The 144,179-nt window shown below is 39.0% G+C and overlaps 2 protein-coding genes across 8 annotated transcripts; one reads left to right on the top strand and one right to left on the bottom strand.

Annotated features, from left to right (window-relative positions):
* Positions 1-24,428: 24,428 nt before the first annotated feature.
* Positions 24,429-123,221, top strand: LOC126092230 (protein transport protein Sec23A). 6 transcript variants are annotated; one of them, XM_049907742.1, is made up of 18 exons: positions 24,429-24,594; positions 26,330-26,490; positions 29,248-29,378; positions 32,464-32,550; positions 45,515-45,846; positions 49,892-50,036; positions 50,211-50,255; positions 72,811-73,085; positions 80,687-80,829; positions 82,118-82,269; positions 83,683-83,789; positions 85,445-85,598; positions 85,727-85,878; positions 85,962-86,136; positions 90,646-90,801; positions 90,884-90,949; positions 93,655-93,675; positions 122,910-123,221. In XM_049907742.1, exons 2-18 carry the CDS (start codon positions 26,343-26,345, stop codon positions 122,994-122,996), a joined length of 2,376 nt encoding a protein of 791 aa, XP_049763699.1. In that variant the 5' UTR covers positions 24,429-24,594; positions 26,330-26,342; the 3' UTR covers positions 122,997-123,221. The 6 variants fall into 6 exon arrangements, with proteins under 6 accessions (XP_049763699.1, XP_049763691.1, XP_049763722.1 ...); XM_049907734.1 differs by having other exon boundaries at positions 93,652-93,675; XM_049907765.1 differs by lacking the exon at positions 50,211-50,255.
* An 11,177-nt stretch (positions 123,222-134,398) lies between these two features.
* On the bottom strand, positions 134,399-143,365 carry LOC126092216 (calcineurin B homologous protein 1). Of its 2 annotated transcripts, XM_049907720.1 has the most exons (5): positions 143,236-143,365; positions 143,005-143,077; positions 142,642-142,905; positions 138,922-139,015; positions 134,399-134,910 (listed from the first exon to the last, which is right to left on the bottom strand). In XM_049907720.1, exons 2-5 carry the CDS (start codon positions 143,069-143,071, stop codon positions 134,766-134,768), a joined length of 570 nt encoding a protein of 189 aa, XP_049763677.1. In that variant the 5' UTR covers positions 143,072-143,077; positions 143,236-143,365; the 3' UTR covers positions 134,399-134,765. The 2 variants fall into 2 exon arrangements, with proteins under 2 accessions (XP_049763677.1, XP_049763669.1); XM_049907712.1 differs by having other exon boundaries at positions 143,005-143,314.
* Positions 143,366-144,179: the final 814 nt, after the last annotated feature.

The raw sequence follows: 144,179 nt of genomic DNA, 5'->3' as shown, positions 1-144,179 counted from the left end.
TCATAATCTGGAGTAACACAGGTGCTGCAGTACTGTACCCCCAAAATTGTCAAAAAATGGTAGTAGTACTACACTACCCACCTCCTATGGAAGACCTGGCCGCCAGTTCTCTACCCTGGATCGGTCTGCAACAAAACTGAACATGCATGACCAACAATTTTCAATATTTGCAAGAATTTACACCTTGTAAGTGCCAGTAGCCTTGCAACCAGAAGACAGGGACTACAGTTCCCCTCCCCCTTCTCTTCAATAAGGGCAGCTGTTACCAGCCATATTCCTTACACATACAGTGACAATAAACTCTTCAGTTAAATATTACTCTACTGTGAAACAGAAAGGTTATTCCCTAAAATCATATAACTCGATGATTACAATACCAATATATACATATACACACACACGCATGTGCCCACACATATATATATATATATATAAAGATGATGAGACTTACCAAACAAAAACGCTGGTAGCAATACTAAACAGTCCTCCAAAGTAGTACGTTCAGTCAACGATTTAACAATTGCAAATTTCAGGGAAAGCCTACAGCAGTTAGACTGGGATGAGGTGTACCGTGAACCTGATGCCAATTTAAAATATAATTTATTTCATGACATTTTTGTAAATGCATTTGAAAACTGCTTCCCCAAGAAAATAGTTAAATATACTCGTAAGAAACCTCGTAACAAACCATGGCTTACTAAGGGTATAAAAATATCTTGTAACCGGAAAAGGGAAATGTATCTGACAGCAAGAAAGAGTAGTGACCCAGAAACTATCAAACATTATAAAAACTACTGTGTTGTATTAAGAAAAGTTATTAAAAAATCCAGAAGTATGTGTATCATGTCTGAAATCAGCAACTCTGATAATAAAATTAAAACAGTTTGGAATGTTATTAAAAGAGAAACAGGTCAACCAAGAGCACAGGAAGACGGTATTACCATCAGATTGAATGAAAACTTTACGAACAAAAAGTCAGAAGTTGAAAATATTTTTAATAATCATTTTCTAAATGTTGTGGATATAGTAGGATCCAGGTGTTCATTAGAAGATGCTAGGCTGTTAATGGAAGAGGCCATTCCTATGCAATTTGATACAACTGAAATCTCACCCACTTCTCCCTCTGAAATTAGGAAAATAATGAACTTGCTTAAAAGCAAAAACTCACATGGAATTGATGGCATTTCCAGCAAAATACTAAAAGCTTGTTCTCAACAGATAAGTAAGATTCTCAGCCACCTGTGTAATAGCTCTCTGGAACAGGGCATTTCCCCTGATAGACTGAAATATGCTATTGTTATACCTTTGCATAAAAAGGGGGATAGATCTGATGTCAACAATTACCGTCCAATCTCCCTTCTAACAGCTTTATCCAAAATTTTTGAGAAAGTAATGTATTCAAGAGTAGCTTCACATATCTGTAACAATGAAGTACTAACAAAATGTCAGTTTGGTTTCCAGAAAGGTTTTTCAACAGAAAATGCCATATATGCTTTCACCAATCAAATTTTGAATGATCTGAATAACCGAACACCACCCATTGGGATTTTTTGTGATCTCTCAAAGGCTTTTGATTGTGTAAATCATGAAATTCTGCTAGACAAGCTCAAGTATTGTGGCATGAGTGGGACAGTGCACAAATGGTTTAATTCATACCTAACTGGAAGAGTGCAGAAAGTTGAAATAAGTAGTTCTCATAATATGCAAAGATCAACACATTCCTCAAACTGGGGAACTATCAAGAATGGGGTTCCACAAGGGTCAGTCTTGGGTCCTTTGTTGTTCTTAATATATATTAATGACTTGCCATTCTATATTCATGAAGAGGCAAAGTTAGTTCTCTTTGCTGACGATACAAGTATAGTAATCACACCTGACAAACAAGAATTAACTGATGAAATTGTCAATACTGTCTTTCAGAAAATTACTAAGTGGTTCCTTGTAAACGGACTCTCACTGAATTTTGATAAGACACAGTACATACAGTTCCGTACAGTGAATGGTATGATGCCACTAATAAATATAGACCTTAATCAGAAGCATATAGCTAAGGTAGAATATTCCAAATTTTTAGGTGTGCTCATTGATGAGAGATTAAATTGGAAGAAACACATTGATGATCTGCTGAAACGTTTGAGTTCAGCTACTTATGCAATAAGGGTCATTGCAAATTTTGGTGATAAACATCTTAGTAAATTAGCTTACTACGCCTATTTTCACTCGTTGCTTTCATATGGCATCATATTTTGGGGTAATTCATCACTGAGGAATAAAGTATTTATTGCACAAAAGCGTGTAATCAGAATAATAGCTGGAGTCCACCCAAGATCATCCTGCAGACATTTATTTAAGGATCTAGGGATATTCACAGTAGCTTCTCAGTATATATACTCTCTTATGAAATTTGTTGTTAACAACCAAACCCAATTCAAAAGTAATAGCAGTGTGCATAACTACAATACTAGGAGAAAGGATGATCTTCACTATTCAAGATTAAATCTAACTTTGGCACAGAAAGGGGTGAATTATACTGGCACTAAAGTCTTTGGTCACTTACCAAATAGTATCAAAAGTCTGACAGATAACCAACAAGTATTTAAGAAGAAATTAAAAGAATTTCTGAATGACAACTCCTTCTACTCCATAGAGGAATTTTTAGATATAAATTAAAAAAAAAGAACAAAAAAATATTTAAAAAAATAAAAAATAAAAATAAAAAACACAAAATAATGAAAGAGTTGTTATAGTAACTTAAGTATGTTGTTAAATTAACTTAATTATGTCATGTATTGGAAAATTTGACTCGTTCCACATCATTACGAAATATCGTATTCATGATCCATGGAACTAGTATTAATCTAATCTAATCTAATCTAATCTACACACAAACAAACACAAACATACACACAAAATTCTAGCTTTCGCAACCAACGGCTGCTTCGTCAGAAAAGAGGGAAGGAGAGGGAAAGAAGAAAGGATGTGGGTTTTAAGGGTGAGGGTAAGGAGTCATTCCAATCCCGGGAGCGGAAAGACTTACCCTAGGGGGAAAAAAGGACGGATATACACTCGCACACACACACATATCCATCCACACATATACAGACACAAGCCTTTTAATATGTCTGCTTGTGTCTGTATATGTGTGGATGGATATGTGTGTGTGTGCAAGTGTATACCCGTCCTTTTCTTCCACCTAAGGTAAGTCTTTCCGTTGCTTGTGTCTGTATATGTGTGGATGGATATGTGTATGTGTGCGAGTGTATACCCGTCCTTTTTTCCCCCTAGGGTAAGTCTTTCCACTCCCGGGATTGGAATGACTCCTTACCCTCACCCTTAAAACCCACGTCCTTTCATCTTTCCCTCTCCTTCCCTCTTTCCTGACGAAGCAGCCGTTGGTTGCGAAAGCTAGAATTTTGTGTGTATGTTTGTGTGTCTATCGACCTGCCAGCGCTTTTGTTTGGTAAGTCTCATCATCTTTGTTTTTAGATATATTTTTCCTATGTGGAATGTTTCCCTCCATTATATATATATATATATATATATATATATATATATATATATATATATATATATAATTATCTCCAACATTCCTCCTCACTTCCTCGAACTCAGTGCACATGGTACCTCCTGTAACATCCTTTCATTCACTCTTCTGCTTATTTCTCCTCACCCTCTTCTTGTGTCTGCGTTCTGACACCCATGGAAACGAATCTGAAGCACCTTGAAATGGTTACAGGCATCCAAGATGAATGTTTATTGTTCTCATTGATAACAGTAGCTTGACATTAACTGGCAATGTAATCTGTATCACCTAGTATGGGCCCTGGTATCTTGTAACAAATTTCGTTCTCTTACCCTTTTGGTATATACAGGCTTGATAACATTGCCCAAACTTACAATGTGGTCATATCCCCTTGCATTTCAATGCTACCTCCTGCCATTCTGGGCCATTTATATTTCTGCATATGGTTTTTTTTGTACTTCACTCAACATGTTGCTGCACTACAAACGAATTCTCTGTCCTTGCCGACATTTGCTCTAACTGTATTGAGTGACAATGGCATCTTCCTTCCATACACCATTTCATGGGGGACAGCCCCATACTAGTGTGGACCTTCAAGTAGCAAGCTGTGTTGATAAATGACATACATGTATACCAGTCATTGTGTCGAGAGTCCACATAGTAACTCAACATCCTAACAATAGTATGATGCACCTGCCCTGCTCTACCATTCGCCTGTGAATGCAGTGAAATATTTGTTAATTTCTGAACTCGCCACAAATGACACAGCTGTTTCATGAAATCTGACATAAAATTTGTCCCCTGATCTGTCATCAAACTTGAGCAACCAACTATTGACCATTGCCTGGACCACTATGGAAGATAGCTGATAGCAGATAGCGACAATTGCCCTGTAATCGGCGAAACAAATTGGTTTCTTGTTGGAGTGCACCTCAATGGACCTAACACGTCCGTCCCTATCATTTCAAATGGCTTTGTTGCTTCTAATAATCTTTGCAACGGTAGTTGCCTATGGGTCATGTCTGCACCTTTTACGCATTCTACAAAATTCCTCACATTGGTCTATGTCTACCTTCCTCCCCTTCCACCACTACATTTCTACTAACCTCTGGTTCACCACCCTGCAAAGCCTGTGTCTGGATAGCGTACGATTGTGTGCTTCCTTCACTACCTCTTCCTTTATTTAGCCAATACTACCACATGTAGCCCTAACCTTGTTGACTTACACAACAGATTGTCACATATGATGAACCGCATTTGTGACATGTATAGCTTGCAGCTGGTGTCAGCAGTTTGCACTGCTTGCCACTCAGCAAGGCCATGTGACAGTGCCTTTACTACCACTACCTTCCAGCTCAAACCATCCATGTTTCCGTGATTCTCTCTTGACTTATGTACCACTTCATAATCTAACTCATTGAGTCTTAATACTCATCTTATCAACCTGCTAGGAGGGTCCTTCAGTCCCAATAAACATCTTAGACCTGCATGACCAGTTATTATCCTCAGTTTTTCCTATGCAAGTAGCACCAAAACTATGTAATTACATATCAGGCTGAACATTTCTTTTTTTATGATGGAATAGCTATTCTCCACCTTATTAAGTTGTTGCAAAGCTTAAGCCACAGGATGTTCCTCACCATTCACCAACTGACTCAAAACATACCCTAATGCCTGATTGGATGTGTTACAGGGCAGCACAAATTCCTCCATAAAAATCAAAACTGGGCTTGCCATCAAAGCTCTCTTTAATCTTTCAAATATGGCTTGATTGTCCACTTGTACTTCACATACTTCATTAATATTTGCATGAAAAGTTGTGACACATCTGTGAATCCCTTCATAAATTTCCAATACTAACTTGAGAGCCTTAAAAATCACTGCAGATCTTTGTCCAGTCGATGAACTGGAAAATACTGTACCACCTGTATCAGTCTCAGGTCTGTCTTTCCCCATTCCTTGCTAATTATATGCCACAAGTAACCTAAGTCTTCCAAGGCAAAATGACAGTTTTCCATGTTCAACATCAGATATGAAGCCTGAAACCTTTTAAAAACCTCACTCTGTACCACTGCATATGTTCCTCCATATACCTCAAAAAGACAATTATGTCATCGAGTTACACCAAACATTCCCATCCAACAACTGCTGAAACATTGCTGGCGCATTCTTTAATCTGTGCAACGTTCTTCAGTATTAATAATGGCCCCAAGGAAACAAGAACGCTGTTTTAAATGAGTCCTCCAGAACCACGTATGACTTATGATACCCACTTCTTAAATCTATGGTAGAGAAATACTCACACTGTCCCAAATTATCAGTGGCCTCCATGATATTGGGTATTGGGTATGTGTCAGTTACCATCTTACTATAAATGTGGTGATAGTCACACCAGAATCTATACTTCTTGAAACCATCTGTAGACCTCTGAGAAAATATAATGTAATTTGATAGATTAAAAAATCTGCTCACCAGTTGGTGGCAGGAGAATACACATATAAGGCTATTGGTTTGCAAGCAGTGGCTCATTTCTTTGGCAGAAGGATTGGAGGGGAAGTAGGGGGGTTAAAAGAAAAGGACTGGCAAGGTTTAGGAAAATGGGTAGAGTTTGGAAAAATTGCCCAGAAACACAGGTCACGAGATTAGAAGGAAAGACTGATTATTGGGGACTGCACAGGATAAGATTTGAAAACCTGAGAGCTTAAAGGTGGAAGATAGGGTAATGCACAAAACAGAGACTACTGCCAAAATATCAAGTGTGAGTTAATAACAGCAACAAGCTAAGTGCATAGTATATGATGGAGATGGGAGTGGGATGGCAAAAGGCAGACAGGTCAGAAAATGAAAGACAGAAAACTAAAAGGGAGTAAAAAAAGGAATAGTTACCATGAAGAAATGTTGAGACTAAAGAAATTAACGTAAATTAAGGCTAGGTGGGTGGTGAGAACAAAGGTCATGTTGTAGAATTAGTTCCCACCTGCAGAGTTCTGACAAATTGATGCCTGGCAGAAAAATCCAGATGATAGATGTGGTGAAACAAGTTTCGAGATCACGACTATCATGTTCTAGAGCATGCTCTGTGAAAGGACATTGTGTGTGCCAGTGCACACCCTCTGCCTAAGCCTTTTAATCCTGACTGATGACTTGGTGGTAGTTATGCCAATGTAGAAGGCCGAACAGTGTTCACATAACACCTTGTATACAGTATGTTCATTTCACAGGTGGCTCTCGCTTTGTCACTTACAGGGCTGGTATGAGTGGTGGTAGGAGGGTGCAGAGGGCAAGTCTTACAGTGGGGCAAAGATATTGCTGAGATTTTGGAGGGCGACAAAAAATTATTCTAGGTATGGTGGGCAAAATGTTGGACAGACTGGACGTGTCCTCCTGTTGCTGCTTGGTGACTTGCCTTTTATCTGTCCAATTATATTATATTTTCAAAAAATGATTATTTTCGATAAAGGCTTCTTAGGAATGACCACAATGGCAGCCCTCCGTAGACTAGTGCTCTCCTCTATTGTTCCACCAGCTAACTATTGGTTTATGAAATCCTCCCAAATTGACTGTAAAAGCCGAGGTAAATGGTATGGTTTATGATACACTGGTGCTTAATTTCCCATTGGAATTCAATGTTGCATCACAGGCGTCACTGGAAACTGACCTCAAGGATAAAATAAGTTCTCAAACTCCAGCAGTAACTTCTCCATTTCTGCAATCTGCCCCCCCTGCAGATGTTTCACTTTCTTACATAATGATGTTTTAGTGGGGCCCAGTAGCTATGGTTTGCACCTAGGACATCCTGAACATTCTCCTCCTGGATGTCCCAAACATTCCCTTACAGGATGTTCAAATTTGCTACTAACAGAACCTTTATTAGACTCACTTTATCAGTGTCGAAGTTATCCAGATTCACAGGTACCACTTTACTACCCTCCGTCTCCTATGTGTGTGCAAATGTTTTTCCTTAAAAAAGAATCTGATGCATCCAATACATCATTCTCCTTTAGTGACTCTATCACACACAACATATCAACAAGAAACTCCAGTTCTACATTCATCCAAAGCAACTTTTTGGTGCCCTTCATCACAATATCATGCAAATCAAGCCTTAGTGTTTTTGTACACAGTTTAAATGTTTTTCCGGTCAAGAAAATGTACCTTGCGACTATACTTCACTGACGAGAGCTTTTACCAGCTGTAATGTTGTCCTGCTGAATTCCATCACATGGAAAATGGGATTTAGGAAAGGAAGATAAATTCTGGCTGCAATAGAACGCCTACCAAAGAGACTATGGGAAGCCCTTTAAGACCGATAAAAGTTTTATGTAGCATTTATTGACTTCACAAAAACCTTTGACTTTTTAACACAATATTAGTGACCAAAAACTGCAGGAAACCCTAATTGAAAACAACATATGGACACGAATCATAAGCACAATACTGTGATGGAACAGAACAAGGACCTCAGACACCCTCTCTCTATTGGAGCCGATTCTCCAATCAAACGGACTACTTCAGGGAGACCCGCTGAGTCCTCTGTTAGTTATCCTTGCAGTGGAAGAAATCATAAGAATACCCCAGAGGGAGGGAGTGCTCTCTTATGCATATGCAGACGATATTGTAATAGGCACAAAGGACATTGAAAGTTACAAGAAGCAATAAACGATATAGAAGATTAGTGTGTCGAACACAGCTTCGAAATAAATGTGGAAAAAACAGAAATGAGGGTACTCCAAAATGGAGGAAGAGCACCTGCATCAGCTGAGATCTTCATAGGGGATAGAAAACTAAAAATCATACCACACTTTAGGTACCCAGGGGTCACAATGCAAACAACTGCAACATGCTTCATAAAACATGTAACAGAGAAGGCAATGCAAACAATAATTGCAATCCATGAAATAGAATACATTAGATCCCTCTACCTAGAGACAGCAATGGCACTATTCAGGGCCAAAATATTCCCAATACTGATGTGCGGCATAGAAATTATTGGACCACATCCTACAGTGAAAAACCTGACACAGGAAGGAGTTAAGGCAACCTATATAAACAAAGCAATAGGAACGTCCAAAACAAGATGATCCAGAGATTGTATACTTGCTGATGAGGGAGCCCTTCCTCATTGAAGGCCTACAGACAGACCAGACGCTACCCAACACCAGCGCTTTCGAAAGTATACTAAAAAGACTGAAGGGGAAAGAGAAGATGTCCCTCGAGAATTTTACAGCACAGGCGCCATGATTGACTGAACATAGACAAAGGAAATCTTCGACATGAGACATGTCATTAACACAATGGTGGTCTATAGTTTCTACCACATTTTTTCCAACAACACGTCATTTCATGAACCATACGCAATGTGTTAAGTGTAAGCGTTACCATATAGAACTCTGTACTGAAAGGAAATGGTCAATAAGTGACTATGCAAATCACAATATGTAAAATTTCTAATTTCGTGTATTATTATCATTGTACTTTGATCTTGTATGACTATTTTGCTGCAATAAACGTATTATTAATATTAGAAATTCTACTTTTCTCTTTTCTTGTAACAAGTGATCAAAGAATGTGTGATGTGTCTCATGACAGCTCTCCCCATCAAATATCAGGCCACAAGCCATAACACGCCTAGGGCCATTGTTGCTCACAGCAACAATTACAGTTTGTCACTGCTTTTTCCATGACACTTTAAATGAATTTTGTTAACTGGATATTAATTAGAACAGATTTGAATGGACTGAAGTTTATTAGCTCGTAACACAAATAAATGTTTATGGAAGACTGAAACGAAATGTAATATTTGCTCTGGAATTCCGTATATTGAAACTTGTTGAGGAGATGTAAATTAATTTTGATCAGAAGAGAACATAATTTTTATTATGAGATGAAGCTTGGAGAAGAGATTGTTTGGGTTGTACAACAAAAGATTAATAAATTACTTCGACTTCAAAGACAATTTTAAATGAGAATAATTTGATCTATTATATTTGAACAGCAAACAGAAGGTCAGCGCCACTCTACAGAAAATTAATGATAGTTATAGATGAAAGCTAGGTTCGAAGTTTATCACAGTTATCATCATTTCTCTACATATTCCACCATCTTTCCCTTGTCATGCTGTAGAAAGCTGAAGCTGAAAACAAATGGAAATTAAGATTATCAGTTGACAATGAAGCAACACTGTATATGTGTCATCCAGCGTGATAGGACTGAGAAGATGAAAAAGAGAAAGAAGGAATAGAGAAAAAGAAAATGAAGAAAGAGAAAGTTTTTTAAATTTTAAATATAAAACCCATGGACTGTAACAGTTGTGCAGTCCATCAACTGTAGTTGATGTGGTTTAATACGCAGTCGACACACCTCTTTGTTCACTGCATCCACCACTGGTACCACCACCACCACTGATGCTGCTGCTGCTGCCACCGCTGCTGCTGCTACTGCTGCTGCCATAGTTGACGCCACCTCTGGTCACTGGCGGAGCTGCTGCTCTTGCCACTGCCACATTCAACAACACTTCTGTCCACTGCCACCACCAGTACTGCCTCCACCACTGCTGCCACCACTGTTGCCGGAGTCATCACTGCCTCTGATTGATGCAGTTGTCGCCACATCTGGTCGCTGCCGCCACTGGCGGTGCCACCTCAGCTGCCATTTCCATATTTGATGCTGCCTCTGGTTAGTGCCACCACATGCACTGCCGCCATTGCTGCTGCCGCCGATGATCGATGCAGTTGCTATCAGTACCTCTGGTCACTACTGCCTGTGGCACTGCCCTCTCTGCCTGCTGCCACTGCCATTGTCACATTCAGAGCCACCTCTCGTCTCTGTCATCTCAGGCACTGCCGCCTGAGTTGCTGCTCCCACTGCTGCCACAGTCGAGACCATCTTTCATTGATGCACGTGCCACCACTACCACTGCCTCTGGTCGCTACCACCATCGGCGCTGCCGCCACCATGGTTACTGCTGCCATTGCTAAATTTGACGCCACCTCTTGTTGCTGCTACCAGGGACACTGCTGCCTCTGCTCCTGCCATTGCTGTTGCCAAAATCAGTACTTTCAATGATCGATGCAGCCCCTACTGCTGACACCAGAACTGCTGCCACTGCTGTTGACACAGTTGGCACCACCTCTTCGGACACTGTCATCACTTTCGCTGCTATCACCACCATTGTCGTAGTTGACTCCATCTCCGACATCACTGTCAACATTCCCACTCATGCCACTGCATCATCCACAGGGTAGCAGAAGACAATCTTAAATCCAGTGACTCGTTCTGCAGTTAAATGATGGGTAGCAAGGGAGTGCTTGTGTTTTACTAAGAGCAGGGACTTAAGATTTTGTGTAATCGTAAGTTCGTAAAAGGGCTTAGTACAAATTAGTGAGAAAGATTTGTACTGGATAATTTTCAAAATGGAGAAATATGGAGATGAAGCTTAAATAGAATTTTTATGGCATTTATAATGTAAAACCGAGTAGTAAAACTGATCAGCAGAAGACTGATTTAGATTGTAGATTTGAACAAGCGGATTGTTGGTGAGGACAGACTGAAAATAGACTATTGGATATTCAGGTAGACAGTCAGAGATTCAGTTGTCGAATGAAGGGGTCAGAGGAAAGAATAACCCATTCGAAACCGAATTTTAGAACAAACCAGTGGAAAATGTAGATTTTTGGGATAGCTCATAGAAGAGGTAAAATGAATAGAAAGTAATTTGGCGGATAACATTAAGAGACAGGACATCAATTTGAAATGGTGCAATGTAATGTGAGGAACTTATTAGTAATAAACGGAATATATGGGAAGCCTTAAAGAATTATCTTTCTGGCATCCACATAGTAATGTCTAAAGTTTTGAGGAAATGGAATTGTTGTGAATGCCAGCACAGAAGTAACATTAAATCTTTATAGAGTGAATTGGGAGTGAATAAAGGGAATATAATCGTAGCCTACTGCAGAAATCGTCTTTAGAGAGTCATCAGGAAGGCCTCATTCATATACCGGGTGATCAAAAAGTCAGTATAAATTTGAAAACTGAATAAATCACGGAATAATGTAGATAGAGAGGACAAATTGACACACATGCTTGGAATGACATGGGGTTTTATTAGAACCAAAAAAATACAAAAGTTTAAAAAAATTTCCGACAGATGGCGCTTCATCTGATGAGAATAGCAATAATTAGCATACCATGGTAAGACAAAGCAAAGATGAGGTTCTTTACAGGAAATGCTCAATATGTCCACCATCATTCCTCAACATTAGGTGTAGTCGAGGAATAATGTTGTGAACAGCACTGTAAAGCATGTCCGGAGTTATGGTGAGGCATTGGTGTCGGATGTTGTCTTTCAGCATCCCTAGAGACGTCGGTCGATCACGATACCTTACTGTCCTGACAAGTAACAAGCAATGGGCCTAGGTGCGACAATCTGAGTGGATGCCAGGCCATATGTAGCAAAGGATAGCAACCCTCATAGTAGTCTTGATGCCAGAGTGCACAGTCTGCCAAAAGACGGTGGCTGGTGGGAAAGTTTGTGGCTTGCCACAGAACAGTTTTGTGTCTACACCAGGGATACAGATGAGCCCCAGTCTGAGGCCAGTGTTTAGGTTGTGGTGATAGAAGTCTACCTCCATATTTAATTCTGGTTCTGCAACGAGTACAGCAAAATCAGTGTTACCAGTGATAGTGGGAACTCACAATAGACAATTGACAACAGTATTGTCCTTCCCCTGCATATGCCAAATATCTGTGTTGAATTTAGAAACATATTCCAGTTGGTGGAACTAGCATGGTGAACAGTGATTGGTGGTCTGCTGGAAGGTGCACATGTGGTTGGTAAATATCATGCAGTTCCTTGCCCCCCACCAATGGGTTAAAGTACGGATTGCCTCAGAATCTCAGAATGGTTGGCAGCTCTTTGTCATATGTACTCCATTGATACTGTGTGGGCATCACCTTGTTTGTAAAAAAGGCAAACTGTTGCCAGGAACCATTGAGGTTTTCCTGCAGAGGCTGCACCTAAGACATGCTGGCAGGTGTCGACCACCAGCGCCAGCTGGGCATAATGTGCTGGGTGAACCAGAAGTGCAGCATCAGCAAGCCTGTTAATTGCAGCATTGGCATGGGTGTTCTTGGCAGTAGTGAAGGTGTCTTCCATTTGGACTGTTCAAGGAATGAGATTGTAGCCCTTATTGTTAGAACCTCCAAGAGCGTCTGTCAGCAGCTCATGAATGGAGGCTATGGCAGGGAGATGATGGCAGCAGAAGTTCAGCTTCTGAGGAGCCGGTGGAGTTCTAGAAAAGTTCATGGGTGCTGAATTTCCCGAATAGCCTTAACTTTTTCAGGGAAAGGTGTTAATCCATCCGCACACATCTGGCGACCCAGGAATGTCACCTCACAAGCAACAAAAATGCATCAGGAGGGATTAATGACATACCCTGACATCGTTTAGCCTTTGAAACACAACTGACAGATGTTCACAGTGTCGCTGTAGTGAAGAAGAGTACACCAATACGTCGTCGAGAAAGACGAAGCGAAAAGGTGGTTCACACAGTATACTGTCCATGAATAGCTCCCATGTCTGTGGAGGATTTCAGAGAACAAATCTCATGTAAAGTGGTTCAAAGAGGCCAAAGGGCGTGGTGATGGTTGACTATCTTCCATGGCGATCAGTATTTGCGTAAATGCCTTCGCGCAGTCGAGGACACTGAAAACTGAAGTATCACTGAAGACATGATTGAAGGTTCTGCACCAGATTTCTGTCCAGGATGGTGTATGCATCAGAAGCACGATAGTCACCACAGGCTTGTCAGGATGTGCCCTTCTGCAGATAAGATGGAGAGGAGAGGACTCTAACGGCGAATGATGCCATTCTATAGCATAACCTTGTGTTCTGCTTTGGTAATGACATCTCCCTCTTGTGACATGTCATTGTCTTCTGCAAACTGGAGGACCTGGCATGACTCAGATGTGATGGATTCTGGTATGCCATACCTCTCCTTTTCAGCACTCTCCATAGTCACCAGGAAAAGCATGTGCCATTACTTGTATCAAAAATTAGTACTTGCCAATTGTAGCTGTGCGGCAAACCCTGTGCCAATTGCCTTTCAGACGTCGTGCACCATACTCGCGTCAAGAACGTAGTTTAACACCTCTAGCCAATGAATTTTCTTCACACTAATAAAAGGGCTCTATCATGCATGCTCCGACGTCATGACGAGGTCCACCAGTCACCGGCCTTGCTAATTACAACTGTAGGAAGCACTCGGTACAGGATCAAGCCAAACAAAATATGCACTTCCGAGGCCTACATGAGGGCCGCTGTATTCCACCCCCGCACCCCCCGCTCGCCATGGCAGATGAGTACTGCGAGGAAAGCCGACAAACAAAAGCCTGCACATTCTGTGACCAGCACTCCACCATGACGACAGCAAACAGTTTCCATCCAGCAGCGTGTGCTGCCTGTAAAGCAGAGCTATTAGCACGATGCCAGTGTGAAATGTCTGAGACGAAACCAAAGCTCGCCAACTGAACAGAGTCGGCTTGCAATGTCAGGTTCGGTGGGTTTTGCTGCCAGTCACTAGCCCTGCAGCCAATGACATCACCCACCCCTGCTTACAACTGCACCAGCCGTCGCTGCTATTACGTGCAGAAGGTGTCTCCTGCAAACTGACCTGCTGAATATGCCACACCTCCTGACGTCTGGCTGTGACACAGCTGGATAGTCCCTCGTGGCTGCAGTGCTATGGGCGAGAAGCGGAAGAGAGCAGACAGTGTGTTGGGATGGAATTTCCAACACCCCAAGTAACTGTAATCCCAGAACATGTAAATATGGCGAGCTCGATCACTGTGTACTTACACTCAATCATTCCATATGCCATAGTTAAATTTGATGTTGATAAAATTGAGAGATGGAGGAGCCTGGTGGACCTTCCATCTGGGAGATGGGCAGACCAAAAAGATCTGCCATCTCTCAATGGCTTTCCCATATTTTTCTTCAATGGATATTGCTCTATTAAATTGTATCCTTCCTTACATACATATGATTTAAATATCCTTACTGCATATATCAATTTTACTTTTATGATTTCTTATTTTCATTTCACTATAATATCTAAGTCAATTTACCCTAAACATTCAAATCTACCTCCTCACTGTCTCCACCATCATCAGTGTCCTGAACCTGTTTTTGTTATTTGATCATATAGAGAAGCTATAGCACCATTTGTCTTATCCATCACAACACTGTGTAGCCTTTCACCATAGAAAATAAATCAGATTTTTTTGGTTTTTTCGTTGACGCATAGTCGTTACAAAATATAGGTAAACATTGATAAGTGTCTGTTATAAAGACCTATAACATAGTACAGATCATATAATACTGTGGTGGCTATCACGAAATTAGACACCTCAAGGTCTTATACAGTCTGCCAGCACTGAGCACTGTGATATTCCCGCCTCATAGCTTTGTCACCGTTTATACACCGTTAACTGTGCATTAAGCACAATTAGTAGGATGTTCTGCTTTTCAATGCCATATCACATGTTCACGTGTGGCTTCAGTTTTCTATGGATCAGTCCATTGACGTGTGTTTGGTGGAGAGGGCCCATGTGTAGTGATTCTCTAGTCTGTATGCGTAAAGGGCAAAAAGATATTTGTAAACAATCTAAAATTACCACATCAAAAGTACTGAAGATTCTTTTAAACATTGAAGAAGCTAGGAACAATATAACTTTTGCACAAGTTCATAAAATGATGATAAAATTTGTGGTATTTCTGAATTGACTGTATTTTGTATTAAAAGAGTACTAATTATCCACAGAATCTCTAGATGTACGCATGTGTTTTGATTCTCCAAGAAAGTGATATAAACCAAAATCGGGATTATGGAATTTGATGATTTTGACAAAATGTTAATGAATACAACTGTACATCAATGCTACGAGAGAGGAGACTGTCTGATGGCTAGACAAATACAGAGTGATATCCATGAAGAAATTACTTAGTCTACCTCAGAAACCTCTGTTCTTTGTCTTCTCCGCTCTCTTGGTTTTTGATGCTGAAAATATCATGATGAACAAAAACTTTTTATGGAATATAGAGGCATTGCGGCAGCAAGAACCTTATGTAACACAGATCATTAAATCATTAATACACTGAAAAGTGTAGCCAGGTTATAAATTTAATCATCCAACATTAAACTGGGATAATTACAGTTTTGTAAGTGGTTGGCATGACACAATATCCTGTGAAACAATACTAAATACCTTCTCTGAAACTAGCTAGAACAAATAGTTCAGAATAGTTCTCGTGAAGAAAATATATTACATATATTGACAATATGTACAACTGAGCTCTTTCAGAATGTCCACATACAAATTTTTCTCAGTGAAAATGAGGCAGTTGTAACAACAGTCATTACCACCATACAAGGGCAGCTAAAACAAGTTGAAAATTTAGCTTTTCAACAAAATGGATACTGAGGAACCTGTGTCATTCAGCTGACCTTAAACTGGAAGTGGCAAAACAGAAGCGAAAAGCTGAACTCCATTTTCAAATATTCTTTTATAAAGAAAAATCCAGAAGTATTGCCACAGTTTAATTTTTACGCCACTTCAAAGATGGTGTATGTATTAGTATCAATGGCAATGAGAAACAGGTGAAATCGTTAAAACTGAAAGAAAAAGATCCAGGCCCAGATAGAATTCCTCTTAGATATATAGACTTTGCAGCTGATATAGTCACTCGTTAAACCATAACACCCTGTAGTTCCTTTGAACCAAACCTATGCCCACTAGCTGGAAGAAAGTACAGGTCACACTCCGCTCTAACAATGGCAACAGAAATTATCCATAAAACGACCATTCAGTATCTTTAACAACGATATTGGGCCTTCTTTGGAGCTCAAATATAAGGAGGTATCTCCACCTGAATGATTTCTCCCATATCAATCAGCATTGATTCTCTCAAACATCAGTCATGCGAAATCCAACTTGCACTTTTCTCCATGGATCAAGGCAGTCGGGTAGATGCAAACTTTCCTGACTTCGAAAAAGCCTTTCAGTACCACACCAAAGCCTGTTATTCAGAGTACGAGTGTACTAGGTGTGAAACAAAATTTGTGACTGGAGTGAGAATTACTTGGTAGGGAGGATGCAACATGATATCTCCTATGGAAGACCATTGATAGCTGTAGAAATATCTTCAGGTGTTCACCAGGGAAGTATGTCAGGACCCTCGATTTTCTTGTTGTACGATCTGATTGTCAACAATATTAATGGGAACCACAGACTTTTTAAGATGATGCAGTTACCTGTATTGAAATACTGCCTGAAGAAAACTGCACTAATATAAGATTTCGAAGTGAGTTAAAGATCTGCAGCTTGTTTGAAACGAAAAGAAATGTAAATTTATGCATTTCGCAAAATTCAGAAGACTAGGACATCAACGAATCACAGTTGATTTCATTCACCTCATTTGAATACATGGATATGACGATTCGTAGGAATAAGATGTGAAATGATCACATATGCTTAATCATACATAAAGCAGATGATAGATATTGGTTCATTCGTATGATACAAACAAAATGCAGTCAGTCTACATAGTGCAGAAAACAATCATTGTAGAGCAGAAAACACTCATTTACCATTACCAGGCATTGAGCAAGGTAGCACAGGGTTAGCACACTGGACTCGCATTAGGAAGGATGACTGTTTGAACCTGCATCTGGTCATCCTGATTTTGATTTTCCGTGATTTCCCTAAATCGCTTCAGGCAAATGCTAGGATGGTTCCTTTGAAAGGGCATTGCCGATTTCCTTCCCCATCTTTCCTAATCTGATAGGACTGATGACCTCACTGTTTGGTCCCCTTCCCCAAATGAACAAACCATACAACCATTACCATTTATTAAAATAGTTATGTCGTTTGCCAGTCAAGACTCGATAGACTGTTTCAATGTTGCAAGGTTAAGATTATAGAAGCATTGTAATACAAAAACCAGTTAGCATAAGTATGCATAATAATACAGAACAAATTTACATAGTATAGCATAACACTTAATGACATACAGAGTAAAAGATTTTTTACATGAACATGTTCACTTCATATGAAACTTCCTGGCAGATTAAAACTGTGTGCCGGACTAAGACTCGAACTCGGGACTTTTGCCTTTCGCAGGCAAGTGCTCTACCAACTGAGCTACCCAAGCACGATGCACGCCCCATCCTCACAGCTTTACTTCTGCCAGTAACTCGTCTCCTACCTTCCAAACTTTACAGAAGCTCTCCTGGAAACCTTGCAGAACTAGCACTCCTGAAAGAAAGGAGGAGAGTTTCTGTAAAGTTTGGAAGGTAGGAGATGAGGTAAAGCTGTGAAGACGGGGCGTGAGTCATGGTTGTGTAGCTCAGTTGGTAGAGCACTTGCCCGCGAAAGGCAAAGGTCCCAAGTTGGAGTCTCGGTCCGGCACACAGTTTTAATCTGCCAGGAAGTTTCATATCAGCACACACTCCGCTGCAGAGCGAAAATCTCATTATGTTCACTTCATTTCATATGGTAGTGCATTATTTAGTGAGTGCAATTTGATGTTTCACTGTCAAAGGACTCATTTAAACTGTGCAGTGTTTGTGGTGGAGTTTTGGAACATATTTCCTCAAAATTTCATCACGTCCAAGTACTGCTTTTTAGTATTTCGATGGATGAACATTTTAATAGCTACTTTTGGAAAACTGTCCCATGCCTTAGATTGTTGATAGTTTGGGATGTCTATGTCCTCGTTACAGTGTGTGTTATAATTGTGGACCTCACTCCTGTTGGTGGATGTTTCATCACTTTCTTTCACATCGATGAGGCAGGTGAAGACATATTGACTGAAAATTGTCGTCAATTCTAGACATGTGAAGATGGGTTTGCAGTGATCCAGTTCCTGGCTGATGTTATGGTCTTTATTGCTTTTGTTATAGTAGTAGTAGAATTTTCTTGCTGTCTGTAGAGTGACCCCATAGCAACAGGCCATAACTGATATGGCTGTGGAACAGTGAATAATATATCATCAGCAGGTACTGATCAGTTACCACATCTTCAGTTTCCTCAGGAAGTATATGACTCGTGACAGTGTGTTCTTGACAAGTGAATTTACTGTCCACTATGAACCCCAGAATCTTCACAGTTCCTGCACTTTTTAGGTATCCTTTGCACTGAGGCTACATATCAATTTTAGCGTTTTTTCTTTATTTACATTCATTTTGTTTATAACAAATCATCTAATTCTTCATGAGCCTTGCTGGCATCAATACCTTTCGAGTACAGATTTGCGTCATCTGCAAACTGCAAGTACCGTCCATGTGCGCTTAAATAATTTACTAAAACTAGGAGCAGGAGGGGGGGGGCATCACTGATCCCTGTGGCACACCATATTCCAACTTCCATTCACATTATAGTGCTCCTAGGACTGAAACAATCTACCTTCTGTTTTCCAAATAATTCTGCCAGAACAGTAACTCCAACTCCACATTTACTGAGCTTGTTTATGGGAGTGCCTCATGAGGAATGCAGTCAAATACCTTACTAAGGTCGCTAAGGTGTCAGTGCTATGGGTTCTTTATTCTCAAAACTGTGCTTTGTCCTAGTAACCAGATCTAGTGTTGCTGCTGTTGTACATTTGCCTTTCTGGAAAGCATGCTATGCACCTGTGAAAAGTTCATTAATTTCAAAGTAATTTGATATTTGGTCTTTCATTGCAGTCTCAATGACTTTTGGAATGATTGAGATTGGTCTGAAGCTTACTACCATGATTGGGACACCCTTTTCGTGAATTGGTGCTGTGATTGCAAGTTTCAGAAAATCTGGAAATAAACCAACAGTAAAACACTTATTAATTACCATAGTTGATGATTCAGCAATTTCATCGATAATTTTCTTGAGGACATTAGTAGACATCTTGTGTATATCCCGACTATTGGAAGTTTTATAAGATTTTACAATGTATGTTACATCTTTTTTCTGTAATTTCCTCCAGTTCAGTGTGATGCATCTTTTGTCATTTATTACAGCAGCTACAGGATCTATATTGCGGTCTGGGATTCTACTTACAGTGCTTTCCATTATTTCAATAAAATAACTATTAAAGTCACCTGGACTGCACAAGCTTTAGGGAGAGGTGGTTTTCTTCCTGTATTTATTGATTGGGTCCCAGGTTGCTTTGCATGAACTGTGAGCTCCTTCAGTGAACCTATCATTGGTTTTCTTTTTGGCTTCTTCTACGCCTTTTCTATAATTGCTTGTAAATGGCTGCTGTATGACAAGTCCTTTGCACTGGGCTCTGTTGCTATTTTGTAGTGTTCTTGTAGTATGATGCATTTCAATTTTTTCAATTCATCAGTACATCATGCTTTTTCTTTCACACTGTGACTGTGTTGTGACATGCTTCCAGGACATTTTTTGGTCTTCTTTGGATAGATATAATCAAATTTGTCTATGATAATCTGGAAAAACTCTCTAAATGAATCAGTCGCTGCCGTTTCCTGTAATCCTGGCACCCACTTTACTGCAGATATTGTTGTCTAAAAATAATTTAACAGTTTTTTGTTTGTGACCCTTTTTGTGAATACATAATTAGAATTTCATGTAACAGTTGATTGATTCTTATCTCCTTTTGTATACAGTTCCATAACTAATGCATTGGATCAACTACAGTCATCTAATAGTCCCAAGTATTTAGATTTGTGAACAAAGTGTAAAGGCAGGCATCATCTCTGGTTAGTAGATGTCTTGCTACAAATAGCCCATAACTGGCTACTAGGTACACAAATTCTCTCTCCTTAGTGCTCTCTTCATCAAAGTGTACATCCAGATTACCAGACAATGCAGTTTTAGTTTTCAAGCACATTAAGTGGCACAGGCAAGATTCCATTTGCTTAAGAAAACTTTCAAAGTTGCCATTTGGAGAGTGGTTTACTGAGACACTAATTATTTTAAATCTAATAACTCAAAAGCAGCCAACTCTAAATCTAGGTCCGCAGAGTAGCTTTTTAAATCAGTTTCTTTAACTCTGAATTTTCTGTTGGCATATATAGGTACACCCCCAAAGGAATCACTTGTTCTGTACCACACACTTCCCAAGTGTAAGTACTCAATACATTTGTAGTACTTGGCTTTTTGTGCTGATAACCAGTTTTCACATAAACACAGCACTTCTCCTATAAGGAATAACAGCATATCAAGTTTATTCCTAAGGCATTGTACATTGGCACTATTTATAACTATGGGAGTGACATTCTGGGTTGTATGTGATCCATTTTCACTTAGTTGTTCTTAGTACGTGTTTATCATAGTAGAGCCTGTTTGACAGGGATATTACACATTCTTCGGATTAAAAAAGGCTTTACTGTAATATTTTTGGACCATATAGTATTACCCATTACTTCATCTTTTAGCTCAATGTCAACACTAACTTTGAAACTGTTACTAAGTCCCTTAGTTTTACGTTACTCAGCTGTAAAGCTTTTATGCTTAGGAAACATCTTTCACAGAAAATTAATGACATCCTCTGGAACTGTTTCACTTCTAACTCTGCTCAGGTGAAACCAAGCCCTTTTTTCACCACAAAGCTGTCCTTCTCTTGTACCAACTATTGCTTTAGCCATACTTTTACGAGTAGTTTTGGCATTTCTAGATGCAACCAAATTATGTGATGGTGAGTTTGCATCCTACAATATTACTCAAGTCTGTAGGACCTGTACGAAATAATGGGTGCTAAACATATACAAAGAGGGGCAAGATGTATAACCACAAGGTTATTTGCCCATTGGGAGAGCATAAAAGAGATGGTGAAACACCTGAAGTGGCAGATGCTTCAAGATAGACATCAATAATCATGCGAAAACCTGTTTACATGGTTTCAAGAACTAGCTTTAAGTGAAAAATATATGAATAATCTGTAACCTCCCTACATAGGGGGGAGGAAGGGGGCAAAAAGAGAAGTTTAGACTAATTACATGATACTCAGAGCTGTTTAAGCACTCTTCCTTCCTGTGCTCCATATGCAAATCGTATGGGATGATGCTCTAATAAAATGAGAAGTACAGTCTGCAAGACATTTCACAGTAGTTTGCAGAGTATAGCTGTAAATTTTAGTATTATACTGCTCTCAAATGAATTAGATTCTCCATTCATGAATCTCAAAATGAAATAGTTTGTCTGAGCTCTGTCACATGTGCACCAGACACTTTTCACGCAATTTATCATAAAAATTCTGTGCAGAAAAATCATACAAGAACATTAAAGCAAATGATACCCGCCAAAGCGATGAACAGTATTAGACACTGCAGAAAGACAATCTCTGCATTGTGGAAATACCTGGGTCGCTACTAGTGCCCAATATCTGGAAAGTCCCAGAGATCGCTGGAGTATGAGATAGTCAAGAGATGGACAACCGCCAAGAACTCTATTAAGAAAAATTTATTAGGCATGCCTGCTATTTTTAGTGTGTCAGAAAGTGAAGTATATTATGGCTGCTCAGTTATTAATCATATCTTTTAACATGGAGACAAAATAAAAAAAATTTGCATTGCACTCTTAAGGCCATTTCACACTAGAACCATCATTGATGTATACAAAGCCTCAGTTTATACAGTTTCTGTATCTTCACGATACAGTGTCCTTCAGACCAACTTTAAGTTTGAAAGATTTGTCAATAATCTATAACCCCCCTACATAAGGGGGACTAAAAAGAGAACATTAGACTATTTATAATGCACTCAGAAGTATTTAAGCAATCATTATTCCCATGCTCCACATACAAATGAAGGACAATGTTTTGTGTAGATAGAGACAGTGTATAAACACAAACATTGTAGTCATCATTGCCTCGACAGGGAAAAATGATGGTACCATATTTGTCTCCCTGTGTAGGAATCGCAAACTGTGCAAGCGTAAAGATGCTGACTACTGACATATGGAAGTTCTGACTAGTCCTGGAGGCATGCTCGGATAGCTGAAGTGGTTAAGGTGCCTGCTTACAATAAATGGAAAATCCGGGTTCGAGTCCTGGTTTGGCACAAAGTGTCATTTGTCGCAAACAGCTGACATCAATGCATAGTCGCAGAATGTGAATCTATTTCGTAATATCACAATGGACCACCACATCATGTCACTTCAACTTTAGGGTGTATTCACACTGGGCGTCACTTCATGTCAAGTCAATTCGTTTAGCCCAGTACTGAATAGTGAAAGTGAGGTTGTGCGTTAACATCCGTAATGCAAAAGTCGGAACATAGTGGCAGAACTAACAATGATTTATTAATAGCCAAAGTGAGCTTCATATGTATGTTTTTGATTCGTTTTCTATGGTAAAGTGCAGAGAAGTGTCGCCAACACATCCAGTCATCTATATCTGTTTGCTAGCGAAATTATGTACTTACAAGCCCGTAAATAATCTAAATAATGGAATACAGTGAGACTGTTTACATTATCCATGACGTTTATTTTTCTTTTGTAACTAATAAAGTCATAAACGACTGCATTAATCTTCTTAATTTGAGATCACTTTTTCACTTAAAGTGGTATTTAATGAAAATTCCTTCAACTTGTGTTCTTATTTATATACAGTGTAGGTGTCAGCTCTTTTCCGTTATTATAAAATATAAGCATTTTTCCGCTTTCAGATATCTAATCTCACTTGTGGAAGATTATTCAATAAAAAAATACCCAAGTCCTCATGGAACTACTGCAATTTGCCACCAAAATAAAGCAAAATAAAGATTAAAAAGACATAAAAGTACAAAATCCAAAATGGAACATCACAGAGCACGACGAAAACAGGTTAACTTCAGATGGCGACAGACAGCGATAAGTCAAAACTTCCTTCCTGAGAAACCTTGACGTGATATGACGAGGCCTGACAGTCCGTTGATGGCTGAAATATGCCGCTATTTGCAATGCTTTTTGGAATGTTTCAACGTGACCAGTGTGGACTGGCCTTTACAATAGAGTGCCGTTACTCCTACTGCCGTTGATAATGATCTACTGCCGAACTGATTATGCGAGGGTCCATGAAGTGCAAATTATTTAATAGGTTCCATTACAAATATTTGTAGATATTCTCAGTATCTGTTCGAGAACGTTTTTTCTCACAAGCGACATATCATATGGCTCACTCTTCGTTTCCCTACCACCCTCATAAATTAATTTCTGTTCCTTGCGTTCCTGGTGTGACCTTTAAAAATAAATCTAAATTTAATGAGCGTGGAAGCGGATTCTTTTCACAACTCTTTGTGATGCTTCCTGCAAACAAATTTTGTATTAGCGGCGACCCATCAGATTGGCGCCCCAAGCGGCCGCGTGTGTCGCTTGGGTTTTAAGCCATCCCTGAATATTGTTAACAATATATAGTTGTGTGATTTTTTGACATAAGTGCAGACCTAAGACTCAAGAACGTATGCATTGCCTTTTGCATACTGAATCGGTCAACTGAACGAAAACTTCAGCATGCAATGAGAGACACACCTAAAAAAATAGATCATTATTTCAGCTGATGTACATAAAGTAAGAGTACTCTAACATTCACCGTAAAACTGAAGGAACTGTGAAAGAGATGCAGCTTTCAGTATGTGTTATCAAGTTCATGCTCCAAGATTCTGACAGTATATTTGTGAATAGCCTAATGCCTTTGCCAAATTCGTGGAAATAGATTCAATGCAGTGCCGCTCTTTTCTTAATTGCAAGATTATTGATAAAGATAAGTATATCATTGTTTTGTATATCACCTTTGGCTGTGATAGAGAGTAACGCAGCATCTGTTCTGTCAGCTTTAATTTTAATTCAATAAAAAAATCTCGTTCCCTAATTAGTGCAAGATAAAAATGGGTGACATTTTGAACGAAAGTGTAGTATCTCGTTCTTTGCTATCTTTGCGTCCATCTGTCGAGTGACGTGGATAGTGGATGTTGGAGTGCGTGTGGTGGTGGGAAGCTTCGTGTTTTTATGTGTAGTGTTTCATGAGGCGTGTGTTTGTTGCAGAGTGATTGGTTGCCAAATAAACTCAAGTATTTATACAGTACATTCATGCCAAAGTGAGTAAAACTGTAATTTCTGTTTGTAAACATATATTACAGGCTAATATTTCAGAAGGCATCTGTCAGAATGTGCCTTGCAGAAATCGTGTGTGAACACAATTGCAGTCTAAACACATTTTCAGCCACAATCAAGAGCAAACTCATAGCTATGACAGAATATCTGTGTGCACTGCTTCTCTACGTAACAGTATACAGTTGTTATTTATAATTAACTGCAGATACATTGTGCAGCTCTAGTGTGGTTTTGTATCCCCTATGAAATCTTGGTTGTTACGACAGACTGTTGTGCAGCGTAAGCCGAGGTCTAGGTTAGTTGTCATTGCTCAGTTATTGTGTTTGATTAACCATACAATGTCAGCACTGCAAAGCTTTTGTGTCTACGTGTGCTGGTCCATAGCCAATGTCATGTATAAAGCACCAGAGATGTCACAAAAAGTAAATGATGACATCCGTGGGGGAATTTCAAGTGATTGTCATTTCTGGCCCTTCAGTGCCTAGGACATTGTGAAGTATGATCTAGTGTGTTTACAGACAACCCATTCATCAAACACTACACATTATTAGGTTTCATCTCTTGCGAAACTTATTAGAGGGATAAAAATCTCAGGCCACAAATATTCTGATGAACGCCTCAAATAAGCTCAACCATGGTTTAATCTTGAAGATTTGTGTAAATATTTTGTTCATGAACTACATATGCAAGAATTAATGTTATTACTTACATTTGATTGGTAAATTCGTTTTATCGTTCAAAATATTCCAGTCAGGAAATCACATTTTTAACTGTTAGTGGCATTTTTATATATAATCACCCATGGTTCATCTTGCAAAGATAATGGATTTGTCATGATAATACAGTGACAGTACATAGTTCAAAAAATACACATAGACCTACACCAGAATATGCCAGTATTCTTTATGGCAGCGGTAGGACAGGTGGTTGTATGTGGCCTTGACATGGAACCACACTGCCATTTGTTTAAAATCATATAGGAAACCTAAATCAGGATGGCCGAATAAAACAAAACTCCATCCTCCCTGCTATAGGTCACCATAATTAACAGCTGCGCTGTCTCATTCAGTTGGTTGCTATTGTACAGTATTGATTGATATAAACATAAATTCTCTTCATCTGTGCACATACAAAGTACACCCACTGGTGACTCCAGAACCATGAGTGCCAGCATTAATTTTGGAAAATGGTAAAGAACAGTCGTTTAAATACACATAGACTGGACAGTTTTTGAAATTGGTAAATATACATGAAACTGTATTTTATACTGACTTGTCACTTAAGAGCAGTGGATGTTGACACAAATTGTGTGATGAGTGGTTCACATTTTATTGTTGAGAGTGTTGAATGTTTGCATAGCAGAAGTGCCAATAATGCTTGTTCTTTATAGTGAATGTTAAACTGAGAACTGTAAGTGCTTTGTCTTTGGTGTTTATGACTCTTAAAATTACATTTGGAACAGCATTTTGTATGTCATGTAAACAAAATGACTCTTTCACATAAAACACCCAAGGGCATTGTTTGTTTGGGATGACTGTTGTCTACACGTCTCAAAAGAAAAACAACAGATGCTTTCAAAAACGCCGGGGATGTCAGATGACAATTCTCCGTGGATGCTTTATGTGGGCCTTATACTTTTCTGTTAGTGGGCGTGTGTGTCTTGATATTTTGTTTCTGAATAGATCTTATTGATTTTGTAATTGTCTTCTTCTGTTTTAGCTAGAGTATCAAAATGACCACATATGAGGAGTTCATTCAACAAAATGAAGATCGTGATGGCGTGCGATTTACATGGAATGTTTGGCCTTCAAGTCGACTTGAGGCAACTCGTTTGGTAGTACCACTGGGATGTTTGTATCAACCATTGAAAGAAAGACCAGGTAAATATCCTTTTAACTGAAGTAGTTTGATCACTACAAATCATTACTTAGTATGAGTATGAAATATAAAGGGTATAATAAATAGCCCTTAAATTAAACAATTTGTCTCAGTCTTTGAGGCTGAATTCATCAGAATGTGCTACTCCCTCTCCCCCACCTGACACGTGCCCTGGCCCAGACCGCATCCATTCACAAATGCTTAAACATCTGACAGCGGAATCTCGGCGCCACCTCCTTGCCGTCTTCAGCCACATCTGGAGCGATGGTGAATTCCTGTCACAATGGCAGGAAGGTATCATCGTCCCAGTGCTAAAGCTTCGTAAGAACCCATTAGCCAGCAGTTATGTTGGTTCCTTGAGTCTCAGGGCCTTCAGTTCTTTCCCAGGGCTATTTTTGCCAAGGGCACTCTACCAACAATTTTCTTAACCTGGAATCTGTCATTCGATCGGCCTTTACCCAGTGACAACGCCTGATTGCTGTCTTTTTCGACCAAACGAAGGCCTACAATACCACATGGTGACATCATACCCTCGCTGTTCTGCATGAGTGGGGTCTCTGGGACTGACTCCCAGTTTTTATAAAGAACTTTTTCTCGCTCTACACTTTCCGAGTTCGCGACAGTGCTTCCCACAGTGCACCCCATATGCAAGAGAATGGGGTCCCACAGGGCTCTGTCCTGAGTGTCCCACTTTTTTATTTGCTCTCAATGGCCTTGCATTAGCAGTAGGGTTCTCAGTATCTCCCCTCTTATATGCTGACGATTTTTGTATTTCCTTCTGTTCCTCTTCTATTGGTGTGGCTGAATGCCAGCTGCAGGGAGCTATACGGAAGGTGCAGTCGTGGCCCCTCGCTCACGGCTTTCAGGTAGCTGTACAAAGCCCTCGTACAGTTCTATATTGACTGGGAGCCTGGTGTATGTGCAGCATCGCCCTCCACACTGCGTCTGCTGGACCCCTACTGTGGAGTTAGGCTCATGTTGGGAGCTTTTCGAAGACCCCAGTGAACAGTCTCCTCATGGCAGCTGGTGTTCCTCCATTGCAGGTATGGTGGCAATTACTGCTTGCCAATTATACTGCCCACATTCAAAGTTGGCCTTGCCATCCAAATTACCGTCTCCTTTTCCCCAACACGGCAATCCATCTCCCTCAAAGGTGGCTCTGAACTGGGAATCCCCTGCTGTCTATGTGTTGTCACTTCTTACTGAATTCGACAATCCCCCTCTACCACCTTTCCTGCGAGTCCACTTCTGTACACTTCCAGCAACCATACCTCAGCCACAGCTTTGGCTGGACCTATCACAAAGCCCAAAAGGCTCAGTTCCACCTGAGGTCCTTCGCCAGCAATTCCTCTCTCTTCTCAGCACGTTCAGGGGCTCAGAAATAGTCTACACGGATCAGTCAATGCTTGACGGTCTTGTGGCTTCACTTAGGCTCAAGTTGACCAACTGTACAGTACTCCTTGCAAAATGGCTGCAGTGTTTTCACTGCTGAGTTGGTTTCCATTTATGCTGCTCTTGAGCATATCTGCTCCTGCACCAGTGAGTCCTTTGTCATCAGCAGTCTACAAGCCCCAGGACATGTCGGGATACCGAGCAATGAACTTGTCTTTTACAGGCTGCTTGTAAACCAACTCTGGAGATTGGCCTGCCGGAGACCGATTTGCGATTGATCTTCTGCCGAAAAGTTTTCATGATCTTTGATACTGAATGGCGCACCCTCAGTACACCAAATAAACTCTGTGTTATCAAGGAGACAATGAATGTGTGATGATAATCCATGTGAGCCACTCGCGGGGAATCTATTGTCCTTTACCAGCTCCACATCGGCCGTACATGGATAAAATTTGGTCACCTCCTCCATCACTGTGGCGTTCATATGACTGTCGTCCACATCTTGTTGGAGTGCCCAATTTTAACTGCTCTGAGGCAGACTTTTAGCCTCCCCATTGCCCTACCTACGGTGTTGGGTGACAATGTCTCAACAGCAGATTTAGTTTTACATTTTATTCGTGAGGGGTTTTTGTCATGCAATCTAAGGGTGGCCATCTGGCCTTATCTCCAAGTTCTCCACCCTCTCTCCATTTTAACTCTCTATCACCCTTTCTTTGCATTTTGTTTGCCTTGATGTTTGTCTTTTCCCTACATGTGTTCATCTCGCCTTGTCTTTTTAGGCTGGACATATTAGTGTGTTGCAGAGTGGCTGACCCATAATTTTTTATTCTTGTGATCAGCCAGCCCAGACCATCTGCTCTACAATTTTAATACCTTCCTCTGCTTTTCCTTGTGGTGTATGTTTTCCCCTTCTTTGTTTGCTTCCTTCGTTTTCTCTTTCGGTGTGGTTCCCTACTACTTTCACACCCTTTTACGTTCCCAGACTAATTTTGAGGGGCTGATGACCCTGTAGTTTGGTCCCTTTATACACCAACCCAACCAACCCCCCCCCCCCCCCCCACACACACATTATTATTGCAGCACTGATCTGACGATCCAGTCCTCTCTCTCTCTCTCTCTCTCTCTCTCTCTCTGTGTGTGTGTGTGTGTGTGTGTGTGTGTGTGTAAAAGAGAGCATAAGCTATGCTAGTGTTCAATTTTTTGTTCGTGACTATTGGCTGTTCACTCATTGAAGTCCCTACAAATGGTTGTCTTCACCCACTTAATTATTTATCATTGCTGTGCTTGTATTTTTGTGGAAACAGTAATGTACCTTTCATTTAGAACTACCCTGATATTTATTTTGCATGTGTTTTCTGTGTTAATAGATCTTCCGCCAATTCAGTATGATCCTGTTTTATGTACAAGGAATACATGCAGGGCAATTTTGAATCCTCTGTGTCAAGTTGATTATCGAGCAAAACTGTGGGTCTGCAACTTCTGTTTTCAGCGAAATCCGGTAAGTTGCTTCCCAGTCTTTCATGTGTTTTGTGAAAAACATACAGATTATTTGTATTTAAAGTTTGAAACTAGTTGTAAAAGCTAACAGTCAAAATTTCAGTACTTGAGAATAATGTAGTGTATATACTTCTTCTGCAGTTGTAATAATGGCTGTGTATGTAATTGACTATTAGCTAAACTTTGTAGATGAGAGTAAATTGTTAGAATATCAGGGTATGCTGAATGTTCACAGCCTTATGTTTCGCTTGCTCTTTCCGAATGTGACACTTGTGTGCATCATACACAGAATTAGGCGTTATCTTTCTGTTATTTTTATAACCTAGTCTTCTTGTGCCTGCCTCTGACCAAGGCGCTACAGAGATTATGCCACGGAAACATCATGGTGGAGGAGCAGGTTCAAATTCCTGTCTTGCCATTTGGATTTAGCTTAATCATGTTTTCCATAAGTTATTGGAAGCAAATACTCAGATGGTTCCTTTGAGAAGAGCAGGACTGATTTTCTTCACTATCAGTGCCATATCCATGTCCACAGTGTCCCAGGATAGAGTGCAGATAGTATAACATTGCAGTTGGCCATGAGCATAAGCAAATGAGAACTGGGGCTGTGTTAGGAGAAGGGAGAAGTAGAGTGGAATAGGGCAACAAGTCCTGCCTCTCCCTCCGAAAGCTGGCACCGTACATCTGCCTTCTGTGCTCCGAAAGCAGAACTGAGGTAATGGTCACCACTCCTCTCTGGTGTTGTGTGAGGGTCATACTTGACCCCATCATGGACCAGGATTAGTGTCTTCAGTTATGTTAAAATTTGTTTTTGTGGAGACCTTGTTGTACCAGTGACATTACTGACGGCAGCAGCAGTCACATGAGGTCACCACTTGATAACACCTGAGGACCACTCGGTCAAAAGCTTGTGGATTTTAAACCACTAGGTGCAGCTGAAAGCCCAAGAGAATCTGATCAAGAAGTATCTACGTTACTTTTCCAAGCCACATTGAATGGAAGGGGTTTGAGTGATAGTTGTGGTTCATAACGGATGCAAAATGAATTAGCTTCCATTGTAATAGTCTTTATGTACATTTTCCATAATTGATTTTGACATGATGCTGGAAAGTCTGAAACCAACAAGGTTCTTCATCTAATTCTATAGATAGATTTAAAAAGAAAAATGAACAAAGCTAGTACTTCAACAGACTGGTTGAGAATTATGAATTATAAGGAGACAACACACTGAAAGGCAGAAGTGCGCGCGCGCGCCCACACACACACACACACACACACACACACACACACACACACACACACACACACACCTGTCTCCTACATGGTACTCAGTCGACTGCCAGCTATTTCCTGGCCCGGGGTGAGTGTATTAGGGTGAGATGTAGTGTGGGATGGGGTGGGGTGAGGAATGGAGAGTGTCAGGAGGCAGGGGGGGGGTGTTGGGGGAAAGCGTCTAGCAGCTTGTGGGAGAATGGGGAGCCATCTGTGGGCTAGCTAGGAGTGCAGGTAGAGGGGGCTCCACTTTGACAACTGCCCTCCCTTTCACACCAAAAAATCCCTCACAAACAGCCTGGTCACCTGCAATAGACACATCTGCAGTGATAACTCCCTTACCCAGTATACCGCAGGCATCACAAATGCCTTTGCATACAGGAAATACCCTCCAGACCTCATTCACAAATAGACCTCTTGTGCCATGTGCTCAAAGACACCTGATCATCATACCCATCCCGAGAACCAACCACAAAGAAAAGCCCCTCTTGTCACCCGATACCATCCCAGGCTGGAACGGCTGAACCATGTCCTTCATCAGGGCTTTGATTATCTATAATCATGCCTTGAAATGAGGGACTTCCTTCCCAGGATACTTCCAACCCCTCCCAGAGTGGTGTTCCACCACCCGCTCAACCTTCACAACATCCTAGTCCATCCCTATGCCACTCCCACCCCCAATCCCCTGCCACAGGGATCATACACCTGCGGAAGACCCAGATGCAAGACCTGCCCAATCCACTAACCCACCACCATCTAGTCCTGTCCCATCACTGGCTTGTTCTACCCCATCAGAGGCTGGACCACCTGTGAAACATCCATGTTATATACCAACTCTGCTGCAAGCACTCCACAGCATTTTACATTGGTATGATAACCAACAAACTGTCAATCCAAATTAATGGCCACTGTCAAACTGTTGCCAAAAGCAAGGTAGACCACCCAGTGCCACAACATGCAGCAGAGCACATGGAGATTTCATTTCAGGATCTGGATCCTCCCCACCACCACCAGCTTTCCGAGCTGCGCAGATGGGAGCTATCCTTACAGCACATCCTTTGCTCCTGTAACCTTCCTGACCTAATTGAACTGCTAGATGCTTCCCCCCAACCCCCTCCCTGCATCCAGCAGCCCCTTTGTCCCTCAACCCACTCCTCACCCCCACTCGCACCTCATCCCAGTACACTCACTGTGGGCCAGAAAATAGCTGGCAGTCGACATTTATGCTACATCCCTTGAAAAAGCAAGTGCATTCTAAAAGGTAGCAAAGCTCTGTACCTTCTGTTTGCGTACCTGTTGATGGCAGAGCAAGTCAGCTCCTTTATTCTTAAATGATTCATACTTCAGCAGACTGTTGTGTTAAATTACACCTGCTGGAGACCGAAGTATAAAAATATTTAATCTGGCTACTGAGAATTCATTATAAAAAATTATTGCATTGCATGTATTGTTATGACAAATCATCATACATTATAGATAGAACTTGTTTTACTGTTCGACTTGGCACATATGTCTTCTAATTCCACCTGTACAGTGAAAACAGTTGGAGAACTGTCTTAAAAGGAATGAAGTTTTCGTATATATGTAAGTGCATAAATATGTTATTGACATGTTTGAAAGCCCAGGAGTTAAATTCCAATAAGCAAGATGTAGTTTAAGATAACAGAAACTTTAAATAAATTGAAAGAAGAAATATTTCAACTCCGATTTTTATAAAATTGTTGATTTATAGTGTTTCATCATTATGCTCAAATTCAGAGCCACTGAATGTTAACAGTTTTAATTCCATTAACAGTTACGACAATTTGTTTCAGTTTCCACCACAATATTCTGGAATATCAGAGCAGCAGCAGCCTGCTGAACTTATTCCAATGTTTTCAACTATAGAATACACTATCACGGTAAGTATTTATTTAAAATGTTTCATTGTGATCTTGAGGTTATTGTATAACAGCCAAGTGTGTCTTTTAGACGAAGGTGTAAGTAGATGAATTACGGACAGTAACTTCACTTAATGAAGGTTTATTTATCACTTGCACATACAAGAGCGTGGAGCGAACTGCCTCTGGCCTAGCACATATAGTATATATACAGCTACAGAACATTCCAGTACAATGATTCTTGACATTTGTGGATACTTCTAGAATGTACTTGAACCAAATGTAGAAATTAAAGTTGTAAAGTGCAGATGAGTTTTAACTCACGACCACCCATGCAACAGTTTAGTATCAGAACCTCTACACCACGGTGCTACTCAGCTTCTTCTGTGACATTGCTCCCTTCTTAAGAGAACAACGTCTCAGTTTTACGTCCTCCTATTCTGAGGAAGAGTCATCGGTCCTGCATACTCTGACTCCTGGTGACTGATTCTCGCCCTGGCGGTGATATTCTTAGAACCTTTCCATTTGTTGCCTGTCGCTGGAGCTTCGAATTTACCCTGGGTTGCAGGATGCTTATAGGGCTTCATTTGAAGGACATGGGCCATATCTCTGATCTTTTGTCGTCTTGTGTCAGGGTTGAAATCTTCAATTTCATAAGTAACATCAGACAACTGTCTCACAACCTTACAAGGTACAAAGTAGCGCTTGAGGAGCTTCTCAGAGAGACCAACCTTCCAAACAGGAGTGAAGATCCAGACGAAGTCACCAGGCTGGTAGACAACAGGGCGGTGGCTTGCGTCATACTTTCAGCGATCATTTTCTTGAGCCTGCAGTGTGCAGAGTTGAGCTAACTGCTGAGCTTCCTCAGCTCTGGTTAACACCTAGGCCGATGTAGTCGTTGTCCACGTCATCGGGATGTAACGGAAACACAGTGTCCATTGTCGTAGTCACCTCATGCCCATGCACCAGGAAGCTACTGTGAATATCCCTAGATCCTTAAATAAATGTCTGCAGGATGATCTTGGGTGGACTCCAGCTATTATTCTGATTACACGCTTTTGTGCAATAAATACTTTATTCCTCAGTGGTGAATTACCCCAAAATATGATGCCATATGAAAGCAATGAGTGAAAATAGGCGTAGTAAGCTAATTTACTAAGATGTTTATCACCAAAATTTGCAATAACCCTAATAGCATAAGTAGCTGAACTGAAACGTTTCAGCAGATCATCAATGTGTTTCTTCCTATTTAATCTCTCATCAATGGACACACCTAAAAATTTGGAATATTCTACCTTAGCTATATGCTTCTGATTAAGGTCTATATTTATTAGTGGCATCATACCATTCACTGTACGGAACTGTATGTACTGTGTCTTATCAAAATTCAGTGAGAGTCCGTTTGCAAGGAACCACTTAGTAATTTTCTGAAAGACAGTATTGACAATTTCATCAGTTAATTCTTGTTTGTCAGGTGTGATTACTATACTTGTATCATCAGCAAAGAGAACTAACTTTGCCTCTTCATGAATATAGAATGGCAAGTCATTAATATATATTAAGAACAACAAAGGACCCAAGACTGACCCTTGTGGAACCCCATTCTTGATAGTTCCCCAGTTTGATGAATGTGCTGATCTTTGAATGTTATGAGAACTACTTATTTCAACTTTCTGCACTCTTCCAATTAGGTACGAATTAAACCATTTGTGCACTGTCCCACTCATGCCACAATACTTGAGCTTGTCTAGCAGAATTTCATGTTTTACACAATCAAAAGCCTTTGAGAGATCACAAAAAATCCCAATGGGTGGTGTTCTGTTATTCAGATCATTCAAAATTTGATTGGTGAAAGCATATATGGCATTTTCTGTTGAAAAACCTTTCTGGAAACCAAACTGACATTTTGTTAGTACTTCATTTTTACAGATATGTGAAGCTACTCTTGAATAAATTACTTTCTCAAAAATTTTGGATAAAGCTGTTAGAAGGGAGATTGGACGGTAATTGTTGACATCAGATCCATCCCCCTTTTTATGCAAAGGTATAACAATAGCATATTGCAGTCTATCTGGGTCACTACTCTTTCTTGCTGTCAGATACATTTCCCTTTTCCGGTTACAAGATATTTTTATACCCTTAGTAAGCTACGGTTTGTTACAAGGTTTCTTACGAGTATATTTAACTATTTTCTTGGGGAAGCAGTTTTCAAATGCATTTACAAAAATTTCATGAAATAAATTATATTTTAAATTGGCATCAGGTTCACGGTACACCTCATCCCAGTCTAACTGCTGTAGGCTTTCCCTGAAATTTGCAATTGTTAAATCGTTGACTGAACATACTACTTTGGAGGACTGTTTAGTATTGCTGATTGGAGCTATGTCATATATTGTAACTAGCTGTGCACCATGATCAGAAAGACCATTCTCAACAGGCTGAGCATTTATTTGGTTAAACTTATCTTGGTCTATAAAGAAGTTATCTATCAGTGAGCTGCAATCCTTTACCACCCGAGTAGGAAAACCAATAACGGGTGTCAAATTGAAAGAACCGAGTAATACTTCAAGGTCATTTTTCCTATTACCCTCTTTCAGAGAATCTACATGGAAGTCCCCACATATAATAATTTGCTTCCCCCTGTCTGACAGATAGCACAACAAGGAGTCCAAATTTTTCAGAAATAGATGAAAATTTCCTGATGGGGACCTATATACAGTTACAATTATAAATGTGCCTTTATTTAATTTAAGTTCACAGGCACATGCTTCTATATGTTTCTCTACACAAAACTTTATTGTTTCTATACTTTTGCTATCACAATTTCCAATACCCAGCGTCTATGCCAGAATAATGTCATGTAAAAAAAGAAGGTGTAATGATTCTTGACATTTGTGGATAGGCTACTTCTAGAATGTACTCGAACCGAAAATAGAAATTAAAATTTTACAGTCCATGTGAGTTTTGAACTCGTGACCCTCCATGCAACAGTTTAGAATCATAACCTCTACACCACGGTGCTACCCAGCTTCTTCCATGACAATAGGCATAAAACTTATCATGATAGAAAACAGTAACTTATAAAAAAAAGTTAGTAAAAATATGCTTGCTTCTGGTCTAAAGGCACATACACAAGGAAGTCTTTAGGTTTGTATTCAAAATTTTTAATTTTTATTTAGTTCAGAAAATGTGTAAAATTCTTATGATAATTGTTTGCATTAAAATAAATTTTGCACTGCATGATATGTGCAATCTTGTATTCACATTGTCTTACATGTATAGCAGACAAAGGTGCTACTACAGTGCAGTGCAAGTTGTGTGGCTTTACACGTAATTTTGCAACACTCTCAAAGTGCTTCTGCATCAGCCACTAGAGGTGCTGTATTCTATGATGTTTTTGCACTTACTCTTAGCATAGTTTTTTATTCTGTTGTTTTTTGACTATTGCATACTCTGGTTGTCAGGTCAGTTCTACTCCATGTAAAACACCTTGATCTAACATTTGTCATTAACCACCTCTCTTTGCATCTGTGTTACTGATTCTGATGCAAAGAGTCTCTTTCACTATATCAGCAGCTAATAGTATGCAGTAATTTGTTCAGGTAGCCACAGACACACAGCTGCTCCAACACTGGTGATGCCGGTGTGATAGACTCAGCCTCGCTGTATCACAGGAAGGATACACATTTGACATGATGGATGCATTGACAGAGCCCTTGCCTTCAGTCTCTTGACTCACCGTGTGTTTGCCACCCTTTTGGCTGCATAACCCAGCTTTATGGTTTGTGCAGATGGAGGCAAGTTTTTTCAACACTGGAATAACAGCAGGTGCAACAAAATTTGCAATCGTTGTGAGTCAGCTGGGTAAGAGATACGCAGCGGAGATAGAAGATGTGATCACCTCTCTGTGTACAATGAATGCATATCAGATGTTAAAAATGGAACTGATATGATGGGTTTCCACTTCACAGGAAGAACGCATTGGACAAGTCTGAAACCACGAAGACATTGGTGACGGAAGACCCCTCAATATTTGTGACACTTGCAGTGTAAGGTAGATATGGGAACTGTGCCTGATATTTTTTTGTGCACACTGTGGAGCAATCAGTTGCCACTACAGGTCAAAGCTATTATTTTATCATGAACCAGATGTAAGAATTATTGAGTTGGCATGACTGCAGCAGAGACAGGGGTCATTGTTGTGAGCAGTTGAGGAGGCACTCGTCCACCACTTCCTTAACATCAGGTACAAACCCGCCATTTGCTGCTATCATAGGAGTTTTGGGGAACATGCAAACAAGTGTATGATGCCCTGCTCACACCAAATGCCAGTGGCAAAAGGATGTAGGCTTGTCAGTCGATTGCTGGGCACTGTCTCAGCGCCTATTTGTCAGTGACTATAAGTCTGGGCAGAAATACCTCCACAACTTTGGTTCTGATTTATATATCTTTCTGTACATGAAGTTGCGCAATAACAGCTGTGCATCCGCTTCTGTTTGGTAGCCACCAACAATTCAGCTATATCGATGTACAGAACGCTGTGACTCAGCCCAGACCTTTGACTGTGGCGTGACTTTTTATGGTATTTCACCATTGCATATGTGTCACAACCCATAGTAGGTGCGAATTTTTTGGCGCGTTATCAACTGTTTCTAAACATGGTGAATATGCAGTTTGTTGGCGGCATCACTGGATTAACAGCTGCAGGTTTTTGTCGAGTTGCGGCAATGCTCATGGCTGAATGCGTGTGACATGGCAGCTTTTAGTACGCCAACTTATTGAAGAGTTTCGCAGCACTGACAAGACCTCCAGGAACACCGAAGGAGGTATCCCATGACACAGTGCATCACTTACAGACTACAGAAGGTCCACCACACTTGGCACGTGACACCAGATCGACTTGCCACAGCAAAAACGGAATGTGACAGCATGATTCGTGAAAGTATGATGCAGCTGTTGAGTAGCAATGGTCATCTCCACTACACTTGGTACCAAAGAAGAACAGTGCATGGCACCCTTGTGGTGATTATCAGGCTCTGAATGCTAGAACTGTCCCCGATTGTTACCCTGTACCCTTACCCTTGCTTTGGGACTATAATCATGCATTATGTGGCATGACAGTATGGTGGCAGAAGCAGATACACAGAAGGAAATAGTTATCACTCCTTTTGGCCTTTGTGTGAATCAGTTCATGACATTTGGCCTATGAAACAGTGCAAGCATCCCAAAGGTTCATCAGCTCCATGCTACAAGGGCTAAACTTTTGATTTGCTTATGTTGATGACATCCATATCTTCTCTACCTCTCCAGAGCAACATCACCAGCATCTTACTTAAGTGTTCAGAAGATTGAAACAGTGTGGCAACACTCTAAATACTGCCAAGTGTGTCTTTGGTCAGGCACAACTTGAGTTTTTGGGCTACGGGATCACATTGTCGAGTTTGCTACACTTGCCTGAGAAAGTTGAAGCCATTCTGCAGATGACCCAGCAAAGACCTGTAAGGCATTATGTCATTTCGTTGGCATCCTCAATTTCTATCGCCAACTTCTAGCTACATGGTGGAGTAGAAAGTGTCATTAACAGCGGCACTCTCTGGCCTGAAAAACAAGGCGAAACTCACTAGATTCATGGGTGCATGAAAAAATCTCAGCAGGGTACAGCGGCACGGCATTACTCGCTTGGCCAGAACCGAGCTCACATTTGGCATTGTTAGTAGATGGGAGTCAGACGGCAATTGGTGCAGTGTTCTGATGGAGCCTGGCAACAGCTAGCATTCTTCATGTTCAAGCTGTCTCCGTCTCAGCAGGAATTGAGTGCCTACAACCAAGAGCTTTATGCAATCTACGTAGCCATTAAATATTTCTGATCTCGACTGGACGTCAGAGAATTTACCACCTTTACTGACCATCAGCCACTCACATATGCCTTTCAACAAAATAACACCTTGGCAACACAACCAGTTGGCCTACATTTCTCATTTGGCACAGATGTAAAACATGTTTCTGGAATAGACAATGTAGTGGCTGACTGCCTCTCCTGTGTTAGCAGCATCACTCGTTCGATGAATTTCACAGAACTTGCAGTGGTATAATAATCGTACCAGGAGCTGCATGGCATACTTGAAGAGTCTAAATCATTGCTGAAACTTAAGATAGTAGAGATTCCCAGCACTGAGTCCAAATTGTTCTGTGGTGTGTCTAGTGGCAAACCTCGACTTTTCCTACCCATGGTGCTGAAGTGTGCGCTTTCGATAATATACATAACTCTATGCCGTCCAAGAGTTTGTGTGACAACACAACCACTCTCCAGTTGTTTTGTGCGGCTAGGAGTGGTCAGTGCTATTTAGTTACAATGATAGACTGCTTCACCCACTGGCCAGAAGCTACACCAGTAGACAACATCTCGTCAGAGACCTTAGCTTCTGCCTTTGTTTCTAGTTGGGTGTTACACTTTGGCTGCTCTTCACATATCATGATGTATTGCGGGTGTCAATTTGAGTGAGACCTATTTTCACAGCTGGCTACATTCTGTGGCATTGTGCATCATAAAATGATGAGGTATCACCCCACAAACAATGGAAAGGTAGAATGCTGGCACTGATTACTGAAAGCAGCCCTCATGTGCCATGATGCAAGTTGGACAACAGCCTTGCCAATGATTTTGCTCAGTCTGAGAAACACTTACAAGCTGTGTTCGGACGCTTCAACTGCCGAAATTGTGTACAGTGAAATGTTATGCCTGCCAGGGGAGTTTATGGATCCACAGTCCTTGCAGCTACCCAACAGATAAATGGTGATGTTATTTGTCAACTGAGGTATTGCATCTCCCACATCTGGCTCCGGGAAGTGACCAGACATGGCACCAGTCATATGTATGTACATCGAGACCTTCACAAGTGCACACAAATAATGTTATGCTGTGACAGCATCAAACACCTATTACAACCAACTTACTCAGGAATGCATAAAGTGGCATGACGAGGAGACTGAACGCATGACGGTATTGTTAATGGCAAAACCACTACTGTCATACTGGATTGCATGAAACCTGCATGCCTCGTTCAAGAAGAAATTCCACTGACAACAACACAACACCATCCCAACCCTGTTCCAACTGATTTGTCACTGTTGGTTCTGACAACCATCAATGTGAAGGAGCCTTCTGGATGCACAACACAACTGGGTCAATGAGTCTATTTCTCTACAAGGTTTCTGGGCGCCAGTCCGCTTTCCTGGCAGAGGCTGATGCAGCAGACAGAAGTGACACTACAGTGCAATGCAAGTCACATGGGTTTTACGTGTAATTCTGTAACGGTGTCAAAGTGCATCTGTACCAGCCACCAAAGGTGCTTTATTCTATGACACTTGTGCTCTTACTCTTAGAATAGAGTAGTTCTTCTGTAGTTTATTAGTTGCAGATTGCTGTTGACTATTGCATGTTCCAGGTGTTGGGTGGACTCTACTTCCATGTAAAACGCCTTGCTCTGGCATTCATCATTAACAAACTCTCTGTGCATGTGACTAGTGTTATTGATTCTGACATGAAGAATTTCTTTTACTATATCAGGTGCTAATAGTACACAAGCAGTAATTTGTTTGGACAGCCACAGACAAGAGGCCACTCTGACGCATCTTTGTCTGAAAACTGCAAAATTTAATAGACTCTGACATGTACGGACACCAGTATGTTATAGTGTAAAGAATTTTACAGAATAATGGATTAGAAAGCAGATGATTTTGGTATGTGTCAGTGTGTACATGGACATCTGTGGGATTGAACAAGTACATTTCCTCTGCTCTTTTTGTGTTAAGAGTTTCAGTAGTGAGACACTCTTTCTCAAAACATATAGTTTATACTTCCACTTTAACAAATTCCATTTCTTAGGAAATTGGTTAGGTTAATCCCGAAGTCTTAGCTTAATTTCTGTGAAGTTATATATTGTAGAGTTTTTCCTACATTCATTAACCGTGCAATACCACTCTTCACAAATACGCAATGTTTTCTTTCTGTTTTTTTCACCTTTTCAATGTGTGTAAAATTCTAATTGTGTGATTAGTCGTGATCATGCCCTGCTACTTGCTGAACAATTCCTAAATGTGCTTTTGTTTTCACAAAAAAACCTGTACTGGTAAAATTGTTCTGTCATTGAAAAGGGTAAAACTTCATGAACATTTAGTTTTCAGTGTAATATTTCAGACATGAGACCATTTCTTGTAATACATTTTAAAAATTAAATAGTACATTATGTAAAACAGCTTTGTTGTTGTTGCTGTTGTTGTCTTCAGTTCGAAGGCTGGTTCGATGCAGCTCTCCATGGTAATGTATCCTGTGCAAGCATCATCATCTCTGCAAAACTACTACAACGTATATCCATATGAACCTGCTTACTGTATCAAGCCTTGATCTTTCTCTGCAATTTTTACCCCTCCCCTTCACTCCACCATTACCAATTCCTCTATGTCTCAGGATGTGTCCTATTAAATAACCCCCTCTTTTAAACAAGTTGTGCCATAAATTTCATTTTTCCCAAGCACTCTGTTGGCTTCATATCAGCAGTTGCCACTGGCCATTCCATTCAGTTGATTAGTGCCTCATAGAGGTAGGTGTTCATGAGACGGATGCACTGTGCTCATGCAGCAAAATGTTGGTTGCAGGGTCAGATAATAGATTGGATGAGCTTTCCTCATAACTGCACATCCTCAAAGTACTCTATAGAAAGATGAAGAAATTAGATTAGGAAATCAGGCAGTAAAACTAGTATATGAGTTTTGCTATTTGGGCAGTAAAATAACTGATGGTGGCTGAAGTAGAGAGGATACAGCATGAAGTCTGGCAAGAACACAAAAAGGATTTATGAAAAAATGGAGTTTGTTATCATCTAATATATCTTATCTTAGAAGAAAGATTAAGGAAAGGCAAACCTACGTTTGTAGCGTTTGTAGACTTAGAGAAAGCTTTTGACAATGTTGACTGGAATACTCTCTTTCAAATTCTGAAAGTGGCAGGGGTAAAATACAGGGAGCGAAAGGCTGTTTACAATTTGTACAGAAACCAGATGGCAGTTATAAGAATCGAGGGGCATGAAAGGGAAGCAGTGGTTGGGAAGGGAGTGAGACAGGGTTGTTGCCTCTCCCCGATGTTATTCAATCTGTATATAGAGCAAGCACTAAAGGAAACAAAAGAAAAATTCGGAGTAGGTATTAAAATCCATCGAGAAGAAATAAAAACGTTGAGGTTTGCCGATGACATTGTAATTCTATCAGAGACAGCAAAGGACTTGGAAGAGCAGTTGAACCGAATGGACAGTGTCTTTAAAGGAGGATATAAGATGAACATCAACAAAAGCAAAATGAGGATAATGGAATGTAGTCGAATTAAGTCGGGTGATGCTGCGGGAATTAGATTAGGAAATGAGACATTTAAAGTAGTAAAGGAGTTTTGCTATTTGGGGAGCAAAATAACTGATGATGGTCGAAATAGAGAAGATATAAAATGTAGACTGGCAATGACAAGGAAAGCGTTTCTGAAGAAGAGGAATTTGTTAACATCGAGTATAGATTTAAGTGTGAGGAAGTCGTTTCTGAAAGTATTTGTATGGAGTGTGACCATGTATAGAAGTGAAACATGGACGATAAATAGTTTGGATAAGAAGAGACTAGAAGCTTTCGAAATGTGGTGCTACAGAAGAATGCTGAAGATTAGATCACATAACTAATGATGAAGTATTGAATAGAATTGGGGAGATGAGGAGTTTGTGGCACAACTTGACAAAAAGAAGGGACCGGTTAGTAGGACATGTTCTGAGGCATCAAGGGATCACAAATTTAGCATTGGAGGGCAGCGTGGAGGGTAAAAATCGTAGAGGGAGACCAAGAATGAATACAATAAGCAGATTCAAAAGGATGTAGGTTGCAGTAAGTACTGGGAGATGAAGAAGCTTACACAGGATAGGGTAGCATGGAGAGCTGCATCAAACCAGTTTCAGGACTGAGGACCACAAAAACAACAACAACAATATAAATTTAAGAGTTTGGAAGTATTTTTCTGGAGTGTAGCTTTGTATGGAAGTGAAATGTGGGCAACTAGTTGTTGAGACAAGAAGAGAAGCGGGCTTTTGAAATTTGGTGCTGCAGAAGAATGCTGAAGATTAGATTGGTATGACAAACAGAGAACTGGCATTTGAGGGTGACTGCAGAATGATTCTGCTGCTGCCAACATACATTTTATGTAAGGACCACAAAGATAAGAGAAATTAGGCCTTGTACAGAGGCATACAGACTGTAATTTTTCCCTTGTTCCATATGTGGGTGGAACAGGAAAGGAAAAGATAGTACTGGTATGAGGTACCTTCTGCCATGCACCGTTCAGCGGCTTGCGGAGTATTTATGTAGGTGTTGCTGTTGCTGTAGGTGTAGATCAAGTATCTAATGAAGAGGTACCGGATTGAAATGGAAAAGGAAATTTATGGCACAACTTGATTAAAAGAAGCAATCAGTTGACATGGCACATCCGGGTAGCATGAAGGAATAATTTTGGTAATGGAGGGAAGTGTGGGAGGTAAAAATTACAGAGGGAGATCAAGGGACCATAGATTAAACAGGCTCAAATGGATGTAAGTGGTAGCAATTAGTCAGAGAGAGAGAGAGAGAGAGAGAGAGTGAGTGAGTGAGAGAGTTCGGCACAGGATAGGGTAGTAAGGAGAGCTGCATCACACCATTTTTGGACTGGAGACCAGAACATAACAACATTAATGAGAAGCATCCAACTTCTGTATATGATTTGATAGTCTGGTTTCCGCTCCACAGCGTAAGTATTTGTTGAAAAACATCTTGCCGTACACCATGGACCGCAATTATTTGATTGCCAAACGTGTATATGGACATAGAGCCCATTGGTATTGGTATTGGCATATACGAGGGCATTTTGAAAAGTAAAGATACAATGGCTCGCAGTCCTTAAATAGAACATTTATTTAGAAAACGTCAGTTACATCTTATTAACTGGATTATTTGTTATTTTTCGACATAATCACCCCCGTTATCCAAACATTTGTTAAGTCGGTGCACAAGCTTTTGTATCCCAGAGTCCTAGAAGGTTGCCGCCTGTGGTCGGAACCACATTTTAGCTTCATCTTTGATCTCTTCATTGTCGTGGAATGATTTTCCACCAAGATGTGCCTTCAGGTAACAGAAGACATGGAAGTCGGTGGGCGCAAGGTCCGGGCTGTATGGGGGATGGTCCAATACGTCCGATTTGAATTGTTTGAGTAGTGCTTTGGTTACGAGTGCTGTGTGAGGCCGAGCCTTGTCATGAAGCAAGCGGACTGCACTGCGTTTGTTTTGAATTACCCTTCGAAGACATTTCAAAGTCTGGCAATATGCAGCAGCATTAATTGTCGTTCCAGGAGGCATAAATTCCAACAGAAGAATGCCTTGTCTGTCCCAAAAAACAGAAGCCATGATTTTCTTCGCTGAAATCGATGTTACGCATTTCTTGGCTTTTGGTGAATTCGAAGGCACCATTGCATCGATTGTTGCTTGGATTCAGGTGTATGGTGATAAACCCATGTCTCATCACCTGTCAGAGTGTGACCAAGGAACTCCTCACCTGCTTCAGCATAGCTTGTGAGGAAGTCGAGTGCAAAGCCCATCCTTTTCTTTTTGTGTTCTTCCGTTAACAGTTTTGGAACCCAGCACGCACACAATTTCCTGTACCCTAACTTGACAGTCACAACATCATAAAGAGTTGTCGTTGACACGTCCGGTATGATCTGATGCAATTCTTTCAATGTGAGACGTCTATTCGCAGGAATTGCTTCCTCCGTTCTCTGAAGAAGGGCATCAAAGATCACAGACAGCCGACCTGTTCTTTGTTTGTCATGAACATCGGTCCTACCTTCAGAGAAATGATGACACCACATTTCGTTACATTTTGTCGATTCATAATGTTCCCATAAACAGAAACAATTTATTTATGAATATCTGCTGGTCGCTGACCTTTTGCATGAAGAAAACATATGACAGAGCGCACTTCGCATTTGGCGGGCTTCTGAATCGGCGCTGCCATTTTAAACACGACCTACTCCAACCAGAAGCAACGTTCAACTGCCGAACGACCGCGAGGAGAAAGCTAACGGTTCAAGGTTAACACCAGTGTTGTCAACTTGCTCGACAAAACTCTTCTGTTCCTCTGGCATATGGTGTATCTTTACTTTCCGAAATACCCTCGTATTATGCATGTCCATATCAAATGATGGGCATGTCGATTATAAAATCTCCGTGACATCAAAACTGATATGGATTTCACAGGCACAGCTTGTCTGGCGTACATATTACAGCCGTCGAACACTGAATGACCACACTTTCTTGTCACAGTGGCTTTTGACTATACATTTTTACCCCTTTTTCACTTTACTGTTTCATTTTGCCATGTCTGTTACCATTGTTCTGTTAGTATTTTTGTTGTTTTGTATTTATCTCTGCTTATCAGACTTCCATTCAGTTCCTCATTGTAAAGAATGATTTCTGACTGCAGTTATCTTGTTTGTAAGCACAGTAGATTTTGTTACCTTTTAGCCCTTTATATTTTATTTTCGTTGTCTTGTATTTCATGTTTAAAACAGAAAAACAAATTTTTCACCTAATTAGTAAAAAATATTTGTTATTGGGTATATACAACTTAACATCTCATTCCATCCATACCCGCCACATGGAGTGGCCGTGCGGTCTAGGGCGCCATGTCACGGACTGCGCAGCGCCTCCCGCCGGAGGTTGGAGTCCTCCCTCGGGCATGGGTGTGTGTGGTGTTCTTAGCATAAGTTAGTTTAAGTAGTGTGTAAGACTAGGGACCGATGACCTCAGCAGTTTGGTCCCTTAGAAATTCACAGACATTTGAACATTTGAACATCCATACTCAGAAAGTCCCATAATTATGAAATTTCCACACCCTCTGCTAACTTTCATGTGTTCTATACTTTGCCAACAGAGAGCACAGTGTCTCCCACCAATTTTCCTGTTGGTTGTGGACACGTGTGTAGATGATGAAGAACTTGGAGCATTGAAAGATTCACTACAGATGTCACTGAGCTTACTGCCACCAAATGCACTCATCGGTCTCATCACATTTGGAAAGATGGTACAGGTGCATGAACTCGGATGTGAAGGTTGTTCAAAAAGTTACGTTTTCAGAGGCACTAAAGATCTGTCAGCAAAACAAATACAAGACATGTTGGGTATTGGGAGGTTTGCAAATGCACCACAACAACCGCAGCAACAACCACGTGGCCCAAGTGGTCAACCATTGCCTCCTGCTAACAGGTATGCTTAACTGTAGGAATGCATTGGAACTTTAATATATTTAAAAGAAAAGTGATAGTTTGGTTGAGATAAAACTTCTGAATGGTGCATGTACACAATTCACTTTTTTGCATTTACACTTTCAAGAAGTGGATTAGATTAGATTTACTTTCATTCCAATTGATCCGTAGTGAGGAGGTCCTCCAGGATGTAGAACATGTCAGAAAAACAATACATGACAAATATTTACAACTAAAACAAATAAGCTAATGTACCATTCATTGTCATTTTTTAATGAACACTATATGAAAGAGTCATTTTACAAATTCTAATGCACTGAATTTAAAATAAAAAAGTTTTATTTATTTATTTATTTATTTATTTATAAGGTAATAAATGTGTAATACAACTACTATAATACTTATTTACAATGAACACATTACTGCACTGAAATGGTGCAGAAGTTAGATTGTACTTACACACACACACACACACACACACACACACACACACACACTCACACTCACACTCAATGAATACATTACTGCACTGAAATTGTGCAGAAGTTATGATATCACACATGCAAATCAGTTAGTTCTACTGAGAAATTCATCAATGGAGTAGAAGGAGTTGGCCACCAATAAATCCTTTAGGCTTCACTTAAACTGAATTTCATTGGTTGTTAAGCTTTTTATGGCTGCTGGCAAGTTATTGAAAATGTGTGTTCCTGAATAAGGCACACCTTTTTGTACAAGACTAAGTGACTTTAAATCGTTGTGAAGATTATTCTTGTTTCTAGTATTGATTCCATGAATTGAGCTGTTGCTTTGAAAAAGTGATATATTTTTAATGACAAATTTCATTAAGGAATAAATATATTGGGAAGCAGTAGTTAGTATCCCTAGTTCCCTAAAAAGGCTTCTGCAGGATGACCACTGGAACTGAACCACATCCATCTGCAAGATAACCAAGCAAAAAGAGTTATTGTGCAGCATTAATTACATACACCAAGAAATTGATGGAACAATTATGAATTCTGATTTAACTGTAAGTGAAATATTTCTCTTGACGGTAATACTGGGTTTAATCATTACCATAGCATGATTTTTATACTTTGAAAAAAGGAGTTCTAATATCCCTCCACATCAGTGACATAAGAGACAGTCTCAAAGTGTGCCTAGATTGTGTCAGGCTAAAACACTAAGGGGATAATCAATCAGAATGTATAGAAATCTTATCCAGTGTACTCTGTAATTTGAAAAGTTACAAGGCTTACATGTGGAATTCCAGCATTGTTGCCAGAAGTATCAGCAACAGTATTCAGTCATATTATTTCTCTGTCTGTGTTATGTTAATCTTGGCTTAATGGTGACTAGTTTTAAACATATGGAAATAACTTCTCTGAAAACCAAACCCCTGTAGGATGGAATGGGTGTTAAAATCTGGACGTTCTTGTAGTCCTTGAAGTTGCTTGCCTGTAGACAGTGCTTAGGTATGACAGATTTACCAGGCTGTAGCAGATGGATATAGTACCAACGTTCTGTGCAGCATTCTTGAACTGTATGTGATATGAGAAACCACTTTGACAGTGAATCTAATACATGATATCTTCCATAGAAACAAATCGCCTTTCACAGAGCGAACGATTGTGGCTATCTTTGATGCTGGAAGAAAAATAACCTTGACTTTTTGTTTAGAAAGGATACAACCTATTTTAGAAGAAAGACTCCCTACTTGACATAAGATGACCAGGGACCTGAACATTTACTCTTCAACTTCTTGCAGTGGGACACGTATCTTCGGTATGAATTGCAAAGCCTTGTGGATCTTCCATGGTGAATAGCCTTTCTCTTCAAGAACGTATCTGAGATTATATCAAGTTCTCCTACAGATGATCCTTATCAGCAGTCATATCTGCCCTGTGGACAGGTGTGTTTTAGGACACCATTGGTCTGTGCAGGATAACTGCTGTATGCTTGCAGGTACAAATCTGTGTGTGTTGGCTTGCGAAAAACACAGTGTCCCAGGGTGCTATCAGTTTTATGGTGAACAAAGGTGTGCGACAAAGTGGGGCATCTGATCTTTTCCAGGTGCGTGGTACAGTGGATGTTCCAATGAATGGAATTCATATGTTCCAAGGAGTGATGTTCCTTCTCACCGTGGCCTCAGGCTACAAAAGAGTCATCCCCAGTACCCTTGAAAGATGACAGGCTTAAATTCTGCAGAGTCCAATGTCTGCTCCTCAGAACCTTGTATACAATTTCTCCATCAAGGGGGACAAGGAAATTACCATAGCAGCCATGTCTATTTGTTCATAAAAGTTGTTATTTAAAAAAAAAGTAAGTTGGGAGTAGCACATGCTGAAACAAGGTTTATCAAAAGTCTTGCAATCAAGGATAAAGCCTCTGTGAGTGGAACTTTGGTAAATTATAACTCAGTGGAAAAAAACAGCAAATTTGAGTTGCAGAGCTGTTGATAAAATCTGCGTAATTTTGGGTTTAGTGAGGATTCCTCCCATCAAGAGGTCTCAATAGTGAGATTAAATACTTATCCACACCATAAATAGGAGTGTGGCATCAAGACAAAAAGAAACTTAATCAATGCTTGGACCATCTGAATTCCAGCTATTGAAATATATTTGTAGGATGATTTAATCAATAATAATGATGGTTTTAACCTTGAAAATGTGGAATACAACCTTGTCAGTAGTTAACTGTTGTAGATGTTGAATAATGATACTGTCTCCATGTCAGCCAGAATTTGTGAAACAAATCATTTCATGGAATTGTCACCCCTGTGGTCTTTCTTGCACTAGGATTTGCATGTACTCATATGTGCCTGGCTCACCCAACCAGTATATAAGTCTGAAGGGAGCACTTTACTGTCAGTCTTTCCAGTTTGCTCTAAAGATGTGTGAACGGTTTACAGTCAGTAATAGCAGCAGATAATGTTGGGTTATAACTGAAATCCTGCAGTTTTATTGATCATATGTCCCCATTTTTAGATTCAGGTAGCACTAGGCTAATTATTTTGAGATCGATGATAGTAGTATTTCTTTATCCCCTTTGGGAAAAAGCTGTTGCTGAGAGAAGATAATACTTTTTTCAGAAGTGTCACTTAACTGAGTGTACATAAGTTTCTTAACTAATTTAGAAAATATTGAAAAAGCTAAAAGAGTTGTAATTTTGCGACATCTGCATATCAGCTATTTTTAAAACTAGTACCATTTAGAAATTTTGAATACATAAGTGAAAACCTTAAATTCTGAACCTGTGTCCAAAATGACTGAAAATAGTTTATAAATGAAATGTTATTTTTTATAAATTTTGTTAGGATATTTGGGAGCCAAAAACACCTCTCTGTAGTTCAAGAATTTTGAAAACTATTGTAGTATATGTTCATGTGATATCATTCCAATAGAAAGCCTTATTCCTAAGAAATCACATTTGAGCTTTCTTGCTTTTTTATGTTTTAAGTATGCTTTTCCACACTTTTACACTTAGGCGTAAGTTACTAAGTATTCATTGGAAAAAAATGTGGATTTTGCCTAAGGACTATATGTATTAAGTTTCATGAAATGTATTAGCAACTGTTAAGTACCAAGGCATGCTAACGTCTTTATGGTACATTTAGTCTCTTGTAAATATTATTGGTAACAATTGAAAATAGGTGCACTGTTTAAAAAATAACATTAGAAATGAAAAGATTACTTCCATTTCTGATGAATGAGTCAGATTCAGGGGGTAGTTACATAGCCACAAGTATATTGGACTACTCCCCTGTTGAATTAATTGTCCTCTTAACCAATAAGAACAGTTTTAAAAGAAATCAAGAGCCATTTGGGTTTCATAGCTACGCCTAGCCCACTGAGGACTTTTTTCCTGGTTAATTATTTCAGCAAGCAGTGATCTAATCGCATATAGCTCATGACAAAGCTGTTAATCATGCTTTTGGTGTTACAAGCTGTATGTCTAATTTTCATAATCAGAAAATATTTTCCATGAGAAAGTATTACTGATTACTGATTACTACAAGTGTTGAAATTGTTCACTATTTTTTCAAACAGATTTCTGCAACCTGTTCACAAGTGTGATGTCAGCCTGACAGATATGTTGGGTGAGCTTCAGCGTGATCCATGGCCAGTTCCGCAAGGAAAACGGCCGCTGCGATCAACTGGTGTTGCCTTGTCTGTGGCAGTTGGTCTTCTGGAGGTATGGTTATGATTGGCTTTATAATATGCTACTTATTTTTCAATTTCTAATTTTTGCCCCACACTATTTATTTATAAAACTTTTTGAATTGGTTTTGTTTCTATTTTTCTCCTACACTATTTTGCCTTAAAAATTTACACTTACTGCGCATTTCATTGTATTCTTTCTACTCAGGTGTCTCTTGGGTTGACTACTGATCTTAAAGAGGGCGTGAAACGGGTAACTAGCATTTGTGTGGTGATTTAGTAGCCCCGAATTTGCTGATGATACAGTTTTTCCATTTTCTGAGTGTAGATCCCAAATATACCCAGTCAGTAAAAGAAAACTAACATAAACGTCACTAACAATGGTATTCTTGTGTTTTTCATTTTTCACTGTCACTTATATAATTATTTTGAAATAAATGTGGCAGTGCCACCTTCCTTTTTTCCAAAACAAAAACTTAAAGAGAGAAATAGCACAGAAGAAAGAGACAAGAATGTGAAATACCATAGTTTCCAAAATTAGGATAACCATGTGCCACATTTTTGAATGATGTTAGTAATATGAACATTCTTTCATCTGTTTATTTGGTCACCATTAGTGGTGGCAACAAGAAGAGGAACATGTTCCGCTGGTCTGATGGGCAGTAATATTTTAATATGTTTGGAACTTTGAATGTTGATTAGATGAGTGGCTGAAACAATGGCATTTACATTTTTGTTATCTGTTTGTGAGGCTGTGGCCCAGCATGCGAAATTATTTTAATGAGCATAGGTTTCTACCAAGCTGATTTGATTTGATTTTTACAGGGAAGCTAAAACAGCTTAGGTCTAACCCGCCACTACCCGCACCGAAACCAAGTTTATTGTGCGGTATCGCTCCCTGTGTATCTAGTAAAGCCAACCAATGTCCTTAAATAGTGCAAGGAGTCCTTTTACCAGTTTTTCATTAGACAAAATTTCTTCAGGTCTAGTTGTTCCGAAGATTCTGTATCTTTTACTCTCAAATGCCATGCATTTGAAGATTAGGTGTGATGCAGTTTCTTCACCCTCACCACAGATCCTACATTTAGGTTCTTCTTCCATTATACCCATTGTGTGTAGATGTTTTTTTGAAATTCCCATGGTCAGTCATCAGTCCAGTCATGTGTTTGATCTCTTTTCTGTTCAATCCCAGGATTACAGAGCTTCTTTTAAAACGCGGCTTGGGCATCATTACCTTAAACTGTTTTTGTTTGTGGACCTTGGTCCAATATTCTACATGCTGTTTCCTAAGCCAGTTCTGTAGTTCTAGTTTGATCATAGCCTTGATGGTCATCAGGACAGGTTCCGCTCCAATAACTGGAGTCGTTGCCCCCATCCTGGCCGATCTGTTGGCTTGTTCATTGACACAGATCCCTGAGCTGCCAGGAACCCACACTAGGTTTACTCTGTTACTTCCCCCTAGCTCCACCAGAGCCCTGTGACATTTTGCAGCAATCTTAGATCTCGTTGCAGGAGCTGCCAGTGATTTCAGGGCTGCCTGGCTGTCTGAATAGATGTAGTTACGGTCCTTGTAGCCCCTATGCATATTCTGCTCCACACATGCGCTGATTGCAATAATTTCAGCTTGGAATACAGTGACCAGTTTTCCTAGAGAGATGATGCCCTTCAGTCTTGGCTGAACCATGTACACCTCTGTTCCAACACCTTGGTCTGATTTCGACCCATCGGTGAACCGAACTATGTCCCCCGTACGGTGTCGAACTGTTTTTTTCCCCACTACTGGGGCTCTGCCAAGTTTACCTCTATGAATTGTAACACTACTCTTCATTTCATAATGAAGTTACCCTTTTTGTTGTTACAGTGCTGTAGTATTTCCGCTGTAGTCCTATTGTTATAATAATCTTAATATGACATGAGTTTGTGTTTAATGGCTATCCTTGCTACAAAGTTGAAATGAACATAAAAAAACCGTGTGTAAATACTTAATGTAAGTTTACCCATTCAGAGGTACTTTTTTGTCAGACTACACCTGTCTGAATATTTCATTTACACATTACAAAGAACCCATGAACTCTCAAATAATTCGTGTTCCACTGATGCTCCAGTATAGTTATCATTATCCAGTACATTTTTGTTTTAGTTTACTGTATCAGCAGTAAGCACCAGAAGATCCCCAGTTTGGTAGTTTAAATTAATTTTATAGTTATCTCATTAGAGATGACAATAAGAGATCTCATTATTAGCTCTTTGTCTTTTTTCCCCAATGTCAATCCTTTTGTCATAGCCTCAAATGACAGTAAAGACTGTCTTCCAACAAAAGTTAAATTCATTAGCATTTTTTTTTCTAATAGGGTAAAACTGTTTGGTAATTTCATGAGTTTGTCTAAAATTGATCACTTTTTGTCTTCATTATTTTTTCTTTTCTACTGACTGATATTTGATTTAAATTATGTTAACACAATGGCCTTGTATTTTCAACAATTCATTATGTTAAATTTTATTACAAGATTTAGTGTAGAGCCAGGTATCTCATGGAAAAAAATAGATTTTGGATGTTAGAAATAAAGATTCATTTATCTTCATTTTAATTATTAATTATTTCAACAAAATAATCAATTTTTGAAAAAAATATAATGTAATTGGATATATAAAAGATCTACTCGCCAAGTGGCAGCAGAACAACACACATATAAAGCTATTTAAGTTTGCAAGATTTTTGAGCCAATGGCTTCTTCTGGCAGAAGGTATGAAGGGAAAGGAAAAGAGTGAAGGAAAAGGAGTGGTGGGGTTTAGGAAAACAGGCCGAGTTCAGAAAATTCGTCCACAACCCCAGGTCATGGGGAACTTGCCAGGCAGGATGAGAAGGAAAGACTGATTGTTGGGGCTGCATTGTAAGACATTTGTAAAACTGAGAGCTTAAAGGTAGAAGATGGGTAATGTGCAAGACAGAGATTACTGGCAAAATGTCGTAAACAAGTTAATAGAGAGGAAAGCCAAGTGCATTGTATGTGATACGCCTGTGGGAGTGCAAGGGGGAAATAGACAGGTCACAAAATGAAAGACACAGAAAACTAAAAGGGCATGAAGAAAGGAATAGCTACTGTGAAGAAATGCCGAGACAAAAGAAATTAATGTGAATTAACGCCAGGTGTGTGGCGTGAATAGACAGGTTGTAGCACTAGTTCTTACCTGCAGAGTTCTGAGAAACTGGTCTCTGGGGGAAGACTCCAGATGGCACATGTGGTGAAAAAGGCACCGAGGCGATGACTGTGATGTTGTAGAGCATACTCTGCAACAGGATATTGTGTGTTATAAGTATACATCCCCTGCCTATGCCCATTCATCCTAACTGATAACCTGGTGGTGGTCATGCTGTTGTAAAAGGCTAAGCAGTGTTTACATAACAGCTGGTATATGATGTGTCATTCCACAGATCTCCCTTTGATAGTATATGTTTTTTCCAGTTACAGGGCTGGTATAGATGGTGGTAGGAGGGTACATAGGGCAAGTGTTATAGCGGGGACAGTCACAAGGGTAGGGAGATGGTTGGAGAAAGAGCATAGGATCTGACAAGGATATTGCAGAGATTGGGAGGGTGACAAAAAGCTATTCTATGTGTGGTGGGCAAAATGTTGGACAGAATGTATCTCATTTCAGAGCATAATTTTAGTAAGTCATAGCCATATAGAAGTAGCTGGTTAATAATATAAGACCAGGATGATATTGATTGACAAGAGGTGTGCTCCTGAGTTATTTTTTGGAGGGATCAGTAGTACCAGGATTGGATGTGATGGTCCAGGAAATCAGCTTTTGAACTACACTGGTGGAGTTATTACGTCCAGTTAAGGTTGGCGTGAGAATGGCAGCATATTGCTGTAGAGTTTGCACTGAACAAATATGTTTGCCTTGAATGCCAAGGCTGCTTGGAAGAGAACATTTGACATGGATAGGATGGAAACAGTCAAAACTTAGTAGCAACTGTCGAAATGTAAGTACTGTTGTTTGTTAGTAGATTTAAGGTGAACAGAAATGTGTAGCTGACCTTTGGTGAGGGTGAGATCAATGCGAAGGAAAGCGGCATAGGATTCAGAATAGGATCATGTGAAATTTGAATGGGAGAATTATTTAGACATTACAAGAATTTTAGCAAGTCAGCCCCAAGTTGTTGGTTAGTAGGCTTAATGTGAACAGAAAAGTGTAACTGATCTGCAGTGAGCATGGGATCAACGTGAAGAAAAGTGGCATGGGTCACTTGGAGGGGTTTTTCCTGGGATCTTGAAAGCCTTCAGCCACTGGTTTGGTTTAGATAAATTGATGACACCTTTTCCATATTGATTCATAGTGAGGCTGACTTGCTAAAATTCTTGTAATCTCTAAATAATTCTCGCATTTAAATTTCACAGGATCCTATTCTGAATCCTATGCCACTTTCCTTGGCATTGATCTCACCCTCACCAAAGGTCAGGTACACATTTCTGTTCACCTTAAATCTACTAACAAACAACAGTACTTACATTTCGACAGTTGCTATCCTTTTCATGTCAAATGTTGCCATCCATACAGCCTTGACATTCAAGGCAAACATATTTGTTCAGGTGCAGGCTCCCTACAGCAATGAACCAACAGTCCCACCTTAGCCTTCACTGAACATAATTACCCCACCAGCCTAGTTCAAAAGCTGATTTCCCAGGCCATCACATCCAATCCTGGTACTATTGATCCCTCCAAAAAATAACTTAGGAATATGCCACTTGTCACTCAGTATTATCCTGGTCTTGAATGTATTAATCAGCTACTTCGACATGTCTGTGACTTATTAAAATCATGCTCTGAAATTAGATACATTCTGTCAAACATTTTGTCCACCACAAGTGGAATATCTTTTCATTGCCCTCCCAATCTCCGCAATATCCTTGTCAGACCCTATGCTCTTTCTGCACTCATCACCCTATCCTTACCTCCTACCCTTGTGACTGTCCCCTCGGTAGCACTTGTCGTATGCACCCTCCTACCACCACCTATACCAGATCTGTAGCTGGAAAAGCTTATACTATCAAAGGGAGAGCCACCTGTGGAACAACACACGTCATGTACCAGCTTTTTACGTAAACATTCTTGGCCTTGTACGTTAGCATGACTACCACCAACTTATCAGTTAGGAAGAATGGCCATAGGCAGAGGGTAAATACAAACAACACACAATATCCTGTTGCAGAAAACGCTCTACAACGTGACAGTCATGACCTTTGTGCCATTTTCACCATATGTGCCATCCGGATTCTTTCCCCAGAGATCAGTTCTCAGAACTCCGCAGATGGAAACTGGCACTACAAGATGTCAATTATTACTGCACCCTTGGCATTAATTTACATCAGTTTCTTCGGTCTCAGCATCTCTCCACAGTAACTATTCCTTACTTCACTCCTCTTAAATTTTCTACGTCTTTCACTTTCTGACATGTCTATTTTTCCCTGAATTCCCCCTCCCCCCCCCCCCCCCCTCTCCAGCTGTATCATACAGAATGAATTTAGCTTTCCTCTCTTATTAGCTCATGCACAATGTTTTGTGAGTAATCTGTTTCTTGCATTTTATCCTATCTTTCATCTTCAAGGTCTCAGGTTTTCAAATCTCATCTGGTGCAGTCCCCCAATGATCAGTCTTTAATTCTCATCCTGTCTGCTAAGTTTCCCCTAACCTGGGGTTCTGGGTAACTTTTCAGAACTCTACCCATTTTCCTAAACCTCACCAATCCTTTTAACTAACTCCTCTTCCTTCTCCATCAGCCCTTTTGCAGAAGGAGGAGCCACAGCCTCTGAAAGGTTGCAAACTTAAATACCTTTATATGTATGTTCTCTGGCAGCCACAAGGTGAGTAGATTTTTTAGTTAACCAATTAAATTAATTATTAATTAGTGATAGGTTCCTTTAGGGAAATAAGTTAAGTTGACATCAGTTGTTAATATGAAAATTGCCCCCCCCCCCTCCCAGTTAGTACACTATCTTACTTTGTTCACTTAGCGTTTCTCGTGCGCCTCACACCTCCCCAGTGACTTTGATGAAGATTGTTGTAGTGAGTCTTGGGCTGTTTTATTTCGTGTTCATTTTCTCAGTTCTTTAATGTGGACATTGCTCCCACTTCTTAGTCATGCTTCCACTGCATTCAATGTGGTAAATGTCAGACTTTGTGCAGTTTTCACTGATGTGGTAATCAAATGGATCTGTTGGTCACTCAACCATTCATTGGTTCTATATTGTGTTCTACTGTCAGATTACAATCTTTTCTTATACTTTTTTTTATCAAAGCAAAAAGTAATGGTCCCAAGTATGACTAAACAAACTGGAAGTTCATAAAAGGAAGAAAAAACGTTTTCTCATTGGTAATAGCATATGCTATTTGAAAACTTTCTTTTGATAAGGTCACATGCATAATCAGTCAGCAGTGTATAATCCATCAGTCAACAAGAAGTCACATAATCCTCACTCTTCTTTTTTTTGTATTTCTTGATTTTAAATGACTTAAAATATATACAGTCATTTCTCAATAACAGTGTGAACACCTAGGCAAAGAATAATTGTTATTCCTTGTTACTGTTCATACTTTTACCATCTGCAGAAGTAATTATAGAATTCCTGTAGCAGTTGTCACAGGCTAAAATAATTACAGCATGCACACAGGCATTTAAGCAGTTATTCTTCTTGTGCTTCTTACAAGAGTGGAATGGTAAGGAACGGTAATCTGTGATGAAATGGGATATACTCAGTCGTGCACTTCTACATGTACATCTACATCTATACCAAGCAATCCACCTTGTGGTGTGTGGCCAATGGTACTTTCTGTATCTCTGTCAGTTCACCCCTTTCCTGTTCCAGTCATGAATAGTTTGCAGTAAGAATGATTGCTGGTGGACCTGAATCTCTCTAATTTTATCTTAATGTCTTCATGGCCTTTTTACAGGCTATGCGGTGGGGGAAGCAATATTTTTGTTGAATCTTCTAGCAACATTGTAACAGTAAACCACAATGTGATGAAGAATGCCTCTCTTGGAGTATCTGCCATTGGAGTTGGTTGATCTTCTCTGTGACACTTTCATGCTCACTAAATGAACATGCAATGAAATGCACTGCTCTTTGAATTTTCTATATTTCCTGTGTCAGTCCTCTCTCTTACACATCCCATACTGATTGGCAATGTTCAAGTATTGGTTGAACAAGTGTTTTGTAAGCTACTTCCTTAATTGAGGGACTAAATTTCCTGAGCATTCTTTCAGTGAATCTGTCTGCCACCTGCTTTACTGACAGTTAATTTTATGCAGCCATTTCACTTCAAATTGCTCCATATGCATCCTCCTAGACATCTTATGGAATTAACTGCTTCCAGTGGTTGTTCTGCAAATAGTGTAATCGTACAATAAGGGTCATTCTGTTTATGTATTTGCAGTACTTCACAGTGTTCTGCGGGGTGTAGCTGTAGCTATTAATGATATATTCAAACTGCCTATTCAGTATAAGCCACAGGTTCTCGTATAAACATTATTGTTGCCAATATGACAGTTATGTTTGATATGTGGACTCTCAGCAGCCAGGCAACATTGCAACTGTTAACGTGAAGCACTGCTTCTTGATATTAGTATGCCCAGATTTTCTCTTGTACAAATAGTGATGATGATGATGATGATGATGATGATGATGATGATGATATGCAGATGGCTAATGCTGGAACTCATTCAGTCTTAATCAATCTTACAATTACCCTAATAATCTTGTAATTCTTTAATTTTGCTAAGCGCAATTTTGTGTTATTAAACTTTTTAATTATTTTGTCACTCTTCTGGGATTTTCTGAAATGTCAAGCTTCTTATTTCCTGTCCTTTTATTGATTTGTGTTTCTCAACCAAATATTTAATGTAGGTGGTGATGCCTTTATTCTCTCTTTTTCACTACTAGTAGTGTTCCTGATGACACTATCTTTTTCCTACGTCCTGAATCAAGAATAAGCTACCTTAACCACAGATCCAGTTTGCATGGATACGGTATTTTGCTCTTCTTAAAAACTGAATGAAAGTGATGGAACACGTCACGATAATGCACAAATAAGTGATAGAACCTACTTCTGTATATTATATACCATATAAAATATGGTGCATCACAAGCATCATATCACTTCCTCAAAGAAATCTCATAGATGATATAAACAAAAAAATCAGGAAAGGCAATCAGCTGTCTACAGTTGATCGATGTGTTGTGCGACAGGTACATTTTGCAGCTTTGAACTACAGGTCTTTTCTCTAGTACACTCTTCCACACAAGTACCCAAATGCTGTCACTGACGATGGCTGAAATTGTGTTCTGTGTAGCTAGTACGAGTTAGTGTGTACATAAACTAGTAGAAGAATGCTAGCCCGAAAGCCGTCGAATTCTTTGTTTTTTCACTCATGTATGTCTACCGTGCATCAGTCGTGTGCAGGTGAGTGGTTGCCTTTCTTATTTTTCACTGTTTCTATCTTGGAATTTCCATTATCAAAATGTATGGTATAAAGCATCACAGCCATGGGATGTTGCAAACTGGGATCATTGTGCACTGATAAGTATTGGGAACTTCTTCAGACTTGATGATATGACAGTCACAAAAATTTTCAAAATATAGGAACTACTCTGAGATAATAGCAGATACATTTCAGCATAATTAAATGACTTGATGATGTGACAGTCATAAAAGTTTTCAAAATATGGGAACTACTCTGAGATAATTGCAGATACATTTCAGCATAATTAAATGACTTGATGATGTGACAGTCATAAAAGTTTTCAAAATATGGGAACAGATATATCTCAGCATAATTGAATGACTATGCTATCAAGCCTTTATATGGAGATATGGAGCACATCATTTTTGAGTCATTCTGTGGCAACATTTACGTCTTTGTTCAATTTTTTTATGTAATTAGCACAAGAATGAGGAAACCAATGAGAAATTTGGAAAGCACCTTAAGATCAATGACAAGAAATAAAAACTTGGAGGTTTGCTGATAACATCGTAATTCTGTCCGATACAGCAAAGGACATGGTGAAAAACCAGTTCAATGAAGTTGATAGTTTGAATAGAGCTAATAGGATGTGCATTAACAGAAATAAAACAAGGGCAATGGAATGTAGCCAGATTATATCAGGTGTCACTGAGGGAATGAATTAGAAAATGAGATACTAAAAATAGTGAATGAGTTTTAATGCATAAAATAAAGGAAAGGCAACCACTTATCTACAGCAGACTAATGTATGACACACAGACACTGACTGTGTCATTGCGAGTGAGTGTGAATGTGTGTACTTCTGCCAGGGAAAAAAAAAAAAAAAGAAAACACTATGTATGTCTATGTGCCACACATTAGTCAGCTGTAAGTGAGGGGTTACCTTTTCCTTATTTTACATATTGTTAAGCCAAGGAATTTGTATTATTGGTATACAGCGAGGTGACAAAAGTCATGGGATACCCCTGAATATGGTGACAAAAGTCATGGGATACCCCCTAATATCGTTTTGGGCCTCATTTTGTGTGGCATAGTGCAGCAGCTCTATGTAGCATGGACTCCACAAGTTTAAGAAATCCCATGTAGAGATACTGAGCCACACTGCCTGTCTGGTCTTCATAATTGCAAAACTGTTGCAGGTGCAGAGTTTTGTGCACAAACTGACCTCTCAAATATGTCCCCTGAATCTTTGATGGGATTCTTGTCATGTGCTCTGAGAGGCCAAGTCATTCGCTTGAATCATTCAGAATTTTCTTCAAACCATTCGTGAACAATTGCAGTGCAGTGACATGGTGCATTGTAATCCGTAAACATTCCATAGTTGTTTGGGAAGATAAAATCCATGGACGGCTTCAAATGCTCGTCAAGTAGCCAGACATAACTATTTCCAGTCAATGATCGGTCCAAGTGGACCAGAGGACCCAGTTAATTCCATGTAAACACAGCCCACACCATTATGGAGCCACCACCAACATGCACAGTGCCTTGTTGACAACTTGGGCCCATGGCTTTGTGGGGTCTGCGACACTCTCAAACCCTATCATCAGCTCTTACCCATTAAAATCAGGACTCATCTGACCAGGCCACAGTTTTCCAGTGTCTGGGGTCCAACTGATATGGTCACAAGCCCAGGAGAGGCACTGCAGGCAATGTTGTGTTGGTAACACAGGCACTCGTGTCTGCCATGGCCCATTGACAACAAATGTTGTTGCACTGTCCTAACAGACACGTTTGTCGTACATCTCACTACATCCCACATTGATTTCTGTGGTTATTTCATGCAGTGTTGCTTGTCTGTTAACATTGACTGTGCAGACATCACTGCTATTGCTCGTTAAGTGAAGGCCGTCGACCACTGCTTTGCCCGTGGTGAGAGGTAATGTCTGAAATTTTTTATTCTCACCTCACTCTTGATACTGTGGATCTCGGAATATTGAATTCCATAACAGATCCAAAATAGAATGTTCCACGTGTCTAGCTATAACTACTGTTCCACATTCAATGTGTGTTAGTTCCCATGGATTGGCCATAATCGCGTCGAAAACCTTTTCGTATGGATTACTTGAGTACAAATAACAGTCCTGCCAGTGCACTGCCGTTTTATGCCATGTGTACACCATACTACTGCCATCTTTACGAGCCTATTGCTATCTCATGACTTTTGTCACCTGAGTGTATGAAGTCAGCAAAATAACTGTCAATGACATAACAAAAAAGGATACAAAATATAGACTGCCATTAGTAAGAAAATCTATTTTGTAAAAAAGAAGTTATATAACAACAAATATAAAGTCAATTGTCGACATGTGTTATCTGAAATTATTAGTGTGGGGTGTAGCCTTATATGGATGTGAATGTATATGTAGTACAGACCTAAGGAGAACAGAAACTTTGGAAGTGCTAAATATGGTGCAGAGAAGAATTCTAGAGATTAGATGAGAATAATTAATGAAAACTTACTGAATTGAATTGGAGAGAAGAGGCTCTTTATGTTACAACCTGATAAAAAGAATAGATACTTTTGTAGGACAAATTATAAGGTATCGGGGATAATTAACTTGGTGCTGAAGACAAGTGCGTGGGGTGAAAAATGTAGAGTGAGACCAAGAGTTCAAGTTGATGTTGGTTGCAGTAGTTACTGACAGTGGAGATTCACACAGGATAACTACATCAAACCAGTCTGCAGCCTGAAGACTGTAACAACAATTAGACTGGTGTTGAAAGGCACATCTTGTGCTTTGCTTGAATATAATAGCTACAAATCTTCTCCATTGTATCTTTTTGGTTTTAGTTATAGAAGTTAATTATCGTCCTTGCCGTTTATGTCTGCATGCATTGGTATTGCTTAGTGCTTGCTGTCTGTTGTATTGTCTTTTGCTATCTACTTTGTTTCTGACATTATTAACTAACGCACATCTTCTTTTTATTTATATCTTAATTTACATTCTTATTCCATTCTGGTTGTTTAATGAATGCACTTTTCCATATTTAATTCTCATTTTGCATGTTATTTTTAGATTTAATTTATCGCCTGTTTTCATTCTTTAAGTACATAAGTAATGTAATATTGTTTAATTTCTTCTGAGTGTCTGTAATCTTATGAAGTACAGAGAAATTTGAACTGGTGCACTCAATTTCATACTTCTGTATTTTATAACTATGCATGATGTGCAAATAATGTAACTTAAGTATGATTATACTGATGTGGATATTTGTAAATTTTCATTGTGGCTTCCTCCAACAACATAGTCATTATTGAGACAGAAGATTAATTTCTGGGAAGAAGTTATTTTCTTATGTTAGGCTGTTTTTTTTTATTTTATTTTATTTTTTATTTTTTTTATTTTTTTATTTTTACTTGGCTTAAAAGTCTTTGTGATGGAATGCTTGATAAATGGTTCTGGTAAACTAGTTACACCATCAGATTTTGATAAAACCCCAAGCTTTCAACAAAGTTGTCAATGTCATCCTCAGGCGCTGAGTCTGAGACTGTCATCAGAAGGTTGGGGTGTTATTCAAAATTGATGATGCAGTAATTTAACCAAGAACTTTTCATCTGAAAATAAGAACCGCTGTCTTACCTGTGATGACGATGGTAGAAAATATTGTCAAAATTGTAGTATTTTACCTGAGTCCGACACAGTAAGTTAATCAGTAATTTCATCCACACACTTTGCTGTGTTGGCAGTAAGCTAATTTCTTTCCCTTTGGCATCGTTAAACAAAAATTCTTTAACTTTGTCCACAAAATTTTTCTGCACTTCCTTTTTAAGTATTGTGCATGGTCTCCTTCAAAATACTTTCCTCCACAATTGATACACCACTTCCAATGCCAGTTCCACTTCCAGACATGGTCTTGGTATGCCTCTTGCTGGATTGCCAGAAGTGTCATCTGTGAATTTTCTTTTATCTCGCCTATTGTTGCAAATCTTTGTCCTTTCAATGAGGTTTCCAACTTTGGAAATAAACAAAGTCCACAGGGGCCAGCTCTTCTCTTAAGAACATCTAGTTCTCATTTGTGCAATCCAAAAGCTCTCCACAGATTATAAGGCGAAGGTCTTTCTGGAATTGACTCATGAGCCATGAGATGAACATGACGGCAACGCAATGCATTCCGAGATGCTGTGTCAAGATTTCATGACATGATCCAACTGAAATGTAACTTTCTTCTGTGATCTCATGGACAGTCATTCTTTGATTGGCACACACAATTTCGTTGATGTTCCAGACATGGGTGTCATTGGTAGACTTCGAAGGGCATTCTGATTGAGGGTCATCTTTAACTTCCATGCGGCCGTTTTTAAACCATGTGAACCATTCATAACACCGAATATGGCTTCAGCTCTCATCACCATAGGCTTTCTGCATCAGTCGGTGTGTTTCTGTATAGGTTTTTTAAAGTTTCATACAAAATTTAATGCACACACGTTGCTCGTCTAACTCTGCTATCTTGAAATTCACAAACTGTGCGCCACAACGGTGTACTCAATACAGCACTGAACAATAATTGAATGAAACTTCCAGCAGTTACACATTAAACATAGACATTCGCAGGATGCCAACCGCACTGTCACTCAAAAAGAAATGCACATTTTTTCCCCAAAATCCGTATTTAGTAGCATCTTTGTTATTCTTGGAGGTTGTAGAAACGTTATTCTCACCTGTATTCAAGTTTAATTCAGCCCATTGCAATAAGATGGCTGCTGCACTTGATGTTTGTCTGAACGAATGTCCTATTATGAAATTCCTGTGTTGTGAGAACAAGCAGTGAGAAATATTCACAGGAGATTGAAGAAGGTGTACGGGGTTTACGTTGTATAGTTAATAATTGAGGAAGCAGGTTATCTGGTGGAAATGGACATGCCAGTACACAGGACCTCTCATACAGTAGCACTATTCAGACTCCAGACAGTGTGTCTGCATCTATATCTATATACCCTGCAAACCACCGTGAGGTGCATGGCAGATGGTACATCCCACTGCACCAGTTATTAGGGTTTCTTCCTGTTCCACTTACATATGGAGTGCAGGAAGAATGAGTGTTTGAATGCACTAATTATGCTGATCTTATCCTCATGGTCCCTCTGTGAGAGAATTGTAGTATATTCGTAGAGTCGTCATTTAAAGGTGGTTCCTGAAACTTTGTTAACGGGCTTTCTTGGGATAGTTTACATCTATTGTCAAGAGTCTTCAAGTCCAATTTCTTCAGTATCTCTTGACACTTTCCCATGGATTAAACAAACCTGTGACCATACGTGCTGTCATTGTCTGTATACTTTCAATATCCCCTGTTAGTCCTATCTGGTATGGGTTCCACACACTTGAGCAATATTCTAGAAATGGTCGCATCAGTGATTTGTATGCAATCTTCTTTGCAGATTGATTGCACTTCCCGAGTATTCTCCCGATAAACCAAAGTATACCACCTGCTTTGCCCACAACTGAACCTATATGATCATTCGATTTCATATCCCTGTAAAATGTTACACCCAGGTAGAATTGGCTAATTCCAACTGTGACTCACTGATATTATGGACATAGGATAGTACATTTTTTTTGTTTTTTGAAGTGAAAAATTGTACATTTGTGAACATTTAAAGCAAGTTTCCAGTCTCTGCACCACTTTGAAATCTTATCAAGATCTGACTGAATATTTATGCAGCTTCTTTCAGATATTACTTTATTACAGGTAACTGTATTGCCTGCAAAAAGCCTGATTTTACTATTAATATTGTCTACAATGTCATTAATATATAACAACAGCAGCATGGGTTCCACACACTCCCCTGGGGCGCACCCGAAGTTACTTGTACATCTGACGATGACTCTCCATCCAAGATAAAATGCCACATCCTCTACCAAAAAGTCCTCAATCTAGTCACAAATTTTACTTGATACTGTATATGATCATACTTTTGACAATAAGCATAGGTGGGGTACCGAGTCAAATGGTTTTCAGAAATCAAGAAATACTGCATCTACCCGATTGCCACGATCTAAAGGTTTCAGTATGTCATGTGAGAAAAGTGAGAGTTGAGTTTCACATGATCGATATTTTTGAAATCCTTGCTGGTTGGCATTGAGGAGGTAATTATCTTTGCTGGTTGACATTGAGGAGGTAATTCTATTCAAGACAACTCATTATGTTTAAGCTCAGAGTATGTTCTAAGATTATACAGCAAACTAATGTCAGGGATATTGAACAGTAGTTTTGTGGATCTCTTCTACTACCCTTCTTGTAGATGGGTGTGACCTGTGCCTTTTTCCAAGAACTGTGCAAGGTTTTTTGTTCAAGGGATCTATGATAGATTATAGGTAGAAGAGGGGTAACTCAGCCAACAAATTCAATATAGAAACTGACAGGGATTCCATTGGGCCCTGGAGCTTTGTTCAGTTTTAATGATTACAGCTGCTTCTCAACACCACTGATATTAATACTTAATTCATTCATCAGCTCAGTGGTACATGGATTAAATTGGAGGTGCTCTCCTGGGGTTTGCCTTTGTAAAGGAACATTTGAAAACAGAGTTAAGCATTTCAGCTCTTGCTTTGCTACCCTCAATTTCAGTTTATGTCTCATTCACAAGGACTGTACACTAACTTTGGTGCCACTAACAGCCTGTACATACGACCCGAATTTCTTTGTGGTCAATGAAAGATTACTTGACAATATTCTGCTATGGTAGTTATTCAAGACATCATGCATTGCTCGCTTGTCAGCCATACAAGTTTCATTCAGCGTCATTCTATCTATAATCCTATACTTCGTTTTACACCTATTGTGCAGTAATCTCGGCTTTTTAGATGTTTCTTTACAGTGACTGTGTACCAAGGAGGTTCCTTCTCATAATGAACAGTTGTGTGTGTACATATCTATCCAGTGCATGGTCAGTTATTCTTTTATACTTGAGCCAGAGTTCCTCTAGGTGCTCCTGCCCTGTGCTGAAAGTTTCAAGTTCCTTGTTGAGATATGACACCACTTATTTTTTATCTAATTTCCTAAACATACATATCTTCCTTCTTGTTTTAGTTGTCCCATGCATATTGGTAATCATTGTTTCCACAGCCACGTCATGGTCACTGATACTAGTTTCAGTGTGGACATCTTCAAAGAGTGCAGTTCTATTTGTTGCCATTAGATCCACTATATTTCTATCGTGAGGGGTTTCCTAACTATGTGTCCAGGTAGTTTTCAGAGAAGGCATTTAGTACTGTTTCACAGGGTGTCGTATCAGGCTAGCCACTAACAAAACTGTAACTTTCCCAATTAACTGTTGGATGAGTAACTCATCTCCACCAATGATTACAGTATGAGTGGGGAACTCACGTACAACTGAGCTGAGGTTTTCACTAAAGTTTTTGGTTACATCAGGAGATGAGTCTGGTGGAGAATAGAAGGATCCAATTATCATTTTATACCCACCCCTGATACTGAGTCTTTCCCAAACAATCTCACATCCAGCTTCCAATTCCTGTCTTTGTGGATTTGAGTTTCTTGTCTACTGCAACAAATACACCACTTCCATTTCCGATATGCCAATCCTTTTGTTATACACTTAAATTTTTCCCCAAAAATCTCACTGTTATTAATTTCAGATTTCAACCTGCTTTCTGTACCTAGTATTATGTAAGCTTTACTGGTTTTCATGAGTGCTTCAAGCTGTGCCACTTTGTTGCAAATGGTTAGGAAGTTTACCATTAAGATTTTAATACTCTCACCTATGGAAGGCACTCCTTTTGATTGTGCACTGATATTTCTAGATTTCCTACAGCTATTGTTATCTGGATTGGCTGGAGAGTCACTTAATCTAAAAGAAATACCTTGTGTACACTCTCCAAACACTCAGCTACCTTAGTAGCAGCCTCTGATGTGTAGTGTACACCTGACCCATTTAGGGGGACCCTACAGTTCTCAATCCTATGGTGCAAGTCCAGGAATTGCAGCCTAGGTTGTCACAGAATCTTCGAAGTTTCTGGTTCAGTCCTCCTACTCGATTCAGAACCAAAGGGCCATGATCAGTTCTGGGGAGAATGCTGCAAATTGTGGGCTTCGTTAAAACTCCATGCACATGGCTGGTCTTCTCAACCTTCATTGTCAGTCACTGGAATGACCTCAAACATGATCTCAGAGCCAAGATGACAGGCATTATTTGTTCCAATGAGTGCTACAGTTGGCAGTTGGTTGCACCCTGTTCCCTCAGTGGCTGCTGGAATAGTCTCTTCAACATGTTGAATGTGGCCCCCAGGCATACACACTGAATGCACCAGGTGTCCTTTCCTGCCCCTTGATGCCATTTTCCTAAGGGGTACCATCATTTGTCATATGTTTAAACTGCTGACGATTAAGAGACCTCTACCCTTTTGTTTTTACCTTCTCCTGACACTGTACAAAACAGGTTTCCCCAAAGAAGGTGAAGTGAGTCCCACTGGCTCAGTTTCAGTCAAAGACAGCACCTCAGACTTGTTGGTTAGGGGGTTAAGTACAACACCCTGTGTTCTCCATGGTCCCCGTCCACCCAGTACAGGATGCCTAGATCTACCATTGCCACTAGCAGTGAAGTGGACAAGTAATGACAGAATCTGTGCTTTCTGCAGAGGGGGCAGGATCCACAGGAGAGGAATAGTACCTGAGGTCATCTGGTACTGGTATCACAGGTGCATGACTCCTGAGAGCTCTTCCAACACACTGATTTTCAGCAGTTGCCAATAGTTTGAAAGTAGTCAGAGCGATTTACAGCTGCTTGTGAATGTCAACCAACTCGTCCTGTGAACAGCATTCACAGTGGTACTATATTTTGGCTAATGCAATATTTTATAATGCAGTGAACACTCGTATTGGTAACTTACAAAAATATAGTTTTGTAAACATCTGAAAATTCTCAGAATGACCTATTTCTCATGTAATTGTACAATGAAATTACAGAACAAAGAAAAATACCTAAGTCTGCTTTTACGTATAAATAAATGTGCACATTGCACAGATTTTTCACTCAGCTGATTCGGTACACTCTTCTACACTGTCATGCTGAAGAACAACACTGCAGTGTGAGTTTATCTTGATCAAAATTGCTAAAATGTGCAGCACCAACAAAGCACACACAGTATGCAGCATAATCACAATCTGATTTTGGCTGACAAATGCATAACAGTGAAGGGACTGTCCATGTAAGTAGGAGTAGAAGAAGTGAGTGTGTGCAGAATATTGACGCAGTTAGAATTTGAAAAGGTATGTGCCAGGTGGGTTCTGAGAATGGACAAGATTGGATCATCCACCCTACAGCCCTGATCTGACACTATATGATTGCCACCTCTTTTGGTGAATTGAAGGAATCCTTTCACAGAATGATATTTGAAAATAGTGACCTCCTTGTGAATGCTGCCAAATGGTGTCTTAAACATGTTAGTCCTGACTTCTACCAGGCATGTAGAAAGCCCTTAATTCCATGGTAGCGTAGTTGAAAGTGACTGAGATTGTATGAAAAAATGGCATTTTGTCTCTCAAGAATGTATCAACATGTTGTAAAAATGTTTTAAAAAAGTTGTGCATTTCTTTTGGAGTGAACCTCATATAAGTCAGCATATGTCTTGAAATAAAAACACAGTTGGTGTGGTCGGTCACTTAAAATCAAGACTGTGGATGAATTCAACCTACAGACAGTGAAGAATGTCACATACCATGAGAAAAAAATGACTGTGTGATACTGTGATTCTTCTGTGCCCAGGGCAGGCATGCCAAGTGTGGTTTCCCCTTGTTACCTATTCAGTGGTTGTACTGAATATATGAATGCAAAAATTCTTGCACACGATTCTAGTGTTCTTCCTCACAATTGGAACTCATGAGTGCTTTAATGATTGAAACTTCACAGTTGTTTTAGGGACTGAAAGAAGTCTAGCAGTGGTTTTTGAATTTTAGTGCAGTGTTTGTAAAGTTCGATGCAATGTTTATTTGGTCATATATGCATCTCCAAAGAAACAGACACTTCTGACGATTGACATCCATATTAAATCATGAAATATTTTTGCAAATTGCAAATGCGGTACCACCACAGGTATACAATTTACTGGGAACAAATGAAAATTTGTGCTGGGTCAGGATTCGAACCCGGATTTTCCTTTTTACATGAGCGGTCTCTGTAATCGTTTCAGCTACCTGAGCACACTTCGTAGACAGACCCAAACTTCCATATGTCCCAGTGGCAAATACTTCTCGTAGTGCTCACAGGACATTGTGATTCCTGGATAGGGAAGGCTTATTTAAGTTTCTCATCAGATTGCCATGAGTTTGGCATGAAATACATAAGTGCAGAACCTGTAAAGTTTGATGCAGTGTCTGTTCTTTCGAACTTGCATGGATTTCTGAAGGGACCTAGCACCAAATTTACAGACTCTATCAAATACCATCCCTGAACTACTGTACTTCTTGTGAAAGCCAAGGCAGTCTGATGAGAAAATCAAATAATCCTCTCCCTGTATGGGAATCACATCATTGTGTGAGCACTGTGGGAAGCAGACACTGGAACATGTGGAAGTTAGGGTCTGTCTGTTAATTGCACTCAGATAGCTGAAGCAATTGTGATGACCACTTCCATAAAGTGGGAAATAAGGGTTTGAGTTCCAGTCTGACATAAATTTTCATTTGCTCCCTGTAAACTGTATAGCTGTGGTGGTGCCATTTTTGCAATTTGCAAATAAATTTCATGACTGAGTTTTAGGATACTGACACAGATTTTGATGATTTGTAATTTATTCAGATTCGGTTAAGATTTTGTGGATGTGGCCATTTGACGTTCAGTTTACCTTTCTGAATCAACCTCTATAATAATGATAATAGTAATAATAATAATAATAATAATAATAATAATAATAATAATAGAAAGAAAGAAAAAAAGAAATAATAATAATAATAATAATAATAATAATAAAACCCAATACAACAAATATACAAAAGAAAACAGGAGAAAAAAATTGAAAAATACATCCAACTGGCTGAGGAAGTCAAGGACATGTGGCATCAGGATAAAGTTGACATTATAACAATTATACTATCAACTACAGGAGTCATACCACACAATATCCACCAGTACATCAATGCAATACAGGTACATGCAAACTTATATATACAACTACAGAAATCCTTAATTATTGATACATGTTCAATTACCCGAAAGTTCCTAAATGCAGTATAACATATACTGGACAGTTAAAAGGCAGTCACGCTTGATCAAGGTCACATCGCTTTCCATTTTTGACCAGACATAACGTCTGAGAAAAGAAAGAAATAATAATAATATTTAAAATGTTGCTTTAATTTTGCAACTGTGAATAACTTTCATGTTGGAGGGTTCCACTATGTTACTGAGCTTTCTGCTTGCTTTAATCTTGGTTCAAACCATCGAAAACTAAGGCACATCTCCTTCCTCTGCCTCTTTGCGTTTCAGTTACTTGTGCTTCTTTGATATTTTTTTCTAGTATAGTCTCTTGTGTGTTCTTTATAAATAATCATTTACAAAGTTCAAAAACATTTATTCTGAAATTTAATTTTGATTGACATGTAAAAAGTTGTCATGGATGAAGCCATTTATTTCGTTTAACTTCTGTACAGTGGTTGTGTTTTTGCTTACTGTCCTGCGCTGCCAAAGGTAAAATACACTGATGGAAAAAAATCACAGCCAAAAAATAATTGATGTAGAGTAATGAAATTTTGGAAATACATTTGTCTAGGTAAAAATCAAACAGTGGAAAATCCAGGATGGAATGTAACTGTTGTGAATTGGCAGGTGAGCCAATTCACGGAGTTTGGAGGAAGCCGAAAGGCATGCGATTAAGCTCACGCAGGCGGTCGTGAGGTCTGGAACAGGTCAGAGAAATAAGACTAGCAGAACAAGAGTAACTGGTAGAATACTTAACTTTAATCCACAATTGTAGAACATAGCTTTTGTTACTGTACAGGCTTCACAATATTAATTATCAAATGCTATGGCGCCTTGCTAGGTCGTAGCAAATGACGTAGCTGAAGGCTATGCTAACTATCGTCTCGGCAAATGAGAGCTTATTTGTCAATGTAGCTTCGCTAGCAAGTCGGCTGTACAACTGGGGCAAGTGCTAGTACGTCTCACTAGACCTGCTGTGTGACGGCGCTTGGTCTGCAATCACTGATAGTGGCGACACGCGGGTCCGTCGTATACTAGCGGACCGCGGCCGATTTAAAAGCTACCACCTAGCAAGTGTGGTGTCTGGCTATAACACCACAATAACTATAACTATGTTGTGAAAAGGAAAGTTGGTACTCACCATATAGCAGAGATGCTGAGTCACAGATAGACACAACAAAAGACTGTCACTAACATAGCTTTTGGCCAGTAAGGCCTTTGTCAAAATTAGACGACAAAAAACACACATATACACTCGTGCAAACACAACTCACACTTACATGACTGCAGTTGTCTAGGTAACATATTTAAGTGATTAACATTGCAAGATTGCAGGTTAATGTAAGTGCAAGGTAAGCCATTGCAAATGTCTGTTCATGAATGGCAGCACAACAGGTTGAATCACCAGACTGATGTACGGATTTGCAGTCAGGGTGCTTGGGATAACTACAAGAATGCTCCTGCTGTCTTACTAAATCCACCTCAGACAATAACTCCACTATAGGACCAGTGTGTGCAGCATGCAAACAGGTTGGTTGCAGGTCCTTAACAGACCTCCTCTTAACTAGCACACTGCCATCATTGGCACTGAGGCAGAACCAGCTTTGGTGGGAAAACACAACAGATCTCCATGCTGCCCTCCAATGAGCTCCTACTTGACACAACTGAAGTCACAAATGATGGTGGTTTGGGGTCAGTGAAATGGCTAAAGGACATCTGGTTTAGAGCTGTCCTTGAAGTAACCAATTTGTAACAGTTAATTGTGTCACTGTGTTGCCAACTACTGCTCAAATTGCTGCTGCAGATGCATTTATGGTGCACCAAAGCCACATGCTGAACTTGATGGTCTTCCCTCCTGGTAGTGCCATGTGGCCGTCCGGAGCCCTGTCTTCTTGTGACCATAAATTCTCGTGGTCACCACTGCCAGCAATTGTGTACAGTGGTCACATTCCTGCCATGTCTTTCTGCAGTATTGCAGAAGGAACATCCAGCTTGTTGTAGCCCTATTACACGACCTTGTTCAGTCTATGTGAGGTGTTGATAATGGTGTATTTGTTGCCTTAAAGGTATTCTTGACTGACGTCAATTCACCACATCGAGTCTCAAGGGTAACTAATGCACCAACTGTTACAGCGAGTGTTTAAAGCAAACCTGATTACCAACTTCTACATGTATTGCACAACTTGGTGTTGTAATTTTTTTTCTATCAGTGTATTTCTCAGTTACAGTGGAGTTGGAACAATACTGCTTCCTTATGCATGAAGAATAACAAGTTTTTGTTAATGTTGTGAGTGTATCTTTGGCTGGAAGAAAATGAAAGTTGTGTCAGTGATGGCATCCACAGGTGACTTGGCATTACGGCCAGGGAACAATATTCAGAAATACTTTAATTTGCAGAGGGGTGCACAGCCAAGCGAGTCATCCTAGAGGATCATAATTATAGTTTATGTTGGGACTTGAATCTTGATCCTTACAGTTTGATGATCTAGAGGCAGTGTGTTGTCCACTGGCAATGCTGTTATTTTCAAGGTGGATAAAATATTTGTATTGAAGAAAGACTTGTATCACAAAACTTGCTTTGGTTAAACCAAAATATCTGAGAAATGACATGATTACCAAAGGCTGTTGTCAGAATGTATGTATTTATTGTGTGATTGTTTTCAGTTGGAGATTATTGTCTGGTATCTGTAGTACAAGTTTCAAAAAAATACAAGGAAGTACAGATGAGAAATGTATCTTCTTAGAAAGCATAGACTATTATTAGCATTAGTCACGTTATAACTAATTCACAGTTGGTTATGGTGACCTACAATGTGTCATTTCTCAATTTTATATACCAAACCAGCAGAAAATATTTTGAAAATATTTCAGTTATGTTGGCAATCTGATGAGCTCGTCATTTAATGTAGTGTTGCACTGCCATTGCAAATTTCCCACTCTCCTTTTCCGTCTTGTTCTGTACCTGCATCCTTGTCCCACCAACTTCCCTCCCCCTCCCATTTTTCGTATTGAAACATTTCTTTTTTTTTACGTGTGCTCTCAAATCAGTAAAATAAAAACACCCTCTAGTTATTGGCTTGAGTGTTTTGTTGGTGTGTGGCAGTGTGTTTGACAGTCTGTTTATTTTTTTCTCAGTGCACTTACCCAAACACAGGAGGGAGGATAATGCTTTTTGTTGGTGGACCTTGCTCCCAAGGTCCTGGTCAAGTTGTGAATGATGATCTTCGGCAACCTATTAGGTCTCATCACGATATCCAGAAAGATAATGCAAAATATATGAAAAAGGCAATCAAACATTATGAAGGGCTTGCTGGTCGAGCGGCAATAAATGGGCATGCAATTGATATTTATTCTTGTGCTCTGGACCAAACTGGTTTATTAGAAATGAAACAGTGTTGCAATTCCACAGGGTATGTATGTTGTGGCAAAAATTACCATTTCTTTTAAGACTTTTCAACATTTATAATAATGATTGCGAAAAAATTCTATCACTTGCATTTTATTTGCTTCTTAGATAAACATTTTTTTTAAAACAAATGTGTTTTATGTAAGTTTAGCCAGTACAGTTCAGTATTTGCCATTTGAGACAGAATACGGTAACTAAAAATCAAAGCTGAGTATTAAGAAGAGACTTTGATAAGAACTGAGAAAGGAAGGTAAGTTTTGACAGTAATTGTCATGTGCAGATATCTGTTGCAGAAACTAATAGTAACTGTTTGAGAAATGCTGTGAATTGGAATTGCATAAAATCTTGAATTACCTACCTTTACTGAAATGAAGTTGTAATATTTTGTTGAATATATGCTGATGAGTTAAAACATTATAACAACTGCTCCTTGTGAAGTTCAGTGTTATCTGATGGCATAGTGTGCATGTCACATAGTAAGGAAATTACCATAAGTGGAGCAGAGTCAAACTGAGAATCATGTTGTCGATGATACAGGCTGCGCATAGGAAAATCCACTGATATAAGTGACTTGGACAAAAGACAGGTTGTTACGGCCTGGCACCTGTGAAAGAGCATCTTTGAAGTGGTGAATCGGGTTGGCTTTTCGTGTGCTACTGTCGCGACCATCTATGGAAAGTGGTTGAAGGGTGGCAAAATAATGAGTAGACAAGGTGTTGGAAGTCCCTCTGGATTTCAGAGGCTTACCCACTCTGTAAAGCAGGATGGCAGATCTGGTGACAGAATACAGTGCTGGTGCAGGAGAAAGTATTACAGAGCACGCTGTTCAATGCACACTGATGAAAATGGGGCTCTGCAGCTAACAACCCAGATCCATGGCACAGCTACTCTGTCATTGGATCATATATTATGGAAATGTGTTGTCTGATTGGCTGACAAACATTTCTTGTTACACCAGGATGATGGCGATGTCTATATATGCCATCCTGCAGGTGAATGGTTGTTGAAATGTGCACTGTGCCAGGGATGCAGGCTGATGGGTGCATTATTATGCTATCGAGGACATTCAACTTGTCCTCCATGGGACCTGCGGCAGTACTTGAAGGCATCGTGACAGCTGTGCAACATGTAATCATTATTGCAGACTTCCTGCACCCCTTCTTGTTTGATGCCTTCCCCAATGCTGATGGCACCTTCCAGCAGGATAAATGCCTGTGTCACAAGGCCATAATAATGCTACAGAAGTTTCAGGAGCATGGTAGTGAATTGATGTCTTGTCCAACATATTTGCCAGACAAGAACCCAATGGAACATATCTGTGATGCTGTTGGGTGCCAGCTCCATGCCCACAAACCACCAGCCACTAGTTTACAATAATTGTGTGAACTGTCTGCAAACATCTGTTGCCACATATCACCAGAAAACTACCAAGGTCTTCTCTAATTCATGCCATGCAGAGTCACTGTTGTACTGCATTCCAAAGATGGACAAGCACACTGTTAAAAAATGGTCATCATCTTTGTATCGTCAGTGTATGCTATGTTGATTTATTTGACAAGCCAAAACTGTGTCAGACTGCAACTCAAATTAAGAGTGCTAAAATAGGTATCTTTGGAGAAAAGGCAGTCTTAGTCTCTCATATCCTGTTGGGTAAATTTACGGAACCTTTATTCAAGGAAGATTGTGTGGAAATTCTCTTACAACCTTTGTGTATCTTGTGTAGGGATCACCGAGAAACAATACTGCATGAGTAGCAAAACACAAATTTTCCATGAGAGATAAAAAACTGTCTAGAATATCTTATGCATTTCATAAGGACACAAAATTAGCATCGTTGCACTACAATGATATTCCAGATCATAACAAAAAGTGAAACAAAGAAAATACTCTTTAGGAAGCTTAATTATAGCAGATATGCAGAATTGTCTTGGTGAAAACGAAGCCTGGAAAAGCCAGTGGCCCAGATGACCTTCCAGCAGAGTTATGGTGTTCCCATCATTGGAAGGCAGCTGAATGGTTAGTGGAACTCTTCAGTAAGATCATTGACGAGGGGCAAATATGAACTGATTGGCTGAAGAGCGTCACCATGCCAATCTTTAAGGAGGAGGGAAATCCCGCTGAGTGCACCAACTACCGTTCGATTTTACTTCTCTGCCATGTCATGATAATCTTTGATAATGTTCTGGACTAAAGGATCTGTGAGATCACACAGGTTCCCAGAAACCAAGCTGGATTTGTGAAGAACTGCGGCACAACTGATGCGATTCATGCTGCAAGACTCTTAGTCGAGAAACATCATGAGAAAGCCTGTTGGTGCAATACGGTTTGTGCCTTAATTTGAAGAAAACCGAGTACATGACATCAAACAGACATGAAATGGGAACCATCACGATTAATGGTGAAGATCTGACTTGTGTGTGTAATTTTAAGTACCTTGGTTCCATGACCTCTGTTAACAGCCGACTCATCGAAAAGGTCTACACCAGAACTCAAGCAGCCTGAATGAAGTGGTGAACAACAACCGGAGTCACTTGCGGCTGCAGGATGAAAGATAATTTAAAATAAAAAATCTTTTGCACTGTCATCCGACCAGTCGCCTTGTATGGTTGTGAGTGCTGGCCAACTACAGTTGAGACAGACCACCACCTAAGTGTAATGGAAACGAAGATGCTTAGGTGGACAGCGGGCCTCACTAAGTTAGATCACATTTCTAATGAAAGCATTATGAAACAGTTTGGTGCACCAATCCAAGACAAGATGCTTGAGAGTCGTCTTTGGTGGTTTGGGCATGTTTTATGGGGATGACTCTATTGCCAAGGTAGGTTACACACTTGAAGTAGTCGGCAGTAGACCCAAAGGATGACCTAAGCAACATTGGGCTGATACAATTCATAAAGATCTTAAATGCATGAACATCCACCCAGATGCAGCCCGTGATAGAGCGAAATGGAGACAACGGACCCAAGTAGCGAACCACGCAGGCACATGGGGCAAACGCTGAAGGAAAAGAAGAAGAAGAAGAAGAAGAAGGAGAATTGTCTCATTATTTATGAAAGCGAAATGTTATTTACGCCATATTTGTTTGTCAATCTCTTGTACAACTTACCACTTTTATGATGTTTTTGGTTCTGAAAAAACAGTAACATAATCATTTTGGAAAGACTTTATTGAAAGACTTCACGGAAACATCTCCAAATATACATACGGTTCACATATGTCTAATAATGTCTGTAGATGTCTTCAAGAAAAACCTGCTGAACAAAGAATGACACCGCACTTCACTCCTGAAAAAATAACATCCAAGATGATGATCATTTGTAAGGAGTGTTGTCATAATAGCAATGACAATCCTTAGGAACAATGGCTTTAAGTTGTTGTAAATGATCTCATATGGTTTTCTTGATTTTCAGTCCTCCTTTGTACAATTTCGGGAGGCAAACTCTTCCAGAAGTTTTTCTCGTACATCTTGCTATTTCTTGCCACATTTCATTGAAACTGAACTTGTAGTAAACAATGCTGTTTGGATGGTACTGTATCGCTGTCAGGTCCATAACTGTTGGCTCATTCTTTGCAGCTCCTCCAGCACTAATTTGAGTCATACAGTCACAAACTTTTCTCTGCATAGTTAGTGAAAAATGAGTAATCTAGATAATAAATTTAGTTAAGTCATGGCTTTCTTCTCTCCTCTTTTGATACCAAGGCATATTGACTAGGAAGTGTAACTCGATGGAAGTGGGAACTGAGCCACATTTCATCTGAGTATGACCTTTCTCCAGAAATTTTTGCGTGATCAGTAATCCTGAATCAGTTACTAATCATAAAAGAGTGTTTTATAATATCACATTTCTATTGTGATATGAGCAGCCATCAAAATACAAAATGACTGGTACAGGTTTATCCTTAACTGTTTTGGACAGTGTGTACATGATACATGAGACAAAACGGGATGCAGCCGATTCACATTGTGTTTCATCAAATCAGTAACACAATGCATCATGCCGTTCTAAATTATACATTGTAAAGTTATGGACAGCCAATTTTGTTGTGTAATAAGTGCTTGCCTATAAAAGTGGCGCTACTTTCACGGCTTGTAAGTCCATGATGAAGAGAGTGCAGAGCTTCCGCTGGGCATATTTCTTATCTAGATTTCTGCAACCTTGCCTGCTCTTTCTGTTTTATGTACTACTTCCACATGTCTTCACTCAAGTTTACGAGCCTGTAACTACAACTCAAATCACACTGGTCTTTCTTGGGGGAAAATAAGCTAAAGTAATCCTCTTCGAAAATCAAGTTAAAGCTGACTCGACTTAATGGTGAAACCTGTTCCTTACTACACTTCTCGGTGTTAAGTTCATACAGCTGTTGTTTACTTTGTGCGATAGGCTCAAGATACAGTTTGGAGGAGGAGTTCTTGCAGTAATGTGATGGCAGTTTCGCAAGACAGTCCAGGAATTCTTTTACGAAGTTTTTCCTCATCTTTCTTCTTTGTTTTATTTTGGAAAATGACGATTCTGAATCAGGGTTCATCCCATGTGTGGAATTATCCAGCCAATATCTCACTGTCCATTCTTTAATGCCAAGAGTATTGGGAAGCAAGTTTTTTTTACATGCTTGGTGTTTTCCCGTATCATTTCACAGGTAATAAACTAGTGTGCTTTTTCTCCTGGATTCGCCTGTGATCTTCCATCTTCCATGGATGTTTGTTTGGAGTTATGTCCACAAGATTCATTACATAAATATTTCTGTGATCCCATAACATCGTTTCCCAGAAAGTGTTAAAAATTGCCTGCTTGTCACCTGTGCAGAAATTTGATGACACTTCCTTTAAACGGATTTCTGACACATCTTGAAAGTACACATCAGACCTAATTTTCTTGCTTCTCTTGGACTATTATGAGTAATTTTGCCACTATGACTTCTTTTATATCCAATATACACTTGTCCAAACATTCTCAGAGTTTTGTTGGTGTTTTTCTTCCAATCTTCAGGGCAGGCTTTGTATTTCTGTTTCCTGTCACTGCTTAGGTCACCACAAAATTCTTGCCCTCCACTTTCAACATCCTTGCTTCTAATAAGTTATCTGAATTGCCTGGTAAAAAATCAGCTGTCGTGTAGCAATAAATGTGAAGAAGCATTGTCATCTCCACTAGCAAGTGTGACTGTTGTATCAGTTTGAGCATTCTTGGATGCAGTCAGTAAAGCTTCTAAACAAGAAGTGCTTGTCACTCAACTTAGAAGACCAAGTTAAATTTCAAATTGTAATGCTAATGATGATTACAATATCATTAATAACCCAAATAGTCACAATAAAAATTACCTGCATCATTATATGTCCCAGGAAAAGTGACTGGCAACCCCCACACACAAAATTAATTATTCTTCTGTGCATGCAACTTCACTGTTACTACTATTCTTACTTGTTGTTAGTTCTGGATTTACATGAGAACCTATGAGCAAGTAGGTATTCAAATCGAAGCATTTGAGATGTGGTGCTACAGATGAATGTTATAAATTAGGTGGACTGATAAAGTAATGAATGAGGAGGTTCTTTGTAGAATCGGCGAGGAAAGGAATATATGTTAAGACATCAGGGCATAACTTCTGTTGTACTAGAGGGAGTTGTAGAAGGTAAAAACTGTAGAGGAAGACAGAGATTGGACTACATCCAGAACATAATTGAGGACATAGGTTGTAAGTACTACTCTGATATTAAGAGGTTGTCACAGGAGAGGAATTTATGACTCAAGTAAAATACCAGCACCAGGCAGATGGCCCATGAGTGTGAGGTAAGTGTGGAGCACTCTTCTTGATAATTGCCACTGTCCATATCAGGCCTTATTACCTACGAATTTGTCTTTGTGGTGATGGGTTTGTTGTTGGTTAGCCTCACAGGCTACCACAATGCTAGGAGTTCTGTGATCTGTCTTACTCGCAGATGAGGCTATCTTATAGAGGGGTGATCATATACCATCCACACAATGCCCCCTTGGGGGCTACAGAGTATCCCCGAGGTGTGATGGCAGTGAATCAACAACACTGGTTCAGCCTCACTGTGTGGGTGGGGATTATTGTGACCGGATCGTGGGACCATTCAGTCTTCTACAATGCTTCACAGGTGAGGCATTTCCTGTGAGTGATCCTGCTGGCATTTGTGCTTTTGGTAGGTATTCCATGATGATGCTCCAGCTCACTTCCACATTTTCATCCAGGAGTACCTTGACGACATCTACCCCAGCCTAAATTGGATGAGGTGGTCCAGTCACATGGCCTCCCTGGTCATTGGACCCCAACCCTTTAGATTTCTACCTGTATAAAAGATGTCATGTATGTGGAGGCCATGCCAGATGTACAGACACTGGAACAATGCATTCATGCTGCCTCTGATGCTATTTGGTTGCAGGATGGCACATTTGAATCTTTGCTCCAGTTGCTGCTGATTTGTTTTTGCTCATTCTTAGAGACCCACTTCGGGCATCTTGTCTAACAGTGGTCTCATCACAACATGTTATTTTTACTGGTTTGTACTGTATAGACATGAATTAATAAATACCTTTTTGTATATACATCAAGAATATGTGGCTATATGTCCATATGACCTCCTTTGCTCCTTATCGTTTCCTGAAGTTTGTTCCATATAACTTAACTCTTGGACATGATTCACAAATATTTAAAGTAGTTGTAAATATGAAGTTAGAATTAATAGTCTTGAATTATTACATAAGTAACATGCAATACATGTCCAGGAGTTGTATAAGAAACTAAAAGTAGATGCTCTTTGGGTAATGTAATATATGTATAATAAGCAGCCGCGCGCGCGCATGTGTGTGTGGGTGCGCGCATGTGCGTGTGTGCATGCGTTTTGTGTGTGTGTGTGTGCGCGCGCATGAGTATATGAACCTCTGATAAAAAAGTGACAGCTTAATGTGTAGTTAAATCTCTTTGCTATTATGTATCTTGTATGCTACAAATCAGCTTGTTGCATCTGAATATTTTTTCAAGGGAGATTCATGGAAATTGCAAGGCATCTTTAAGGTGTTAAATGGTGATGGTGACAAACTCCCCCCCCCCCCTCCCTCCCCCCCAAGTCCCTTAAAGAAAATGGTGGCTGCCTTTGCTGTTCTGAGATTTTGTTGTTCTACACACACACACACACACACACACACACACACACACACACACACGTGCACATTCACTCACTCACTCACGTTTCAAGGTGAGGTAAGTGCTGATCACTCTTAAAATCATTATTTCATTCCATCAGAATTTTTGCAATACCTCAAGATCGGGCAGGAAATAGTCATTTCAGTCTATAAATAATAGTAATTTCATTTTTTGTAGATTTTATATTTAATTCTTGCCAGCTGTGTGTTTTTTCTATTGCCTTATTTTTCCATTTGGATGAATACTGTGTATCTTTGTTAATTATAAATTGAGTGTTCCATTTCTTATCAACTCTTTTGCACATAAGATGCATTTATTTGATGCTTTGAAAGGCATTTAATGAGAAATAAATCTTTGTCATGGAACAGTTTTACATTGCAAGTTTCTTGTATTTAATTTTTTTTGTTTCCTGATACTCTGATAATGTGAAATGTGCCATTACAGAGGCCACATGGTAATGGGAGACTCATTCAACTCGTCACTTTTTAAGCAAACATTTCAAAGAGTTTTTGCAAAAGATCAGAAAGGTGAATTTAAAATGGCATTCAATGGTACCCTGGAAATCAAAACTTCTCGTGAACTGAAAGGTGAGCTTTGAACTGTTTTTTTAAGTGATTCCTACAAATGTACTGCATTTTTATTTTGATTGGTTAAGTCATGGTGCTTTGTGATACTGTGAGAAAGAATTCATAGAATCATAACAACATTTCCCAGCTGGAATGGCATTAGGAACTGTATTTGCTCGCCTTTCTGTATTATGTTCTTGAGTTTCCAACTACAACTGTTGTAGATAATGTCCCTCTGTCTCTATTTACAATGCCATCATTGTTCCTAATTTCAGTAGCCTCACTTATTATGCTCTCACAAATCCAGTGGTTCAGCACAGCAGTTTAATCCATTCAAAATACAATGCATGCTGGATAGAAACAATCTTGTACATCCAATCATTGCTTGGACTTGCTAGGTATGTTTACCTTGGGCAGAAGGATAAACCAGGGCAAAAGTAAATATGAATCAATGATCAGTGACTGTAGCTTTCTCCATGACATTAACATTCACCAAAATGACAAAAGACCTTGTTGCCCATTATGTCCTGACCTACCTTGATACAAAAGGTGTTCGACTGTTCTTTGGTCAGCAAGTTTCTTTGCATAGCTCACCCACAGAAAAAATCTGGCCATGGTTTGCCGAGATTCTGGCTCACCACCACTCGTCAGCCATAATGATTGATGGACTATAGTTGAAGCAGCTCTGTCACTTGAGCTCAGGTTGACTCAATACCCAGCTGGGTTAAAGCCAGTGTTGCTGTCAGAGATGAAAACTCTTTGTAATAAATTGCACAGCCAATATAATCCTAAATGACCTACAAGCGTAGTCATGCATTTTTTCCTACTGTACACTATTACTAAAATTTCATTATTTGTTATCCTTCATGGTATTGCAATTTTAGTGGCCAGTAGTGTATTTGGCAGAGAAAACAAAGTTGGTATGGGTATGCCTGTATCTGGCAGTATGCTTTTGAAAGACAAAGTTGGTGGATTTTAGAGCTTTATGGTGTCTCATTAGCTGAATGTCTCTTTTTGAAAATTTTATTTGCCATGTGAGGCAAATTTTATGGTGAAACCATTGTGTGAATCCCATGGGCAAGCCTTAATTTCATAAACAACCAAGGTACTTTGGTTTTGGCCACCCTTCATAAAGTGTTTCTGTATTTCAAAAGTAGGACAACTAAAGACTTTTGATAAGGTGCAAAAGAGGTTGTGAAAAGAAAAAGTAGACTGGGAAAAAGTCTTTCCTCATACCATATTTTTATGTTCCATATAGGAATTAACAGTATCATAGTTTTATAATTTCTATTTTTATTGTTTTCTGCAGTTTCTGGAGCCATTGGACCATGTGTGTCTTTGAACATGAAAAGTCCTAGTGTATCGGACACTGAGATTGGATTGGGTGGTACTTGTCAGTGGAAATTTTGTACATTCAATCCAAATACCGCTGTTGCACTGTTCTATGAAGTAGTCAATCAGGTACATGTCATTATTTTATCATTGTTGCATGGAAGTGATTTAGTAATTTTGAAATTCTGTAAAGTTTGGAAGGTAGGAGACGAGATACTGGCAGAAGTAAAGCTGTGAGACCGGGCGTGAGTCGTGCTTTGGTAGCTCAGATGGTAGAGCACTTGCCCGCGAAAGGCAAAGGTCCCGAGTTCGAGTCTCGGTCGGGCACACAGTTTTAATCTGCCAGGAAGTTTCAATTTTGAAAAAAACAATTGTTCTTTGCATGTTATGATAATTTTCAATTTTTATGCATAATATTTGAGCCATTTTGCTGAATTTCATAATCTCTAATTACTGTTAAGTTTTGTCAACTAATGCTTTACACTAAATGAATGAGGCATACACTTTTATGGGTTTTAATTAGAGAACAATTCTATGTATATAAATGCTTATTAAACATTTAATTGTTTAGTTAAAATCTATTTTTAACTCATCTTGTTAAGCCAGTTTTTACCTTAAGTGGTTCGCAGTTTGACACGCATTGTTGAACTTGTACACCTCTCTTTCAACCAAATGTCTTAACTAATTTGTAAGAGTCACCTCTACTGGTACATTAGATTCATTTTGAATTTTCTGCATCTCGTCTCTCTGGATGACTAGCTTGATGATTTTAGTGTCCATGAACTCTTTATCCGGTGGAATATTTCACATGACAGTCTGACGATCAACGGCCATTTCTATGAAATATCCAAAAAAAGTTTGATTAGAAACCACTTACCTTTTTTCACTTTGTGCCAGACATCAATGAGACATGCTGTTGTGTTTAGGCCACATGCCTAATATAGTGTGTAAAAAATGTTCTGTTACAAATAATTTCAAATAAAATAATATTTCTGTCAAATAATGGAAACTCCAGGTAGGAATATCAGCAGTGTAGGAAAAGACAGATTGTTACATACCCTTAAAGAAGACACGCTAAGTTTTAGACAGGCACCATGAAAAGACATTTACATATAGCTTTCAGCTGCAACCTTCATGAGTAAAAGAGGGACATACACCATTCATACACACAAGCAAGCATATCTCATGCACACATGACCGCAACCTTCAGCATCTTGGGCCGGAATGCAACTGTGTTACACTGACTTCTCTATTATGACTGAATGTTAAGCCTGAAATTGGGTTATGTTCATTGTCATTACTGGTGGCAGTAACAGAAGAAACTATTGCACCACACTGTCTCCAAAGATAGACTAGTAGTCAATTTTACATCACCCTTTATAATTTTGAAATTGGTGTTTCAGTAGTAAAAACTTTGCTAATGTCATGGTGTGACAGCTGTTTGGTTTATTTAATATATTTTTAAATCATGTCTAACTGCATAGCAATTTACAACTTTTTTTTTTCCCTCTCTCTCTTTCTCAATAATGCAATCATTTCCAGCATGCAGCCCCCATTCCTCAGGGAGGCAGAGGATGTATACAGATGATAACTCAGTACCAACATTCAAGTGGACAGCGAAGGATTAGAGTGACGACAATAGCCAGGAAGTAATATTTCATTGTATTTATTTATTTTTATTGATGTTACCAAGTGAGCATATATCTCTGCTCCTGGAAGATTGTCATTGTCTTTGTGTTACATATTGCACATTCATCTTCTTGCCCTGCTGTGCTATTTCATCATTAGCTAATGACAGAGCTTCCCCTTAAAATTTTCTTAATGTCATTTATTGTAGCAGATACATTAAAATTTTGTTTCTGTATGGATCCGTAGCATCTAAATGCATAATTAAAGAAAACATGGGCCATAGTAGGCTGTAATGTAAACAGCCTTTACTTAAATCGTGCAATTAACTAATTCTGACCATAAATCATTTTCAAATGCGTGTGGTTTTATTATTTATATTATTTACATTGCAATTATCAAATTATTTTACTTTTACATGTACAAAGTAGATGTCATATTCCATCATTATATTGGAAAAGGGGCCATATCACAAGTGTTAGAATGTCACTGCTCATATTGGTCTGTGCTTAGAACACAGTCACCAATATGACCTGTGAGATTGTAAAATAATTTGATAATTACAGCATATACTATGTAATATCACCCATGTGCTTCAAATGACTTCTTGTTGAAATTAGCTAATCACATGATTTAAGTAAATATCATTTACATGGACAATGTTTCTTCTTTTTTTTTTAGCAAATACATGCTATATTATTTGAATTAGATCTTGTTGAGCTAGATGATTACTGTTACCAGTTCCACTACACACTTTTAAAAAGCATACCCATCATATTCTGTTACTTCTTATCAACTTCAGTGAAGCTGCATACCACTTACCTTTGTACCTGTTTATACCAGAATTGTTTGTTGCCACACAGTTTGTGTATCAGCTTTGCTCTAGAATTTCTCCACATGTCTGTCTAATCAATATTTCTAATTTTGAGGAAGTACACAGTACACATCCCATTATTAAACTCCCTTTTAAAAGTAAAATTGGGTTAAAAACCAATACTCAAACCTGCACTGTTTTATTTTGCAGAAAAAAATCTTACACCACCTGAACTATCAGCATACTTCACATTAAGAGTCAAATCATCAGTGTTGCCTGTTCTTTTCTACATTCAAAACTCTGCAGAGGTTCTCCTGTAATCTTGCTGCACTTGCATGCCAGGGTGAATGGACAAGGCGTTTTCTCTGCTACAGAGTGGGAGATTACAGAACAACCTTGTCCCCTTTTCTCTAGCGGAGTCCTTTCCTGTTGAGCACTTTAATTTCAGTAGACAGTCCAATGTCCACTTCTTTGTGGAAACTTAGAAGAAAATATTTCATACAGTGTGTGAGCCAAGTCAATGGTGTTGATTATGATTAGATTTGTCAAGAATGATTTCTGGCACACACCTCTGAATATGTTTGAGATATGTTTCCTTATTTCTTTTTCCATTCTGATAATCTTTTTATTTTGTGTTCGTCATACTATTTTATTACTGTCTGTATTATTACCTTGAATGGGAGGTGTGCATGTTCTAAACTCCTGTTATCTGGACATAATGTTTCATAAAGTGTCTTCCCCCCCCCTGGTGATCACTTGTCCATTTATCATTGATGAGCATATCACAATAGTATTCATGTTTTAGTTTTATATGGTGGGTTTTCTGTAACCATTATGAGTAATAAAGGTATATTATTTTTTAAGCTGGGCAGATGCTACAGCCAATTTGCACCACATAAGTGCTGGATTTGATCAGGAAGCAGCAGCAGTTTTGATGGCAAGAATGGTAGTTTTCAGAGCAGAGACTGATGATGGCCCTGATATGCTGCGCTGGATAGACCGGATGCTCATTAGATTAGTAAGTTATTTAACTCTTTAACATGTCAACATTGTCAACAATACACAATAATTATGATCTGAAAATGAGTTTTAAAATATAAATTAAAAATCTTTGGCTTATGTTACTGATGTTTGCTTCCATTGCAGTGCCAGAAATTTGGAGAATATGCAAAAGACGATCCAAATAGTTTCCGACTTTCTGAAAATTTTACTCTTTACCCACAATTTATGTTTCACTTAAGACGTTCACATTTCCTTCAAGTTTTCAACAATAGTCCTGATGAAACTACATTTTACAGGTAAAATATCTCAAAGCACCGTGAAATACGTAAATGTTCCAATTGAAAAGATTATTACTCTTATTTTTTTTGTCTTTCGACAGGCATATGCTAATGAGAGAAGATTTAACGCAATCCCTTATCATGATACAACCTATTCTGTACAGCTATAGCTTTAATGGGCCTCCAGAGCCAGTGCTTCTAGATACAAGCAGTATACAGCCAGACAGAATCCTGCTGATGGACACATTTTTTCAGATACTGATCTTCCATGGGGAGGTAAGAACCTATGCTGATCACACTAGCTGAATGAATTTAATTTTTACTGTTGTCTCTTGTCACAAAAAAATAGTAATAAAAGGATTTAACTTTCACAAGTTTCTGGAGCCAGGGGCTCCTTCTTCTGGCAGAAGAGTTGAAGGGGAAGGAAGAGGGATGAAGGAAAAGGACTGGAGAGGTTTAGCGAAAGGGGTACAGTTTATGAAAGTTACCCAGAACCCCGAATTTGGGGAGACTTACCAGATAGGATGACATGATTTCATTTTTATATTTGCCTGAACCATTTACTTAGTAAACAGTGACACTATTGGTATTTTATGAAATTGTGTCACAGAATTGTTGGCCAATAGTTATTCAGGAAGGATCTTATGCTTCCAAAAACCAGAGTAGTGTATGTGCCTGTGTCCGTGTGCTAGCCAGCAATTCTCATAATTTTCAAGTTAGTGATTTTAAATTACTGGAGGCTTAAAAATTGGTTGTTTGCAGGACATCAACTTATTTGATGTCATCCAACTTTTCTACTTTTTAAATCACAGACTTATCATTACACAGGAAGTAGGAATAATAACTTCTTCAGTCACAGTTTTCTCTTCCCCCACCCCCCCACACTGCATTGCAGAACCTGTGGGTCCGTCATCAGGTTCAAAACAATTTAATGTATTACCTTATTTACCCAGTCATACGATGAGATTTCCTCCCAAATTCGTCATTCGAAAAATACAGGATCATCTTTTATTCATAGATTAAACCATTGCTGCTGAGATCAACAGAAGTATAAGTTTGTAATTTTGCATGTATTTATGTACCTTCACAACTGCACATACATGTTTATTTACTGCATGTTGTACAATAGAACACTAGACTATTACACTAAATGATAAATAATATGGCATTTCTGTATTTTTACTCTAACTTTAAATTGGTTTATTGTTGTATGTACATATAGGTTATTCCTATGTTTATTCATTTTTCATTTCACTTTTTTCGCCACATATCAATGTCGGAAACCTATTTAAATTTCCTGTTCAGAATCATTTTTTCTACGCAGTTTTTTGCATTATATGATAGTTGCAATTTGCGTGTGCTGCAAATTGCATAGCATTGTTTCTGTGTGCAGTAGCTTCTTCAAGCATATTAATTTTTCTAGGGACATCATTTTGCTCCTCCTCTTCTTCTTCCTTGGTTTTTCCTGATCATATTCTGTGTTGTGGATTTCTATTAAATATGTTGCTAAAGTAAAAGTGGAGTGAGTTGGTAAAAAGTCATCACTTCAAATGTAGTCATCCGCACTACATGAAATGTTCCACATTTTCATTAATTCAGCAATCACTGCTGCATTTTCTTGTACTTCAGTGGCCACTGAGCTTTGATGGCTACAGAATTCTTGTTCTTGACCTCCAAACCCCACTTTGTATGAGCACTTGGTATCAGTTTCAGGCTTTATTTCCCTTTCTGCCAAGTCAATCCAAATTACTGCTTCCAGGACAACTACTGACATTGCAAGAATAAATGCACTTTTAGCTTCTTCAACACTAAGAATAAGAGTGTGCATCAGTAATCACCTGTAATTAGACTTGAATTTGTGAAGAATAACCCCTTGGTTCATGGATTATATGAGACTGGTTGAACCTGTTGGGAACCAAGCCAGTTTCACATTTGATAACTTGACCTTCTTGTGGCAGGTTGCTTTGTCTAGGAAAAGGAGAACTTGGTGATTTTCATTCTTCCATAAGACCACTCACCATCCACACCTTTTTACTGCTGCACGGTGTTAATGGAAGCCTATTGACATCTATGTTTTTGAAACAACACGGTTTTGCAACATTTCAAATCACCAGTGGCTTCTCCACTTCATCTAATATGTTTTCGCACAACAGTACAGTGGGCGTTTCCTTCGGCATTTTTCTGCCAGTGTCGAAATGCTAGAAATTTTGAAGGCAATGCATGACAGAACAGTCGTGTTTCATCGACACTGAACATGTCTTTCGAGTCATAATTTGCTATTAGGTTGTACAGTATTGTTTTCCATTTGTTGCTATACTTCCCTGCACATCTTTTGCTTCCACACACTTCATTCCACACAATACAGTGCCTAGCTTGAGAGTGCCCAGCCATCCTGTGGATGCCTTAAACTCTGTATTTCCAAGCTCTTTAGTGAATTTCAGAGCCTCACACAGCTGCATGGGTCCAGACAAAGATAAGTTTTTTCCAGAATGAGATTTTCACTCTGCAGCGGAGTGTGCGCTGATATGAAACTTCCTGGCAGATTAAAACTGTGTGCCCGACCGAGACTCGAACTCGGGACCTTTGCCTTTCGCACTTTCCCGCGAAAGGCAAAGGTCCCGAGTTCGAGTCTCGGTCGGGCACACAGTTTTAATCTGCCAGGAAGTTTCATATAAGTTTTTTTCCCTCGCACACTTTAAGAACCATTCCCACACTACCTCATTAATTTCTTCATTTCCTGTCTTCTTCACATTTCTTTTCATTTGTCTGTTTCCTTTCATCCATTCATCCTGTATCTTAACCTTGTTTCTTAAAGCATCATAAACTTTTGTTTTACCCCGCTTGAAACGCAACACTATTTTATGCACAGAGAGTTTGTCTTTCTAACTCGCCATGATGACCTTAATCTTTTAGTGACTTACTTTTCGTTTGACATCATGTTACCACTTATTGCTACTAGTCAACTGAAAACGGCAGAAAATAATGCAAGGAGTGCATTTCTTTGGAATGCTTGACCTTGCTGGGTAAAGCAATTGTTTAAAGGAACCGTGCAGATGGCAGCAGAGTGTTTGTAAGTGTGAAACAATGTTCCAACATGCACCTGTATGCAACAGTAATAATTGTAAATGAGAAACGCTGACAGATTGCTCACAAACAAAACATTTCCTTCGATGCACCGACATTGCGTACAACTTGTTCATTGCTGCACAGAGGGGTGTAGTTTTATGCCTGCACCCACAGTGCAGTGCTGTGCCAAACCTCTTTTCTTGGTTTTGTGCCACTTAACAGCATTGCCAGACTGTACAGACTTTGTGCTAAAAGTAGTGACCCTCTAGAGTCATCAATAACTGATGTATATTGTAATACAGTAGTACTGTATAAACTATTTTCCACATTATACAGTGAATTATTAATTAAGTCTTAAAATTTGCATTCTGCTTCCACATTAGGCACATTGCATTTTTTTACAAAAATTTTGCGTATAAAAGTGTGTTGAACGTATTGAGACTGAAATAATTGTACAATTTGGGTAGATTTCCGAATTAGTTCCACTTTGATCAAGTTTTACTGTATTATCAAAATGTAGATAAGCAATATAAGGAAGTTTAGAATAGGTATAATATTAACTATTTAGGCAGATATTTTTTGAATTAAACAGTTTGTAATTTTGCTTAGCCAAAACATATTAAAAATAATTTTTTCTCGTGGAGCTTCCTCAATAAAAGGGGTCGTCTTATAATAATAATAATAATAATAATAATAATAATAATCTTAAATTTGGGTAAATACCACATTTAGTTTGTGCTTGAGTGAGGTGATGAGAAATGTGTGTTCCTGTTGTGAGAAGGTAGTATGCAAGGTCTTGTAATTCACGAATACTGTGACGGAAAATATGATGAGAAACAATGGCAAATTTACAGAAAATCCAGGAGGAACATTCTAATTTCAGGTGATGTTAATTTATCCGTTCTGTAATTACACATCATATCGCTCAAGGGATACACTTGTTTGCACATTTCAAAACATTTCACAGGTGCAGTTTAATATGAGCCGACCCAAGATGTTTATTGTGTAGTGTCGTGTATCTGAAATTTAAATAAAATGACATATGTAAAGAAATAAATTTAAAATATGTGTTTAAAATTACCAAAATAACTGTAGCTAGTGAAACCTGTCTGTTCATTTAACATGAATTCAGGCTTTGTGATTTTGTGGCTGTATACTTCCAGTTGTTCTAAAAGGCCTAGGGTCTTACCATTGGCTTCACTGTGTAGTACTACCACCAGATTGTTTTTTATTCTGTTGATTACATGTTTAGTTTCCAGCATGTGCTGTCTAATACCTGATTTTCTGATTTTTCAAAGTGGTTAAGTCCGAATGTATTCACGTGTTCTTGCAAACAAATTTTGAGAGAGAGAGAGAGAGAGAGAGAGAGGTAAGAAGCAGAAAAAACTGCTCAGCTTAACAAAGAAGAAAAGAAAATTGATCACTGTGTCCCTGATAAGTACGCAACAGTCTGTGCAGTTCACCATGGGCTTTTATTTTAAAATGTGGTCTATACTGCAAGTTTTACATAATTTTGCATACTCTTCCATACCAAACTGCTGCTATAAAGAAGCATGGAAACAGATGTTAGCAAACAGCATTGTATTACGTTTTGGCACTGTACCTTTACCTCAATATGCGTGCAAAATCTGATCATGAAACTTTGCAAATATAAATTCAAAGTTTTCTTCAAGGGAGTAAAAATTCTTTGTAACTATGATGAAACTACCTTGTTTTCAGACAATTGCACAATGGCGGGCTCAGCGCTACCAAGACATGCCGGAATATGAAAATTTCCGACAACTCCTGCAGGCACCTGTTGATGATGCTCAAGAGATATTACAGACACGTTTCCCAATGCCTCGGTACATTGATACAGAGCAGGGTGGATCACAGGTAAATAGGATGAAACTTGAACACTATTATAGCTTTCAAAACTGTGTTACTCTTTTACTACCAAAAAAATTGTATTTTCCAGGCAAGATTTCTTCTATCAAAAGTAAATCCCTCGCAGACCCACAACAACATGTATGCATATGGTGGGGTAAGTTATCAAAGTTTTGTGTGTTGTTTTCTAGTTATACAGCAGTTTAAAACTTATTACATTCATTTGATTTTCTTTAATCTGTAACGGCCATAACACAAAATCCGTTCTGTCTCAAACAATAGTATTATTTGTACTAAGCACAGTATGTAATTGGAATGTACTGGCTATACAGTGTGGGCAAATATGGTGTGATCGTATTTGTTCCCTTTTGTTTTTAAGAATTACTCCAGCTAAACAATGTAGGAGAACATGCAGGGATGTTATTGTCATTTGCATGTAGACCCTGCTGGACCACATACCCCTTTTGTGATTCGTCTTATGATCTTCTGTCCATGGACTATTTTTATTTGTAAATTCTATTTTTTTTCTAGCCCCTTCACAACCTAAATCTCTGGCTGTACTAAGCAACAGTTTACCTTTTGACTGAAAATGTTCATATCTGTAACTTACATTGTTTTTATATGGGCTTCCTCCAGGCAATTTTTAAGTTTCCAGAATGAGGAGACGAGATGCTGGCAGAATAGAAGCTGTGAGGGTAGGTCGTGAGTCATACTGGGGTAGCTCAGTTGGTAGAACACTTGCCAGCAAAAGGCAAAGGTCCCAAGTTTGAGTCTTGTTCCAGCACACAGTTTTATTCTGCCAGGAGGTTTCAGTTTTTAACTTGTTTGACCTACTGTATACTCTTTAATTTTCTGACGTATATCGTGATATTTTTGTGTAATCAATGTTGGGAGTCTCTGACTTCATCCATAAAATTTTAGTCTCCATTTTCTGCTGGTAGGTTAGACAATGTGATGGGATGTCAGATGGATTGAAGTTCTGCTCACATGTAGAGCTCAATATTTGACAGTGGGTAGTGTCTTAATGTTTTGTATGTAGACATGCACCTTTAGGTGTAGATGCCCATGTTCTACCATACACTCCCTTCACTTTCCATAATCTAAACAAAACAGGTGACCTTAACATCTTTTGCTTGTCCGGGTTTTAATAGGTTTCCTCTGTTTTTCACTTTTAGTTCTTTTTTTCAGTTCTGTAATAATTTTATCTGAAATTTAAAGGGCCACCAATATTTCACCCACATATTTTACTTCAAATTTTATGTCTATGAATGTATCATTATTATTATTATTATTATTGTTATTATTACTACTATTACTATTATTATCATCATCGTCACCATCATCATCATCATCGTCATCATCATCCGTTTTTCACATGAGAGGTTACATTATTGGCTATGAGGTCTATCTGTTACAGATTACTACCTCCTTCCTCAGCGTTAGGCATGGTGTTTTAAGTCATTTTACAATACATTACACATTACAAAAAGTGCTATGTCTTGTGTTTCACCATATTTATTACATACACAGATTCTAGACAGCTCTCCAAGATATGTGGTATTGATTTCAGAGCATGAATGATGACAGGGCTGACAACAGCTGACCTTGATGCTCTGATCCTTGTATTTCAGTTTCTTGCTAGCCACCTTATCACTAATGTTCCCATTACATTGCTGTAAGACATCAGTTAAGGGGCGTAATTCTTTATCTGGCTGATGTGCAACATCAGGCTTGTTAGTTGCAAGCATTGAGTTGATATGTATTTGTTGAACATATAGAATTGTTTTACATCCAAATGCTGTGACTGCTTTAGCTGAGTGATCATACAGTTCGTTGGAGTGATCTGGTACTCCTAGGGCTCCTCATACTTGCCAAAACTGGTGGTAGTACACCTAATTGTGGCTCTTGGTATTCATTCTTTGCCAAGATTGGGTGATCTTATAGTATGTGCTCTGTAGTCTCAGAGTGTATTCTACAAAGTCGATATCTATCATCTTGACACTGAGTTTCATAATTACTCTTTCACAGTTCTTTTCCCTCAAGGCACGATCTTGTGTTTCCACTTTTAGAGCTTCCAACCCTGTTCTCATTCTTCTGTGTTTAAGCCACAATGTGTGTGGTATATGTCATTATAAAATATCTCCAGCCGGCTTGGGTACTAACCATGCAGGAATTTGTCTCCAGGTTTTTTCTATTTTATTCTGAGCCTCAGTTCTGATTTTACAAGACTTAACAGAAGTGAGTCAGTGTCAGTACCTTCTGCATTGTGCAAGATCTTTCTTGCAGGCTTCTTAGTCTGGGCAATAATTTCTCTTTTTCCATTTGTTGTCTTTTGTTATTTGATACACTGATCATTCATGTGCAGAATCACATACCTACTGAAAACAAATAAGACATTATAGTATGTGGCCTCTGTTTGTACCAGTCCTTGCATTCCTTCCTTGAAATGTCACATATAGTCTTTACTATCGTTGTTTATTACTTCACTTACATTTACCATCTTTACTTTTTAAGATAATAAATTGTATTACCTGAACAAAAGGCTAAAATTTTGACGTAATTTCTAATGCAATAATGTAATAAATACTGCTATGTGCTGGTAAATTGTAAGTAATAAACTACATTGTAAGTAATAAAGTACATCAAAAGTATCAGGTGACTGACTCTTAGATAAGTAATAGAAATGTGACTGAGTCAGAAAAATTTTGCTTGTAAATTCTATATTTCATACGTGTAAAATTTTGGAGACTTCTATAGTAGCTATTTTGTTGTACTATGTTTGTTTTGGATTTTGTATGATACTTCTAGATTTCAACTTAAATATCAGTATTGTAATTCTAGTGTATTATTTATTCTCAGCAGGCGACGCAGATCCCAAATGCGGTAGAGTCACGTTTTCATTATTATTATTTGGTGTTGGGGAAACTCACTGAATTTATGGGAATTTGGAGCATTCTAGTTTTGGTCTCATTTACAATTGTTCATAAATGCTAAACTTTAACTCCATCAGAATATCCTTGCACTTAACATGTCTGTTAATTTTTGTGGCATCTCATGCCTAATTAGTGTAAGGTGGATAGAAGTGGAATTTGTCATTATTAGAGTGAAATGTTCCTGACTGTGTTTGGCTGCTAGAAACAGTTCTCTTTTGTCTTGTGCACATATGATTTCCACATGACACCCATAGAATAGAGCAGAAAAATGTGTTCATGTTTGTCACTTTCAGTGCCTTGGATGTCAAGTTCATACTACCTTAGGGAAAATTATCTGCCCATTGATTGAAACATTTCTGTCTCCATTATACAGCTAACAGTAAGGTTTCTTTGTATTTTTTTTACAAATTATGGGTACTAACTGGAAAAAATCTATCACAAGAATACCAGAACAAAAGTCTGATTGCAAAATGCCAGATAAAGTAATAAAAGGAGAACTGATGGAATGACTTCACTATAGGGACGGATGAAGACTTTCGAGGAAATAGGAAGCTCCCATATAAAGTAATGAAGAATAAAAGAAGTGAATACCATATTTTTGATAATATAGGCTGCATTTTTTCCCTAAATTTTGGCTTGAAAAATCATTGCATGCAGCCAATAATCGAGATTTTTCACCCTCAGATCATAGATTGTCAATTTCAAAGTGACATATACACGTGCATTGTATTTTGAAATAAATACCGTTGAAGTGGTGCAGTGTAAAGTCATGAGCTCTCACAAAAATATCAACTGTGAAGCTTTCTCCCTTGAGGAGTGTTTTCTGATTAAAAACCACAATAGTGGCAGTTTTTATCCATCCACTGTGCACCACTGCTTTTCAGCAGCATATGTACTTATTTGCACACTTTGTTCCTGTACATTGTTTACTGTAATGCTGATTGGCATATCAGAGTAGACTGGCACTAGGTCCACATACCCTACTTGGGAATCTAAATAAAATCTTTTGTAGTTGGATCACATAAAACTGAAAAGGTGTCAAACAACTTTTGTAAGCTTGAGGCAGTTTTTGCACAGTTATAGTTCTGTGAAAAACAGACAGATTATTTCGTGTTGTAAATAGCTGAACTCACCTATATGAAACATTAAATTCCATTGGCAAAATGTTTCTTTTACGTACTGTTCATTTCCATATGGTCCCAAATCACAAAGTCTAACATTGATGCTCTGCACTGCTCAATTGTTATATGCAGTTGTCAACATAATTTAATGCCTGTATCATGTATGTCTTGGCAGTACTTCGTAATTGAAGGTATATTGCTGTTTTATCTAAAGCTCAAGCCCCAGAATATGCTTAACAAAAATGATAATAACAAGGGCTATGAAGTATTGGAACAGGTCATAACTGTGTATGTGTGATGAGTCACTCTTACTCTTAGTTATACAGAAGTTGAAGAGGAGAGGAAATGAGATGCAGTTCAAAGTATTGTCTAATTGAATTTAGTAGTGTGGCATATATTTGAGATTTACATTTTACTTTAATCTCATGTCAAAAGTTGAGGTGTGGCCTATATTTGCATGCAGCCTAAATTCGTGCAAATATGGTATGTAAATGGCCTTACTTCAAAAACAGACAATGGAAGCTTAATAAGAACAGAGAAAGAAATCAGAGGTGAAATGGAGAGACATTTTGATATGTTGCTAAATGGAAACTGACTCATCAATAAGATACACACAAAATAGGAAATATTCATTAACCTGGCTTGATGTTGATAGAAAAGTTCTGGGGAACATGGAAAGAATATTGTCATTGAATTTTGGACAATGAGAAAGTCCATGATAGTTTCCTTCGAAACAAATTCTGGGAATGCTTGGAATGTCTCAACGTGCCAAAGTATTTAATTGGAAAATTAAAGATGTTACACCAGAACTGCTATGGCTATGTCCAGATAGGTAGTGGACGGTCGAAATGCTTCTAGGCAAAGAGAGCTGTCCAGCAAGGAAGTGCCTCATCATCACTTCTGTTCATAATAGTAAGGGACAAGATTGCAAAATCTATGTATGAAATGGGCAGTGATCCCAGTGTCCTAGTATTCACAGATGATGTTTTACAGGGAAAAACAGAAACTGAGGTGCAGAAAAAGCTGACAGAATGGAACAGTTTGTTTAAAACTTTTGAACTGGAGATAAGCAACACCTAGACCATATAAATTACCATCAAACAGGGAAGGAACAAGCTCAAACTTATATTTAAAAGAGACAAAATTAGAATCAGTTTTCCATTTCAAATACATGGGAAGCCTAACTTCCAAAACAACAATATTGATCAGGAAATAGTCAGTAGGACACACAAAGAACCTAGTTTTTACCCATACTTCATGCCTGTTCTCACTTAGTGTTGAGACATGTACCCTACTGAAAAAAGCTACAGCAGAATTCGGGTGACAAAAGAGATTCATCAGAACTACCAAAGTGCTAGAAAGGACAAGACCAAAAATCAGGTGAACAAGAGTATATCTGGCAGCAAAGTGCCTGTTATTAGTGTAATAAAGAAACATAGCCTGAAGTGATACGAGCACATTACAAGAAAGGATGAAAAATGATCTGCCAGAAAATATTTCAGAATAAATATCCAAGCCGAAAGACCACATAGAAGGATCGTAAAATGCTGGGTAGATACTGAGAAAGCAGATGAGGAGGAGAGAGAATTCTAGAGGGCATGAAATGAAATGAACTTCCAGTGGGAAGATGTCCAGGAACAGAATATCTATGAAGACAGCAGGGTATGGTGAGTGCATGTAACTATACCCAGGAAACTAGAGCTGGGAAGTGGTGATGAGGAAGACGATATGAACTGGAAATAAAAACTAAACCACATTGTTCAGTGTGTGTACCCCTATACTGCTCTCACTTATAAAGCAAAATTTCATTTAGGATATTTTTGTACATTGATAGTCCTTAATAAAGTAGTTTATTTCTTGCAATTTGTGTGTGTGTGTGTGTGTGTGTGTTATATTGAGGAGGATGTTTTCTGTGTGAAATATCAGAGAGGACTTCTTCCAAAAAGTTGTACTTAGGGTGGAGCCAGAAAGCTGTGTTTCTGAGACACATGGTTCATGCTCAGAACATTTTAGAACATTATGAGTGAACTAGAATGCTCCAACAAATATGGAAATCTGAATTATTTGTGTCATGCACAGTGATGGTGGGACCTTGTTTCATTGTAGTTTTGGGGAATTATTTGAGGCTGTTTTTGAGTGGTAGCTCTCTCTTCTTGTCTTTCTAAAGTAGTGCTAGTTATTGAACTGAACATAATAATTCTACTAACATCTACTTTTTTTCATTATTCATTATGTTAGGATCATTCTAATCTGGCGAAGAGTTCTCGGGCTTCCAGCCGGGTGGCGGTGTCTTCAAACTGCGACGTTTCGACGAGTGACATACTCATCATCTTCTGGCGAAGTGCCGAGACTTTGCGGATGCCGGTCCCTTTATACCCGGCTGGAAGCCCGAGAACTCTTCGCCAGCTGTATACGCCGGGAAAGCATACATTCACATTCATTCTAATCTGTTTTTTCCCTTGTCATACTTAAGTTTTGGCAATGCTGTAAATAGCTTCAGAGGCCTGTTTTGGATTTTGTGGGGTTGTTTTTTTTTTTTTTTTTTTTTTTTTTTTTTTTTTTTTTTTTTTTTTTTTTTTTTTAAGAATATATTTAACGATTTCTGAGCATTGTATTATATGCAACCATTGATGGTGGTGAACACTGCTTACAAACCATGTGAGAGTTGTTGAGCTCCTTTTGAACAAAGGTTTTGGACAGTACACTATGTGTAAAAGTGGGACAGTCTTAGTCTGTCCTTGAAGTGCACAAATTAAAATTGGCCTTTGTTCTCATATTGAATTTAAATTTGAAATGCCATGGCTGGAAAGACTTAAGTGCAAATGGAATAAAAATGGAGCTAATTACTTATTATTTAAATGAAACAAATTAATTAAATGCACGAACATCGGATGAGTGGATTGATGGGGATGAAACCAGTGAAAATGTAGTGATATGAAATGGTACGATGCTAACCATTAACATATGCAGGTTCTGTAGTCTGATGGATCTGTAGTGACACTTGAAAATTTGTGCAAGACTGGGACTCGAATCCAGACTCTTCTGCTCATTGTTATCAGTCATCTTAACTGTTAGGCTATCTGTGCCATCGGAAATGATAGGTGAGAACATCAACAACGATGGAATTTGAATGTGGCCTGGAGCTGCGCTCAGGTAACGTAATGGTGTTAAGGCCTGCATGCAATAAGTGGAAATTGTTGTTAGAGTTCTGGTCTCTCATACATTTTCAATTGTAACTATAGTTTCAACTTTTATTGCTTAATTTTATTATTATGCTACCAGTTCTGAATGAGACAACACATATTTGGGAGTTAGTGCTTCAGGGAAGTCTGAATTGTACATGTAATACTTCGGACATATTATTTAGTGTCTGCCTCATTTATTTTTTTGTTATGTAAGAGGAAATATTGTAACTCCTAACATGACACATATTTTTAAAGAAAGTGTGGCACAGTTATTTATATGCCAATCATGACATTATCAATTGTGGAATACTCAGTGATATCAATACTGAAAATGCTATTGCAAACACAAATGCACAATTGGAACAGCGTGTTACATGGAAACTTGTGATATACTACTGGAAAGTTGAGTGGTATGTTTACCAGTTCAGATTCTGCAAACATATCAGTAAATGGCTTTTTACTATTGTGTCACCCAGTTGATTTTAATAAATAACTTTGTTCATTGAAATATTACTTGAACCCTAGTAACAATGAGCAGTAATCTGTATGACACATTAAAATATGCAGCATTATTATTTTTACATTGTATACAATAAATAACTTAGCAGAGAGTAAGATGAAGCCAACAAGAGATAATTTTGAATTAGGGACAGAAAGCCCAAAGAAGAGGAGGTAGAGTTAGAAGAATGGATAAAGGCTTATGAGCAGAGGTTCAGCTCAAACGTGTAACATGTCACCATTGGTGGGTTACAAATTACAGAAAGAAAATAACAGTTCCCACTTGAACCAGTGTATTGATCGAGACACAGTTTATTCCCACAGGAACAATTGCGTTAGAAGAAGGCCTTTTGGCCAAAACCACAAACGTATACCAATCTCTTTGCTGTCTGTCTGCGACTCCTCTATGAGGGGAGTAGCATTCTACCCTTCTTCGTAATATTGCCATATTGGGACTAAGCCTCTCCACCCAGGTTGACCTGCAGTGGTACGACCAGCTATACTGGTCCAGTAGCATTCTTTACATTTGGAGGATGAGTAGGGTGACAGTTCAGGATAGTCCATCTCATTATGTTAGTAGCTCCTTTATTCTGGTTTCCTTCAATATGTGGTAAGGAAGGATGTCCACTTGTAGAAGAACACTGTTTCCACTCCATATCTTCAGTGGTCTGCAGGTGTTTGTGATTGGAAGTGGTGTAAAGAGTACCTACTGTTCCTTCTGGTTCCATTCAAAGTCCATGGTTATTTTCTGCTGAAACTATAATTACCATTTGAGGTTCATTATCTTTGGTTGCCCAGACCTTGTGGGTAGGGTAATAACTTTTTCTCCAACAATAAATTACAATGGGATGAATATTTCATCCACAATTTATGTTGTAGGTCTCAGATACAGGGTAGCATATGTGTTCACGAGTATTCTTTGTAGGCCTGTCTTGTCCATGCTGCAGCAGTCAAACAATTTGTGGATAATTCATTTTGTGGAGCCTACTATCTATTCTCCCAGTCCTCCCCACCAAGACGCATGTGGTGCTATGAAGTCACACTTGATATGTCATTGTGTGATGAACTGGTTAGTTCTTTCAGCAGAGATAGCAAGCTGTCCATAGTTCTGCTATCTCTCAGTCACTGCAGGAAACATTTGGACATTTCACTGTAGATATTGTGTGAAATGCCATGCCAACCTATGAACCATTGAAGAGTTAATAAGAACCTGTCGGTAGTTGCCTTTGCAGAAATAGACATTTTGTCCGTGGAGAACATCCATTATCACTTGGTGAAAAAACTGATTCTTTACTGTCCATCAGGACTGCTTCAGTATGTTGTAAATGAAGACTTTCAATGCACTGGAATCATCCTCAGATCTGTAGGCAAAAGTAAAATAACTAATCAATATCTACTCTACGATACACTACACTGCCATTGTGCCATAACATCAGCTATCAAATGTACCAAATTGTACCGGAATGTATCAGTTACAAAAGTAATCCATAAAGCTTACATGCAAAATTTATGTGCTATGTCACAGGATGGAATAGTGGTCTGGTAGAATCCACATTGTTCATAAAACCTGAGAGACAACTGCCAGCAGGTGGTAACTGGTACATTTGTCATATATAAATGACAAATACATTTGCATTTGAGAATTAGAAATAACTTTTTTGTTTGATGAAAATTTTGTTTTGTAAGTAAACTTGTAGTCACTCAGGGGTAAAAACATTACAAAAAGTCACAAAAAATATATAATTCATTACGGATAGCTTGCATATCCATGGTATTGCCACAGGCCTGCCTCCATTGCGATATGCTCACTCTTGTGGTCACTGCTTTAATGATGAACCAAACAGTCATCTGCTAACCATAACCACGGGCAGAGGGGTATGCGGGAGGGCTACTTAACTGATTTCCGGCATTGTTCCAGATGCCCCACCCCACTCCCTCTATCCTTCCTCCCCCCTATCACCTTGACGTCTGTAAGCAACAATCACCAACTAAGTAACTCTTCATGCATGTTAAAATACGCATTGTTATTGAATTTTCTCTGTTCATTCAGGACTAGATTTAGATCTTGCTTTCTGTAATGATAAATTTAGAGTTCTTACAAGATGTCAAGCAGTTGACCCCTTTTGAGTTCTGTATGGGCTGTCTAAATTTGACAGTGTGTTTAAAAGTTTCTTTGCGTGCCTCAAAAATGGTTCTGTTTTGACAATAAGTACAGGGCTATTACAAATGATTGAAGCGATTTCATAAATTCACTGTAGTTCCATTCATTGACATATGGTCATGACACACTACAGATACGTAGAAAAACTCATAAAGTTTTGTTCGGCTGAAGCCGCACTTCAGGTTTCTGCCGCCAGAGCGCTCGAGAGCGCAGTGAGACAAAATGGCGATAGGAGCCGAGAAAGCGTATGTCGTGCTTGAAATGCACTCACATCAGTCAGTCATAACAGTGCAACGACACTTCAGGACGAAGTTCAACAAAGATCCACCAACTGCTAACTCCATTCGGTGATGGTACGCGCAGTTTAAAGCTTCTGGATGCCTCTGTAAGGGGAAATCAACGGGTCGGCCTGCAGTGAGCGAAGAAACGGTTGAACGCGTGCGGGCAAGTTTCACGCGTAGCCCGCGGAAGTCTACGAATAAAGCAAGCAGGGAGCTAAACGTACCACAGCCGACGGTTTGGAAAATCTTACGGAAAAAGCTAAAGCAGAAGCCTTACCATTTACAATTGCTACAAGCCCTGACACCCAATGACAAAGTCAAACGCTTTGAATTTTTGGCGCGGTTGCAACAGCTCACGGAAGAGGATGCGTTCAGTGCGAAACTTGTTTTCAGTGATGAAGCAACATTTTTTCTTAATGGTGAAGTGAACAGACACAATGTGCGAATCTGGGCGGTAGAGAATCCTCACGCATTCGTGCAGCAAATTCGCAGTTCAACAAAAGTTAACGTGTTTTGTGCAATCTCACGGTTTAAAGTTTACGGCCCCTTTTTCTTCTGTGAAAAAAACGTTACAGGACACGTGTATGTGGACATGCTGGAAAATTGGCTCATGCCACAACTGGAGACCGACAGCGCCGATTTCATCTTTCAACAGGATGGTGCTCCACCGCACTTCCATCATGATGTTCGGCATTTCTTAAACAGGAGATTGGAAAACCGATGGATCGGTCGTGGTGGAGATCATGATCAGCAATTCATGTCATGGCCTCCATGCTCTCCCGACTTAACCCCATGCGATTTCTTTCTGTGGGATTATGTGGAAGATTCAGTGTTTAAACCTCCTCTACCAAGAAACGTGCCAGAACTGTGAGCTCGCATCAACGATGCTTTCGAACTCATTGATGGGGACATGCTGCGCCGAGTGTGGGAGGAACTTGATTATCGGCTTGATGTCTTGATTATCGGCTTGATGTCTGCCGAATCACTAAAGGGGCACATATCGAACATTTGTGAATGCCTAAAAAAACTTTTTGAGTTTTTGTATGTGTGTGCAAGGCATTGTGAAAATATCTCAAATAATAAAGTTATTGTAGAGCTGTGAAATCGCTTAATCATTTGTTAATAACCCTGTATGGTCCCTGAATCAAGTTTCAAAGCTTCTCCCCATTTGCCCTATACACTGTCACTGCAGTCATTTTATTTAATCATTGCACACATGAATCCCAAAATTTATTCATACTTTTACAGACTTTATGTTGGAGCCACAAATTTAGCATGTTATTTGTACAAAGAAATATTTTTACATTTTGTTAAGGAAACATTTATCAATTTTGTCAGAAGTCTATCCATTGTTTGTCACAGCCACATACTTTTTGTATTCTGACCTGTGATGTGACCTTCACTTATTTGTTTTAGTTCTTTCCTCTTCATTGTGCTATAAATTTTCATTATGTCCCTATTTCTACATACAGACTGTCACCAGAAGTAAAAGTATTGTATGATATTGCGACAATGAGTAAATGTGAACAAATCATCCCAACACTTAAATTAAGGAAGTTAATCCTAAGTGAACTGCTCTCCGCTCATGAGAACAAAAAAGAGTTGCAAGTACTGAAAGATATAAATAAGAAGCTAGAATTACAGAAGGCAGATAAGGGCATTACGTGATTGTAATACATGATATGGACTATATTGAGAAAACCAAGAAGTTGTTGTTGTTATGGATAATATGTTTCAACAAAAAGAAACCTTAGACATATAGTTATGAACCCATGAATCCCAGAAATATTCTCATGAAATAAAGCTGCGTAAAGAGGAAAAATCTATACATCTAATCATGAATAATACACGTTGCCCAAATTATAAACCAAAGAAGCAGATGTACACCTTCTCAATCTTATATTATTAAGAACAGTTATAAACTTGCTGATGAAATCAAAGATGTAGTCCGTACCACAGAGAGCATCAGTAGCATTATTACAAATTACCAATCTATATACAAACATCCCATAAAATATACAATCACCTCACATACGAAAAAATGGCAATAGGAGAAGTGACTGCGCTAGTAGAAGTGTTGGAACTAATACAGTCTTTCAAGTATTTCACTTTTAATTGAAAAATTTATCAATAGAATGATGGATTGGCATTTGGTAACAGCTTGGATGGGGCTTGTCCGATATTTTTGTAAATAATCAGAAAAACAGATTTTTCAAGGTAAATCCTGATATTAAATGGAAAAATCATATATTGTGGACAGCATGTGGATGCTTCATTTTTATTGTACATGGGAGACAAAAATGACATTGAAAACTTAGAATAAAAATTGTGTTCCCAGCACCTGAAGTTTAAGCTTACTATGAAGTTTGAGGTAGACAAATCATATAAGCTACCTAGATTTAACTCTAACAAACATAGAAAGAAAGGGTTTACCATACTTACGAAATCTACAGGTAGAGATATCGTTATCAATAAGCACTTGTGCCATCCTTCATGTGTATTTTAATGCAGTGGTGTAGAGATCATTAAGAGTGCTGTTCTGCCATTGTCAAGTTGGAAGAGAACTGAACATTTTAAATCAAGTAGTCATGGTAAAAATGTGTAATAAGATAAAGAAAGAAGAACTAAAACAAATAAACAGAGGTCACATCACAGGTGGGGAAAAACCAGGAACAAAAGATTTGTGCCTATTACCTACAACAGAAATACTTATGACAAAATCGATAGACACTTTTTAAAGCAAATGTAACAATAGGTTTTAAACAAAAAGTAGGCTAAAATTCTTGCTCCATCAAAAACTCTGTAATAGTAGGAATAAATTTTGGGTTTCAGGTGTGTATAGGATTAAGTGCAATACTGCAGTAAATAGTACACAGAGCAAATGGGGAGGAACTTTGAAACTAGATGCAGGAAGTGTGCACACACTATCAAAACAAAATAATCTTTGAGGCACATATGACAATTTTAAGGACCCTGTTTTGAATATTGATCAAAATTTGGGCAGCCTAGGCAGAACTCAAAAAGACCGGTTACCTGACATCTTGGATGAAATCAAAATTTACCGCTGCAAAAACCGAGATCTGATTCTAACCATGAATAAGCAGAGCAGATTGAGTCAGAATGCCTGTTTTAAGAGGTATGAAGACTTACTAATGTGATGAATGTTACTTATGGATGGAGAGTTTATGGCGGGATAGCTGGAACATAACTAAATCGGTGAAGAGACCCTTCTGTGCAGCCCTCTGTGCATGGCAGTGGTTAGCAGACGACTGTTTGGCTTGTGGCACAACACCAAAGCGATTACTATGAGAGCAAGCATACTGCATCGGAAGCAGGCTGAATCAACTCCTTGTTTACGGATGCTATCTGTGCTTTTAAATCAAATAGTATTGTGAGTTGTTAATGATGCTTTTACGCTTGACAAGCCACAAGTTTTAATCGTGTATTTCTAAGACTATTATTCTGAACAAACAAACAATTATTAGTTCAGTTAGGAAATGTTTTTGTCATTCACATGTGAGAAATGTACGTGATGCAACATGCTGGCAGTTGTCTTAGGGTTATTTGAATAATATGCACTCTTCCAGACCCCTGTTATATCCTATAACGTAGCATGTAAATTTTGCTGATAGGTTGTACAGGTTACTTTTGTAAATTATGTAGTCAGATAAGTTCTTTTACCTTTAATGTTTGATGGGTGTTATAGTACCAATGTTGTATGTTGTAGAGTAGATGCTGATTAGTTACAATTACGTTCAGAAAAAACAGAACACCATGAACATCTAGAGATAGGATGTTCATATTCCCCAGACATGTACGTTAGTATGTTCTGCAGAGTGACTAGAGATAGGATGTTCATATTCACCAGACATGCATGTTAGTTGTTCTGCAGAGATGATTAGCATTTGAACCATGTTGACCCACAGGTTCTAAGTCAGCATTGATATTGCTGCACAACACCACCTTCCAGTAAAATGCACCTATGGCTCTTGTTGTTGCTGTAAACCAAAGGTAATGAATCAGTGTGACTTGAGAAGATGTACAGGATGACTAGCAGATGTATGTGTGAACTGTGCCATCAAATCACTGAGTTTGAAAGAGGGCACATTATTGGCATGAGAGAAAAATCCGGAAAGTTGCTGTTCGTGTGAGATGAAGTGTTTTGTCAGTGTGAGGGTGTGTGCAGAATTGTACATGGAAGGCCATACAACATGCTAGACGGTAATGGTGTAAGGACAGGAATGGCATCTGTTGTTGCACACTCAGACCACCCCTCCCTCCCTTCCCCTCCACCCAAGAAGACTGGAACCTCATCAGAATGGTATTGCAGGACACACCTGCATCCTCCTTCACTCCTGTGCAACAGTGGAGCAGCGTAACACATCGTACACAGTCAGGGGTGACAGTCCATCGCTGTTTATTATGGCATGCGTTACATGAATGTTGTCCACTTCTCCGCTTACCTTTGATGAATGTGCAGAAACATGCTAGACGGCAATGGTGTAAGGACAGGAATGGCATCTGACAGTGTTTTTGGACTGGCCATTAAAAAAAAAATGAAAGTGATCTAGACAGACAATTAAAAAAGAAAGTTGAGTTGGTTGTTAGCTCTTGGACAGCTGTAGTTGCAGCACAGATGAATACACATATAAATAAGACTGTACAACACTTGTTTGTAACACTTCATATTTTTGAGTATAGGCGTCCAGCAAAATCTAATCTACATCTATACTCTGCAAACCATGGTGAAGTGCATGCCAGACAGTATATACTGTTGTACCAGTTATCAGGGTTTTTTCTTCACATATGGAGCACAGGAGGAATAATTGTGCAAATGCCTTCATGTGTGCTGTAATTAATCTAATCTTGTCCTTACAATCCATATGGGAGTGATATGAATGGGATTGTAGTATATTCCTAGAGTCATTACTTAAAGCTGGTTTTTAAAACTTTATAGTTAGGCTTTCTTGGGGTAGTCTACATTTGTTTTCAAGATTGTGCCAGTTCATTTTCTTCAGTATCTCTGTGACACTCTCCCACAGATCAAACAAACCTGTGATCATTCCACTCTACAATGGGTCATGTGAGCGATTTGTAAATAATCTCTCTTATATCCTGCCAGTAAACTAAAGTCTGTCACTGCCAGAAACTCCAAATGGCTTGTGACACTTCACTCTTATAGTTTGGCAGTGATGATTCCATCTGTTGGCCAGCAAAGCTATGTGCAATTTTACAGGGAATATGACAAAACATGGACGATAAATAGTTTGGATAGGAAGAGAATAGAAGCTTTCGAAATGTGGTGCTACAGAAGAATGCTGAAGATTAGATGGGTAGATCACATAACTAATGAGGAGGTATTGAATAGAATTGGGGAGAAGAGGAGTTTGTGGCACAACTTGACGAGAAGAAGGGACCGGTTGGTAGGACGTGTTCTGAGGCATCAAGGGATCACAAATTTAGCATTGGAGGGCAGCGTGGAGGGTAAAAATCGTAGAGGGAGACCAAGAGATGAATACACTAAGCAGATTCAGAAGGATGTAGGTTGCAGTAGCTACTGGGAGATGATGAAACTTGCACAGGATAGGGTAGCATGGAGAGCTGCATCAAACCAGTCTCAGGACTGAAGACCACAACAACAACAACAACAACAACAACAACAACAACATGACAAAACAGAATCTTTTGGATGAGACATGTTGCATGTAATATCCAGACTATTCTCTTAGGTTCAAAAGAACCACTTGTATTCCCAAATAGTGTAGATTGATATGAGTGTACATGATGAGGAGTTTAGTAAATTGGTGGTTCCCATCTATCTGAGGAGTAGGTGTTCAGACATCCTTATCTTTGATGTGCTAGGTAGACATTGCCGCATTGATTTCCCAAAACAAGCACATGCCAAGTGTCTGCAACCTGAGGTGTGTTCCTCTCAAAAGAAAATATGCCAGCTAGTCTTTGCTGTCGCCACTGAGGCTGTGATGAGGATGATAGGATTTCTCTAACACACAAACATTTTCCCAGTTGAAGGATTGTCATTTATCAGTCCAAGAGTTATGACAGAATCAGTCCAGATTATTGCTTTGCCAAGGCCAGAGGTTGCGTAATATGTGAAAGTATTTGATAATCTAATATGCATGGGAAGTGGATCACAGTAATAGGTAAAGGAATAGAAGAAAGATTTATGGGAGAACATCGGATTGATAATAGGAGTGAGAGAGGAGAAAGACAAATTGTGTTCTGAAATAAATTTCTGTTTGTAACAGTAAATAAACTGTTCAAAAATGAGAAGAGGAAGTGGTACATGTGGTAAAGGCCTGGAGATACACAAGGTTTCCAGCTTGATTACATCATTGTCAGATAGGGATTCCAAAATAAGATATCAGATGTAAAGCATACCCAGGAGCACAATTTGGTGATGATGAAGAACAGTCAAATAAAAGAAAAGTTGGGAACCAATGTGAAAAGAAGTGGGATACTGAAGTATTGAGGGGAAAAGGTGCATTTGAAGTTCTCTAAGGCTGTAGATACTATGATAATGAATACCACAGCAGGTCCATTAGTGGAAGAGGGATAGACATTTCTAAAAGGGGCAGTCACAGAAGTTGGAGAGACAATTATAAGTACAAGGAAGGTAATTCAAAAGAAACCTTAAATAATGGAAGAAATACTTGAATGATGAAAGATGGCAGTACAAATATGTACAGAGAAATTTAAATCATTTATGAATGAATTAAATAGGAAGTGCAAGGAAGTCATGGCGAAATGGGGACAAGGAAAATGTGAAGAAATTGAAAAAGACATGGAAGGACAGGTTCAGCATACAGAAAACTCGAAATGACCTTCGATGAAACTAAAATGATGGGCTTCAACATTAAGAGTGCTATGATAATTCCGAGGAAAGAATGGATAGTTGAAAAGAGTACATTGAAGATGTCTGTGAGGGAGAGGACTTCTCTGATGACAAAGGGGATCCAGTATTAGAATCAGAGTTTAATAGAGCTGTGGAAGACTACTGATCAAATAAGGCAGAAAAGACAGATCATATTTCTTTGGAATTTCTAAACTCATTGGGAGAAGTGGCAATTAAATGGTTATTCAAGTCAAATCAGTGAGTCAGGAGATGTATCACCAGGTTTTGCAAAAAATATCATCCATATAATCCCAAAAATGACAAAGGCACATAAGTGTGAGAACTATCACATAATCAGCCTAATGGCTCATGCAAACAGGCTGCTGACAAGAATAATATGCAGAGGAAAGGAAAATAAAATTGAGGAGCTGCTAGGTATCAATGAGTTTGGATTTTGGAAAGGTAAAAGCACCAGAGATTGATAATGGAAGCAAGACCTGAGAAAAATCAAGATAAATACTTCCGTAGGATTTGCACCTTGAAGAGCATTTGATGGTATAAAATGGATCAGGGTGCTAGAAATTCTGAGAGAAATTCATGTAAGCTACAGGGAATGATGGATAATACACAAAAAGAGAGAACAATAAGTATAGAAGACCAAGAACAAAGTGCTAGAATTAAAAAAAGGTGTAAGACAGATATGTAATCTTTTGCCTCTTACTGTTCAGTCTACACATCAAAGAAGCAATGATGAAAAAAAAAAGCATCATGAGTGGCATTAACATTCAGGGCAAAAGCATTTCAGTGATACAATGCCGTTGCTATTGTCAGTGAAAGTGAAGAAGAATTACAGAATATTTTGAATGTGGAATGAACCATCTAATGAGTACAGAACATGGATTGCGAGTAAACTGAAGAAAGATGAAAGTAATGAGAACTGTGGGGAATGAGATTGGCCTTAAATTTGATGTCAAAACTGGGGACCATGAAGTAGATAAAGTTAAGGAATCCTGCTACCTTGGGAGATAGAATAACACATGATGGATGAAGCAAGGAGGATATAGACAGCAGATTTGGACAGCAAAGAGAGCATTCCTTGCCAAGAAAATCAGCTAGTATCAAATGTCAACCTTAATGTGAGCAAGAAATTTCTGGGAAAGTAGGTATTGTATGGTAATGAAACGTAGATTGTCAGTAAACCAGAAAAGAACAGAATCAAGGTATTTGAGAGTGGTGGTATACAAGGATGATGAAAATTAGAAGGCCTGGTAAGATAATGAGTGAGGTGGTTCTCTGCAGAATTGGTGAAGAAAGGAACACATGGGAAACACTGACAAGAAGAAGGGACAGAATGAAGGGGATTTTTTAAAACATCAGGGGATAACTTTCATGGTAGTAGAGAGAGCTGTAGAGGATAAAATCTGTAGAGGAAGACAGAGATTGGAGTTCATCCAATAGATAATTGATGAAGTAGGGTGCAAGAGCTACTCTGAGATGAAGTAGTTGTACAAGAGAGGATTTTTTGGTGGGCCACATCAAACCAGTCAGGAGTCTGATCAATCTAGCCTCTGCCAGAACTGCTAACAGTAAAAAATGTGGGAGTGTTGTTCTCTTTATGGGTGCTAACTGGCTCTTGCTTCACATTAGCGGAGAACAGTTATCCATAAAAGTTATGTACAAGTCTTTGGCATATGCTCACTACGATGTGTCACGTCAGACAAGAATATGAGAGTTTCCTTGTTCCATCATTTGGACTCAGGTTTGAACAGTAGTTCGAAATAGTTCAGGATGAATTGACATCCAGGTGTGCTGTCTAACACCTAGACTATGGGGGCAGAACTTTTTCCCACCATAGTCCACCAGCCAGTCCTAGTCTTGAACTAGGATTTGTCATAAAATGGATATTGGTGTTACTAATCCCAGAGGCTCCTGAATGTGTGCAGCAGACCATAATATATTTCTTTTAGCTGCTATTGTGTCCAAGATTTGTCACTGTCTTGTGGAAAAATCTGTCTCCTTCATGGCTCCAAGTACCATGGTGTTTGATTGGATAACCTGTCCTTTAGTCCCCCAGATCATATATAACTGCCATGAATTAATGAGTCACTTAGACAGTGGCAGTTGTATTTGCTTCAACAGCAAAGGCAACTCTTAATAAAGTAAGACTAGGCTGACTTCCATTTTAGTTTCTCCAGCAAATCATTCATCTGGGACTTATAAGAGACTGTAAGTACACGGAAGAAGGCTGAAAAAAGAAACGGGCTGCATGTGAGGCCGAATGGAAGATGTTTCAATCAATAAGCTGTTTGAATTAATTTATTCCCCAGCTTTATTAGCTAACAGCTCTCAAAACCCCTCAGTCACCTCAGGTAGCAAGTTAGGCTAAATTTGCAAAGTATCATTAAGAGTGGGGACACCTCATTCATGTGAAGATCAATCAAAGACTGTTTCCCATTTAGTGCGCTCTTGCCTCTCTCTCTTGGTAAATGATGCGACAAATAAAACCAGTCTGTAGATTCTTCCATTGGAGTCAACTCGGCATGGCCATTTTTAATATATTTCAACATTAATTGTCATAAACTCATTTAAGGTTATCCTTTCTCAATAATCTCCTTTCCAAGGCAATGAAATGCCTCTCAGCATTGTGAATGTTGTGTAGAATGACAGAGGATTTTCGAGAGGGATAAACTACTCGCCTCTGGTCTTCTAGTATGTAGAACACTTGAAATTATACAAATACCACAAAGTTTTTTTTCTGTGGATTAAATGTTCTTCATTGTTCCTAATTCCAGTTGCTTTGAAGCCTGAGAACCTATGAATTGTGTCGTCATTCTTCAAAAGCTCGGTTAATGATATAATAGTGGTGTGCTTTGCTAAGGTTCCTGGGTGGCATCCACTGAGATACCACCCAAGTTTGGAGGGCAATAATGCTAGAGACTGGGTAATATGTATTGGTTATGTGTCATCCACTACCTCCCAGTGATGATCCGCTCCATTAAGTAAATTTATAGGAATGTCACATTCTCCTCCAGTGGGTTCTACCAGCTATAAGATTTTGATGTGTTAAGTTAACTTGACATCCCTGGGTGCACTTCCATATGCTTCTTAGCTAGAGAAGTACGAGTCAGCAAGATATGGATCTGAAAGATGATTCGAGTGCTTTACTTACAAAGGCATGGTGTCAATCACATTTAAGTATTGTCCCGTCTTTGGCTACTGAAGACTGATTGGCTGCTGGCATCCAGAATGCAGCATGCAAGTCTATTCGCACCTGCAGGCCGCATCAGATATCCACGTCTCATCTGAAGGGGAGTGACACTAAAGCTTCCTGTGATGATACCGTTTGCTGAAATGATGGGGACATTGGAAGGATCAGATGGTTTCAGGCTGTCACAGACTGAGGGTAATGCCTCCTTTTGCAGTAAGGACAGGCAGCTCTTTCTGAATTTGAACAATCTCTGACAGAGTAATACTGATTAAGACAGAGAGAACACTGATTTATTATCTTAAGATATTAAGATGTTCCAGAACATCTTTTAATGTTTTGCAGTCTTGTATTGAGTGGCTGCATTGAACACACATTGCATAGTAAGGCTCCATGGTATGCCTAATGTTGCACTTCAAATGACCTCACTTGGAATGAACATTAAGAGCTGTGGTGACAGGTAGTCTGTTCAGGGATGAGCTGTCTTAGCAAATCTTATGTGTGGTGAGCATTCCATTGACCTATTCCCCTGAAAATTCCATTAATTTTAGTATGTTTCCTTTGTATTGTTTCAGCCTTTTGACATGGATTTTCTAGCAGCAGCAAGTGTCTATGGGAGGGTACACAAAATTTTTGATGTGAGAATCTTGCCTTAGGCATTTCCATTCTTGCCCCTAGTATTTCCGACATTGGATCTGTCCCTTGCATTCTATGGATGTTGAATTAAGACTTTCAGGACATTCAGATCGAATGTATTTTACCTCCTCTAAGTAATTAATCATAGCTAACACATGGTTTAAGAATCATGAAAGAAGGCTGTATACGTGGAAGAGGCCTGGAGACACTGGAAGGTTTCACATAGATTATATAATGGTAAGACAGAGACTTAGGAACCAGGTTTTAAATTGTAAGACATTTCCAGGGGCAGATGTGGACTCTGAACACAGTCTTATGGTTATAAACTGTAGATTAAAACGAAGAAACTGCGAAAAGACAGGAATTTAAGGAGAGGGGACCAGGGTAAACTGAAGGAACCAGAGGTTATAGAGAGTTTCAGAGAGAGCATTAGGGAACTATTGACAAGAGCAGGGGAAATAAATACAGTAGAAGAAGAATGGGTAGCTTTGAACGATGAAAAAGTGAAGGCAGCATTGGATCAAGTAGGTAGAAAGATGAGGGCTAGTAGAAATCTGTGGGTAACGGAAGAGATATTGAATTTAAATGATGAGAGGAGAAAATATAAAAATGCAGTAAGTGAAGAAGGCAAAAAGGAATACAAACATCTCAAATGTGAGATTGACAGGAAGTGCAAAATGGCTAAGAAGGGATGGCTAGATACAAGAGTAAGGATGTAGAGGCATATATCACTAGTGTTAAGACTGCCTACAGAAAAATTAAAGAGACCTTTGGAGAAAAGAGAACCACATGTATGAATATCAAGAGCTCAGATGGAAAACCAGTTCTAAGCAAAGAAGGGAAAGCAGAAAAGTGGAAGGAGTATATAGAGGGTCTATACAAGGACGATGTACTTGAGGACAATATTATGGAAATGGAAGAGGACATAGATCTAGATGAAATGGGAGATATGATACTGCGTGAAGAATTTAACAGAGCACTGAAAGACCTAAGTCAAAACAAGGCCCCGGGAGTAGAGAACGTTCCATTAGAACTACTGATGGCCTTGGGAGAGCCAGCCTTGACAAAACACTACCATCTGGTGAGCAAGATGTATGAGACAGGCGAAATACCCTCAGACTCCAAGAAGAATATAATAATTCCAGTCCCAAAGGAAGCAGGTGTTGACAGGTTGAAAATTATCAACTATCAGTTTAATAAGTCACAGATGCAAAATACTAACACGAATTTTTTACAGATGAATGGAAAAACTGGTAGAAGCCAACATCAGGGAAGAGCAGTTTGGATTCCGTAGAAATGTTGGAACACGTGAGGCAATACTGACCCTACGACTTATCTTAGAAGGTAGATTAAGGAAAGGCAAACATACATTTCTAGCAATTGTATATTTAGAAAAAGCTTTTAACAATGTTGACTGGAATACTCTCTTTCAAATTCTGAAGGTGGCAGGTGTCAAATACAGGGAGCAAAAGTCTATTTACAATTTGTACAGAAACCACATGGCAGTTATAAGAGTTGAGGGGCATGAAAGGGAAGCAGTGGTTGGGAAGGGAGTGAGACAGGGTTGTAGCCTATCCCCGATGTCATTCAGTCTGTATATTGAGCAAGCAGTAAAGAAAACAAAAGAAAAATTTGGAGTAGGAATTAAAATCCATGGAGAAGAAATAAAAACTTTGAGGTTTGCTGGTGACATTGTAATTCTATCAGAGACAGCAAAGGACCTGGAAGAGCAGTTGGACGGAATGGACAGTGTCTTGAAAAGAGAATGTTAGACAAACATCAACAAAGCAAAACGAGGATAATGGAATGTAGTCGAATTAAATCGGGTGATGCTGCCAGAATTAGATTAGGAAATGAGACACTTAAAGTAGTAGATGAGTTCTGCTATTTCGGGAGCAAAATAACTGATGATGGTCGAAGTAGAGAGGATTCAAAATGTAGACTGGCAATGGCAAGGAAATCATTTCTGAACAGGAGAAATTTGTTAACGTCAATCGTAGATTTAAGTGTGAGGAAGTCGTTTCTGAAAGTATTTGTATGGAGTGTAGCCATGTATGGAAGTGAACTAATTTGTGGCACTACTTGACTAAAAGAAGGGATCGATCGGTAGGACATGTTGTGAGGCATCAAGTGATCGTAGAGGGAGACCAAGAGATGAATACACTAAGCAGATTCAGAAGGCTGTAGGGTGCAGTAGTTACTTGGAGATGAAGAAGCTGGCACAGGATAGAGTAGCATGGAGAGCTGCATCAAACCAGTCTCTGGACTGAAGACCGTAACAACAACAACAACAACAACAAGTAAATTGCAGTGAGCCAATATTTTATGGCTGTGATCTCCATATGTTACCTAAAGAATTAGCCTACTGCTCGTATAAGTAGAAGCAATCACTGCAATGCCATTGACTAGGTGTTTGGGCTTACCTTCCAGACATCCTCAAAGGAATAAGCATTCATTGATAACTGGCACAAATAAATTACTGTTGATAGAACATTTAAACTGTTCTCAATATCTGCATGAGCTCTCAGTGTCTCCAGAGTAGTGTTAAAGCGTATTAGCTGGCTACTGAACAGTAGTAGTGATTTTGCGTATGACTGGTTCATTCAGAAGGCTGTGGCTGTGACAGACAGTATTTTCCTGATACCATGTTGAGCTTTAAAAATTGTGGCTCTCACCTTGTCAAGATATTCATTATAGAGAGCTAAATCTGTGGTACTCTCCTTGTCTGGCAGAAGGTTGTGGAGCAGAATGTGCTTTTGGTCTGGTTCTTGACTTGTCCTTGCCTATTGTTTGGCAGCTCAGTTCTTGGAAGTTGGTGGCAATGTGTACACAGTACTGTCATTACAAAGGTGGCAATGACATAGTATAAAGCACAGCTTTGACTCTAGTGTGATATAATTTTCTGCTGACAGGTTTATGGAGTATTTATACAGATGTAGATTTAACTCATTCACAGGAATGTTGATATAGTCGACAAGTTATTATATACAGTGTCTGCATAGAAGAATATTGTTTTGGAGGTGGTAGAAAGTATGTTTCTCATGTTAGTGATTCATTCATTTCTGTGTCTGGTCATAATTTCCAGAAGGTATCAACTCCGATGGCCTTGTTGTTTCCCTTGATCAGGTCGTGTGTTGTGCAGGGTTGTACAAGCTGAGGCCAAATTAGCAAGTGGGTTGGGTCTTATGTTGTTCCGCACTTGCTGGATGTATCTCCATCAGCTGGAAGAATGCCCCATTTTTGCATGTTGGTCTTGCAAAGAGGAACGCCCACCCTAAAACAATTGAGCAATCTCCAAATAGGCTAGGGCAAGTCATTTTCTGGGGATTGCTCTTCCTTTGCAGGGATATCGGTTGGTAGATTGCTCTTCCACCTGGTGATGCGGTTAGACTCTGGTATTCCCTGTAGTGGTTGAGACCTGGCAATGAAGCTCTTTCTTAACTTCAGTCAATGGTACAGTCTGATGATCGTGCAGTGGATGTTGGGGATCATAAGTTTGCTTAGCCCTCTCTACATCAGCAGCAACAGCCCTTCTAATAGTGGGGGGAGCTATTCCAACAATCAAGTAGATTTTATCGACTGGAGTTGGCTTCGTACATCCCGACAAGATTCGGACGATCTCATTGATTGCAATATCAACCTGTTTGGTGTGAGTGGATGCAGTCCACACAGGTGAAGCATACTCTGCAGCGGACACACACAAGCAAGAGCCGAAATTCTCAGGACGGGAGGACTTGCTCCCCAGGTGGTGGATGTGAGCTTCCTCAAGATGTTATTCTGTGAACTAACTTTCAGCCTGGTGTTATGGCAATGTTCCTTGAAGGACAGAGTTCGGTCAAGGGTAACACCCAGATATACTGGTGTTTAACAATGCTCCAGTCATTTGCCTGGCCATGTAATGTCCAGTTCCCGCCGAGCTTCCCTATTCTTCATGTGAAATGCGCACACTTGAGTCTTGTTATTATTTGGCTTTAGATGATTGGCTTTGTAGTAGGAGCCAAGCGTATCTAATGCAGAAGTCAACTTTTCCTCTACTTCTTCAAATGTCTTTCTTTGAGCAGCCACTGCAGTATCCTCAGCGTAGATGAAAAGCCTGGAATTTTCCGTTATGGGCTGGTCATTAATGTAAACATTGTAGAGCACAGGGGCGAGCACACTACCTTGAGGTAAGCCATTCTTTTGTATGCACCATCTGCTCTTCTTACCATGGAAAGAGACTTGGAATCTTCTGTTCTGCAGGAAAGTACCAATAAGGGATGTTAGTTGGTAATCCTTGATGAGTTGGTAGATTTTCCTCAGTAACTTTCTGTGGTTGGTAGTGTTGTATGCAGCTGTTAGGTCGATATAGGCAACTCCTGTTATCTTATCATGTTCAAAACCATCTTCAGTGTGTTGAGTGAGGTTCAGTATCTGACTACAGCACAACTTTCCACGTCGAAAGGATAAGATGCTCGAAGACCTTGAAACAGTGGCATAACAGTGATACTGGGCAAAAGTTTTTAGGTTTGTTTGGTTCCTTACCAGGCTCTAGTAGTGCAACCACGCGAGCTTTCCTCCAGAGCTTGGGAATATATATAACCTTGATACACATTCATTAAACATTCTAAGCAGCCATTGCAGAGTGGTATTGCCGAACTTCTTGATCTACTCTACTTTGATGTCATTGATGCCAGCAGCTTTGTTCAATTTCAAGGTGGAGATGGCAGAGTCTACCTGGGGTTTGTTCCAGTTGCTCCTGTGTACTCCAGCCTTTAGTCTTCCCGTTCATTAGTAACTGTGTTGCAATCTGGTCTGCTGTTATTGCGGAGATGTTTCTAGATTTCATTGGGTCACCGCTCAGGTTTTTCAGGAGATTCCAAGCCCACCTACTATTTAATTTCATGTCAAGCTTCTCTACCAACGAGGTCCACTTTGCGATTTGCTGATGATGTGCTTTGGCAGAAGTAATCACCAAGGGTGAAGTTTACGTCCTGGCAGTTAAAGTTGTTAGGTGCTTCAAACGTGAAGTTGGCACTATGGGGCTTGTATATAGAAGTAGCACAGAAGTGTGGCATACATACTGAAAGAATTTCAGTGTCATCCCTCTTGGTCAGAGAAGTTGATGTGACATTTAGGTTTGGTCCACTGAAAATGGCACTACCGTATTTATCATAGGACTGTTCCAGAACAAGTTCCGTGCCTGCAATTTTGGGCCAACGGCTATTGTAACCTTGGTGAGTCTCTTGTACTAAAAGGATGTCACATTTATATTCTGCACATAAATCAGCCAGTAAGGTCTCTTTGGCACACAAAAATCCCTCAGTATTTATCGAGATTATAACAAGTGGTCTTAAAAAAGACCTTTTAGGAAGATTACTACTTCTGTGTTAGTAATGGCCAAATTGGATGAAATCTTTATGGAGGATGTCATAGGTCTGGATAAATTTGGGATGGTACTGCATGAGGTGGAGGGGAGTGGTTATTTGCGGCCCGTTGATAATGGTATTGGAAATTTCAGAAGGGTTTACAGTATAGTTAGGAAAATTGATGAATATTATGGGAACTTTGGTGGATTTTTACATTTAACTATTTTCTAACTGGTTGGTTGCCCCAAGTAAGCGTATCTCATTGTGACTGCTTTTGTCTTTTGTACTTTTTGCACACTTATTTTTTAAAGTACAAAAAATTATGTAAATTGATTAGAACTGTATGTATAGTATAGAGGAACCAGCCTTACATTTGTTGGGGTATTAAAAAAAGCGGAATTTATATGGTTTTATAGATGTAGTTCTGTCATAATGAATAAATTTCTGAAAAAATTGTATATAGTTTTCTGATAAATGTTTTTATTCTTGTGTTTTTTGTTGATACCATACATTGGGGTAATAGTTTTAGATACTGAATGTCGGATATCGTAATGTCAGGTTGTGTGGGAACAATTTTTCTAATTACAAATGTGGTGTTGGTGTTTTGACTAGAATAAGTAGTAAGAATTCACTATATACAACAGCTGGTATTTAAAATACATTTTATAACAGCTGAATATATAATTCTTATGACACATGTTTATGGAATATTCCATTGGTACGTGACGGAACATAGACGTATAAAAAACTGAAATACACAATATTAATGTCCCATAATAATATTTGTTTTACAGTTTGTTGTGAACCAGCTTTCAGTGTTTTAGGCCTTGTCAGACGACTTTAGTCTTAAGTTCTCCCGAGGATGGCTTAAAAAGCCGAATCTGGTTCACAACTGTTCGTCTTCGTGCCTGTGTGATCATTGTGGTTGAATGTCATGTGAAGGAACCCTGCCGTGACGGAGATTTTATCCACTCAAGGACTAGGTATTGTGTTATCCACATCATCATTGAAATGCCAGTCACCGAAATGGTGCCAAATAAAAAGATTTATTTGCATCAGGCAATCAAATCCTTGAAAGGGAACTCCTAGCCAAAATATGCCATACACACATTAGCATTTGGTTCACAATGAACTATACAATAAATATTATTGTGGAACGTAAATACAGTGCAGTGTGTTTCAGTTTTTAACTGATATATGTCTACTTGACTACTCTGCAATTCACACTTAAGTGTTTAGCACTGCTTTCACTCTATTTCTCTGTCGTTCCGCTCTCGGACAGGGCATGGGGAAAAATGAACTCTTAAATCTTTCCGTGCAAGCTGTGATTTCTCGTACTTTGTTACAATGATCATTATTTCCTATGTAGGTGGGTATCGACAAAATATTTTTACATTCAGAGGTGCATGTGGCAGAAATTTTGTGAAAAGATCTTGCAGCAATGCAAAATGCATTTGTTTTAGTGATTGCCACCCCATGTTGCATATCATATCCGTGACAATTTCGCCCAAGTCTCCCAATGATACAAAACAAGCTGCCCTGATTTGAAGTTTTCAATGTCATTCAGCAATATTAATGTCCCATAATAATATTTGTTTTACAGTTTGTTGTGAACCAGCTTTCAGTGTTTTAGGCCTTGTCAGACGACTTTAGTCTTAAGTTCTCCCGAGGATGGCTTAAAAAGCCGAATCTGGTTCACAACTGGTAAGAATCCCATACCATGCAGTGATATTCTAGGTGAGGACCGACAATCATAGTGTTGGCAGTCTACTGAAGGGATTTGTTTCATCTTCTAAGTGTCCTGCCAATAAAATGTGGTCTTTGATTTATTTTACCACAACATTATCTGTGTGACAATACCAATTTAAGTCCATTCATAGTCGTAATTCTGAGATGTTTAATTGAATTGACAGCCTTTAGATTTGTGTGATTTATCATGTAACTGAAATTAAATGGATTCCTGTTAGTACTCACGTGGATGACCTCACGCTTTTCATTATTTAGTGTCACTTGCCACTTTTCCCACCATATGGATTTGTTTGTTTAAATCTAAATGACATATTATTTGTGAAAATGGTAGAAAGACAGGTTAGGAAGAATACTGGATTTTACTCTTGATTTTGGAATATAACTGGGAAAAAACTAATAGCAATATGTAATGTGATATGAATGAGTAAGGGTGTAGATGAATGGGTGGGAGTTTTTGAGTTTGTTTCATAATGGGCAGTAGATTTCTCTCTTAAAATTTGATAAATTCGTTCAGACATGGAATATGAGGAGATGAGTAGTAATGGGAACAACCAAATGAAAACAGTTGAATCGGCTGAATTATTGATTCATTCTTTTGAAAACCAGTGCGTGGGAACGTATGAATGAAAGCAATCAACACAGGCCATTGTAGTTTTGGATACTGGAATTATTCATTCTTTCTATTCAATTGATACCAGTCTGGAGTTTTTCTGACAGTTGAATCGTCTATGTGTTCTTTCAGCAGAAACCATTCTTCGCTGTTTTGATTTGTCTGAGAAATTCATTCATTCTTCTGAGAGAAACCAGTCTGTACTACTTTCATTAGTTTAACAAAGCATTTATATGAAACAGGGTACACAGTCCCAGAGGGTAGCTCTACCTCTGGTGGTACCTGTAGATATTTCAAAGGGTACACCAAAGTTAAAATTTAACGTTACTCATGTTCAGTTAATTATATACTGGATAGACTAATTCTGCTTTTCATCATTTAAAACCAATAAATATTTTGCTGTGGATGGAGTATGTAACTGACATACAACTAATTAAGCTGAAGTGCCACTGGTGGTATTAAGTTGAGTACAAAAGGCCCCTTAGCAGTAAGTGGAGAAAAAAGGAACATTGTCAAATTCTTGTGACTGTTTGCATTCTGTTTTTGTAAAAAGGTGTGATGATGTCCATTAATTAAAAATTGTTTTAATCTAGCCCTCAAACACTTAGTCAGCTATTTATTTTGTGTGGAAAATAAATATGTTGTGCTGAAGATTATGTTACCAGCTGCATAGGTACAAATCGTACCCTGCGCACAAACCTGTTTAAATTTCACAGCCTTTGAAAAGTAGCAGGTACTGGTTTAGTAGTTCAAGAGTATGAAGTAGCACAATTCACATTTAAAAAACATCTCTAGCCATCACTGTTCTAAGCAGAAACATTTGATCTTTTTGACGTGGTTGAATCATTATTGTTGGCTGAGCACTGTTATTACATGTCATCACTGTTATTATTGTTGAGTGCCAATAAATACCTCTTAGTTCAGTTTTTCATCCGTGTTTATGAATAGCTGTTTACTTAATACTGAAAAGACAGAGCTTTAATAAATTTGAATACAAATATAGCTTTTCGTTTGTAGAGTATCACCACTTATTAACCTTTCGCAACAAACCAGAAATCCAGATTTAATGCAGGAAATATGAAAAATTGATATTTAAGTAAATAAATACATAAATTTTGAAAACACATTTTTACAAATATATTTTTTATTCAGCCGACCTTGAATAATATATGTTATTTGTCCATAAAAGAAAAGCTGGTGCCCTAGTCATGGTTCGTGTAAACCAAAAACCCTGAAAAATTATGTAAGTGAAATCATTCCAACTGGAGACTGAGTGAAAACACTCATACAACTGATGTAACTGTTGGAGATTGTCAGTTGGTTGCCTCATATTGAGTGAAATCACTCAGTGAGCGAAAATATTCGTACAGTTGACTTGGCTGCAGAGTCTAGTTTCATTCAGTTGTGTAATTAGACTGAAAGAAACTGGTCAGTCAGCTGTTAAAACCAGTTGGTTGCCCTGTCATCAGTGATGAGAGATGGGTGCAAGGTGGTGATGGATGTGAGATGATGAGAGTTAGATGTGAAGACTTACGGAAGAACTGTACTGGAGCAACAGGACAATTTCATTAGATACCAGACTAAAAAGAGCAAGTTTTACTGGATGTGAAATAAGGGTGAATATGGATAGAGTGAAGAAAAGAGTATTTGAAACAAAAGGGAGGACAAGAGGAAAGATAGTAATGGAACTAAGTAATTGGTTGAACTCAAGAATGACTGGTTGCAGTTGGGTTCAAAGTGGAATCAAAGAAAAATTGGAGAAGCAAGTACATACCAACCAGCATGCCAGAGATTGACAACATAGGAGGAGATAGGGAAAAGATAGTCACCAGTGGAGCAGACAAGAGGGTACTGAAGATTTCAGGAGGAGGACTGGAGAAAAGGAGGGAGATGATGAAGAGTTTCTGGGAGGAGACGAGGAAAATGCAATCCATGAACCTACAGAGGCCATAATGAAAGAATGCTCATTCGAGGCAATAGACTTCCTGCTCATGTAAATGAAAATCTGCATTCGTTTATCATTTGCAGTATCTCTTGAAGAGATCATTGGAGTAGTTCTTTCAACAAGAACATGAACAGCTCACTAATTGTGCTTTGTTAAATCCTTGCTGATGTTTTGCTGCACAATTATCTTGGTATGAGCAGGGATTAAAAGTCAAAGTAGAAGAAATATGAAATTCAGAATACTGAACAACTGTACCACTAAGAAAAGAAAGAAACTCAAAATTAATGGAATGCTGTGAATCCCCTCAGAGGTTTTTAATTTGATAGAACACTAGGAATACTGCCCTCTCCCTCCCTTTGTTTTGGAGATAGAAGAGATTACATTATTTGATTGTGTGATGACATGTGTAACATGATAAAATCTGGTTTCAGAACAAGTTATTGTGATAAACTTGTTTTAAAAGAGATGAAATGTCAGACTGAAAATAAAATAAACAACAACAAGAATCAGGGAGGTACACAAAAAGAGTGTGAGGTATAGAGTACACAGAGAACTAGAGTGTGAAAATATGTTAGGTTTACTCAGTGCAAATACTGAAGAAAGAAAAGTGACATGAAAAAAATGAGGACATCTGAATTTATGTTCTCAGTGTGTGAGCAATGCTTCATCCTACCTCATGACAGCCAGCCTTGACACCATGTGCTCATTTTGGATTCCCTCACCCCCTCTCCCCCAGTACACACCTCAGGCCTGACACTTGGACATTCAGTACTCCTTTTCATTTCCTTCTCCATAAAATGTTATCTTTTGTATCACATACTAGAAATCATCCTTCTTTCTTAAAAAAGTTTATTGTTGAATATCAAGTAAAACAACTGTTTATAATACAATGGGGATGCTGAGTCGCAGATTTAAGGCTGTCACAAATAACGCTTTCAACCTGCAAGGCCTTCTTCAGTGTCTGTCTGTCTGTTTTTGCCAAAGGACTTGTGGGCCAAAAGCTATTTGTGACAATCTTTTTGTTGTACCTATCTGCGATTCACCATCTCTGCTATATGCTGAGTAGCAACTTTCCTTTTCATAATGTTATTACATTCCATAGTGGATTTTTCATTGTTTGATTTTTAACTGTTTGTTATTTTACTTTTAATAAACTTGTGTGAAAGAAAGGATTAAAGGTAATTTTTGTAAATGTATTGTGTTTTTTAATGAAACTGAGATTTGTCAGCTCTGTGTAATCAGTTTTACTAGAGATTTGCACAGCGTTGTCTTTAGAAAAATACTGCCTGCTTAAGTCATGTTGGAAATATTCAATTGTGTAACATTTCTTTGAAAGTGAATCATTTTGAAACTGGAAAAAAAACTGCATATGTTACAGTGGCTTTGTGAGTGACAGAATTATATATTTTTAAAAAAATTTAATTAACAGCTACATTTTTAATTTTAATTAACAGCCACAGTCCTCACAATGTAATCCATAATGGATCTTGAATTTTGGTTGGAGTAGTTTGTATATTTTTTTAAAACAATTAATTCTGTAGGACTGTTTAACTACCTTGCATGATGATTATGTACTCTTTTTTTTGTCTTTGTAGGAAAGTGGTGCTCCTGTTCTCACTGATGATGTCAGCCTGCAGTTATTTATGGAACACTTGAAGAAGCTAGCTGTGTCCTCTTCTTAACAACAGCTAGCATCATAACTCTATTGTGTTCCAGATATGGACTAATTCATAAATGTTTACATTATTTGTTGCTGTAATACCGCTAAAGATATTTAGTGATGTACTTTTTGTAATATACATATAATGAGCATTGGGTACATCAAATCATATATATATTCCAAGAAATTTGTCAATTATTGTAAATAATTTTTGCCCTTTAAAATAAATAGCTAGATTTTTATTGTATTGTAGGTGCTTTTATGGCTGTTTGGTTTGTTGTAAACTTTAGGGGCTCAGTTTAGAAGGCCATATACAAAGTATGTTATTCATATATGGTAGGAACATGTGAAAGTTTGCTGAACCATATTATTTCCTGTATAACAGGATTTTTTTTATGCTGGACATGTTACAACCATTGTCACTACCACTATATATCTGCAACAAGAACATCAGTTCAAATGTGTCCACCCATCCTGATTCAGTTTTTCCATGATTTTCTTAAATCACTGAAGGCAGGATGGTTCATGCGAGAAGTGTGTGGAAGATTTCCTTTCCCAACACCAGCTTGTGTTGCCTCTTATAACCTCATCATTGATGGGGATGGTAAACCCTGATCTTGCTTCCTTCTTTGAAATTCACAAGTCATTTGCAAGTGGGATTGACTGATTCCTGAGATCCACATCTAAAGGTAAATAACAGGTCAGACATTTATGTGCATTGAAAAAGACATTTTACAAAATTAAAAGAATACTTCTAATTTTTTGCCTGTTGTTCTGAATAGTCCAGTGGTTCAATCAGAAATTATATTTAATTCTGTAGAAATGTGCAAAATTATAAAAAAAAAAAAAGAAAAGAAAAAGGCATGGACAACCACTGGTGAGGCTTGGGCTGTTGGAGGGGCAGAGGACACTCATGAGGAAGAGATTTAGGGATTATGCTGTTTATCCTAAACTGCCAAAATACAGTTTAAATAGCAGTGTCATCTCTCTCAAACAGATCTCAAGAGCCCGCTATCATGAGAGAGTTTCAAAAAGTAAGTTACACATTATTATGGCAGGCCATGTAAAAACTTCTATTGAATGCAACACTATATGTCAAAGTGAGATAGATAGAGACATTTTTTCTTTTATATGGTAGTTACCAAGTTTGTGAGACCAACATTGGGAATGTTGTACCAGTTGTTAAGTTCATTGACAGTAGACATCTGTGTCTTGGTCATGGGGTCAATCAAGTGCTGTGTGAATGTTCTCATCATCAGATCCCCCTCCCAGATGTTCTTCCAGCTTGCCAAAAAAGTGGACATGACTCCCAATCAGTTATCACCCAGGCCTGTATGGACTTGGTCAAGTTATTGCCACCATTTCACTGTGACTAAATTGAAAACTACAGAGTACCCACTGAGAGGATAAAACATAGGACACTCTCACATTTGCAAAAGAGAGGGTCCTACCTGAAGATATGCTGAAGTTTGGGTGTCTTTGTGGTTGTGTGTGTGAATGTATGTACCTTTAATACAAAAAGAGCATGAGCTCAATAGCTAGTAACTGTTTTCTATAAAGTGTTTGTGCGTACCATGCACCAATTCTCCATAGGTAAGTAGTTGCTTTTCCCTTATTTTACATATTGATCAAGAAAATTCATCTGAGTGTAGCAGTACCACCAAGGTTATATGGCATGATAATCCACAATTAAGGGGTGCCATTACATCCCATTGTACCCTTCAGATTTGCGAAGTATTTAGTAGGGGTTCTTTGAGTTTCTTTCAAAAAATGTGTTTGACATATTTCCAGCTCCATAGAATTCATATGGCAGCTGCAATCTTTGTTCCTGGATCTGTCAAATATTCTTGTGAACTTTTTATTTGAAGAATCCTTGAACCTAATCCGTGAAAAGTTGGCTGTGGGAATGATGAAGCCCCACTGTCATGTTTTGACTCCAACCTACTTTGTTTAGTGACCAGGTTTCTGAACCAACTGATGGAGTGGCTATTGAATGTCCACTATCACCTATAGTTGCGAACTTATTTATGAAACATTTTAAAGATACGGCTTTGACAAGAGCAGCTTTGAAACCAATTTTGGAGCTGCAGAGACATCTCTCAGATGATCTAGCCATATGAAGTGGTTGCTCTTAATTGATTCCTGCAACACTTGAATTCTCTTCATACCGACCTTAAGTTTACAATGAGGTAAAAGTGATGGATAGGTCCATTTCTTGAATGTTTGTTTATAAAAGGAATGGGGAAACTATAGGATATGGTTACTGCAAACCCACTCACACCTGATGATATCTGCATGCATTGAACTACCAGCTGCCACATCAACGAGATGGAATCTTCTTACCAGAAGAAATTGGACACTCAGAGCCCGTGTTCAAGCAGAATGGTTACCCGTATAAGCAAGATTTACTGTATCTTGGAGTTTGGACCATTTCCAGAAGCACAAGAGTATGGATGTTCATCTGTCAATTTCCTGCCAAATGCTCCAAATTTTAATGTCAAGATGTTATCTCATCTGCCGCCCAAGATCAGAGCACTTCTCAACTCTCTCAACTGCGACTTGGGTCTAAAATATACAAAATTCTGTGTTCCTGTGGGAAAGAATGCAGGGATGTCAGACAAGTCATGTGGTAGCTGAGCACTGTTGCACTGAGATTCACTGGATGAATTATGAGGACACAGTTGTAGTCGTTGGTGCATCTTTGTTTTGGGACTCTGTCATTCAGTAGGTCACACAGATTAATTATCAGGTTATCTCATTAACACACACAGCATTTGCTTTAACCCATTCTTCTCAGTGTGTAGATGCAACACAAAGTTTAACTTCCAAAAATGCAGTTATGTGAATATATTATACAAAACTCATCATGCATATCTTTAAAGGCCCTCACAAGATCTCTGTCTACTATTTTTGTATTTCAAAATTAGTCTAAACCCTTGTGAAAGAAATAAATTACTGAAAACTTCATGCTACATATACGAAACACCGGGAATAAGAGGGTTAAGCGGGACATGGTAATGTGTATTGCCTCACAGTACTTGTGGCATGGTCGACTGCGTATCCTGGCGGCAACTCTCTCGGGTGCAACATGTCACTCATTCATCAATAGTGGTGCTGCCACATTCCCTCACAATACTTTTGGCATGGTCAGCTGCATAGCCTGGCGGCAACTGTGATACATCACTCCTTCCAACATTCATCAATGATGGTGCTGCATGTACTCTTTCCTAAGGTGGGCTTTATGTGGCCAATATGGGGGCAACTGTTCTGACTTCTCAGCAGTTCTACTATACAGCTAAAGACGATGGCCATTTGGAATACCAACATATTGTGTGCAACAGTACCAGAGAAGGAAAGTTGCTACTCACCATACAGCAGAGATGATGAGTCACAATAGGCACAACAAAAAGATTCACACAATTCTGTGCAGTTGATCTGAGGATCCAGCTGCAAACCCAACAAACATACCGTCAATCACTTCAACAGGACATCGTACACAGTCACCGTATACAGCACTACTATTGAAGGATGGATTCTTGATGTTGTCTAACAGTTTTTTCAATATGCAGAACATTTTCACTGTGAAATCCCCTATCGGAGTTTTCTGTGAGCTGTTTTACTACTATGTATACAGACCTCCAATTATGCAAAAGATTCAGATTGGCTGTGAATAATGCATTGCAGGATGGCAACAAGTGGAACCATTTGGTGGAGTGTATGTGAAATGTTTACAAATTTATGTCTAAGGAACCTAACTGAATCCTTAAGAATATCACTCATTTGGAGCCATGGCAAGATCAAATTAAGGTTTCCTCTGTGCATTTCTCATAGGTATTGATGATCTGAAATTAAAGAATATAGTTGTAAATCTAGGCATTGGTATTTTTTGGAAAAATCATTCAGCAATAGAAAAAGGGAAAAAAAACGAACATTGTTCCTCAGAATGAAATAATTTAACAGGATGAAATTTTCATTTATTTCACATGGTTGTGAAGAATGCAACTGTGGCTGCAGTACATGGTGTGAGTTCACACTGTGAAATAATTACACCAATTTAGGTGAAGAAATGTTTTTAGTGCATCTGGATTTACTTCCACACTCCTGTTCAAGTGTAGTGGTTATTATAAGGGGGTGTTCAAAAAGAAACAAGCCAGAGTCTGGAATGCGCAAACCGGTGACAACAGGCTAATATCATGGCGTGTGTAACAAGGTGTGGTTCTGACCAGAGCGTGGTAGTTCACAACCTGTTGCTAGAGGGCATGTGTGCACATCATGTGACTATACAGAGCTAGCAGCAGCATGCATCAATCGTCCAACGCTGCCAGTCGCATTGCAAACAGTGACATGGAGGCGTCAAAAGAAGAGCATAGAGGTGTTGTTCATTTTCTGACAGCGGAAGGAGGAGGAGGAAAGGACATTCATGGACGACTGTCACAAGTGTACAGCAAACACTGCATGACCCTTAGAAGGGTCAAGGCATGGCACAAGCACTTCAGGGAAGGATGGGTGGTGTTAGCTGATGATGCACGGTCTGGAGCACCACACTGAATTACCAATGACATCGTCCAGCTGGTGAGTAAACTCATTACCCAGGACTGCTGAGTGAAAATGAAAGCCATAGCCACCGCAGTCGGATTGAGCGTTGGAAGTGATCACACCATCATGAAGGAATGACTGCATATGTGCAAAGTGTGTGCCCAATGGGTGCCCCCACAGTCTTCGACCACACCAGGAAGCATGTCAAATGGCCCACAGTCTCGCTCATCTGCAGCACTATGCTTGGGTCAGGGAATGTGTTCCTGGCATGAGTGGTGGCTGTAGATGAGTCATTGTGTCATCAATTCGAACCAGAATCAAAACGACAAAGTCTCCAGTGGAAGCATCCAAGTTGGCCACCACCACCACCACCACCACAAAAAGCCAAGGCCATCCACACGAGTGCAGGAAAGGTGCTGACGTTCTTCTTTCACCCCAAGATGGCTCCCTTCTGATTCACTTCCTACAGCACAGGACAACAGTGAATGCCCCGCGCTACTTGCAAACCTTGACCACCCTTCGCCAGGAGATCAAATCAAAATATCCATGCAATCTCACCCATGGGGTCATTCTGCTCCACAACAATACAAAGCCTGATACGTCCAACACAGTTGCAACACTGCTGCATAAATTCAAATGGGAGGTTGTCGACCACCCTCCATACAGTTCAGACCTCTTTCCCTGTCATTACGCCAATTTTGGTCCCCTTAAAAAGGCTCTGAGGGGCAAATGATGCACCTCGGATGATGACATCCAGCTGTACATGCGGAACTGGTTAACATCACAGCCCCCAGGAATTTTATGAGAGAGGCATTCACTCACTGCCTTGGGTCACAGTGGGACAAGTGTCTCAACAGCCAGGGACAATACTTCTAACATGCAGGTACTAGTTTCTGTAATTATGCCTGTGGCTCGTTTCTTTTTGAACGCCCCTTATAAATGATGTTCCATAGCAGACACAGCCAGTAGAGTAGTGGAACAGGCTTGCAACTGGTTCACAATAAACAGCTTAATTTTAAATTCCACAAAAACTCTTATTATGCTAGTCAAGAGAAATGAAAATAACTTCCAGGTACCAGAAATAGAGATAAGTACACACTAAATGAAATGCCACGTGTGAAACTTGTAGGCATCCAGATGGATAACAAACTGAGATGTCACCAGCCCTTGGGTAAGGTAAGCAAAATGCTCACAAGGCAACAGTACAATCCAACATGTTGACACCCACTCTGAAATTTTTCAGCAGGGAAAATACACTGAAAGAAATGTACTGCCAAAATTTTACCTGCTAAGGTGCACTGTGAGGTGGTGGTGTTTTTTTTTTCCGCACAAAGAACCCCTTATAATAGTGGTTTTTACAGGTCTTCCTGCCTAGCGCGCGATCTGGTGAATAATCAGACACAGCTGTAATGAGAGACCTTAGTGCCACATCTCCAAAGTGCATACATGCAAATTTTAAGCATTTACACACACCAAAAATGTCACAACTTGTTAATTTTCTGAATAACTTGCAGTTCATATTGACAGCTAAACTGTTGCTGATGTAATTCTTGCACAAGTGAGCTGCAGAGGAAACAAAATTAAGGCAGTATATTATATTACATACAGGTAACTTTCATCAGTAGGGTCTTTAATTTGTTCACATTAAATGTTTTATAACATTTCTGCAGCATGGTTCTTATGATAAATTTTGAATAACACACATTTTACTAGCACGATAACAGTTCCTTGTTAATTACCTGTAGTAGTCAGAAAAATGCAAAGTGTATGTTGCATGACGAAAACAAACCCTTCCTTACACAATCAGTTTTTGAGAAAATAATTTAATTGGATAGATAAAAAATCTACTAACCAAGTGGCAGCAGAAAACACACACAAAATAGGGTTGTAATTAGGCAAGCTTTCAGAGCCAGTGGCTCCTTCAGGAAGAAGGGTTGAAGGGTAAGGAAGAGGGGTGAAGGAAAAGGACTGGAGAGGTCTAGGACAAGGGGTAGCTTTCGGGAAAGGCACCCAGAACTGCGGGTCATGGGAGACTTACTGTATGGGATGACAAGGAAAGAGTGATTATTGGGGATTTCACTGGACGAGATTTGAAAATCTGAGAGCTTAAAGGTGGAAGACAGGGTAATATGCAAGACAGAGATTACTGCTTAAACATCATGCATAAGTTAAGAGTGAGAAGTTTGTGTATTGTATGTAATGGGGGGGGGGGGGGTCAGTGAAAAATAGACGGATAAGACAATGAAAGATGTAGCCAACTAAAATGGAGTGAAGGAAAGAGTAGTTATCGTGAAGGAATGCCGAGACAGAAGAAATTAATGTAAATTAAGGCTAGGTGGGCAGTAAGAACCAAGGACATGTAGCACTAGTTCCCTCCTATGGAGTTCTGAGAAACTCAGTTTTGGGGAGGAATCCAGATGGCACGTGTGGTGAAACAGGCATCGAGGTCACAATTGTCATGCTATAGAGCATGCTCTGCAACAGGATATTGCATGTGGCAAGTATGCACCCTCTGCCCATGTCCATTAATCCTAATTGATAATTTGGTGGTAGTCATCCCGATGTAAAAGGCCAAACAGTGTTAATATAACAGATGGTATATGACGTGGCTCTCCCTTTGATAGTACATGTTTTGCCAGTTGCAGGGCTGGTGGTGGTGGTGTGTGCATAGGGCAAGTCTTGCAGCAGGGATGATCATCAAATTGATGACATCTTTACCATATAGACTCATGGTGTGCCACCCTATCTTATATATATAAAATTCCTGGAAGGTTCTCTTGTGTATTCTGGGATATTTGCATAAATAGCAGCACTCTCCATCCAGGAGTTCAGTTCTGGCTGTGTGTTGGCGTCCATAATAAAGGTGCTTTCAGTACAGTGTGTTGTACTCGACTGAGGACCCTGCTTTCAGATTTGGCCTTTATTCTAGTTACAATGTGACGCTGGTGAAGTACTTCAAAACATTTACATTCAACTTTGAAAAATCAATATAACAAAAGCCAACAAGTTCTGGCACTTGATGAATGGATTTGCAGAAGACATACACCAAGCTTTTATGGTAAACAATGTCACAGCATTTGAAAAAGTCATCAAGGGGTGGCAGCAAGTTGAGGAAATGCAATAGAAATGACTTGGGCGAAAGAAGTATGATTGACTCCGGAATGAGGTCCGTAAGGCAGTTGTGAAAAACCACCATGACCTCACTTCTCCCATACACCAGGTGTAAGAGCCTAAACAGCCTACTTACATAGTTCTAAGGACAATTCCAAAAACTTTGTGAGTGCACAAGTGGTGGTTTATGGACTTGCTATATTGTCTGCAAGACTCTTCGATGGTGATTGTGCACCTGCACAGTTGCAACAGATGGCTGCTGGCCGTCTCTACAAGGACTACAGTGGGTCTGCATCTCTGATGGCCCACCAATACCATTATTTCTACAAGGACTGCAGTGGGTCTGCATCTTTGATGACCCACCAATACCATACTCTCTACAAGGACTACAGTGGGTCTACTCTGTGATGACCTACCTATCAATATTCTTCAAATGTTCGAATGACTCTGCTATGGGTTTGCTCTGTTGTGGCCTATTACCTATCAGCATGTCAAGAGTCAGCACTGTCTTTCTGTTGGAAGGACAACACTACTTCTTCAAGACTCCATGGAATTCCACTACTTCCGTGTGCCTTTTCTTTTACTGCTCAGACTTTGAGAAAAACACTGCAATTTTACAGTGATGAACAATCTGGACTGTCTTTATGGACTGTAAGAAAATTTTAGCTTTTGACCAACATTGTATCAATAAGTGTGTGCATTTGATTCCTTTGTTATTGTAATTAAGATTATGAAAAATTTTAACAAATATGTATTGCCCAGTGCCCAAAACAATTTGTAAAATTTTTTGTGGGGAGCATGGGGGCTATGTAAGTAGGCTGTTTAGGTTCTTACATTCGTAATGCCACCGCCACGTAGCGCTCTGTATGAAAATCACTGGCTGTGCTGTGTGCAGTCTGTGGCTAGTTTGCATTGTTGTCTGCCATTGTAGTGTTGGGCAGCGGCAGCTGGATGTGAACAGCACATAGCGTTGCGCAGTAGGAGGTGAGCCGCCAGCAGTGGTGGATGTGGGGAGAGAAATGGCGGAGATTTGAAATTTGTAAGACGGGATGGCATATATATTATGATTATTAAGGTAAATACATTGTTTGTTCTCTATTAAAATCTTTCATTTGCTAACTATGCCTGTCAGTAGTTAGTGCCTTCAGTAGTTTGAATCTTTTATTTAGCTGGCAGTAGTGGCGCTCGCTGTATTGCAGTAGTTCGAGTAACGAAGATTTTTGGTGAGGTAAGTGATTTGTGAAAGGTACAGGTTAATGTTAGTCAGGGCCATTCCTTTGTAGGGATTTCTGAAAGTCAGATTGCGTTGCGCTAAAAAATATTGTGTGTCAGTTTAAGCACAGTCTTGTATAATTTTTAAGGGGACGTTTCACAGGCAGTAAGAGAGGAGATACAGCAGTGTAAGGCAGTCACAATGAGTATGTAAGAGACAGCAGCCACGAATGTCACCCCCATACTTCAGGAGGTAATAAAGCATATTGAAGAAGATGCGTATCGATCTATGGTACCAACATCCACCACCAGAAGAACTTGCCATGACAAATGTACTCTGCCAACCTGGTCTTGTGTACTAGCCATTAAACAACCACCCAGCATCCAAACAATCAAGTTACAACCAACTTCTCCACCAAGCAGAAGACCCTGTAGAATAAAAATCTGGAGAATGGAGAACATGCTGGTCTTTTTTCACTGTGGATACCCTGAAATTTTGTGCAGGAAAGATTTTCCCTTGTCCTTCAGGAGATACTAACATCGTCAGTTCTACTATTGTATGATGAGAATGCCAAGACAATGTCACACTGGCAGTAGCAGTTTTGGGATAGGGGCAATTCTTGTATAAATTCAGGAAGGTGCTGAAAAAGTGACAGATTATGCTTATAGAGTACTCCACAGGTCCAAGAGGAATTAGTCTACAACCTGGAAGAGTGCCTTGCAGTCGTTTGGGCCATCAAGAAGTTCTGACCATATTTATTTGGCAAACCATTCTCTGTTGTGATGGACTGTCAATCTCTCAGTCTTTTTGTTATGCCTATCTGCGACTCAGTATCTCCACCATATGATGAGTAGCAACTTTCCTTTTCATAATTTTGTTACATTCCATCCTGGATTTTCCATTGTTTAATCTATCCTTTCCATAATACTGTCATTATTTCCTGGAGCTTGAGTTACTTTCAATGAATCTCCACTAAGAAAAGTGCTGTGTTCTTCCAGTCACGATATCCTCAAACTAATCACAAATTTCGTCTGATATTTCATACGATTTTACCTTCATTAATAAGCATAGGAAACATTCGAGTGCTTTTTAGAAGCCATGAAATACTGCACCTGACTACTTTGATACATGGCTTTCAGGACGTCATGTCAGAAAACCTCAGGTGAGCCGAGTTGATCACCTCTTCCCCGTGTCTCCCATTCCTTCAGTCTGTATACCCTCCTCAGTTCACATTATGTCATTGTACACTGCAATGCTAGTGCTTGTGTTACATTAATACCCCGTGTACCAGCCGCATTCCTTTTTACCGTGCACCAGTTGCCTCCCTCCAGCCTAACAGCTTGTCTGAACACCTGGAAGCACATCATTGTATTGACAAAGCTGCCTTAGGGATTGCACTACAGTCAGTAACTGGCTATGTATATGTAGAACATGGACATTTCACTATGGACTCTTCATTTCTTTTGATGAAAATAATACTTATTATAATTTTTAAAAATTACTCTTACATAATAACTAGTACAATGGGGGAAGAACAGGTGCACTAGAACTTTTATTCCACCTTAGCAGCCATTTATTGATCTCTTCACAATGTAGCTCACTTTAAGATTGATGATTTTCTTTTGATGAAGGTTTACCAGTCTCAGTATACAGGTAGTCAAGCCAAAATGTCTACACTTCAAAGTGTTTCACTCTCCCAATCAACTGCAGCCACTAAAGTGTATGCAATACTACAGCACTGACTAGCCACAGTTCGGAGTTTGTTGAGTTCCTGAGATGTCTAGCATTAGCACCACCTTAGCTTATAGAACAATACAAATGTGACATTACCTTACAGCTTGTTGCTGAAGTCTAGATTACCTACGGCTGCCAAGGTCCAATGCTAACAGAAATAACAATAAGGAAACATTCAGTCCATAGTAAATCTGAGTGGAAAAGGTCTAAAAATAGTGTATGGTCAGATGTGGTTGTGTGGCAGCAGGCTCATATAGCTATCACAATGAAATACGAGCAGTCTTAAAAACCAACAGAATAAAAGAGCTAAAGGAAATAGCACAACAAAGACACTACAATGCCCCGTATTTTGTGAATCAACTAGCAAAATGAAACTCATCTGGGGGTCTATGCTTTGAATGATGGCAATTAATAGTTAGTAGGTGATGAAAGAACCCGCTGAAGTCTGGCTGTGGCCTGAGAGTAATCTGTGACATAGCACAAGGTCTACGTATGTTTGAAGGGGATAATTTGATCGAGTCAGTGACAGACCGATCGCAACCATAGCCTGGTGACTACGTACGCACCAATACTTAATGCACTCCGCCATTTTTAACACACTTTTTCATTGCGCAAACTAAAGCTGCAACTTCTACCCAGTTAACTAGAAATACCTATTCCAAGTATGTTGCACATTAGTGTTTAATACTATCACATACTCAGAATTATCGTTGTCGTGTAAATGCCCAAAGAAGCATATTAAGACACTAATAGTACTGCAGAACCAATTTTTAGAGAGACAAAATTTTAAAACGTTAATAGTTTTTGTTCGAAAGAGTAAAATAAACACATAACTTTTTGTAGAACTTTATATATCAAACAGCATATTTCACAATTACATACCAGTAATACATTGTTCCCTCAGATGATCAGTATGACCCTCTTATTACATATTAATGTACACTATATTACATTTATTCTGGTGCAACATTTAAATAATATATTTGTACTGGATCTATAGCTACAACACAATCTTTACTACAAGATAAGATATAAATAACAATTCTATTGACAAGAAATTAAGTCATTAAGACTGAACTGAGTCTATATAGCATGTGTTACCCAGAAGACAACATACCAAGAAAATCAAACCTATCCCAAAATTATTAAACAAAGTTACATATTCTCAAACGTTAAATGCACTGCATTTTTATGATCTCAATTAAGAAATCTAATCGACATCTTCTGTTCCACATCTGTCCGCTCCAAAGCCTTACAGAATTCTTCAAATGAAATCATTTGGTCACCATTTTGATCAGCTTCTAAAATTGTACGTTCAGCAATACTTGTCAGTTGCTCTTCACTGAAAAACAAATTAAATCAACATAAATGTCATGTGAACATTATAACAAATACTCTAAAGTAAATCATCACAGATTCCTGAAAGAAATCTTTATGCTTTAAGTATTATTTGTTAGCATGTTAAAGTAATATTTCTTCTCTCATTATTTGCAATAATAAGTTTTTTTACATTACAATAGTAAATATTCTTATTTTACAGTACATGACCTGATCATGTCTCCTGGTGGGAAAGTACTCTGAAATGTAACTGATGAAAATAGTTTTCGTACAGACAGTTACTACTATTATAAATTATTAGGCAGTCGGCAACTATAATCCACATTCCTTAAATTCAATGAACACATCTCTGAAAGTAGGTCATTGGTATCCTTAATTTTGGAGAGTGTATTTCAATCTATACAGAAACAGCATAATTTATTATGATAAAGACAAGATGAGTAACTTGAAAGGCAAACTATAAGCTCATATGTATCTCTGGGCAGCATCTTACTAACACTGAGTTAGAGACTAACACAAATTAATGATTCAGATGTCAGGAATATATGGAACTTGTGTACTTACTATACTGAACCTAAATCAGAGAGTAATTAATAATAAAGCAACAAATTTCGACTAAACAATAGCTGAAAGGGGGTGCAGTGTATTGAGGTGATATGTGTCACAAAATAACACTGAGGATGATAAATACTTTTATGACAATATGAAGCCCTCAACAACTCAAAACATGTCTCTCAGAAGACAAAGAACTATAGAATATTTAGTACAGTGAAGAATTAATAGACAGAAATGAAATGGGGCAGGGGAGGGGGTCGGTTGCAACTGTGGTTGGTAAGGCTAATGAAATTTAACACATCAGGGGAAATAAGAATGTACTAAACTACAAATGCACCACAGACGTAAACATTATTACATTTTTCAGTAAACAATGTGAGAAAAAGAGTCATATATGCCATTGATGATATCTCATCTTTAACCCCATTATCCTTTCGGTGCCAACATTTGAAGACCATATCGCATTGGCAAAGGGAGTTACCCTAAATAAGGAAATCATTACTATGAAAGTGAGTGCAGCACGTGTTGTGTCCACAGAGCACCATGAAGAAATGAATAACTAGAACTGAACACACAAAACATACCTGGCAGTATATCAAATTCTTGTTGGATTTCCAGCCGGATCAAACTGTCATCTGAGCACAATATTTCAGCAGTCCACCTGGCCACCATCATCAGGTGAGAAAAGCTACGCTGCTCTCGCCGATCACTGATATCACTCACAAATGACTGCACCTTTAACTGCATCGTAAGTACAACAGCGCATGCGCTAGATGCAGTGCCCACGCGCACAGTCATTCCTGCTGCCCCCTGGCGCAAAAAGAGTTGCAGCACCTCTGATGGTGAATACTGTCAAAAACAATATATCATTACAAATGATTATTCATAGCTGGCCGATTCAGAAGCCGTTCTTTCTTATATCTGATAAAACAGGTTTCCAAGTTTTACTTAGCGGGTATCCATTATTATGATTAATGATACTATCTGCTAGTCTGATTTTGACAGATTCTTTTAGAACACTATCACAATACCGCGAAGCATTTGCAACTACTTGTGTCTCATTATATAAATCCTGTGTCCCTCTGTAATGCAATGCTCAGCCACCACAGATTCATTTGGTTGTAACCATCGTATATGGTGATGATGTTCAATACACCTATAGTCGTTGATGGTACGAATAGTTTGGTCAATGTAAATTTTACTGCACTCATATGGTATTTTGTAAACACCAGACTTACTCAAACCTAAGTCATCTTTGACAGAGCCAAGAAGTGCTCGAATCTTAGCTGGAGGACAAAAAACACATCTGATCTCATTTTTCTTCAAAAGTCTACCTAGTGGCGGACACATTCTCAGGAGACGGAAGAAAAGCCACAGACCTAAAGTTGGCTTCAGAAGGTTCAGGTAGAGGTCCAAACTCAAAAGCATGTTGAATTTGTTGGTCCGTATAGCTGTTATTATTGAACACTTCCTTAAGATGTTGCGTCTCCTGTGGTAAATTTTCAGCATCCGAGACAGCATATGCTCATTTAACCAAGGTCCAGAGGACTCCTGTACGTTGAAAAGGTGGATGGCAACAAGTAGCATGTAAATACCTATCGGTATGAGTCAGTTTCCTGTAAACACTGTGTCCGAGTTCCGTCTTCTTTCAATAAACTAGTACATCCAAAAAAGGTAACTTCCCCTCCTTTTCAATTTCCATCATGAAGTTGATGTTCACATGAAGACAACTAAAATAGTCCAATAACTGGTGCAAATAGTCTATTCCATGTGCCCAAACAACAAACATATATCGTCAACATATCTTGGAAAACATGAAGGCTTCAAAAAAGATGTTTTCAGGGCCATATCCTCAAAGTCCTCCATAAAAATACTGTGTGAGTGCGGGAAAATTTACATTGGCTAAACTATTTGTACTGTCAACAACAGGTGTATTGAACATCACCATATGCAATTACTCCAACCAGATAAATCTGCATTTGCTGAGCATTGCCTTACAGAGGGACAGACGCAAGTAGTTGCAAATGCTTTGCAGTATTGGGATTGTGTTCTAAAGGAATCTGTCGAAATCAGACTAGCAGATAATATCATTAATCATGATAGTGGATATCCTCTAAGTAAAATGTGGAATCCTGTTTTGCCAGACATGAAAAAACAACGGCTTCTGAATCGGCCGGCTATGAATAATCATTTGTAACGATATATTGTTTTCAATTGCATTCACTACCAGAGGCGCTGCAACTCTTTTTGCGCCAGGGTGCAGCAGGAATGATTGAGTGCGTGGACACTGCATCTAGCGCATGCACTGTTTTACTTTCAATGGATATAAAGGTGCAGTCATTTGCGAGTGATATCAGTTATATGTGACAGCAGCATAGCTTTTCTCATCTGATGATGGCGGCCAGGTGGACCGCTGAAATATTGTGCTCAGATGACAGTTTGATCCAGCTAGAAACCCGACACGAGTTTGATATTTTAATGCTTAGGGAAAGTCTACATAGTCACATACCTGGCAGTGTTGGTACTCCAAACTTCTTGTGAACATAAATGCTAAGGGACAGCTTCAGTGGCCCAAAACAGAGCAACATGGGAACAGTAACAGCAGCCCAATGAGTCTACTTTTACATGGTTTCTTACCATATGAGTAACTCGTCTGAAGAGCACCAAAGGATCATGTAACTTTGACCATTTTTCTTTCTGCTGTAAAGCTCGCTCAAGGTTTTGTAACTACCATAACCTGACTTAACTCTCAGCAATCCCTGCAACAATTAGCCTAGCTGAAAATAACTTGAGCAATGAAACACTTACTGTTTCAGTTAATTATAACTGAAACAAGTGAAATATTTGTAGTGACCACGTTTGTGGTAAGAGTCATGCGCAAAACATAACAAACCTGACCATTGTTTTCAACCCTCCCCCCCTCCCCTCAATCAGTCAGCGAAACCAATTGTACATACAAAATACAGCATTTATTAATAAATGACAATACATCTTACAACAGGCTGCATAGTGACTTGTCTCCTACCTAATGCCTGAAGGCGTAACATCAAACCACCCTTATTTATTACCATTAGATCGTTGTAAAACCAGTAGTTATTCGTTAAGCTTGCTTGTAACCATTCCAATGCATACACTACAGTGAATTGTACTACAACAATTTACAACATTTAGCACCATCCAGCACTACAAAAGTTCCCAAACATTCAATTCAGAATCAAATGCCAAATAGTCAGTCTGAAATTCTTTTTGCAAGCAATAATAGAAAATGTGGTTTATTGTTTGCATGTAAAATCCAGATTCACAGCCTTCCACATATATAAGAATAACTTTAAAATTTATGTTAGCTACAGCTGACATGCCACACTGGTTATGTTGGGTTGATTCTATTAAATTCAATTAAGGACTAAGGCTTCAAATGGACAAGAAAGGGTAATAAACCTGAGAATTTACCACAACTCACCTTATATTTGCTCCTACCATCATATGAAGAATGGCTAGTAATTCATCCCTAGATATTTTTTCATCATTATCCAAATCGTACATTTTGAAGGCAACTGAAAATCAACAAACATCAGAAAAATTAGCATTCCAAAGTAAAAATCTTATTTTGATTCTAAAATGTGGTACATCTCATTTCTGACAACAATTTACAAAAATTACCCTAACATTTAATCAAGCATTTTAGTATCACTGAGTCTCTAACAATTGTAACTACAGGATTACTGCAAAGTCAGATCCCACCCACCAGCTTTGACCCATGATATCAGCCTTACTTAACAATCATAGTAAACTCCAAATTAATCTAGGTTGCTACCCTCCCCTCCACAAACACAAAAATCACTCCAAATAACCACACCAACCAAACCAATGCTCCCCTCTTCCAACCACCACCATCCACCAATACTCATCATGACAAAGTACCCAGATAAAAACCAAATAAAACATACACACAACATTCACCATTTCAGAACAACACAAACCACAAAAATAAATAACACCTACACCTACACACACACACACACACACACACACACACACACACACACACACACACAAACCTTACATCCCCCCCCCCCTCCTGCCAAAAAACCACCCGAGCCCCATGCAACAACACAACACAACTAGGCAACCCCCCTCCCCATGCCACCCCCCCAAAAAAAACAACCTTCAGCCTATACATTTTACCTACCAACTTCACGAGAGCTTTGAAAGGACAGTAATTATTACACACAGTTTTTCTTCTTCCTTCCTACAACAGATTTAACAGCCCACAATGACCCTCTACTGTGTTAGTACATGCCCCCAGCACATAATATTTAAATTCCAAACTGATTAGCTGTCACACCTACAACCCCTATGACCCGCATCCCTGCCAGTAGACAAACAGTCAAATTATTTAAGACTACTCAACACATTGCTCAGTTACCCTACCAAAACCTCTTTAGTCTGTTGGTCCACAATCCTAAAAGTAACATCCAAACCTGTCCTTCACCCTTCCTGCTGAAACAACATACCTCCCTCCTTCCCACCGCACCCCTCCATACCCATAAATGCTCCCTCCTCCAATGCTCCACCTTACTGAACTGTGACTCAATGATTTCAACACCCACCTTCCACCCCAAAGACCACTACACTTAAACTCACTAGATACTGCATGACAGAACATATTACCATTCCAACACACCTCTCTCTCACACCAGTCTCACGCATACACAATCAAAGTGGATATTAGTAACACCGACAATAAGTCACACACCCAACTTCACACAAGGCCAACCTAAATCGCTTGAACCAAGAATCTCCTGTTATAGATCACTGCATATTATCTTTCTAGCCCCTCCACTTATATAGTCCCTGGTCCAAGAAACTTTCAACAACATTAGTTGCCCACCTTAGCAATCAGCCCAAGCAACTGCAAAAATGTAATGATACAAGGAAAATCTTCCCCTGTAGCAACATAAAGAGCCATGGAGCTTAATTTCACAGTTGGATACATATCTATAAAAATGATGAAAACATAAAATTCAATTTAACAGAAGAACAAATAGCAAATAAACTGACAGCTCAAAAACCAAAACCAGATAGCCTTCAACTACCAAAATTAAAAATACTCACTGATAAAACAACAAACTCTAAAACAACAGACTGCAAGCAATGAAATATTTCACCATGGCAAAACTCCAAGATTTCAATCCACCATTATATATCACAGACTCAATCCCATACAACTGTAACATTACTACAAACCAAATCACAAAAACAAACATCCAATACCAGCGTGCGTCACCCCTTACTACAACACGCCCCCTACAAACAATCTATTTCAAATACGCCACAACACAAGACAGTTATGTTACAGGCCAAAGTCGATGAGTGGAATTGCAGCAAACAATTGATCCAAAACTACTCAGCCTGTAAACACTAACATATCACTTCAATGTCTACAGGATATAGCATCTGATGAAGATACACCTGAGTTTATGGCAAAACAAACAGTTGTGCATGAAATTACCGAAGGTATTTTCATTAATTATTAGTCTTCTGTGGGAAAAAAAAAAAAAAAAAAAAAAAAGGTTGAAGTAAATAATTCACCTATGTATCAGCAGTCATGGTTTGGTGGGAAAGGTAAGGTCCAATAATTCATCTTGCACTAAAAGAAGCACCACACCTGTTTTCACATGTTAATGGATAGTCTTTTGTTATAACTAAAGAGGATTTTCAGAATTGCCATTAATTTTTCTACTTTCTTACATACCCAGCCATACTTCATCAGAGGAAAATACTATTTCCACATAAACTCCTAATCAAGGACAGACAAAAACCAGTTGCAATTCTAATATCTATCAGACCGTCTCTGAATTCACTGAATGACGAACTACCGTCACTTTGTAAGGTTTCAGTTTGCGTTTGTGCACTGTTGTGATCAGAGTCCACTGACACCATACTGTAGAACTAAGTAGTGTAAAGTGATTTTCTCTGACATCCAAAGTCACCTGTAACTGGTGTAATTCAGCTAACACTGACAATATTTGCCAATCTGAGGCCCAAGCCACAGTGCAATTGGCATTTGGAGTCTGCGTCCCTGTCTATAGCACTTGTGGCTTGTGCAAAACACTCCGCATACCACACTAATAATCCAAGACTATCAAGTATCTTTACCTTTTGTGGTCACAACACTTCACCTCTGGTTATCTAAAAAATAATATAGGCTTAACAGCCACTGACCCTATTTTAAATTTCAGTTGAAAAATTAGATCATTTTGTCAATGTTCTAGCACAATATACGAATACTTATTCTAACTTTTTCACACTAAATTGTGAATTGTGTGCAGAAATGGCAAAATGAACGTTTTTTCTTAACTTTCAAAGTAACTAATTTTCCACAGTTCATCTGCCACTCATTCAAGGCAGTTTTCAGCACACCTTCTGTAGCTAAAAGCAGGGGGGGGGGGGGCCTCAGGAGATTATGCAAGAGGAAAGTAGTCCTCCAAAGATTTCAGCAAATAGTTAATAATTCACTCTTCAGAGAACTGTTGGACCTGGTTCCTCATTTCAACTGAACTGTAAGAATGAGTCTTCAGGAAGTTCATTTCTAATGCTGTATTATTTTGCTGAAAGATAAAGGTGGAAGCTTTCAAGACCAGATACGACATTATTGTAATGATCCTGCTAAAAAACCTGTCACTGTCCACAGGCTTATTTTTGTCATTATTCATGTGAATGACATTTAGAACAGCCATAGTCTGACAGAAAAATGTTCAAGAATGAATTAATATAACTTACACTACTGCAAGATTAGAAATGATGACTGACTGCTTGTTAGTCTGCTTGGCAGATGGAAATACAGCTAGAGTTGTGTGTCCAAGAAACCCTGAGTACAGATCAAAAGTTTCTCTGTGGGCTCCCCAATTCCTAAAGATTATCAACCACTCCTAGAGAAACTAACTTAGGTTTAGGAAGTGAAACATTCTGTATCATAAAACTGATTTCGATACTTTTTCTGTCAATGAGCCACATTCAGTTGTAAGCAACGTTTTCATTACGACAGACAACTGGTACAGACAGTAATCAAACTACGAATATATGAGACATTCACATAGACTGCGGGATTATACGCCTCTTTCTAGGAATATACTCCTTCTTATTGCCTTATGAGACTATACGCCACTAGATTACTCACACTTAAGCTTCTGCTCTCTCGAATTTAGCTTATTGTCTCGACCTTTCTTAATCGGTCGGAAGTGTGCTAGAACTTGCATGAACTGTAGAAAATTGACGCGATCGCTGCAACCCTCTTCAAAAAATGCATGCACGATTCTGTCGCCAAGAGGATTGATTGCCAATTCCGGTATGCGAAGAAAGTCTTCCCTGCTTAATGTTCCGCAGTCACCGCGGTCTAAACTTGTGAACCTGCTGTACAATCTCTCAATCTGGTGGGGAGTAACTGAAACATGAAGAAAGTTAAATTAGGTTGTGATAGCAAATTAGCGGGAATTATCAAAATATGATTTAGAGATGTGAACTCCATGACAAACATACTCACATCCAGTTTCTTCTTGTATTTGCGCGATCTCCTCTTCCCTCAAAAGAAGCGAAGATCTGTTACCCATGACTAGCTGATGGCAGACGACGCAAACAAACAGAAAGATGTAGAGATATTATATTATAGTCGACTATTCCAAATCTTACTAAAGAAAAGTGGAAACTCTAGCCCTTCATAACGGCACCTTAAAATGACAAATAAAAAAACTGAAACGAAAAAAACTCTACTAACCAAACCTCCACAGCACACAGTTTAAATGCCACTCACAAATTGTGTCAAAAACAAAGATGATCTGCAGTCGACACACTTACACTTTGACAAAGTCGATCGTATAGTGTAAGGTCGATAGACGCCGGATTATACCACAGCATCATGTTTGGGAGCCACATTGGCATAACAGTAGCGACACTCCGTCTGGTTTTTCTTACCAACAGACGTAGCAGCACGCCAAGCGGCCAGCAAGTAACACTTCTGAGTACGATATTGGATGAAGGCGAATACAATCGTTTGTACTAATTTTCAACATAGTTTTAACTATTAGGAACGTGTGTACTGCCATAAAAATCGACAATGACTAAAAATGACACTACTGTTGTCGTTTTTTAATTTCCTAAGAACTATAGGAGGTATGGACCGTAGATTACAGGACAGTTTATACATTTTTTTCTTGTAAGATACGGGTACCTACTGAAGAATATCATTTTCCTTTAATAACAATAAAATAAGATCTGACCTTTTGCAGAAAGTCGTCTTATATATCGACCTAACAACGTGAAGTTTTGTTCGCTACACATAAAACACAAATCACTGAATGTGGAGCATATGAAACTTACATGGAATGTAATATGTACTGCATAAGTCACTACACCTGTAGCAGAAGGGAAAATCGCACATACGTCACAATAAAACATAAAAAAGCAATAAAAAATGTTTCGCATCTGAGCCACAAATGGCGAGAATTTCCAAAATACTTGCTTTTAAAGCAAAATCAATTACATTTACAAAAATATTTGTCTATCAGAAAGTCGAGTGAAGAGTAAGAATGCACGAATCATTAGACTCCATAAAATTATTTTTATGTGTCAGGGAAAGTACCTATCACAGTAAGAGACAAGAACAGAAATATATGCTGTTCCTGTATGAAATATGTACATATTTTCTCTCGCTGTAAGCGA

This window comes from Schistocerca cancellata, chromosome 1 (assembly GCF_023864275.1).
Source record: "Schistocerca cancellata isolate TAMUIC-IGC-003103 chromosome 1, iqSchCanc2.1, whole genome shotgun sequence".
NCBI classification, from domain to species: domain Eukaryota; kingdom Metazoa; phylum Arthropoda; class Insecta; order Orthoptera; family Acrididae; genus Schistocerca; species Schistocerca cancellata.
The sequence above is the reverse complement of the archived record's forward strand: the minus strand, read 5'-3'. Positions and strand labels throughout refer to the sequence as shown.

What these genes read in the sequence shown, in the direction of transcription:
- LOC126092216 (XM_049907720.1), bottom strand. Translation starts at nt 143,071, where the DNA reads ATGGGTAACAGATCTTCGCTTCTTTTGAGGGAAGAGGAGATCGCGCAA. An exon ending in AATACAAGAAGAAACTGGAT is followed by an intron (nt 142,906 to 143,004) that starts GTGAGTATGTTT and finishes TTCATGTTTCAG; the next exon opens with TTACTCCCCACCAGATTGAG. An exon ending in ATGGTAGGAGCAAATATAAG is followed by an intron (nt 134,911 to 138,921) that starts GTGAGTTGTGGT and finishes TTTGTTTTTCAG; the next exon opens with TGAAGAGCAACTGACAAGTA.
- LOC126092230 (XM_049907734.1), top strand. Translation starts at nt 26,343, where the DNA reads ATGACCACATATGAGGAGTTCATTCAACAAAATGAAGATCGTGATGGC. An exon ending in TTAAAGAGGGCGTGAAACGG is followed by an intron (nt 50,256 to 72,810) that starts GTAACTAGCATT and finishes TTTTTTTCTCAG; the next exon opens with TGCACTTACCCAAACACAGG. An exon ending in CGACGCAGATCCCAAATGCG is followed by an intron (nt 93,676 to 122,909) that starts GTAGAGTCACGT and finishes TTGTCTTTGTAG; the next exon opens with GAAAGTGGTGCTCCTGTTCT.